Source organism: Megascapheus bottae, chromosome 22 (genome assembly GCF_031878675.1).
Source record: "Megascapheus bottae isolate mThoBot1 chromosome 22, mThoBot2.hap1, whole genome shotgun sequence".
NCBI lineage: Eukaryota > Metazoa > Chordata > Mammalia > Rodentia > Geomyidae > Megascapheus > Megascapheus bottae.
Window position 1 is genome coordinate 2,646,596 of NC_143530.1, and position 121,896 is coordinate 2,768,491.

At 50.3% G+C, this 121,896-nt stretch overlaps 2 protein-coding genes across 4 annotated transcripts; one reads left to right on the forward strand and one right to left on the reverse strand.

Moving 5' to 3' along the window:
• The first annotated feature begins 37,704 nt into the window (after window positions 1–37,704).
• Window positions 37,705–87,315, forward strand: Tram2 (translocation associated membrane protein 2). Of its 2 annotated transcripts, none has more exons than XM_090355495.1 (11): window positions 37,705–37,902; window positions 68,986–69,049; window positions 75,913–76,022; window positions 76,882–76,998; window positions 82,837–82,895; window positions 83,481–83,565; window positions 83,902–83,972; window positions 85,006–85,110; window positions 85,325–85,468; window positions 86,081–86,244; window positions 87,050–87,315. In XM_090355495.1, the coding sequence occupies exons 1-11, from the start codon at window positions 37,783–37,785 to the stop codon at window positions 87,121–87,123; spliced, it is 1,113 nt and encodes a 370-aa protein (XP_090211621.1). In that variant the 5' UTR covers window positions 37,705–37,782; the 3' UTR covers window positions 87,124–87,315. The 2 variants fall into 2 exon arrangements, with proteins under 2 accessions (XP_090211621.1, XP_090211622.1); XM_090355496.1 differs by lacking the exon at window positions 37,705–37,902 and adding an exon at window positions 57,128–57,285.
• A 6,232-nt stretch (window positions 87,316–93,547) lies between these two features.
• Window positions 93,548–121,261, reverse strand: Efhc1 (EF-hand domain containing 1). Of its 2 annotated transcripts, none has more exons than XM_090355498.1 (11): window positions 121,091–121,261; window positions 110,942–111,163; window positions 108,021–108,308; window positions 105,088–105,237; window positions 103,715–103,907; window positions 99,261–99,481; window positions 98,513–98,653; window positions 96,216–96,429; window positions 95,809–95,956; window positions 94,824–95,031; window positions 93,548–93,733 (listed from the first exon to the last, which is right to left on the reverse strand). In XM_090355498.1, exons 1-11 carry the CDS (start codon window positions 121,151–121,153, stop codon window positions 93,668–93,670), a joined length of 1,914 nt encoding a protein of 637 aa, XP_090211624.1. In that variant the 5' UTR covers window positions 121,154–121,261; the 3' UTR covers window positions 93,548–93,667. The 2 variants fall into 2 exon arrangements, with proteins under 2 accessions (XP_090211624.1, XP_090211623.1); XM_090355497.1 differs by lacking the exon at window positions 93,548–93,733 and adding an exon at window positions 93,740–93,825 and having other exon boundaries at window positions 121,091–121,242.
• Window positions 121,262–121,896: the final 635 nt, after the last annotated feature.

The window sequence follows — 121,896 nt, forward strand, 5'->3', positions numbered from 1 at the left end:
TTTCCTCTGTTCTCAGAGCACAGCAGTCCCACGTGGTCAATGCTTAGGCTGGGCTGCAAGGCTTCTCCTATAGCTCCTGCTTCAGTTTCCTCTGCAGTGCTGGGGTTACAGGCATTGACCACTGTACTCAGCTAGAATAAATGTTTAGAAAGAACAATCTGAGCAAATTGCTTACAAGTACAGTGCCTGGCCACATCTCTGCTGTCCCCTGACCTGCTCCAACCCTGTGTTTCTTCTTCCCTAGCGTATTTGGCCTTTGTAAATAAGCTGCATCTAGAATCTTTACGGTAAACTTGGACCTTGTACTCAGAACTGAGATTTAAGAGAACTCTATGAAGGCAATCAAAATATTTCCCCTGACCACGTGTGCCTTCACTGAATTATAATTCTACTTCTTGGACCTGTTTTGCTATTCTCTTTTAAAGTGAAGCTCATATATAAAAGTAGCATAACTGTCATGATTGCTTACCTGGGCCCAGGAAGGGAGAGAGGTCACAGGGAAAGGGGAAATGGCTAAGCAAAGAAAAGGTGGCAGTTTCATGAAAGGCTGGCAACAGAGATCTCAAGAAGTCACCAGAGCAAAACATATGTTTGAAGTGGACACTGCATCTTAGTTTAAAAACAAAATAAGGGCCAGCACGGTGGGTCACACCTGAGATCGTAGCTACTCAGGGAGCTGAGATCTGAGGGTAGTGGTTCATAGCAAACCTGGGCAGGAAAGTCTATGAGACTTGTATCTCCAATCCAAAAATCCAGCATTGCAGATGTGGCCCAAGTGGTAGAGTGCTAGAGCACAAAAGTGCCCTGAGTCAAGCCACTGTACTGGCACAAAAGCAGCTAAAGGAAGAGAGAACGCGAGCGTGGGTTTGGGAGAAGGGGGTACACACAGTGGTCACCTCAGTTCCTGTGTTTTCCTGTTGATTAAACTCATTTTAGTTATGTGATGGTGTGTGATATCCCAGACATTACAGGTGCTAGAAAAATCCAACCTGAACAGACACATGATACCAAGATGGCAGCCCAGCTCTAGCCAGACAACTGATCCCTTGTATTCCAGGGCCAACCCAGGAATTCTCCAAAGAGGCTGACTGGCTGTGACACGCCTCCTCTGGGTGTGGACCTACCACGGAGGAAGGGGGAAGAGGCACCTCCACCAGCCACATGGACAGAAGAGTAACAGTGGGTTCTGTTACTAGAAACTGGGTGAGTGGATAGGCTCTGGCCAAGAAGCCACACCCACCCCACAAGGCCCTCAGTCCCCATGTCCTGCAGTCAGTTCTGTGAGTCCCATGGCTTAGAGTTCTGGCACAAAAGCCATTTCTACCAGAGGACCTGCAGATGGAGGGGGGATTGAGACTGAGGATAAAACCCACTTCTGTTTAGAATGACTGCACTTGACTCTTTGACAGCCTTGCCTGGAAAGGCCCGTGCTACAGGCAGAGCTGTTCGGTTCTTCACTGCCCTGTGAGGAACTACATACAAAATTCGGGTACAGGATTTCCCACAATCCTGTCTGGTAATGCCTCTCCATTCCCTCCTCTTCCTTGTCCCCCTGTCTGTCCTCTGTGCTCAGGATGTGTCTAGGTCTCTGACTGTCACCCTTTCATCTGTGTCTGTCTCTCGCTCTCTGGTTCTCCTTATTCTAGGACTAACTGGCCTGTTTCTCTATGTCTGCTTCTCTCTTGTTTCTTCTTTTTAAATATCTTTTTTCCTGCCTCCACGTGTCTCATTCATTCTGTCTTAATCTGCCTGCTTCTCTCTTTCTGAGTTTAAGTAGCTCCCTGTCATTTTCTCTTCCTCCCATTTTCACTTTTTGTGTCTCTCCCTCTCTCCACCTACCCCTGGTTCTATTTTTTCTGTTGTATGTAGTTCTCACTGCTTCAGATGAGACTGCAATGTCCCCAGGTCCTGATTATGCCAAATGTTTATGAGCAGACAGAACAATAGTTAGTGAGGATGGAAGACAGACCAGAAGAAAGGAGAATTTAGAAACAGGAAGTGCTGATGGGCCCAGGGGTTGTTTGAGCTAAAAATTGACACAGCACACATACTCGTTAAAGTCACCAGCACCTGTAAACAGGCACAACTAAAGTTGGGTTTGAATGAAGTATTGTTTTCCTTAATCTATTGTCTCGGAAAGGCTCCCGGGGGTTTCTAAGTGGCCTGGCTATCTGTCTCTGATACACAGTCTCAGTCCGCAGCAGGCAGCAGAGGTCTGCATGAACTGACATGGTTATATGTGCACTAGTGGGTTCCCCCAGGCCAGCTCCACCCCATGGGGCAGTTACCCCCACACTGGCCACAGAATGATGCTCAACGTAATGAAGGCTAACACCGGACCCTTCTCAAGTCTGACTTAGGGTTACTAGGTCAGCAGATGCCTGCAGATTTTCACGTTGGAAAATCAACGTGAGTGTCACGGCTTCTTCCTTGACCACCTTCTTTAGTCACCAGTAGGTAAATGATAAAAAGAATATGAGGGCCAGGTTTTTTTTTTTTTTTGCCAGTCCTGGGGCTTGAACTCAGGACCTGGGCACTGTGTCCCTGGACACTTTTTGCTCGAGGCTAGCGCTTTGCCATTTGAGCCCCAGCGCCACTTCCAGCTTTTTCTGTGTATGTGGTACCAAGGAATTGAACCCAGGACTTGGTACATGCTAGGTAAGCAGTCCACCACTAGGTTACGCTCTCGGCCCTCTTCTTTTCCTTTCTAACCTGTATTTTTTCTATCAGAGCAAGCTAACTTCTAGGAGTCCTGTTTTTCCTGTTAGTAAAATGTAAGCTGGCCAGGGTTGAGTGCGGGCCTGACCCTGGGTCAGTGCTGGTCGCGAGGGCATTGTTCACTTTGTGGCCGTGAGGCTTGGCTCTGGCTAGACATTGGGAAGTCCTGCGCAGTTTTCAAAAACTCCAAAGTCCAGGCTGCAGTTTAAACCCATCGCAGAAGAACCCCTGGGCCTGAGACGCAGGATTAACCCCTCTGTACATCACCTTTAAAATAACAATAAACAAAATTTAAGAGTTGCTAGTTCCAGGGTTAAAGTGTAATAAATGGGAATTTCTTCAAAAAGAAAGAAAAACAAGTATCTTTAAACCTGCACTTCACTCCCTCTGAGTTAATTTTCTCAAGATTGTCTCTTCCTACAAGCTCATCTAAAATGAAGGTAAAAAAATGGCCTCCAAAATGTCCTTTATTTGGTCAGAATAAACATGTCACACATGGCATTTAGCAGTATGTACTAAATATTTTCCAGGTTGAGAGTCCCTTAGCCCCACTGCTTATTACCAAAATGATTCTCCATTTCAAATTCTCCTCAGATTTGCAATATTTGCATATGTACAATGAAATACCTTGGGAATGAGACCCAAGTTTAAAAATGAAATTCAGATATATTTCATATGCAGCATTACCTAAGGTAATTTTTTTTTGGTCAGTCATTGTCCCGTCCAGCGGGATGTCAACTAGGGCCAAGAACCTAGAGGGAGGAATGAAAGGGACAGGAGACACGAAGAAGGCAGCAAGACAAGCGTTCTGATCAAGCTGCAAATTTTATTTTTCACACAGGGGTTTATATGCCTCTTCAGGAGAGGCAGGAGGGGGTTGGGGTGTGGGAACCGCTTGGGGCAGGGGGTGTGGTAATGGGATGTTTGCTTCTGCTCCGGGTAGAAGCCAGGTGGTAGGATGTTTGCATATCAATGCAAGCAGACATGCAGGCACCAAGAATTCAGGGAAGGGGAGAATGTCTCCGACATATCCTCCCTAAACCTTAAAATAAGTGAGGGCGAAGATTTAATCTGAGTGGGGGAACAGAGGCCCTAATAGAAAGGAGATCATGTTGAGCAAGAAGCAAGACACACTAGCTGATGTGTCTGTCTTTTTGGTGAGGATGCCAACTTATCGGGCGCATCCCGCCCCGCAGGAGCTCAGGAAACAGCTGTGAGGTGGTGATGGAATCAGGCAGGGCAGAATATGTGGCAGCAGCTTCATCCAATGGAATGTCACACCTCCTGCTGGATTGCCTGCAAATTTCTGCGCAAACTGGTTAAAGCAGCTTAACCTAAGGCCTGACTGCAGTGAATTCTCCCAATGATTCCCTGGTCCCTTTATCTAAAGGGGATTGACGGCGGAGATTCATCTTCTATAACTTCTTCAAGCTGACTCAGGGGCGTTGTCTCTGTACTTGACCAGGAACCTTAAAAGGCTTAGCCTATTTTACCAAGGGGTTGCCAGGATTAGCTATCAGGAACAATGATTTGCTCCAACTAGATCATATTTGACATTTAACAACTGCACAAACCTTCTTTAGCTTCAATAGTTTAGCTTACTTAGCACCCATTTGCAAAGGCATTTTCCTGATTGTCTGGGAAACTAAATCTCTGCAACCTTAAACAATGCTTTAGTTGTCAGATCTAAACAGATTAATAGAGACACAAGTCTCAGATCCACAAACTTTCCTGAATTTGTGGCTGGAGTCAAATCAAACTTTACTCAGTTAGGACTTTAAACTACCCATTATCACAGATGATTGACAAGTTCCTGCCCAGTTATGGAAGGCATGGGCATTAGTAAGGCATGCTTATAAACTATTCTATGACCTCCCGGCTCTGATTAATATTGAATGGCCAAGCACAAGTGACTCTAGGGTCTGACACCATCTCTGCCATCCACGCAGAGGCTTTCTGCATCTGGATACTTCATTGTCCCAGTAGTGTGTCTCCACACAGGGATAAACATCCCATTGGCATTTCACTTGCTTGGTTGCTGGACTTGAACTCGGGGCCTGGGCACTGTCCCTCAGCTCTCCAGCTCAAGGCTAGCACTCTGCCACTTTGAGCTCCAAAGCAACTCTGCCTCAATTAGCACTCTGCTGCCAGATTAGACACCACAGTCTCACAGGGACCTTTGCTTTGCCCGGGCTGGCTGGAAACTGCAGTTTTCAGATCAGTGAGTCCTACAAAAGGCCACGTTACTCCAATTAGAGCAACAAGGTGGTCGACACAGAAATAGTCTCTAAGCATGAGCTTACCTAGAACCTGGTAAAAGCCAAAGTTACATCTGAATAAGGATTGCTGTTCTTCTCCATGGGCTAGCTGGAAGTTACAAGAGCAAGCTGAAATAGCAATTAAGCAATTACTTTGGTAGTCCTGATTTTCCTTTTTTCTCTTTCTTTAAACATTTAAGACAATTTCACTTTCAAATATTGTTTAGAAACCCATTTCCAATGTTCTTAAAACTTTTGCTGATACTGGCTTAAACAATCAACACCTTAGCCTTTATTTGCAATTGAAAAACCTTTAAGGGCACAAAGAACTCCTTCTGCCTTCAGGCCCCCTAGGGCTCAAGTCACTCCTCTTGCCTTTTAGAAAAGGGCTTTTTTTTTTTTTTTTTTTTTTTGCAGTTTAGATTACTGTCTTAAACTCCAACAACAGTTTAAACTCAAATAACAGTTTTTCCCTAATGCAAGAACTATAGACATCAGTGCACCAAAAGTCTAGGTCTGGACTTAGTTTCCTCTCTTTTTTTTTTTTTTTTTTAAATACACCCAATAGCATGGAGATAAACCTTTAAACATTCCTTTAAAATACTAATCACATTATCCACATTTTACCATCAGATTTGCAAGAAAAGACAGACAGGCAAAATTTCTGACGTTAATGAACAATTTCACATTTAAATCTCTAATACATGTTTCCAAACTTTAACTTAAAGTAATAAATCCCAAATTCCCTAACATCTCTGTGCTAAACAGGATACAATGTTTACAATGTAAACAGCTGTATGCCTTGCAATAAAATGCAGATTTCAGGATCTAGAAAAATATTTACCAGTTTTTCTTTAAGACAATGCAATAATCCTTTGAGACATAGGAAACATTCAAACCTACTAATTTTCTTGAAGTTTAGACTTAGATTTACCCAATTGCTTTTGTGTTTCAAATGAGCTCAACCATTGTTTTATACAGCATGCTGACAATTTAACCTTGAACATGTTCACTCACACCCATTCGTACACACATTCATACTCAAAGATCTTAAAGCGCGCAAAATTAATATCGGCCGTTCATTTTCCGGAAATTTTAGTACCATGAGGGTTTTTTTGTTGTTGTTGTTTTTTGTTGTTTTTGTTGTTGTTGTTTTTGCAAAGCTTATTCTTGGAGGTGACAACCAGGTTTTTTGTTGTTGTTGTTGTTTTTGTTTTTAAACAAAGCTTTCTAACAAGGCAACTTAGCTGAAATTTATTCTTCCAGAGTTTGTTTCTGATATCAGACATATTACTTTTTGCAGATGAAAGTTGGGTGGGAGTCTTAAACCTAGGAGAACTAAGACAAGTCTGTGTCCTGTCACCAAGTGTCTCTAGACTGTCACTTCAGCAGGTTGTAGGAAAAAGGAAACTGAACGAAGCCTGCAGCTGCTTTGTCTGGCCTCTGCTCACCTCAGCTGCAGCGGATTGGGAGGGGCCATACCAGGCCCGAGTGGAGCCAAAACTTTTTACTTCCCAGAAATATTCAAGTAGATAACAAGGATGTGTGCTTGAGTACACGCAGAAAAACCATAAGGATCCATATTTAGAACTGGTACCAATTTTAAAGACAAAACTGGACAAGGAAAAATATGTAACACGAACAAGACAGAGAAGAGACTCCTAAACTTTTGATGGCATGCCTGGCCTTAAACTACCAGCTGGCAGATGGAGTCCATCCTAACACACTTAACAAAAGGCTCTGAAACAAAATCAGACATTGACATATACTCAATCAGATATACTTACCACAAAAACATGAGCTCAGGCGAATGTTTTCACCAAACAGCTATTTTTAGATTTAGACATGTCTTGCTGGTGGGACTCTCAGGAATGCTGTTATCCACAAGAAACTCAGAAGGGGGGGGGCGGGTCAAGGCGTCCCTTGACCACCCAGGCCTCTGTATTATAAAAATAAAACAAAACAGAACAAAACAAAACAAAACACATACAGGGGGTCGGCCGATACTTACCTCTGGAGGCCTTTGCTTTTCACCTGGGCATCTTTTAAACGTTAATGTCCTTAGGGGCTGATGAGTTAACTTGCTTAATCAATCTCTCAGGCAGCCATCTCGGTGCCGATTGTTTTTGATCCAGGACACAGGCTGAACCGCGTCCCCAAATGAGTACTGGATCTGGACCATTCCAGTTATTAGTGAGGGGGTCTCGCCACATCACCATAGGCGGAGACGTATCTAGAGAAGGGTGCCAGTGGCGGTCTGCAGCCAAATGATCGTTATTATCCAAAGTCAGAAAATTTAACACAAAGAGTGCATGACTTAATCGATCACGGGGGGAAGCAAAGGATAAAGAAGTGGGTTTAAGCCGCGTAAGCCAAGTTTTTAGCGTTTGATGGGCTCTCTCAACAATTCCTTGACCTTGTGGGTTATAGGGGATTCCTGTAATGTGATTAATGTGAAGCGCTTCACAAAACTGTCTAAATTTTGCACTAACATAAGCAGGACCATTATCTGTTTTAATTTTAACAGGTTTTCCCAGAACAGAAAAGGCTGTGACAAGATGTGAAATAACATCCTTTGTGGCTTCTCCCGAATGAGGGGGGGCAAAAATGAAACCACTATACCTGGGCATCTTTTACAAAAATGGTTGTTAAAGGAAAACCACTGTTTCTAGAAAAAGCAATCTTATCTCAATAGCATAAATATACAAATTATTAGGAATTGATAAAAGACTTGGGAGCCCTGGTCGGGTCATTCCCATGGGCATACTGCAGGGAGATCATGAAGAAACCTGTATTTGAAACTTGTATTTGCCTGACCTTATTAATTTTAGTAGCTCCAATTGTTTTCCCGGCCAATAGGTCATTGCTCCACCCACAGGGCGGGGGGCATGCAATTAGACTATGGCCCCTAGAATTGGGGGAGCAGTTCTATGCTAATTGTTTCATAACTAATGCAGTCATCATAAAATGTCACAACATCTATATCTTGTCTCTCCCTAGAGATTACAGGGCAGGTCCTCTTTAAGAGCAGCGGCTGAATGGCTCTGGCCAGGACAGGGGGCTTGCCAATTGCTAAGATGCTGCTAGGCCAGCTACACCCAAGAGCTGGGGCCTGTGGCAGTTTCTAGTTGCTGGGAGCTTAAGGCCTGAGAGGATTGCTGATGAGCCAGGCTTTGGAGGATGGTTTTGGCCCAGGCGAATTAGGCCCATTTTTGGAGACTGCTTTCTTAAGGTCTTTTAGGGCAGGTCTATTGCCCCCAGGGTTAGCATTTATCAAGCATGGTGGGGAGGAGTAAAATGGCGGCTTAACCCGCCCTTTCCTTTCAGGGGAGGAGCTGCCGCGATATGGCGGGTTAACCTCCTCTTCCGGTTTAACATGAGGTGAAGCGTGGGAGTAAAATGGCGGAGGCTGCTCTGCCCTCCAATTGTCTGCCGCAAATTTTGGGGCAGGAGCACTTGGTGTAGGGCTCTGGGGCCCGATCCCAGGATCAAAGGGGCCCAAAAATCCCTCCTCAGGGCGAGGCTCTAAAACCTGAGCAGCGGGAAGGCTAACTCTCCACAACTCTGAGCACTCCTTATTTAAAGTTTCCTTGGCCCTAGATGCCTTAAGGGCAGATAAAGTCTGATAGACCCCAAGGGGAGGATCCTCTCCCAAGTTAATCTTCCTCCCTCTCACCAGGAGACATATGCAGTCCCATGTGGCCCAATTGAAAAGAATGGCTACCATTAACACGGCACACGTTAAGGCCTCCCAGAGATCTGAAATCTCCATACCTCTGCTTTTAAATCTGGACGCTATGAGCACCGGTTAATTTTGTAGATCTGACCTGTCCTGAGCAGCCAACAAAATATCAGAGTGTAGGGAAATTGTAAAAAAGCAGTCTTTAAGATCAATGATCATTTTTTATCTACATAAAAACAATTCCTTGTCAAACACATTTGGTAAAGGCTATTTCCAGCATACATGGCAAAGCATGCACTATTTACAGTTTCAAGCAGAAAATCTTCCTTATTTGACCACAATTGCAATAACTACATGAATCTGATCTCCAGCTTGGCTCTGGGTTACCGGGAAAGCTAAGAAGGTTTGGTTTTTCAAAAGCAAGGTGGCAGAGTTCTAAATCGAGGGAGGGAACGCAACTCTTAAGGAGTTGAATATGTTCCCGTCTATGTTGGAGTGATCACCGCAAGGCTAATAAATCAGGCATAGGGAGATCGGGCTCGTGGAGAGCCGGGGCATGAGAGAAGGGGGTCGGGAGGCCTGTCGCAGTACCTCCTCGCCGTACTTACTTAGAAGGGGGTCGGGAGGCCTGTCGCAGTACCTCCTCGCCGTACTTACTTAGAAGGGGGGTCGGGAGGCCTGTCGCAGTACCTCCTCGCCGTACTTAATTCTTTTTAACCCAAATTCTTCGTGTCTTGAGAGCCTATGAACAATTCCTGTGACGATGATGCCTGTCCCATGGTCAGTCACTTACCTTTCGCCGTCTCCACTCAGCGTTGACCGAGATGTCTCGGGCGGGCCACTCCGAGCTGGTCACACAATCACTTGGATCCAAGGTTTCCTGGAAGACGGCGTTCCTCAGCCTCACGGGCACTTGAGCCGCACGTTGGGCGCCATTTGTCCCGTCCAGCGGGATGTCAACTAGGGCCAAGAACCTAGAGGGAGGAATGAAAGGGACAGGAGACACGAAGAAGGCAGCAAGACAAGCGTTCTGATCAAGCTGCAAATTTTATTTTTCACACAGGGGTTTATATGCCTCTTCAGGAGAGGCAGGAGGGGGTTGGGGTGTGGGAACCGCTTGGGGCAGGGGGTGTGGTAATGGGATGTTTGCTTCTGCTCCGGGTAGAAGCCAGGTGGTAGGATGTTTGCATATCAATGCAAGCAGACATGCAGGCACCAAGAATTCAGGGAAGGGGAGAATGTCTCCGACAAGTCATAGGACTTGAACTCTGGGCCTGAGCACTGTCCTTGAGCTCTTCAGCTCAAGGCTACCGCCCTATCCCTTGTGCCATAGTGCCACCTCCAGTTTTCTAGTGGTTAATTGGAGATAAGAGTTTTTAGTGTCTGAGTAGCTAGGATTACAGGCGTGAGCCACTGTGCCTGGCACCTGAGGTAACTTTATAGGTCATTTTTAGTACACCTGTGACCTGCCTCATGAGATCAAATGTAAAATTTTGTACGATGGCATCACATTTGTGCTCCAAGTTTTGGGTTGAAAGTTTAAAAACACTCACCTATATTGAGAACTAAGCAAAACCAAGTCATTGTCTTAAAATTAAAAAACAAACAACCAATAGCTCTACACCCAAAAGTAGGCTACCAGTAAACAGCAAAACTTTAGAAATGCAAAATAAAAACGTCCTCCCTTCCTTTGGAAGTTGATGGCTTTGCATATATGCTCTGCCAAGTTGACTTCCTGTTCAGAACAGGAAGCTTGCAAGGAGGTGGTGGTTTACCGAGGAGAATGCTCTGAGGAAATCACGTCAGTGGTCCACGTCACCAACAAAAATACATGGCACTGACAACACATTTAACAAGACTTCTGCTCTGTGGGACACAGCGTTTTATTTTCTCCCCTTGAAAAGAATTTATTCTTAAGGCCAAGCTCAGATGGCTCACACCTCTAATCCTAGCTAGTCAGGAGGCTGGGACCTGAGGGTCATGGTTCAAAGGCAGCCTGGGGAGGAGAGTCTGTGAGACTCCTCTACAATTAATCAACAAAGAAGATGGAGTGGAAGCCGGAAGCGGTGGCTCACGCCTGTCATCCTCGCTACTCAGGAGGCTGAGCTCTGAGGATCGAGGTTCAAAGCCAGCCCAGCACAAAAGGACCTGAGACTCATCTCCAATCAACCTCCAGAAAACCGGAAGTGGGGCTTGGCTCAAGGGGTAGGGCAGTAGCTTTGAGCTGAAGAGCTCAGGGACAGCACCCAGGCCCAGAGTTCAAGCCCCATGACCGCCAAAAAAAAAAAAAAAAAGATGAAGTGGGCCAGGAGTTCGGCCTAGTAATAGAGTGCTGGCCTAGCATGCAGGAAGACCAGGGTTCAATTCCTCAGTACCACATACATAGAAAAGCCAGGAGTGACGCTGTGGCTCAAGTGGCAGAGTGCTAGCCTTGAGTAAAAAGACCAAGGACAGTGCTCAGGCCCTGAGCTCAAGCCCCAGGACTGGTTTAAAAAAAAAAGATGAAGTGGAATCCTGGCTCAAATGGTAGAGTGCTAGCCTTGAGCAAACAGGCTCAGAGTTCAAGACCTAGAACTGCTGTACACACACACACACACACACACACACACACACACACACACACACACACACACACACACAACTTCAGACGCACTGGGATGCTCCTGTGAGTAATAAAATGCACCTCTACCTTACAGCCTTGCAGAATTCCTGTCGTCAGAAGTTGCACAGGGTTGACTGTGTGTTTCCCGATTTCCCGAGGTGTAATGGATAGATGCTGCTGTGTTCCAGCATGGCCGCCCACTGCAAGCTGACCGCCCAGTCCAGGTGGTCCACTACTCATCACCCGGCAGCCGCTTCCCTTTTCTTTTTGTGGTAAGAACATTGAACGTCGACTCAGGTACATATACCCTGTTATTAACCATATTCATCACACCTTCCCCTGGCTCTGCAGAGTTTATGACTAAATGTGTGTTACTGAAATGTTGCATCCTTTGATGAGTGTCTTCCCTTCTCCCCTGCCTGTCAGCTCCTAAGAGAGAGGGTTATGTCATTCTACGTGTATGATTATGGACCTCTCTCCCTCTCTCTCTCTCCCTCTCCCTCTCCCTCTCCCTCTCTCTCTCTCTCTTCCCTTGTACTGGAGTTTGAACTTAAGGCCTCCAGTTCTCACTTAGCTTTTTCACTCTGGGCTGGTGCTCTACCACTTGAGCCATACCTCCACGTGCAGCATTTTGCAGTTAATGGGGCTAAGACTCTCTCCGCTGGATCTGCCCGGGCTCACTTGAACCATGACCCTCAGGTCCTCAGCCTCCTGACTAGCTGAGATGACAGGACGTGGCTTCCACAGAGCACAATGGAGAGCAAGGCCTGCTTCCATCACCCACGGCCAGACGTGCGGAGTGAGGACAGGCTGCGGAGGAGAAGGAGGTGGTCTCCACCCTTCACCCGCACGCCCGCCCCCACCACGCTGGCCTCTTGGGTTCACCACCTTCCTGTGGACATGCACGAGCTCCCAGAGGCTCCCTAGAGCTCAGAGCGCGCTTGGCTCTGAGCAGGAAGGAAGCAAGTCCTCCACTGTCACCTTGAAGGCCATGGCAATGACTGATAGCACCTTCCAGGCACTGCCTTTCTGTGCCTGACTTTCCGTAGAATACTAGCACGATCCGTGCACATACTACGTGTCTGAGGTTTTGTGGTTTCTGTCTCTGTTACCGAATTGTCACCCCCATTTCATGTATTCCCTAGGGAGAAGCATTTGGGTTGTTTCTACTTTGCTGCTATTGGAGTTGTTGAGACCAAAGCTGGGTAAATAGAAAATAATGAGAGAAGTTGTAACTTCTTGTTGTTGTTGTTGTTATTATTGTTGTTGCTGTTAATTGTGGTGGTGGTAGTGGTAGTGATGGGGTGTGTGTGTGTGTGTGTGTGAGAGAGAGAGAGAGAGAGAGAGAGAGAGAGAGAGAGAGAGAGAGAGAGAGAGGAGAGAGAGAGAGAATGTGAGCCAGGAATCAAACTCAGGGCCTCATTTCTGTGAAGCCTCTACCCATGTGTGCTCTGCCCTGCCCCAGCCTGATAAGGTATTTTGAAATATAATTTGCTTTCTGGAGTATTCAACATTATGAATAAAGGTGCTATTAATACATCCAGATACAAGTCTCTTCTGTGTATAACGTTTTCATTTCTTCTGGGTAAATACCTAGCGATGTGTTTGCTAGGTCACAGGGCTAGGCACATGTTTAACTGTATGCAAGTCTGCCAGGCCAATTTTCCAAGTGGCTCCACAATTTTCCGTCCCACCAGGAACACACGAAGGGCTCACTGCCCCCTCGCCTGCCAGTGCTCAGTGTTATCCGCAAGGGTATTCCAGCAAGACTTCAGTTTTCATTTCCCTGCTGATTCACGCCATGGAACACTCCTGCCTCGCTTACTGGTGTGTCTGGGAAGGACTGCTTTGCTTCTTTGTCCACTTTGCTCTTTGTGTTTGTTTGATGGCGCTGAATGCAAGCCAGGCAAGCGCTCTGCCTTGGAGCTACATACCCTAGATTTCACCTACTTTGTTTTTTAATTTAAAAACCATAAGCTCAGCACTCAAAGGCCATAGCACATGAAGTTTACCGACATTAACACTTTGGACTTTTACCTTTGTATTGACATTAAAAAAAATAACAACTGTGTTCATTTCTGTTTAGGGTGGTTTATTCCTGTTGTCCCCGCACTCAGGTGGCTGAGATATTAGGATTGTGAATTCAAAGACAACCTGGACTATATAGCAAAACCCATCAAAAGGAAGAAGGGTGACGTTGTGTTAATTAGATCACAATCTTTTCCTTTAACAATTCATTATGGACATCTTCCTCTAGCAATAAGTATAGCCCTCCCCTTCTGGGCCAGGCACGGGCTTCTAGGCCTCATGTCACCCACACTGTTGACATTCTACTCTGTAAGTTGCCTGAGGAGAGAGGAGCACTCTGGATTTCTGGGGTGGTGATGGAGAATGTACCTCTTGCGATGGGCTTAAAATATATATATAGCCTGGAATCGCTGCCTTTCTCCTGTGGCAGTGCAAATGATGACAGCTATTTCTGGGCATGTCAGTTTTTCAAGACCTAAGCAAACACGTGTGAAGAACAGAAAGTTGGAGAAAAATAAGAATGCGGCTCTATAAATATGATACGTAATTTTTACTTTTATTAAAAGGGAAGGAGAGCTTGTTTCAGCCATTTCTCTCCATAAACAGATTTAACAGAACAAACAAGTCATGTTGAAGAATGAACTTAGATAAAACAGTTTTCATTAGCCAGGCACAGGTGGCTCATGCTTATAATCCTAGCTATTCAGGAGGCTGAGATCTACGGATCACAGTTCATGAGACTCTTATCTCCAATTAACCCATCAGAAAACCAGAAGTGGCACTGTGGCTCAAAGTTGTAGAGCTAGCCTTGAGCGAAAAGGCTCAGGGACAATGCCCAGGCCCAGAGTTTAAGCCCCATGACTGACAAAAACAAAAAAAAAGTTATTTTTTTATTTTCTAATTTCTTTTTCTTAATTTTTATTAATTCCTTAATAGGGATAGTTTGGGGTTTGGGAGAAAAACATGCCTAGATACTATAGACTTGTTTTTTTCTACAGTGCCATTTCAGAATTGAGAGTGCTTTTAGCAACAGAATAATCTTGGATCTGTTTTGACTTCTTGCTGAGTTTTGCTTCTGTGCCTCAAATTTTTTTGTTTTTGTTTTTGTTTTTTGCTTTTAGAAGTGAGACACAGTGCTCTGAACATGTAAACACTCTTGATTAAAAAAACAAGGTAATATATATTTCATTATATAGTTATAAAATTCATTATATACTGATGAAGTATACAATGCACAGTATCCAGGCCTGGGCTCAAGCCCTGGGACTGGCTCACATGTGCATGTACACACACACACACGCACACACATACAGAGTCAGTAAAAACTCAAGCCCTGGGACTGGCTCACATGTACACACACACACACACACACACACACACACACACGCACAGAGTCAGTAAAAACTCAAGCCCTGGGACTGGCTCACATGTGCATGTACACACACACACACACACAGAGTCAGTAAAAACTCAAGCCCTGGGACTGGCTCACATGTGCATGTACACACACACATACACACACACACAGAGTCAGTAAAAACTCAAGCCCTGGGACTGGCTCACATATGCATGTACACACACACACACACACACACACACGAGTCAGTAAAAACTCTTTAAATAGATCATTTGTTCACATGCACAGCTCAGGTTGCAGACATCAAGATAATTTTTTCCATCTCACTTCCTTAACAAACAAAGCAAGGGAATAACTATGTTTCTGGTCTCAAATTTTCTAACAGGCCAAGAACTTTAAAACTACTAAAGAACAGGGGACCGGGAGTTTGGCCTAGTGGTTAAAGTGCTTGCCTAGCATGCATGAAGACCCGGGTTCGATTCCTCGGTACCACATACATAGAAAAAAGCCGGAAGTGGTGCTGAGGCTCAAGTGGTAGAGCTCTAACCTTGAGAAAGTCCAAGGACAGTGCTCAGGCCCTCCCTGAGCTCAAGCCCAGGACTGGCAAAAAAAAAAAAAAAAAAAACTACTAAAGAACAGGTCTGGTATTAGCTTTTACTTATAACCTGTGTATAACATTATGTATACCCTTATAGGGTGGTAGAAGGAGTTGGAGGGATTCTTCTGGAGGTATCAGATTGGATTGATTTTGACCTTGCCTATGAACCTTGAAAAGAAGATAAAAATGGCACATTATAGAAGGTTAGGCCTTTTCTCTCTTCCCATTGAAACAGTAGCACAGAAGTTAGCTCCACTTTCATGGCCTTTCCATTGACAAGACTTCCCAGAGCCCCCAGGAAGGTGTGTCAAGAGGCTTGTGTAGAGTTCATAGCTGACTTTTCATCTGTTCTGTACTTTGCATTGTTCTCATGACTTCAGACTCCATGTGAATTAGGATGGAAATCGAAGCCAAGGCTTTTATGTCATCCTCAAAGGAACGGGACTGACCAGAGGATTCATTTACTTTCCTTCTTTGCTTTTTTAAAACACTATTTTCTTCTGTTATAAAAGAAACACTGTGATTCTGAATTTTTCTTTGGAAAAAAAAAAAACTAAAGAGCAAAATGAAAATTCTCTGTAATCCTGAGAAAGTAACCTACCGTTTCAACACAATATCTCAAATCCCAAAGTCACGCTTCACAGAAGTAGAAAAATCAATCCTAAAATTCATATGGCAGGATAAAAGACCCCAAATAGTGAAAGCAATCCTGAACAAAAAGCCCAATACTGGAAGGATCACGATGCCAGACTTCAAGTTCTGATACAGAGCCGCCATAACAAAAACAGCTTGGTACAGATCTGAACAGCCAATGAAACAGAATTGAAAACCCAGAAGTAAAACCCCAATAATACAACATCTGATCTTTAACAAAGGAGCCAAAAAGCATACACTGGAAAGAAGAGAGCCTCCTCAAGACACAACGCTGGGAGAGCTGGTTATCTCGATGTAGAAGACTGGAACTGTACAAAACTCAGCTCCAAACGAAGCAAAGCTCAGGGTGTAAGACCCGTGAGATGGCACATGTTGCATTCCCATGCAGCCATCATTTGTTCAGTCCCTATCCAGCACCAACTGGGGCCTGAGGTGGGGAGGGAAAGACAGAACAACATGGACATGTTTCCCTCATGAATTTCTGTGAGGGGAATCTCACGTTAGGCACCACAAAGCCCCCTCTTTTTCAGTGATTTGTTTGGTAATTACTTTGAGTTCATAACTGTGTGATTAATGCATGAAGATTCCTCTTGTAAAGAATTAAATACCAGGGGCCAGGAGTTTAGCCTACTGGTAGAGTGCTTGCCTAGCATGCACGAAGACCTGGGTTCAATTCCTCAGTACCACATACTTAGAAAAAGCCAGAAGTGGTGCTGAGGCTCAAGTGGTAGAGTTCTAGCCTTGAGAAAAATCCAAGGACAGTTTTCAGACTCTGGGCTTAAGCCCAGGACTGGGGGGAAAAAAAAAGAATTAAATACCATAAGTAAAACCAAAGTCCCTGCTCTCAAACTCTCCCAGGAGTCGTTCCTACGGACTTGCTATATATCCCAGAGCATTTACTTTCAGGAAAGACTCAATTGCTCAGATTTACTTTTTGATATAGAAATAATGCCAAACTATACACAGTCTTCTGCCAGTAACTTTTTTGTTGTTGTTGGTGGTGTTCGTGGGGCTTGAACCCAGGGCCTGGGCCCTGTTCCCAAGCTCTTTTACTCAAGGCTAGCTCTCTAATACTTTGAGAGCCACAGCTTCACTTCCTGTTTTCTGGTGGTTAATTGGAGATAAGAGTATCATGGACTTTTCTACCCTGGCTGGTTCGGAACTGCAATCCTCAAATCTCAGCCTCCTTAATAGCTAAGACTTCAGGTGTGAGCTACCAGTGCCTGGTTTTGCCATTCATTTTTGTTGTTGTTGTTGTTGTTTTGTTTTGTTTTGTGTTCCAGTCCTGGGGCCTGAACTCAGGGCCCCAGCATTATCCTTGAGCTTTTTCCTCAAGGCTAGCACTCTACCACTTAAGCCACAGCACCATTTCCAGCTTTTTTCTATGTATGGGGTACCGAGGAATCGAACCCCAGTCTTCGTGCTTGTTAAGCAATCACTCGACCACTATGCCAAACTCCCAGCCCACCATTAGGTTTTTATACACAACTACATAGACAAAGAAAGCTGTCTGAGCACTTCCTATTCATATAGAACTTCCTTTTTCTTACTGTACAGTATTCCACGTTTTGACTTTATTAATGTAGTGGCCATTGCTCACTAAAGGGGATTTGGTTATTTTCCAGGTTTCTATAGTCATATGCAATGAATTATTGTGCATCTGCTTCCTAGGGTAGAGGACGCCTGGTAGAGCAACAGTTCTGCTTTCCCATCGAGTCCCACGACGACGACGACGACGACGACGACGACGACGACTTTCAAGGTCTTAGCTTTGGGATTTTCATTGCTTTTCGCACATGTCCCTAGAAAGGTGACACAGAGATCCAGCTCCCGGTGCGGCCAGATGTGCGTAGGTTATCACGCACACACGGCATCTGTTTCTTTACTGGCTTGGGCAATTCCTGGAAACATGGGAGCAAGCTTCCACTGCTTGTTTTTTCACCCTGTGCTGTTTGGCTTGGAACAGCTGCAAAATCGTCGAGTTCTTGCTGAGCTAAATGAATAACTGTTTCTGGGTCCATGCTGGTCAGTGGTTTTCCACCCAGGACACAAGCCTCTGTTTTTGAAGGACTCAGTTCTGTGCACTTGGTCAGCTCATACAAGGGAGCTTTGTATGTGGAGCCATTCATTAGACTTCTCAAATGGGCCATGGGGCGAGTTTTATCCAGCTCACTAGTTAGACTGTAGGACCTGGGTGGAGCTGAAGTTAACAAGAGAAATATTAGGCCTATTCATTTTTTCTTTCCCTCCCTCCCTCCCTCCCTCCCTCCCTCCCTCCCTCCCTCCCTTCCTTCCTTCCTTCCTTCTTCTTGTTCTGGGGCTTGAACTCAGGGCCTGGCCTCTATCCTGCTCAAGGCTAGCGCTCTACTACTTGATCCACAGCTCCATTTCTGACATTTTTGGTAGTTACTGGGAGGTAAGAGTCTCATGGATTTTCTCCCCAGGGCTAACTTTGAACTGTGGTCCTCAGACCTCAGCCTCCTGGGTAGCTAGTGTTAGAGGTGTGAGCCACCAGCACCCAGACACTCATTTTTCATACTTTAAATTCTGCTCTCTAATATCTCAGCAATAGAAATCTCCCTAGAATACTTTCTCGCAACTTTCCGTGGGCTACCTTACCACCCAAGGCAAAGCAGAGTAGAGTAGACGCCTGAACTTACAGGAAGCCATGATGGAGAAGAAAGATTCTAGATACTACAGAAAAGAGACTCTTGATTCTACTATAGAATAAACTTTGGCTAAAAGCCTTTAAACGTACCTGAATTTTTCAGTCCTGGATTTGAATCCTGAGTTTATTTCTTTATAAATGAGAGAATAAAAACAACCCTAAGACCTCAAGCCAGTTACTTATTTGGAGCTCAGATTTATACCCCGGGATGCACTGTGGTGTGGATGGGCTGGATATGTTTCTCAAAGGCTGTGTCTTGTAGTTTAATCCACAATGCAACAAGCTCACCCAAGGCTGTTGTCCTGTCAAGCCCTGGTTTTCATTCAGAGGAAAAACATTCATAGAGAACTCACTTGTTGTACAGCATTGCACCATCTTCCAGAGACAGACAGGATTATAAGACCAACATCAGTAAAGCATTGTCAACACGCCAAAGAGCTTGCAAGCAGATTCTGGCGGAGTGCATTCCCCGGAAGGAAAGTCCTAGAAAACATGAACACATGGATGTGAGAAGTACCCCACATCACCACAGTGCTGTTTACATTGTGCTGAAAGTTCAGACCTGGCTGAGTTTATAGGACAAAGACAGAGATCTTCTGGAGAAGAGGGCTGGAGCTGGACTCTGGGTGCTGGGATCCTAACCTGCCCTGAGGCTGCGTGACAACCTGCTGGTAGGCAGGTTTTAGCTAGCATTCTGCCCATCACTGCTCCCCGGGAAAGAATGGGCTATGGCCTCGGGCCACCATTGCACTCTTCACTTGACCAGGGTTTCAGAGGCCACCGCTGGCTGGTCACCCACACTCTTTCACTCAAGCCTCTTTCGTGAAACCTTCCCAAGAGTGGCCTTCTCATCTGCCACTGTGCCCTGCCCCAGCCTCAGCCTAGCAAGCCTGAAACCCTGGGTTCAACATCCAGGACCACAAAACACAATGAAGCAACACGGAGGTAGCGAAGACCCTTAATTCCAGTCCTCAGGGGTTTGAAGATCAAAAGTGTGAGGCCATCCTGGACTTTCCCTTCAAAACTAAGTCAGTAAATCTGCATGGCCTGGGGGAAGGGTTCCAGCAGGAAGGGGAGGGGGGAAATGAGGGAAGGTCGTGGGGAAGGGTTAGTATGATCAGCTATCTTTTATGCAAGTGTGAAAATACCATAATGATTCCCACTATTTTTCCATCCATCTACACTAATAAAAATGTACCTTGAAGTTAGCAAAAAAAAATGTGGCTTTCAGAACTACCCTTTTGGTTTCATATACTGTTTTATTTCCCCAGTCATTCCAATTCTTGTTGCAGCATTATGTTTTTATTGTTATATGCTTATTTTATTATTGTTATGGAGGCTGTTTAGCTAAATCTAAGCAGATGGTAACAATTCCCTGAAATTCCTGTGGTATGCACTCAGGCCATCATTGAAAAAAAATATATTCAAGATTTCTACTTAAAAACATGAAATTTTAGACATTAATCAAGATATATTGTGTTCATAAACTGCTTTTTAAAGTAGTAACTCCTTTGTACAACTACTTAAAGACAATTAAAAATGCAAAAACAACAACAACAACAAAAGTAGACTGAATATCATTGAGGCACCGGTGGTTACATGCCTGGAATCCCAGCTATTCAGAAGGCTGGGCTCTGAGGGCTGTAGCTGGAAGCCTGCCCACAAAGGAGGGTCTGTGAGACCATTATTTCTAAGTAGCTAAAAGCAGAAAGTGGAGCCATGGATCAAGTGGAAGAGCACCAGCCTTGACTGAAAAAGCTAAAGAACAATACCTAGGGACCAGGAGTTTGGCCTAGTGGTTAAAGTGCTTGCCTAGCATGCAGGAAGACCCAGGTTCGATTCCTTGGTACCACATACATAGAAAAAAGCCAGAAGTGGTGCTGAGGCTCAAGTGGTAGAGCTCTAGCCTTGAGAAAGTCCAAGGACAGTGCTCAGGCCCTGAGCTCAAGCCCAAGACTGGCAAAAAAAAAAAAAAAGGACAATACCTAGATCATCAGTTCAAGCCCCAATACTGGCACACACCAAAAACTGAGTACCTACTGTATACCAAGCTATCACGAGGGCTGACAAGACATGAGCATGTGTATTGATGTTGTCCCGCTTTTTTGGAAGATGAGGAGTGAAGTAGAAAATGGAATCAGGATAGTGTGGTTCCATAACCACACACCACTCAACCTCCCCACCCAACTTGCTTTTTCTCCTGGACAGTATCGTATAGACGCTCTTGGGGTCATTGATTTAGATAGTCTGTTCATCGATTTGTAAACACAGATCAAAATGCTAGACTATCACTCACCCAAACTGGCCTCGCTCCCAGACGTAGAGACTAAAATAAATCAGGTCTTGGGCCAACAAGCGGTCAGCTTGACCCCGAAGTCTGCACTGGGCGTGGGCGTCCCCCATGGCCTCAGCCAGCCTTCCTGCAGTGACAGGCGGCTATACACTCGTGTGTGTGCACACACACACACACACACACACACACACACACATACCTCGTCCTGCTCTGCTGATGTGGTCACCTCCATACCCTCCACCCCTACAAGACCAGTTCTTGACAGAGTGTGTCTGTGTGTGCAGTTTCAGCTCCATCTGTGTCCATAAGTGTCAGGCAAACAAAAGACCTGGGAACTTCCACAGCACAGCCATTTTCAAGGTTAGACTTTAGGGAAAGTAACCATTAAATGTACATTCTTTTGCAGAAAATGTGGGAAAATGCAAAGAAATAAATGTTGCCTTTAGGCTTGTTTTCTAGTAATTGTACACACACTGATCAATCAAAGATACCTTTAGGCATGTAGTTAGCAACAAGAAAAGGGAAGGGATAGCCGTGATTTTGCCATGTCTGCTTGTTCTGTGAAACCTCTTGAGCTGCTCCACGAACTTCTTCCTCCCTCCCTCCCTCCCTCCCTCCCTCCCCCTCTCCCTTCCTTCCTTCCTGCCTGCCCCCACCTTTTCCCCTCTCTTCTTTTTTAAAATTTGGTGCTAATACAGGACATCCAACACAGGGACTTATGCATTGTAGGCAAGCGCCCTTGCCACTGAGCCACGTCTCCAGCCCGGATGAAAATTTGTGTGTACCATCGCAGTCTCATTCCCTCCTGGGGTGGATTAAGGAAATGAACTTTCCCAATTTGTGCTTGATGTCATGTCTTGGGCTGGAGGAACTATGAGGAAGAGGGGACTTCTCCTCAAGCCCCAGCCCCAGGCTCTTGGGGAAAACTCTAAATCTCCTGAGAGTCGAGGAGTCTTCACATGGAAGTCAGGCAAATCAAGTCTTTATTTCCCCTCTCAAAGTCCATTCACGCATGGAGAGCTGGAGGCCCTCAAAGCTGTAGTAGATGCTCCATCCCGTGAGGGATACGGGAGAGATTCGCAGCACAACTCCTCAAAGACTGTGGAAGAAGATCCCCAGAGCCCTTCCTTCTCCAGCCACATCTGCTCTCACCGCCTCCCTCACCGCGTCTCTGAGGCCTCTGATCTTCTGCCAGGAGCCAGGGCAGAGTGCATGAGCTGGCAGCCACCTTCCAGTCAGGCCCCTGAGCTCGAGGACCTTGAGTGCATTGTTGAAGATAGGGGAGGAAAAAGACACAGTTGTGTCTGTCTGGGCTTCCAGCCACAACTATGTGTGTTTGTGAGGATGTGTATCAGCATCAGATCCGCCCTGGCCCAGCCCACAAATGGCCCTCCTCTGTGTGTCTTGGATCTGAAACTAAAAAGGTTTCTGGGCAGCCATCTCCAAAGAGCAGCCTCCCCCGCTTTAGAAGAAGCTGCAAGTCGGGGCAGTTTGCTGTTCTTCCTGCCACCCCGACAGGCCTCACAGAGCCTGTCCTCCCCCTGCCCCCCCCCCCCCCGGGCCCTGGGGCCTCTGGGTTCAGGCATGAACCCAGCCCAGCCCTGGCTCCTCTCCTCTCCTGGGCCTGGCTGCTGAAGCTCTTGGGACATGAACAGCAAATTCTTCCATGGAAGCATATGGACACCTCCCGGGAGTCATTGTCTGATGGAGGGGGATGATAGAAGATGAACCAGCACTTCTGTTTGGCCTTGAGGAAGCGACAATACCACAGACTGGTGGTGGCTACTCCCAGTTATTTGTATAGTCAGGAACTATGGTGTCGGGTCACCAAACAGATGTGGCTGAAAATTCAGACTTTGTGCTTGCAGAGACCTTGCACCTGAGTCTAGAATCCTCAGTCATCGGCTGAGTGTTCCTTCTGAATGAAGAGACCTCAAGTTTTCTTTTTCTAAGTTGGAATAGCAATACCTGGCTCATGGTAAATGCATACAACTTTATCTGTCACCTTTAAGATAGTTAAAACACACACACACACACACACACACACACACACACACACGCACACTGTCTTGCCTACTGGTGGCTCAGTCCTAGAATCCTAGCTACATTGGAGGCTCAGATCTGAGGATCATAGTTAGACTCTAGGCCTGGCAGGAAAGTCCGTACACTTACCTCTAAGTAACCAACACAAACCAGAAGTAGAAGTATGGCTCACGTGGTAGAGTGCCAGCCTAGAACAAAATAGCCAACCAAGAGCGTGAGGCCCTAAGTTCAAGTCCCAGTACCAACAAACAAAAAATAAGACAAAAACAAACTTTGCTTGTAGATTTTTAGGAGGATGAAAGAAGATGCTGTATCTGAAGTACTTAGTACAGTGCCATACCTGTAACCCTAGCGACTCAGGAGACTGAGGTCAGAGGACTGGGGTTCAAGGTCTGGGCCAGAAGGTCCATGAGTCTCATTTCTAATTAACTAGCAAACAGCCAGAAGCAGAGCTGTGGCTCAAGTTGTACAACACCCACCTTGAACAAAAAGCTTAAGGGATGTCACCCTGCCCTGCCTGGCCTCAAAAAAGAAAGGAAGGAAGGATATAAAGTAACTAAGTTGAAGTCATATAGAGTTTATTTTATAAATTGAACTCCATTTACTGGACATTTGTTGAAAGCAGCTTTTCTACACCAATTCCTCATCCCTCCTTTCTTCCCTTAGATTCCCACACAGCCAGCTGTGTTACAAGAGTCTGACTCAGCCTGAACCCTGCCTGACCTCCCAGGAACTCTGAACCTGGGCTGGCTTAGATGGGCCAGGAGGGGGCCGGGAGGAGATCACTTCTCCAGCCACATCGTGGCACTCTCAGTCAAGGCTGCCAACGCTGCCTGTCACCTTTGACCCTGGGAGCTAGTCCCCTCTCCCTGGTTCCAGTTGTCTTGAGCTGGTCTCAGCTCATCCAAGGTGTGGTCTGCATTGTCTGCGGGAGTCACTCCCTCAGCCACTCGGGCCGGCCTTCCTTTTCTTATCTGGGCCAGACTACGATTGGTCCTGATTTCTTCATGCCAAGCAGCCTTCCTAGGGTCTCCCTGTAGCTGGTACTCATGACCTAATCCCCAGAAGTCACGTTGAAGGCGCCCTGAGGGAAGTCAGCAGAGCCGCTGGGCCTGATGGACTCCATATATGGTCCCGTCACAGGGGCACTGGGCCTGCAGCCTGCAATGCAACACAGCTGATTCACCAGCTGTTCCGCCCGAATCCAGGCCGTCCCTCAGCACCCAGTGAGGTCGGCGCCGCCGCCTCCTCCTGTACAAAAGGTTCACGTCCTCAGAGTGCAGGGCTTGGGGCTTTTGTGCCTGTGTGTGTTGGGTTGTCGGGGAGAGGACTATAATTCACTGGCCAGTGCTTTTGAGCCTCCACATTTCCTGTGAGGCTGTTCTTTCTGAGTGTCATGGAATAATAAGCAGGTGCTTTTCTGCCGTGGGCCTGGTTAGGGAAGGGGCAGGAGACATGGCCCACAGGCTTGCTCAGGCCCAACTGTAGGGCTTGGAACTGGAAGCAGTCATAGCCCCCTGAGCACGGCCCCTCCCAGCAGAGGTCAGCATTCCCAGCAAGACTTGCAGACTTGCCTAAGTTTTGGTCTGCACCCTCAACTATTTTTTTTTTAGTGTGTGTGTGCGTGCGTGCGTGTGTGTGTGTGTGTGTGTGTGTGTGTGTATGCTGGTACTGGGGCTTGAACTCAGAGCTTAGGCCTTGTCCCTTAGTCTTTTCTCTCAAGGTTGGTGCTGTACCACTTGAGCCATAGCTCCACATCTGCTTTTTGCTGGTTATTTGGAGATAAGTGTCTCATGGACTTGCCTGTCTTGGTTGGCTTTGAACCATGACTCTTGGATCTCAGCCTCCTGAGCAGTTAGGATTACAGGAATAAGCCACTGGCACCCCACGGGTTTGGCCCATCGTGAAGCATGAGGGATAGAACTAAGACGTCCTCTGGCTCCAGAAGAATCCTGAAGCCCAGGCTAGAGGTCATACCCAAAGCTCATAACTGTATCGTTTTGTTTGTTGGTTGGTGTATTTGTTTTTGTGGGTCATGGGGCTTGACTGTGCCCGTGCGCCTGGGCGCTGGCCCTGAGCTCTTCAGCTCAAGGCTACCATCCTACCCTTGAAACAAGACCCACTTCTCTTTTTTTCTGAAAGCTAACTGGAGATAAGAGTCTCAGGTCCTTTTGTGCCTGGGCTGGCTTTGAACCTTGATCCTCAGATCTCAGCCTCCTGAGTGGCTAGGATTCCAGGTGTGAGCCGCCTCACCTGGCTTGTGTGCTTTTTACTAGCATCCTCCCCACCATGCCATGTGCGGTAAAAGCAAAATGTTATCTGGGACTTGAGCGGGGGTAGAGAGCTAGCTCAAGCCGGTTTGCAAGTCTCCCTGCTCAATTTTCAGGAAATTTGCAAGCCTGTTGTCAAAACAATTATTAAGCATGAAATGATATATCACAGCTGAAAAAAATAAGAGTCAAACCAGAAGTGATGTGCCGGGCACCAATGACTCCGCCTCTAACCCTCACTCTCAGGGGGCTGCGATCTGCAGGATCACCATCCCAGCCAAGAAGGATTACTGGATTCCATCTCAAGAGTGACCAGCAAGGGGCTGGGAGTTTGGCCTAGTGGTAGAGTGCTTGCCTAGCATGCATGAAGACCGGGTTCAATTCCTTGGTACCACAGACATAGAAAAAAAACCAGAAGTGGTGCTGTGGCTCAAGTGGTAGAGCTCTAGCCTTGAGAAAGTCCAAGGACAGGGCTCAGGCCCTGAGTTGAAGCCTCAGGACTGGCAAAAAAAAAAAAATGACCAGCAAAAAGCTGAGCTGGAGGTATGGCCCATGTAGCAGAGTGTCAGTCTAGCTAGTGTGAGGTCCTGAGCTCAAATCCCAGTACCTCCAATAAATAAGCTAATAAAACAGAGGTATTAGACACCCCAACTCTTTACTTCCTAGTTATTTCACTCTTGAGGCTATTTGCTGAACAATATTTGTGTGCTGCGAATGAATGGCCCAGATCAAAGAGCATAGATGCAGAGTGTGGGATGGGGGAGGTGCCTGCTTTGAATTAACTTACAGGCCCAGCAAAAGCATCTTTTAAGCCTCGTACGGGAATAGCACATACTGCTGTGGTACCGTGTACCTCTTCTCAAGTCTGTGTGATCTTACTGGTGGCTGGAAGCTGGCAGAGATGGACACGTTGACCCCTTGGTGAACAGAAGTGTGGATTTAGCTACAAGTCATGATATATTGGGCTTTCTCCTTCCTCTCCAACCGTCCATTGCTAACCATTTAGAATGGCGTGGGCCACAGGTCTAGAACAGGTTCTGTCTGCCCTCAGGGTGTTCGTAAGGCACTGTGGAAAGCAAGTCTTCCATGTCTTGGGCTAAAGAAAGGAGTAAAAGTTCCAGGGGAAGACAACAAGACTTACTTTTCATCCTCATTCTGCCTCTTACTAAGTAAGCAAACAGCATGGTGTTTAACCAGCTGAAAAAGAGGGACGACGGCAGCCCCTCTTGAGATGTTTATGAGAATCCAGTGCTAATGGTGAAAGGGGCTGGGAAATTGTTTCCGCCTGAGGGGCCAGGAACGGGGTAGAAGCATATGAGAGACCTAGATAGAACGGCCAGTGACCTGGTTTATCTCAATATTAAAAGATATCTGGAACATTGGGTTTTGCAGAATGGAGGTGGACTGGGAACCTGGAAAGGCAGACAAAGAGGAAAGGCTGAGGCCAGATGGGATAGGGTGCAAGAGACTAAGCCGCTGTGATGGCTGCCAGCAGCATGCAGCCACGCTTGAAGGACAGCAAGATCAGGCATGGGACCATCATCAGAAGCAGGACGTCCACCTGCAGGCAGCGTTCTGGGCAGGCCAAGTTCAGCTCCAAGACAACTGGAAACGTCAGGGTCTCATGCAACTGCTAAAGAGGCTGGCGGGTGTCAGACAGGAGGTCAGAGCCTTGGTTTAAAAGGTTAACGCCTGGGAAGAGGTGTGCATCCATGTTGCCTGGGAACTGACATGCTGGGGGAGGCAGGTAGACAGATCACTAGACAGAAAATAGAGGCATTATTTGAACCGACCAGTCAGGACGGGAGTTGAATCTCAGAAAAGACGGATTTCCGCCACAAGTCACAGAATATTGGACCGAGTAGCAAAAGACACCTCGTGTGGACACCTGATGTGAAGTCTGCCAGTGATGGATCTGGGGAATGCCACTCAGGATTTCCCACATTGCTATACGGTTTCTACCTCACCTTTTATTCCTGGCGTGGGACCTAAGGTCCTATGACAGCTGTACAGCTCACAGGACCTGAGTCAACAGGAGTTGAGTCAGTAGACCTCAGGCTATCTCTTTTTGTGATCAGGGAGCAAAATCTCCCCAGACGCCAGAAGATTCCCCATTCCATCTCACTGGCCAGAATGGACCACAGACTGTGACAGGCAGAGCCATGGACGCTTTCTAAGGTGTTCACGCTCCAGTCTGCCTCCCACAGCAGGAAGGCTTTGGGGGAAAGGCCTGGACCTGAGGTGAGCAGGTCCAGTGATGTGTCCCAGCCAAGCTTATCAGCCCAGCCAGTGGAACAAGATAGAAAGCATGACAAGGAGTTGTTCCTGACTCAGAGATGGGGAGGAGGAAACCAACACACACAGGAACCAGAGAGAGAGCCTGCAAGACCACTGCTGGTCTACCTGACACCCTGCAAGGATATAAGGACTTCAATCCTACAGCTTTAAGAAAGGAATACCTGCAAATACCCACAAAAACAAAGAGGCAAATTCTCTAGAGCTTGTCAGGAAGAAACCCTGGCTTGCCCACACTTTGACTTTAGCCAAATGAGATCCATACTGGACATTGGAGATACATAGCCGTAAGAATGTCAAATTATGAGCCAGGTGTGATAATCCTGTCTGTAATCCTAGCTACTCAGGAGGCTGATATCTGAGGATTGCGGTTCAAAGCCATCCCAGGCACTGAAGTCCGTGAGATTCTTATCTCCACTTAACCACCAGAAAAACAGAAGTGGCACTGTAGCTTAAGGGGTTGGGCGATAGCCTTGAGCTGAAAGCTCAGGGACAGCACCCAGGCCCAGAGTTCAAGCCCCACACTGACCCCCCCCCAAAAAAGAAAGAATGTCAAATTATGTTTTAAGCTAAAGATACAGTCATTTGTTACAATAGCAATAGAAAGCTAATACACAAGCCCACCTCAAAAACCAGTCGTGGCAAAGGAGCCTGGGATAGCAAGCTACGTGTGGCTTAAACCAGTTGGGGGATGAACCCTATGGTCTGGTGCCAGGCACAAATCCATGATTCAGATACCTGTGAGATGAGGAAGGGAGGCAGATGGATGAGAGGCTGGAGTCACCAGGGGTGGGGGCGGGTGGGGGGGAGGGGGGGAGGGGAGGTGGTGGTGCACGGCAGGCTGAGGGTCAGGATGGCTGTGCTGTGTTTTCAGGAATCTTCTAGTTTGACTGCTCGTGACACACTTTACCATCACCCTCGGTTATATCTAAAGTGGTACACAACACAGAAAACAAGACTCCACCCCATTGTACACAGTGCCCAGGCTGTGGAGGGGAGGAAAAGACTCGGAGAATGAGCCTACAGTTTTCCAGCCTCTACCTGAGCTGTTTGAGGTAGATCGGTGGATTACCGTTGACCATTCTCTAGCAAATCTGAGACCTCTTCTGTCATCAGTCACGACATTAGTAAGAGACAAAATGCTGTCCAGTTACCAAGGGCATGCCATCAATTACAGCATCAATGTTAAATGACAGATGTTAAAATGAGAAAAGGAGTCTAGCTGAGAGTCCACCAACTATGATACGAGTTGCACACTCACAGAGGCTTCCTCTCAGAGCAGCGTGATGCTGGTATTTCTGACCTTATAGTCCCAGTGCCTGGAATAGTGTTCTAGCCTTTCTGTTGCATCCTAGGGCATGAAAGATCTCTCTGCCCAAGGCAGTGGAGATGCAACAATTTCTGGAGTTACCTTTAGTCTTGGCCAGGGGTGTTTACCTCTGTTCCAAATGAGGACATGAAGAAGGATAGCCATCAAGATCTTCCATTCCTCCTCTTCTTCCTCTTCCCTTCATTGTCTTCCCGTCTTCCCGTGCTAGAGATGTAACCCAGGGCCTCAGGCTTGCTAGGAAAGCAATCTGCCATTGAGCCACACCCCCAGCCCCTCCCTCTATTTCAGCCAACCAGAAGCCATACCTTTGTCAAGGACAGAACTGGTCCTCCTTTGCAGGTGTTGCCTTGCAGATTCTCTCACAGCATTTGCATCCTGACTCTTGGGAGGTTCAGTCCTGTCTTTCCTCTCCATAAATTTGTCTGCTTGTGACCTGATCAAGTCTATGTCCCTAATTTCCACGTCTGCCTCATCAGCCTCTTGTAGACATTTTCGATTTTGCAATGACAGACAGACAGTGACACTGGCCGCCCCTGTAAGACAGAAGACTCACTTTGGACATTATCTTTCATACCTTCCTTTTACTCTGACTGGTTTGCTTTGCTAACTGGTTCTTCATCCATTTCTGCTAGTGCCTCCGCTGCCAGGGACAGGAGCAGCTTTCGTCCAATAACAAGCTCAGGTTTGCCAATTCTGAAACACAGGGCACCAGTCATCGGACGACAGGCAAGCTCTCAACCCCTGCTTGGGATGCTGCTGGACAGACCGGAGTCTGTGGGGCTCATGGAAGAGCTGGTGGCCTCCTACTTCAACCCTTGGCTTGTGATTGGTCCTGCGTGCAGAACTGAGTACTTTTATAATTAGAAGGGAGAGGGGGATCACAGTGTTATCTAATAGAGACGGCTCTAAGATATCACCTCATGGCTCACTATTTTTCTGGTTAGAGGCTGGGGAGGAGAACATGCTTGGCTAGAGCCCAGATTTTCTGCCATCTCAGGGCCACGGCAGAAAGGTGGTAGTGGGTGGTGAAGGGTACCCTTGCCTCAGACAGGCACGCTCTGGGTCTGCCTCTTCACGGCTGAGACCTCAGGGAGTCACTTGACTCTAAAGAGGGGCCACTTACACTAGCCAAGGCAGACTATTGTGAAGATTCAAGCTGAAAACTCATGTGAGGAGGGATACTGGTACCTCTGTCAAAGGCAGCCCAGACACAGGATTGAGAGACTCATCTCCAATTAACCAGCAAAAAAGACAGCTGAACATGGAGGTGTGGCTCGAGTGCTAGACCGCCAGCCTTTAGCAAAAGAGCCAAGAGTGTGAGGCTCTGAATTCAAGTCCCAGTGTGGGTGCAAAAACTCTCCCAAACCAAACCAAGGTCATGTGAAGGGCTCACACATGCACAGCCTGTTAGGGGCTTCTCCACAGGGTGCCTTCTCTGGTCCTGCGCTTGGCTTCCTCCATCTCCTCGGGGCTCAGGCTGTCTGGCTGCAGGGACGAACTTTGAGACTCAGGGGCAGAGGCATCTATGGAATTTGCTCTTCTTTGCTAATCTGGCAAAGTCAACAATCATTTCTGGAGATGATGGCATGTAGCTGCACCAGGGGAGAGGCCCTGGCCTGGCTGCAGGGAGAGGAAAGGACACAGGCTGCCTCAGCACTGCAGAGGGGCAGGAGAGGGTTGTGGGAGCCATGAGACACCTGGGTCAGGGCCCTTGGCATGTGAATAGGGTGCAGAAGGCGTGGGGGGTGGGGGTTAGGGAGGTGGGGGGGAGGGGGGAATGGAGGAGGGAGGGGGGAGGTTGGGACGCCGGCATTCCGGGTAGAAAGGAAGGAGACTTGGTGCCTATGAAAAGAATTATGTTCTGTGGGGCTCAGGAAGGGCCCTACCCAGGTCCCAAGCCTTGGCTGCCTTCTCTGGGAATGGTGGAAACTGACACAGTGAAGGGCTGTGGCCTGGAGACAAGAGGCGGCTGCTCCTCTTCCTGGCTCCGCTGTGCTTTCCCAACCCTGTTCAGCTGAAAACAAGCACACCATTCTTTTCTTTTTTCCTGAACCACTCACATCAGATACCTTTGCAGAGACACTGGGATCAGGGCAGGCGCGGGCAGCAGGGTGAGGCATGTGTGAGCAATGTGGAAGTAGAGGGACGTGAGAGCCCCGGGGGAATGGGCTTAGTGGTATCCCCAAGATTGTTTGGTCGGTCCTGACCGCCCTCGGGTCATGCTGACCCTCTGTTCCAAGAGCTCAGTGTGGGGAGGAATAAGTTCACAATCAATCACAGAACACAAAAGGAAGCACAACCACTTCCTTCTTGCTTCCCCAGACCCAATCACAAGTACAGCATTCAGTGATGGAAAAATCTCATCTCAGAAACAGTGTGCACTTTCTTGCCAAGGTTTCGATGGCGTCGATTGAAACGTGTTCCATTCCATGTCCTTTAATGAGTGGATGGGAATCTTCGCACATCTGTTCAGGCGAGATAACAGTAACATTGCTATGACAGGCTTTGTGCTGCAGTGTAATTTTTTTTTTTTATCTCTTCTGTTCCCTGCTTGGACCCAGCTGCATTCCCACTTCCCCTATGCTTCTCTCTAGACTGTTGTGTGCGTTCCTTCTTGTATTTTCTTCCTTCTGTTCCCCTGCAGCCTCTCTCTCTTGCTTTTTTCACTTGCTTCCTTTCTGCTGTGCCGGGGCCCGAACTCAGGGGTTTGTGCTCTTGCTTGGCTTTTCTGTTCAAGGCTGGTGCTCTACTATTTGTGCCACAGCTCCACTTTGGGCTTTTTGGTAGTTCATTGGAGGTGTCTTGTGGGCTTTCCTACCCAGGCTGGCTTTGAACTGTCATCCGCAGATCTCAGTCTCCTGAATAGCTAGCCACTAGCACTCAGCCCTGTTTTTATTTCTTTCTATACATCAGTGCCTTGCTCAGTGAACCAAAGTGAACAGCTTCCATGGAATTAGGAACAGGGGCTGTGAGAGGGCCTGATGGAGATGAAGAGAGGGCATTTGGGGGCCAGCTCTGGTGACTCTTACAGAAAGAGTCTTTTCCCACTGTCAGCATGGCAATGCCAGTCAGAGAAACCTCTGGAATTGCCCATGCTCAACCTCATCAGCAAAGAAACAAGACAGAGAGTAAAGTGACCTACTAATTTCTTGCCAAGGGAAAAGCAAAGGCAGATGGGAAGGACTGAATGGTTATTGCAGCCAGGAATATTTTGCATCCTAATAAGATCCTTAATTTGATTTATTATGAGATTTCAATGCTGGAATTGGATACAAAGGATCAGAATTTTGGGTTGAAGTTCAGGGTCAGTGACAGCCATTTTGGGTTTCATTTACTTATTCCCCCCCCCCACTATTATTTTGTTCCTGCTATATGGCAAGGAATGAAATGGCTTGTAAGGCAGAGTTAGAAAGCTACACTTATTGCCTTCCAGTGTCTTAAAATCTATCCCAAAGGCAAAGCAGATCAAACTTAAGCAGAGTTTTGGTTCCTTGTGTGTAATTTGAATCCTTTGGGGCCTTCACTACGAAATTATTTTGGCTATCAATATACAGATGAAATGATAAAGACTCCTGTACACTGACCCATGAATCCATTCAACCTTTCACATACCCAATCATCCATCTTTCAATCACCCACTCACTCATTCATCCATCCAGTTACCCCAAAATCTCCCTATCAACTACCTATCCATCCAGTTCAGTCCAGTCACCTATTCATTGTTTATTTTGATACCCATTCATCCATCCTTCCATTCATCCATCCATCTACTCATCTATCCACTCACCTAACCATCCATCCATCCATCCATCCGTCCATCCATCCACTCTTTCATCCACCCAACCATCCATCATCCTACCTGTCCACTGCACTCATCACCCATGCATCCATTCATCCAACCACTCACCCATCCATCCTCGCATTCCCTTAGCCATTGTCTTTCTAAGCATGTGGTGAGAAGTTAGCTTTTAGTCCAGTAAGGGCCAGGACACACCTAACTGATCTCTCTGGGAGGGAGCACTGTAAAGACAGAGCCCAGTTGACAATTCACGAGTGAAGGGTCCCTAGGCCCTGGACTGAGGTGTGCGGAGCAGACATGGATGAAGGAAAGGCTGGTGACCAGGTCCCACAGGAGGTGCCTACGCGGAATCAAGATAGTGTCTGTGATTCTCCTGGTTTGGGATGGAGCTGCTCAGAGAAGGCACCCATGGCAGTCAAGTCACAGCAATTCTGGAGTTGTGTTCTGCCTCGTGCAGATCATCTTTCCACAGCCGTCTTTCTACAGCGCTCATCCTCAGTTCATTCTAGCAGTGGTCTTAACTCTACCTTGTTGTTGCTTTCTCCCTGTGCATAACAAAACCTGAGAACAAACATTGTCACGGGCAGTTTATGTTCCTGATATCACCTCCATGTCCTCCTCCTTCTTTGCTTTGCTCGGTCATGGGGATTGAGCTCAGGGCACCGTCCCTGAGCTCTTCAGCTCAAGGCTGCCGCCCTATCCCTTGAACCACAGCACCACTTCCAGTTTTCTAGTGGTTAATTGGAGATGAGTCTTACGGACTTTAGTGTCCACACTGGCTCTGAACCATGATCCTCAGATCTGTCTCCGGAGTAGCTAGCATTACGGGTGTGAGTCACCATACCCAGTTCCCTGTGCCCTTTTGATCAAGCTTAGTGCTCTACCACTTTGAGCCACAGCTCAACTTCCTATTTTCTTGGTGATTAATTGGAGAGAAGAGTCTCAAGGAATTTTGTGCCCAGGATGGCTTTGAACTGTGATTGTCAGATTTCAGCTTCCTGGCTAGTTAGGATTATTGGTGTGAGCTACCGGCACCTGGCTCTTCAATATCTTTTTCTGTACAAAACCTTTCTCAAAGTGGAGAACTCAGTGTGTGAAACTGCCTTACTTTCCAAGCACTGTATGTAGTTTGGTATTTTCTGGAGGAAGGAATGGCGAGCGCAGTTTATTCATCTCTAATGTGCACTCGGTCTCTTCCCATAGGGAAGTCAGGAGCACATTCGTCAGTTTTGGGAATCAATCTGGAAAGGGGAAGCAGAGTGCAATAGTTAGAGCCCTGGAGCAGTCAAGAGTCAAGGTTCCCTTGCCTCAGTCTGCTTCTGAGTCACTAACCCATGGGGCACAGAGGACTTGGGTTCTATGAGTTTTTGCCTATCTGCTTAAGGAAAGCCACCAGAGTGTGCAGTGAGTGCCAGGAGCCAGACCCTGGGGGGAGGGCCGCTTCCTCTGTCCAATATTCCAAGTCTTTGGTGTTGGCAAATTCAGGACCTTCCTTTTTTTCTAAAGGAAGCCATGGGAGCTCAGAATGTATCTGAGTGGTAGAGTGCTTGCCTAGCATGCATGAAGCCCTGGGTTCAATTCCTCAGGACCACATAAGCAGAAAAAGCCAGAAGTGGTCCTGTGGCTCAAATGGTACAGTGCTGGTTTGAGCAAAAGAAACTCAGGGTCAGTGCCCAGGCCCTGAGTTCAAGTCCCAGGACTGGCAAAAGAATAAAAATAAAGGGAGAAGTGGATATATGATCTGTAGGGTAGTTTCTAATACACAGAATCCTAATTTCACAATTCTCTATGCTTAACCTATTTGATAATTGAAGCCTTGCATTTCTCTCTATAGCAAGCAAGCAAAAATTTGTAGAAATGAATCATGCCAGGGACTGGGAGTTTGGCCTAGTGGTAGAGTGCTTGCCTAGCATGCATGAAGACCTGGGTTCAATTCCTCAGTACCACATACATAGAAAAAAGCCAGAAGTGGTGCTCAGGCTCACGTGGTAGAGCTCTAGCCTTGAGAAAGCCCAAGGACAGTGCTCAGGCCCTGAGCTCAAGCCCAGGACTGGCAAAAAAAAAATGAATCATGCCATGAACCAAATGCAAACACTAATGAGATCATACATTTTGTTTCAGTTTTAAGTCTTAGATAAAAATAAAAATTTCAGTCATACAGAAGAGAGAACTAACAGACCTCAAGTTCTGTTTTCCCAACTCCACAATTAGTATTGCTAATATTGTCTCTTTCAGATCTGTGGTTCAAACACAGGAGTACATTATGTTGGAGACATAAACCCAAACAAAGTTAGATAATTCCAATCAGACCCAAACAAATGTGGTATCTGAGACTTCATGGATCAAGGCTGTCTATATGACATTCTTAGGAATAATTTGCAGGCAGATCGCAGTGTCTACTAAGAGATAAGTCGAAGTTGAAGGTTTTATATATACATATATATTATTAAGACTCAGCAGTTTCTCAGAAGCGAGACTGAAGATTTGGGAATGAGGAAACACTTTATCACTGCTGTAGTTTGTGTTGGTGCACAAGGATGAAAAAGACCGAATTCCAGTTACATGCAACTTTTAGCCAAGCCCATACAAAAAGTTTGCAAGATCCCATGGCCACAAATGTGTTAGGTATGTTGGTATATGTTCACAATCCCATCTGAGCTGGGTGCTGGAGGTTCAAGCCTGTAATCCTAGCTACCCAGGAGGCTGAGATCTGAGGATCCAGTTTGAAGCCAGACCAGATAACTGTGAGGTTGTTATCTCCAATAAAGGACTCAAAGCTGGAAGTTGGGGCCAGGAGTTTGGCCTAGTGGTGGAGTGCTTGCCTACTATGCACAAAGATGTGGGTTTGATTTCTCAGTACCACATACATAGAAAAGCCGGAGGTGGTGCTTTGGCTAAGTGGTAGAGCTTTAGCCTTGAGGAAAGCCCAAGGACAGTGCTCAGGCCCTGACTAGGTCCAGGACTAGTCAAAAAAAAAAAAAAAAAGCTGGAAGTGGCACCGTGGCTCCAGTGGTATAGTGCTTGTCTTGAGGAAAAGAAGTTCAAGTACAGCACCTAGACCCTGAGTTCAAGCCCCAGGACTGGCAAAAGATACTCAGGGCCTGGGCACTGTCCTTGTACACTTTGCTCAAGGCTAGTGCTCTGTCACTTGAGCCACAGAGCCACTTCCAGCTTTTTCTGTGTACATATGGTACCTAGAAATTGAACTCAGGGCTTCGTGGATGCTAGTCAAGCACTGTACCAACTAGGCTATGCTCCTGCCCCCCACCCCCCCAGGTTTTTTTTTTTTTTTTTTTGCCAGTCCTGGGCTTGAGCTCAGGGCCTAAGCACTGTCCCTGGACTTTCTCAAGTCTAGAGCTCTACCACTTGCGCCTCAGCACCATTTCCAGCTTTTTTTTTTCTATGTATGTGGTACCAAGAAATCGAACTCGGGTCTTTGTGCATGCTAGGCAAGCACTCGACCACTAGGCTATGCTCCTGCCCCCCTCCCATTTTCTTTTTTTAATAATAAAAGTTACAATCCCAGCTGGATAGGAGGCTATTGGTAGGAGGAACGTGAACCAAGTCATGCCCAGGCAGAACAAGCAAGACCCTCCCCCAAAAGATCCTAGAAACAAACGGAGAGCAGGTTGCAATTTTAGCTTTTTTCCCCCTTCTCTTGGCTGGCAGTCCCTGAGCCCTGGTGGTCCCGGCCAGCGCGCTGTCACGAGAGCCCCAGGTCCACCTCTGGCCTTCTGCACTCCACTGGAGCTGAGCCTCAGGCTAGTCCGCCATGGCTGGCTCTGAACCCGCACCCTGGGACGTGCTGAGTCGTGCAGCCCCGGGAGCGCAGTTTCAGCTGGGCGGTGGAGCTGACTTAGTGCTGTGGGGCGGCCGGTGGGTTGTGTGGGGCATCCCTGAGGGCGCTGGCCACGGACAAACCCGCTTGCTGGGCCAGGCGGCTGACGGTGGGCAATCCAGGCGTGGCGGGGTTCTTCCCCTTAGCTCTTCCCGGGAGCCGACGGCGAGGCTGCGGACGGGAAATCCCGGCACACCCCAACTTCTACCCCTGCAGTCAGCGAGGGGTCCAAAGGCCCCCGAAAATCCCCGGGCGGGAGGGCGGGCGCCCGGGGCAGGGCCGCCTCGGCCGCGCGTCCCCACGCGTGTGAGGAGGGCAGGCAGGACCGGCGCGGCGGCCATCCCGCCCTTCCGCACTCGCCCAGGGGCCAGCGCGGCCCCCCGCGACGATCCCCCTCGGGTCCGCCGCTGTGTCCCCCCGGGGCGGCTCCTCCTCCGCCCTCACCCGACCCCGGGCCCCGGCCCCGCAGGCCCCCCCGGGCCCCCGGGCCTTCCCGCCGAGGAGGAAGGGGCGCCGAGCGGGGGCAGAGCCCAGGCCCACTTCCGGGCGCAGCCTCCTCCCGGCCTCTTCCCGCCCAGGGCAGCAGCGGCCGATCCGGGCCCCGCGGCCCCGAGCGGCTCGGAGGGGCGCGGAGCCGGGCCGGCGCGGGCCGAGGGAACCCGGGAAGCCCGGGCCCAGGCCGCCGCCCTGGGCCGCCCGAGAGGGCTCAGCAGGCGGGGCCAGGGGGGCGGGGCCGGGGGGCGGGGCCCCGAGGGGCGGGGCCCCAGGGGCGTGGCCCACGGAGCGTCCGCCGCGGTTGAGAGGAAGAGGGCGGGGCCCGCAGGGGTGGGGCTCGGCGGGCCTGGCGCGCGGAGCGCGTGACGCGGCTGAGGAGGGGGCGGGACCCGACCAGTCAGCGCGTCGAGGGCCGGCCGCGGCCGGGGAGAAGGGGGCGGGGCCGTGAGGGGGCGGGGCCCGGCGGGCCTGGAGCGGCCAGTGCGGGCCCGGGCTGAGGAGGAGGGGGCGGGACCTGGCGGGCCGCGGGGGCGGGGCCGGCGGGGCCTTCCGCGTCGGGCGCGTTCCGGGGCTGAGGAGGAGGCGGGGCCGGGCGAGCCTGCGCGCCGAGTGCGGGCCGCGGCCGAGGCGGAGGCTGTGGCCGAGGGCGGTTCCGGGCGGCGGGGCGGAGGCGGGCGGAGGAAGGGGGCGGGGCGCAGAAGTTGTTCGGCGCTGGGCGGGCGCGCGGCGGGGCGAGCGGGCGGCGGGCCGGCGGGCGGGCGGACGGACGGGGCCGGGGCCGGGGCCGGCGAAGTTTGCCCTGCGGCGGGGAAGCGCGGGTGCGGGGGCCCCGCCGGCCGCGCGCGCCCGCTGCCATGGCTTTCCGGAGGAGGACGAAAAGTTACCCGCTCTTCAGCCAGGAGTTCGTCATCCACAACCACGCGGACATCGGCTTCTGCCTGGTGCTCTGCGTCCTCATCGGGCTGATGTTCGAGGTGAGCCCGGGGAGGGGGGCGGCGCCGGCTTTGTGCACGGTGCCCGGCGGCGCCCGCGCCGCGCCGCGCCTCTCTCAGCCTGCGGCTCCCGCCCCAGGCTGGCCCCGAACCGGGCCCCCTCGCGGGGCTTCCTCCCCGGACGGCGCCTCCGCGCGGGGCCCCCGCCTCCCGGGCGCGCGGGCGGGAGGAAGCCGGGCCGCCGCCGCCGCCGCCACCGCCCTCGCGTGGCCCGGGGCCGCCCCTCCCCGCGCCGTGCGGGGCGCTCCACGTGGGCGGGCGCGGACGGCAGCCGCGGGCCCGGCCGGGGCGGGGCGTCTCCGGGGGGAGGTCGAGGCGCCCCGGCCGCCCCGGCCTCTCCCGCGGTGGAGTCGCCTCTCCGCGTCCTCCGGGAGGTGTTGCAAAGCGGGGTGGGTGGGGTTGGAGGTGGCGCCGTGTCCCCCCCGCCTCCTGGGCTCCCCGTCCCCGTTCGGGGGCCGCTGAGGGCGCGGGGTCGGGGCCAGGTCCAGGCCTGCCCTCAGGGGCCGCGCTCGCCTCTCCACCTCCCAGACAGGGAAGACGGACCGCAGGCCTCAGTTTCCCCGTCCGCGAAGAACGGGGCAAAACCGCGTTCCTCACAGAGTGGTGGTCACCTCCGCAGCAGGCCGGCGTGAGCGCCCATCTGGTGCTCCTGGAACCCGCGGTTAGGTTCGTGGGTCTGGACCTCCACGTCGATTTGCAGCCCCCACGCGAAGAGGCCTTCCAGTGGGGGCCTCCTCCTCCGGGGATATGGCTGCAGAGATGCAGGTTCAGCCACAGCCTGCAAGTGGCCAAGTTTCTCGCCTGCCCTGTGGCTGTCCGTTGTCTTGTATGTGTTACAAGTTTCCGGCTATACCTGCTTTATTTTGGTGCCAAGAGAGCGGCCTAGCAATTGAGTTCCTTGTCTCCTTCCTTTTCTGCTTTTTTGAGGAAGCCCTGAGCTTGAACCCTGCCAACCTACGGTAGCTGAAGTGTGCTAGGAGGGAAGAAAAAGGAGTAGAGTGGGCTGGGAGTTGGCCTAGTGGTAGAGTGCTTGCCTACCATGCATGAAGACCTGGGTTCGATTCCTGGGTACAACATACATAGAAAAAAAAAAGCCAGAAGTGGTGCTGTGGCTCAAGTGGTAGAGCTCTAGCCTTGAGAAAATCCAAGGACAGTGCTCAGGCAGTGTCCTCATGGCCAGCAAAATATATATACATATATATATTATATATATAATATATATATACATAAAGAAAAAGAAAAAGGAGCAGAGTGAGAAAAAAGAACCGCTGTCCCTCCCTGTTAGGGATGGGCAAAGAGGAAAGGGCCTGGTTGGTGGTGTCATCGCCTCCTCTGTTGTCATATCACTTCTCTCTCTGAGACTTCAGGGCTAGCATCTCCTGCCTTGCCAAGTGGTCGCTCTGTAAGGTCTGGCAGGAAGAAGGCTTTGTCTCACATCTCCACTGTGAAGAACTCCTGCTAGTGCTGGGTGCATAGTAGTCCTTCTATTCCTTTAGAGATACTCTTTGTGGGGAGGTGTGGGCATGGAACTTTGCTACCTCGCCAAAGACAGCAGAAAACAGTGGGGGAGGTTAAGAGGCTGGAGTGGGGAGAGGACTGACTAGATATTATAGTCTTCCAGGTTCCCCCTGGAGGTGTGTGGTGGGTATGTGTGTGCAGTGGAAAGGTCAGTCCAGAACCTGACATAGGGTTTCCTAGAAGTGAGGACAGAAATAGGGGGGAAAAAAAAGAATCCAGCACCTGAGCCTCTGTCTTGGGTCAGGCTAGAGTCCCTTTATTCAAAAGCTGGGTGTGGAAAACACATTATGATTCTTCCCATACAGAGCAGTCCTCCTGACCAGTCCTCCCTCTGGGGTCCCCTGCCCAGCCTCTGCCAGTCAGCTGAGCCCCATCTCCCCGAAGCCCTTCAGGGCCATCTGAGCCTTGTCTTACTGGTCACCTCTGCAGACCTTCACAGGGCTTTCATTTCCCTCTTAGGACCTCCCGGGCTTTAGTTCTCTGTCTAGGAGATGTTGACTCCAAATTCCTTCCCTTGGAATCGCTTCCTCTTGGGAATGAATGCACATGAAAGGCTGTCTGGCCTTAACACTCACACTCACGCACATACACACTTTTGGTTTAGTTTTGGGCGTAGGCAGGTTCTTCCCCCAGCCTGGCTTTCTCCTCATCCTAGGGGTATTTGGAATAGAGCTGTACTGTTCAGCCACAGCACTTGGCAAAAAAATGTCAGGAATGTGGAACTTTATTTCCTCCCTCCTTTTCCAGCTTCTCTTTCTGCTTTTGGAAGAGGTGGCACATGGGCCTCTAGTCTTTCCTTGGGTGGACTGTGGCCTGCTGGTCTTCAGGTGTGGGTGAGCTGGGGTGGTATGTACATGTCACACTGGAACGTCGCCTTCCTCTTCCCTCTCCCTTTTGCCTTCCAGGGTCCTGTGCCACGTTTCCAACTGAAACATGCTGGGGAAGAGAATATTCTTTTCACTAGCCAATAGAGAATGAGCAAAAGAGGATGCCTGGAAGAAAGAGGAAGCAATTTATACACTACCTTTAAAATGTCATTTTGAGACAGAATTTTTTTGTTTTGTTTTGATTTTTGCTTTTCTTTCTCCAATTTCTGCAGCTGCAGAGAAATGTCACTAAGATTCTGAGCCTATCAGTTGTAGGTCTGATTTCTATTCTGTGATGACTTAAGGATTTAGGACCCAGTAGGGAGTGGATAGGAGAGGGTTGTGGCTGATTTTGGGGCCAGGTTGGCTGTTTTTCTTTTGTCCAGGAACTGCCTTTTTCCTCATCCTGACTACGATTGACTCACCTGAATAAAATGTTTGCAGCACGTACAATGCAAGCGCATCGTTAGGTCACAGCGGTTGGTACACAGGGCTTGTGGGTGCCCTAATGTGAAATTGGCCTGTTCCCATTGTCCTAGAACTAGGCCTGGAACCCAAGATGTAGATGCTGTCCCTTAGCTTTCTCCACTTAAGACTGGCACTTTACCACTTGAGCCATAGCTCTACTTCCAGTTCTTTTGCTTGGTTTATCAGAGATGAGAGTCTCACAGACTTTTCTTCCCCAGGTTGGTTTGGAACCACGCTCCTCAGATCTCAGCCTCCTGAGTAGCTAGGATTACAGGTGTGAGCCACTGGTTCATAGCTTGGTCCTGTCTCTTAATGTTAGATTGCAGAATGGTTGATTGTGCTTCCAATGGGAATGGTGGCCCACACTGGCTCCTTGGGGCGGGGGGTGGGGGGCAGAGATAGGGGATTCTCCATGGGAAGCCTGCTGGGGCTTCCTGCCTGAGATCCAGCAGTGTGAGAGCCTGGAAATAAGGAGGGTCACAGTCTAAGGAAGGCTCTTGGGCAAAAAAACAGAGAGGCCCTATCTTCAAAGTAGGACATAAAAAGGGCTAGGGTGGGTGGAGTATGGCTTAGCAGTAGAGTTTCTGCCAAGCAAGCATGAAGTTCCGAGTTCAATCCCAAGTACTAAAATTTTGTTTTTCTATTGTGTTAATAGAAAAAGAATGTCAGTGGAATGGACATATACATGCCGATGTAAGTTGCTTTTCTGTGACTAACTTGTGATAGACTTGGAAAGACATTCATTGGCTCTGGTTGCATTTCATTGTAAGATGGCGTGTTCTCTAGAACTAGCCATCTATTCTCCCATATAGGGGACGGTCCTGGCCCTCTGCCTCCCCAGGGATCTCTGGTACAGCTGCCCCCTGCAGAGCATCGGACAGCCATCTGATTAGGACGCATGGGTACCCAGCAGGTCTAGGTGCTGCCTCTGGCAGCTTTGTGGAGAAGTGGAGACTGCCCTGCAAGCTAAATAGGTGGAACTTCTCTTGCTTGCTGTTGTGTGCACCCAGAGTGGCTCATTTCTCAGTGGCAGTATCCACACTGGTCCCAACAGAGCGCCTTCGCCCTGACTGTTTGTAGAATACCATGTGTTGCTATGGTGAGAGTTTCGCTCTGGCAGGCACGAACTCTTTTTTGATCTGCTTCTTCACAGGCAGAGGCCCCAGAAATCACTCTATGGCCTAGCTGATGTACCTTGCATTCCTACCCTGATAAGTGATGAAGCCAGAGGTTTGATAAGAGCGGATTAAGGTTCCCAAATGACAGAAGTGCTTTCTAATCAGCCTGAGTGCTATTAGCCAGGCTTGGGTGGGGGAACTTTGCCGATCCTATCTCTGAACCTCTTTGTCCAGTGCTGTGTATCTGGTATCCATTGGTACCTAATGGTTAAAGGAAGGAGGAGGGGGAAAAAAGAAAATAGTAAACCTGACGTAGTTCCTGAACAGCCTGTCTTATTTCAGGAGTAGTCCTTTATCTTTTTTACACTCGATTACTTTGCCTTGATTTACCTGCACTATCTCAAGTGCCCTGGGATAGGGGAGAGCCAGACCTAACTTATACACAGTTGATTCATGTTGAGAATTCATTATGTGCCTTAATGAGCTTTGAAAGGGGTTCTTCTGGATGGTATAAGTTTCTCGTGGCTTTCCTTACTTTCTAGCATAGGAATTGGGTTTAGAGGGCTCTGGGGCCACTGGGACCCCTGGTGAGTTTCTGGGAGTTCTGGCTTAGAATAGTGGTGCTCGGTGGCTCTCCACCCAAACTACATTGTCTCCTGCTGTCTTTGTCATTTGTGTGGAGGCATTGGCTGCGTTTTGCCTCTGAGAAATGCCTTACTGTACCTGAGATGGTTTATGGAGGGTGCCGTGGCCAGCGAGCCACCATCCACTCCGCATTAAGAGTCTGAGCCAAAGTAAGCAGTCAGCAGTGTCTGGCTCATACTTAGAGCCAGGTCTGATGCTTCCATGCGTGAGGAGTCTGTGGAATGCAGACCCAGGTTGCTTTTCTTTTTTGTATCTGAGTGAAATCTGTTTATTACCTGGAAGTAATGTCTGGGGCCTGTGGTTCTACTTAGAGGCTTTTCTGCCTGGCATAACCATTGAAATTTATATCTGCAACAAAGAGACTACAGGAAATGATCCAGAAGTAAACTGAGGCGAATGGATGGAGCCTTACCTACCACTGAAGTTACTGCCTGCTGTTACCCTGCAGTGTATGTCCAAGATAGGGGCTTTGGATGGTTCTGAGTTCCCTGCCCTTACCAAGTTAGTGTTGTGGTCTTAGCTCAAGGTCACATCTGCAGAGAAAAACCTGAGAGGCCCTCAACTGAGCTTACAGAAGAGGAAAGTTGGTCCCCCTCAGAGTTTGGGAGAGTTTGCCCAAGATAGTAGAGTGAGTTTTTGTTTGTTTGTTTGTTGCAAAACTGGGACCATCTCTTATCCACACCAGTGCCCTGAAGTCTAGACTCTCTTTGAATACCTGTCTGTATGTGGAAGTCTTGAAATTGATATCTCTTTTCTTCAGAGCTCTACGCTTGTTTTATTTGGCATCTGTTTATTGAGTGTCTGAGTACCTGCTGTGTGCTTGTGTTGAGATGTGGGAATGCAGCGATGAAAAAGGTAGGGTCCTCACCCTCAAAGAAGTCGCTGTGTGTGAGCTTAAAGCTGGGTAGGAGTCAGGTCTTAAGCTTGACATGAGTAGCAGGTGCAACCTCAGATTCTTGGGTCTCTATCCAAGCCATTGCTGTTGGTGAAGAGATGGTTTATTAAATTGAGATTTAACGGGCTGGGCTGTCAGGATTCAGAGAAGAGTGTTGGTCTCTCCTGGAGATCTTGCCAGGCACAGCATGCACTCTTGCACATGTGTTACTTCTTAAGGGCAGTCTGCGAGGGTGAATATTAAACAATTTCCATAGACTGGGTTAAGTAAGTAATCAACATTTATTTCTCCTGCATCTGGAGTTTGTACAGGTCCAAGATAAGGCCCTGACAGCTTCAATATTGGGGAACATTTACATCCTGGCTCTTGATGGTTATCTTTTCTTTGCATCCTCTTGGACCAGAGAGATGGAAGGAAGAGAACGGGGAAGAGAAAGATTAATATCCAAGATGTGTTTTGTGTGTGTCTCTGTGTGCTTGTATGCCCCCCCCCCCCGCCCCCTCTCCTGCTCTCAGTACTGGGATTGAACTTGGGCTTTATCAGTTTAACCAGGCCCTTTTTCTCTTAGAATTTTTTTTTTTTGGGGGGGGAGAGGGTTGGGGTTTTTGTTGTTATTTTTAATTTAGATAAGAGTCTTGAGCTCACTGTCTGGCCTTGTCTCAAATGTTGATCCGCCTAGCTCTGCCTTCTGAGTGGCTTGCACTTCCACACCAAGCCCTCCAGAGCCCTGTTTATAAGGACAGTAATCCCACTTGGGAGGTTGTTACTCCTATGGCTTGTTACCTCCCAAAGAAGCCCTTACCCACTAATGTCTTTGCACATTAGTGGGCAAGAATGGGGACAGAATTTCATCCTGGGGATTTGGGTGTGTGTGTGTGTGTGTGTGTGTGTGTGTGTGTGTGTGTGTGTGTGTGTGTGTAAACACTCTCCATAAGAGGCAATGTGTATGTGTGTGTGTGTGTATGTGTGCACGCACAGACATACACATGCATGTCCAGGCTATTTTTAGTACTGGCAAGCCTTTATTGATCTGAACCCTGGCAGAGGTTAGGAGAATTTGGCTGTGTGGTTTCTGAAGATGTTAAGCAGCAAACCTCAGTGAGATCCCAGTGATACTTTTGGGTGGATGGGGTGATGGTTTTACCACTGGGGTGGGGATGACTGTTTCTCTGAGCTACCACCGCCCTGCCTTTGAAATAGGGAGAAGAAAGACTATACTTTCAGGGGTCCTTCCCTTTCCCTTCCCCTCCCTCTCTCCCTCCCTCCCTTCCTTTTTTCCATCGGTCATGGGACTTGAACTCTGGACCTGGGCACTGTCCCTGAGCTCTTCAGTTGAAGCCTACCGTCCTACTCCTTGAGCCACAGCGCCATTTCCAATTTTCTGGAGGTTCATTGATGATAAGAGTCTCACGGACTTTAGTGCCTGAGCTGGCTTTGAACCTCAGATCTCAGCCTCCTGAGTAGCTAGGATTCCAGGTGTGAGCCACTGCGCCCCGCTTCAGGGATCATTTCTACAGTATGAAATAGGAAGAAGACTTCCAAATGAAGCTCCAGAAATGTGCAAGGGCAGAGAATTGTTTAAAGTCGTTCCTTAGGTCATCTGTGTCGGAAAGGTATATGTACTTGCTCCTAGGGAACTGTTAACTTTTTTTTTTTAATAGGGAATTTGAAAACCTATATTATTTGACCTAGCATCGTTAGGAAGACTTGTGTGGCCCCTGGGAAGGGAGAAGAATGTATCCCCTTTGGGACAGTGGATAGAGAGGGAATTCACTCCCCTGCTGACCCCCACCTCTGTGTGGAGGATGGCCTAGGACCTGCTGGTCAGCCAGTAGGTGTGAGTTTTGCACAGTGCCAGAGGAAGTCAGGTTGACAGTCAGTGAAAGTCCGCCATGGGTTTAGAGGTTCCAGGGATATCTGAGGACTTCTGACCTGGAAGTACAACCCTTGGATAAACAGCCACATTCCCTGCAGTTCCTGGAGTCCTGTAGGAAACCACGGGTCCTGTTCCATAATGCCTGGTTTCCGGCTGAGAAGAATTCCTTAGAACTTGAAGCAGAATTGAACTCTCAGACCCTCCACTTGGGCAGTGTAGAGTGTGGTTTTAGTTCACAGTCTGACTTTGTACTGGATCAGCTTTTGACCCCAATGGGCAGGGAATGGCTTGTTGGTGCAGATTTTGTGACTGCTGTTTGGAAGAGGGATGTTGAAGTGGAAAGGAATGGGGGATTTTCTTTTTTTCTTAATAGCAGTTTTGGCTCTAATTTGTCTATGAAAACTACAACATGGCACTTCTAGAATCTTCCAAGAGTCTTGAGTGAGGGCGAGAGCCTGGGTCCTCAGTAACTTGCTGGGTGGTTTACAGAAGATGCTTTATTGCTTTGGGCTGCCCTTGCTTCATGAATGTGTCAGTTCCCTTGGTGGGCAAGTAGGACAGAGACTGGAAATGTGCATGGAATTCAAGTTCCTACTCATTAACTGTCAATAAGGGGAGAGCCTTCTTCCAGCGTGCACACTGAGGGGTGGGGCCGAAGTTGTGTTCTATATCACATCTTGATATCTTGACCACCATCTATCTATCTATCTATCTATCTATCTATCTATCTATCTATCTATCTATCTATCTATCTATCTGCCAGTGCTCTGTCATTTGGGCTGATCCACTTCTGGCTTTTTGCTGACTAATTAAAGATGAGGGACTTTCTGATTTGTCTGTGCTCTGAGATCCTCAGATCTCAATCTCTAGCAAAGCTAGGATTTCAGGTGAGAGCCACTGATGCTTGACTGTTTCTTATGTGAGGTAAAACCAGGTTCAAGTTTAAATTTGGATTTGGCATCTACTTAGTGGAACCAAGGTAGATAAGGAGAAAATTCATTTATTAGAATCTTTGTCTGGCATGGGGCAGGGTGGCTTTCATATCTGAGGCCCTTTAGCCTCTCCCAGGCTGACCAGGGGTTGAGGAAGAGGTCATACCTGCTTGTCAGATTGGCCCATGTCTTCATGTCTGGTACTCTGGGCTTGAGAGTTGTTGTTGTTACTTTTTCAGATTTGATGATACAGTCATCATATATGCACAGATGCACTTTATAGATTTTTTTTTTTTTGCCAGTCCTGGGGCTTGAACTCAGGGCCTGAACAGTATCCTTGGACTTTCTCAAGGCTAGAGCTCTACCACTTGAGCCACAGCTCTATTTTTGGCTTTTTCTGTGTATGTGGTACTAAGGAATTGAACGTGGGTCTTCATACATTCTAGGCAAGCATTCTACCACTAGGCCACACTCCTGACCTACACGTGTCTTCTTTTGAGATCGGTGGTCGTACTTAGTGTTTGAATCCGGCTGTGGCACACTTTTCATAGTATTGGGCACACTTGGCTCACCAATGAATAGTGTCATTTTGGTAAGTTCCCATTCCATCTCACAGGTTTCCTCTACCCTGGCCAGCAGTGGCATGTTTTTTCTTCCTAATATTGGAAATGCATTTGGAGCAACCTGTAGAACTGTGTGGAGGTGACCCAGTATTCAGTTATGTTATTCTGGTGCCTGTTTTAAGTAGGAACTGACCATTGGTTAGTTCTCAGATTCGTTAAGTTTTTGACTAACCTGTGCTAACCTGACACAGCGAGTGGTGGGCCCTGCTTGGCTGCTCATTGGTATAAATGACTTAAACTTGAGCAGTACAGATAGGTAATTATTTTGACGACCACAGCAAGTTCTGTTAGAGTGTGTTGATGTGCACATTGCTTGAAGAGTTTGTTTTGCAGTCACACATAGTAAGAGGCCACTGTGAGCTGGCCATGTTAGGGATGTTGAAAGGACTGGGCCAGAGAGGTTAGGGTCATACTTTGCCCTACAGCCTGACTGCCCATGTCTCAGCTCTGCCTAATAGAACCTCTTCAGCATATCACTTAACATCTTGGGGCTGCAGTTCCCTCACCAATAATGTGGTTAATAATATAAGCAATTGAGTTGAGAATACAGGAAATAGAATATGAATAGAACACTTAGGAAAGGGGTGGGTACAGCATAAGTATCAATAGAGATTACCTACGGTTATTAAAATAAATATAAAAAATAAAAATGTGTAAAGTGGATATGAACTATGCATGAATTTTGGACTTGGGTCTTCAGTTTGGACTTGGGTTGCATCTTTTAAATATATCACTATGTATGTAGGCATTCCAAGTTCTGAAAGAGTGAATCCCAGGACACTTTATTCTACAAATAGAGTTTTAGAATGATATACATCCACAGTTTTAAAGTTTTAAACCTAGATCCGGGATAATATGGAAAACTTGTTTATCTGGAATGATTCATCTCCAGAAGTTGCTGGGGAGCTTTAGTTTTATAGCTCTGACCTGAAAGACAGGGTTGGTTTACTCTACAGTCATGTTCATCATGGGAGAAAATAGAAACAAACAAACAAAAAAACCATTTTCTACATTCTCATCTCAGTCTGGGAAATAGCAGCACTATTTAATCAATTAAATTTTCAAACAAGCAAATATGCCTGCTCCGTGCACAGTTCTGAAATCTGAAATGGAAGCAGCTGACACATTTGTAGGCATAGCTTGTTCTACTGGGGCCATTGTTGGAGCTTGGGAAAGAAGGAAATGTGCCTCTTGGCCACCTTTCTCTGAGTTTCTTGGGTCAGGACGACGCCAGGCATGATGGTTACAGCCTTGTCACATTTTCACTGATAACCTCCACACCTTTAGCCTTCATCTGTACAGTAGCCACATATAACTTAACTGGTGTTGCCCACATAGCCTTAGGGGAGAGTTTGGACTGAGCTGATTCTTGGCCCCTCTTTCTGTCAATGGTGATCACATGTGCTTTTGGAGGAACTGCTGTTTACCATGTTGAGAACACAGGGAAAACACATTGCTTTATCTCAGGGATTTTCCTTTCTGTTTAGTGAGGACACTTACATAGGAAGCCTCGAGTTGAGCCATCCTATTGGTCTTCTGTGTCTAGCTCACGGCGGTTCTGGGCTTCTGGCAGAGCTAGAGGAGCCTGGGGAGGGGCTCCTAGTTTCACATTGGGGTGGGCCCACCATAGTGAGGCCAGAGATAGAAATTGTGCTAGGGGCGAGGGAACCTTCCTGACAGGGATCCCTTGGATATTTATAATATCATTTGAGGGTCATAGAAAATTATCCACATTGGCAGATGGCTGTGGGGGAAGCCTTGTGTGTCTGTGTCAAATGATTCTACAGGCCTTTAGATGGCTCGAGGGCTGGATGCTCCCAGGATGGTAGAAGCATGGGGGTGGGCAAGGCAGAGCTAGTTGCTTAGTGGCAAGGTGGGTGTTGGTAAGGCTGGCGGGGGAGGCTGTAGCACTGATTCATCTGAGAAAGTCCCCTGGGGACCTTGCTTCCTTACCTCCAACCAGAAAGCAAGGCCCCCCCCCCCCCAAGCACTGAAATTCACCCATATGCACCCAGCCTAGTAATTCTCACCTCTTTTTCCCATACATCTAAGGTGACACAGCAAGCAGTGAGGCACAAGGGTTTCCTGTGTGACCGGGCATAGGCAGTTTCAGCTGAAGAGAAGGGCAGCTTTTCTGCAGATCTAATTATGACCCTAAGGCTACATTGATGCATATCTTACCCTTGAACATGAAGGTCTTCCTGCTTCATTGTCTTGTGCTGCTTTTACAGGCCTTTATCACTGAAGGTATTCTTCAGACTTATTAAAAAGCTATTTGTTTGCATGCAATACGATTCCTGATTTTTTGGAAAGGTGGACTTTGTTTTCTTGGGGTTGGCTTAGAACCTTAATCTTCCAGGTCTTAGTTTCCTGAGTAGCGAGGATAACAGATGTTAGCTGCCTATTCCCAGCTATAGTGCCAAGTTTTCAACATGATCATCATTATCTCATTTCAGCCATTTCCATTAGTCTCTCAAGAAACTTACTAGCATTCATTTCTCTGCCACCCCTTTGTCCACCCTAGCAACCACTCCAGTGGGTTTCCTTGTCCCGAGCACCTTACGTAAGTGAAATCATACAATGTACAGTTTCTCTTAATGCCATATTATAGAGATTTATCCATGTTATTCACTTTTTCATTGCTAATTTTGCCATGTGTGGACATTTCACATTTATTGTGTGGGGGTCTCATGTTACTATGTGGAGGTATGTTTTGAGACCTCATGTTATTTGTGGACATCTCATTGTGTGGAGATCTCATGTTAATTTTGTGTAACTACTGTGTTATTATATGTAGGTCTCGTGTTACTGTGCTGAAATATTGTGTTTATTGTGTGGAGTTATCATGTTTATTTTGTGGCAGTGGATCAGTTGATTGACCTTTGAGTTACTTCTACTGGCATCCTGAGTAATATTGCTGAACGTTCATTTAACATGCTTTTGAGTAGATAGCGTGTTTCCAGTTTTCTTGGACTACCTAGGAGTGCTACTGCTGGATTATTAAATAATTAATATAGACAAGGAGCCAGGAATAAAGTATCTTGAACAGTTTGTCTTTTTTAATCTTGAGTTTTATCTCATGGCAAGTAATAAGAATATTGCTCATTGTCTTGGCTTTCCACAGCAGTTTTGGGAGTTATTTTTGATGGACTGTGGGACAGTAATTGTCAGTGACTCAGAGGTAAATGCCAGATGACACAATTTACTGGATACTTGCCATGTGCACTGGATAACTAGAGAGTTGCCAGAACACACACCTTACCCTAATACAGTAATTCATTGGAATCTACCTAACTAGCCATCTGTATTGAACCAATTAGGGGATTTGGGGTATTGCCATGCAGTGGAACAGCACAGCTGTATAAAAGAACATGAGATCATCTTATATGTATTGACATAGGCTGATGTTGAAGAGAAAAAGAGGTTACAGATTAGCATGTACAGGATGAGTCTATTTTAATAGAAAACTTACGTTTATGCAAAGGCAAAACTTGGCAAGACCACAGTAGATTGTCAGCCTGAAATTCATCTCTGGTAGACAGCTTCTAGAAGACGTTAGCTTTTAATATTGTGTGTTTTTTTTAAAGTAGGTATGTATAATGTTGAAATTAATTTAATTTCCCCTAATTCTATTTCAGAAAAAAAGACAGCAGGGCTGGGAATTTGGTAGAGTGCTTGCCTAGCATACAATAAACTCTGGGTTTGATTTTTCAGTATCATATTAACAGAAAAAACCAGAGTGGTGCTGTGACTCAAGTGGTAAAATGCTAAAAGAAGTTCAGCAAAAGAAACTCAGGGACAGTGCCCGGGTCCTGAGTTCAAGCCCCCAGGACTAGCCAAAAAAAAAAAAAAAGCAGTTGAGATAGAAGTTATACATGGACTAGTAGATACCAGTACTACATCTGCATATGAAGGCATGCCACCATAATTGTGGTAAACTTAGCAATCTTACCAGTTGTGAAAGGTGCAGTGAGAGAAATTTTAGAGTCTAGCCATCAGGGAATTCTTGTGAAAGAATGAGCCTCAGGTAGGCCCTGAAAGAGTAATGCTTATATAACTTTCCATAGCTATGGGCTAAAAGCTGAAAATACACCTTGTGCTTCCAGCGCTTCCTTTGGGATGGGCACTGTAATCAACCGTAATCAACCCTTTACCTACATTCTGTTCCCGCCTCCAGTCACCCTGAGATGGGGACATTTCGACTGCTCCCACCATGTGATCTCACAAGGGGACAGAGGCCTAGAAAGTCTAATGTGGTCAGACTGCCGTTGTCATAAATGCTAGCGCCAGAATTCAAGCCATATGCCTAACTTCATAGCCTGAGTTCTGTGCTCCACTTTAGTTTAATTTTGTTTTATGTTCTGTTTTGTATTCTATTTGTTATTCCCTTCCCCTCTCCGTCCCAACCTTTCCATTTATGTTGACTTCCTGTGCAGTCTTGGAGATTGACTCAGGACGTCATGCCTGCATTCGCAGTTGCTCTACCATTTTCCTTCCGTGTGTTTTTTAGATCTGGTCTTACGCTTTTGTTGACCTGGACTCCATCTTTCAAGTAGAAATCATCTTTTCAGTACAGATGTATGTCATCCTGCTTGGCTTCTTTGTTCCACCATAGATAGGAGGAATCTGAACCCATCAAATGCAGCTCACTTGTCCCAGGTCACACAAAGCTGTGGATTGAGGAGCAGAACATGAAGTTTGTGTACTCCTGGTAATATGTCCTGTCTGCCACAGGCCATTTTCTGATGTGGGCTTGCTGGGGTAGACAGTGAGAAGCTAGAAGCTTCTGTCCCAGCAAGCTATCTAGAACTTTTTTTTAGGAGAATCACGTGTTGTGTAGACTTGTCTCAGACCATCTTTTCCCAAGTGGTGTGTAGTAATATTGTGCAGGTCTCACTTTTGGTAGGTGGGTTTGAGGATATGTCTCTAGCCTCTTCTTACACCTTTTGTTGAACATCCTACTTCAGAAACACATGGGAAGTCTGGCATGAAAGTCATGTTTGCCATCTCTTTGTAGCTTCCCCCCCCCTTTTAAAAATTGCTATTATAAGCCAGGCATGGTGGCTCCCACCTCTAATCCTAGCTACTCAGGAGACTAAGATCTGAGGATTGTGGTTCAAAGCCAGCCCAGACACTAAAAGCTGAGACTCTTATCTCCAGTTAACCACTAGAAAACTGGAAGTGGCGCTGTGGCTCAAGGGGTAGGGTGGTAGCCTTGAGCTGAAGAGCTCAGGGACACTGCCTAGGCCCAGACTCCAAGCCCCAAAACTGACCAAAAAAAATTGTTATTATAAAGATGATGTACAAAGGGTTACAGTTATAGAAGTCAGGTAAGGAGTTCTTTTCTCTTTCTTTCTTTCTTTCTTTTTTTTTTTGCTAGTCCACTTCTGGCTTTCTCTGTGTATGTGGTACTGAGGAATCGAACCAAGGGCTTCACACATGCTAGGCAAGCACTCTTCCACTAGGCCATGCTCCCAGCCCAGGAATTCATTTCTTTTTGGACAATGTCACCCCTCCCCTTGGTCTCACATGTAGTTTTTCTTTCAATAAATTGCTATTTACATCTGATAACAGTTTACCAATTAATCCTCCCCAGAGTTCTTCAACTCAAAATTTTCGACCTATATTCTTAATTTCACACAAGGGAGTATTAGGAGCATCTGAGAACCACTCTTTCATTTGCTAGGGGTGGGAGTTAATGTGCATCATTACTGTGTTTTGAAAAAATTGTGGCAAAATGACACCAAATGGACCATCTTAACCATTGCAAGAGTAGAATCAAGCAGTGTTGAGTGTGTTGTGTTTGTTGCACAGACGTGTGTTGAGCACCTATGAGAAATGATTGAGAAGATATCCTTGCTGCTCAGGCGAAGGAAGGAGGGACTGGAACCACTGGGTACCATCAGTATGGCCACCAGGTGGGGTGGCGTTGCCCATGGGATTGGATTGTTGGGGGCTTTGAGGCCGCTTCTCTGGCTTCCTGCTTGGCTGCCAATAGGGTGTCTCACTCCACCACTTCCTGGAGGAAGTGCACTGCTGTTCTCCCCAGAGCCTGGGGAAGACCTTGTATGGATTTTGTCTGTGAGAGCCATGTCCTGTGGCTGGCCATGTGGCCTGAGGTGGGGGCAGGGTAGGAGAATGACAGCCGCCAAACCAGAGCTTCACCAAACCCCAAATCAGCAGTTTGCCCAAATATAGTATCCTGGACCTTCCACCCATCACGTTTAAGCTAAATATACTGTCCTTCAGCTTGCAAGCTCAGCTTCCTCTGTGGAAGACTTCTGTGATTATTCCTAAGTGCTTTCTCTCCATTTCATCTTGAAAAAGCGACCGTCGTGACGTGGCTCAAGACTCAGGCCATCATGTGTAAAATTAAACAGATTACAGCTATCTGGCCCAGCAGTTTGGTTGCATTTGCTTTTTTACATGGAAGAAAGTTTATGTTGATTTACTCACAGGCCCCTTCCCCAGAAAGAGGGGCTACAGGTTGACTCCATTGTCTTTGTCTCTGAGTAAGCAGTTCGCTTCCTTGTTTCTTGTTGCCTTGTTGAATTGGGCTTATAATATAGGGTGATTCAGGTAGGATCTCATTCTGTATTATAGGCTAGCTTTGGATTCACCATGTAGCCTTTGTGCAAATGGGCTCATCATTTGCTCCTTCACTTAACTATATGACACACACACACATTCCTTCTTCATAATGCTGTCTCCCCACTTGTAAGAAGCTATCAGGTTAAATTACACGGGGAACCTCTGCTTGAAATATTTTACACCAAAGCATGACCTAGCCATCATGGTATGTTTAAAATTCATACATATTTTACACTTTGTAAGTCCTTGTTGAAGGTTTCAGCTTTTTTTTGGGGGGGGGGAGGTCATGGGACTTGAACTCGGCCTGGGCGTTGTCCCTGAGCTTGTCTGCTCTAGACTAATGCCCTACCCCTACCCTTGAACCAAGCCCTACTTTCTGTTTTCTAGAGGTTAATTGGAGATAAGTTGTAGGTTCTTTTTTGTCGGGCTGGCTTTGAACCTTGATCCTCAGATCTCAGCCTCCCGAGTAGCTAGGATTACAGGCGTGAGCCACTGCATCGCTTTTAGCGTTGTTGTTGTTGTTGTTGTTGTTGTTTTGCCAGTCCTGGGCTTGAGCTCAGGGCCTGAGCACTGTCCTTGGACTTTCTAAAGGCTAGAGCTCTACCACTTGAGCCTCAGCACCACTTCCGGCTTTTTTCTGTGTATGTGGTATGGAGGAATTGAACCCCGGTCTTCGTGCATGTTAGACAAGCACTCTACCACTAGGCCAAACTCCTGACCCCTAGTTTTTTTTTGTTTTTTTTTAATTAAATTTTTTTTCCGGGACTTGAACCCCAGGGCTTGGGCACTGTCCTTGGACTTTCTCAAGGCTAGAGCTTTACCACTTGAGCCACAGCACTACTTCTGCCTTTTTCTATGTATGTGGTACCAAGGAATTGGACCCTGGTCTTCGTGTATGCTAGGCAAGCACTCTACCACACTTCTGGCCCCAGACATGTTTCTTTTTATTACAGACTTGCAGCACTTTTAACCTAGTAGAAATGTGTATTGTCTATCTGTACCAACCATATTCATCTATCTTACAGAGTAGTTTATAAAGTAAATCAGATTATTCTTTAGGATACCCAGGGTAGTTATACTGAGTTTGTTTAGGCCAGTATTATAATTTAGGGTAGAAAGAGGGAAGGAGGCTCAGGAATGCCAGTTTGAAGAGTTATACACTGTACCTTAAGCAGTAGGGAGGCATGGAAGGCACTGGTGTGTGTGTGTGTGTGTGTGTGTGTGTGTGTGTGTGTGTATTTCAGTAATTCTAGCTAGGGTGTTGTTGGTTGACTAGGAAGATAGGTTGAGCTCTGAGAGAGAATCTAGCTTCTCCCACAGGCTGTGAGTGTACAGACTTGAGGAGCGCTGTGAGCAGAAACCTGGACTTGAGCAAATAGTAAAGGAAAAAGCCAGCGGGGGGCTGGCTACACAGAAGATGGGACTACTTCATTCCAAGCTAGATGTATGCAAACACAGAGGTCTCTGTCTTCAGAAAGACCTGTATAGGAAAAGTAGGTTTGCCAGTCACTGGACGAGATGACCACTGGTGCAGCGCTTGAGTGAGAGTTGCTGTGTCTTGGCGGTCTGTCCTGGAGGTGAGTCCATGTTCTTGAAGCCATGACAGTCTGGAGGAACGAGAGTTCTTCAGAAGACATGTGGTAGAGGGAGGGGAGCCACCAGCCGGCTCACCAGCTCTCTGTGGGGTCTGCCTCGCTTCCTCTTCTTGGTGGTGACAGGTGAGTCGTAGGAGTGATACTGCTGCTGGAGGAAGGGAGCGGGGTCTGCAGGTCTCTTTCTGGAGTGTAGACCTGAGGTTTCAGTCTGTTCTTGACCCCTTTGCCTCTGCAGGGTGGTGCGGCCTGTCATCTTGCTCACTGGGCTGCCTGTGTCTCTCTCTGGAAGGCCTGAAGCCAGCCTGGCTGCCCGGGACTCCTGGCCTGGCCTGTCTCCTGGGCCGGCTCGTGGCCCACGGCCTGCTTGTCAGCGCGTGGCTTGAGTTTCCATGTTAACGTCCCACATTGGGACCTCAGGGCATCAGGTGTCCTGTGCTGTCTGATGTGCTGAGCTCCTCAAGGCCAGCTGCAGACTGCTCAGAGGACTGTGGGTAACTGGTTTGGAGATGCTGTGGGGGATTGAGACAGGGACAAAGAAGTCAGTTTTTAGTAGGACAAAAATAAATGAACGTAACAGCCTGGGGCCATTTTTTTAGGGTGTGGTGCCCAGATACATTGAACCTCTTCTTCTCTCCATATTTCCCCACTTGTTAGCCTTCCCCGTCCTCCCCCCCCCCAGACCCTCCTATGTGAATCAGCCTCTGTCTCCCCTCCCTCATTATGCATTCCTTTAATCTGACCCATCTCCAGGTTGCCAGCTGGCAGAGACTCAGCAGATTCCAAGCCCCAGCTGGTGCCAGAGTGTTTACACGGCGGGCGGGAAGCTTGGCAGACAACTTGCCTCCAGCTACTCAGCTGTAGGAAAAGGTGGAAAGCCATCCCCAGAGAAGTGGCTGCTTGTTTGCAGACTTTCCCTGCCCTCAGTCATCCCACTCCAGTACTGCTCTGTACTGAAAACTTAAAGAAAGCTTCTTCATGGAGTCAGTGGCTGGGGACGCCACCCATCCTATAGCATCTGAGCACATGAAGGCACGGATCCTTGACTTCCGACTGCAGTCAACCAAGTAGCATTTAAGATACTTTTAGCACCGAAGACCAGTTCCCACGTCTGGGGTGTGTGTGTGTGTGTGTGTGTGTGTGTGTGTGTGTGTGTGTGTGTGTGTGTGTGTGTGTCTGTAACAACAGCAGAATGGCCAGCAGTTCACGCAGCTGGGACGGGGGCCTCCTCACTGCAGATTGAGGTCAGTGGGACTCCCCAGGACCTTGCGTCTCATTTTGTCATCCGTAGAGTCTTCAGTGGTACCAGTGGGGCTGCTGACCCGTGGTAGTGGTTTGGCTGAGCAAGTCTCGGAACCCAGTTCTGGGTGTCCTGCAGAAAGAAAACCCAGACACTGGCTGTCAGTACTGGGGCACTCAGGTCTGAGGTGCCGGCCTGTCTGCCACCCGCTGGCCGTGTGCGGGATCGTATCCTCAGGGAGCGTGGAGGGCAGGCTGTACCAGCGCTAAGCCTGGGATGATCATCAGGACAGCGTGGGGGACTGAAGGGTGAGCCTGCAGTGGAAGTAGTGCCAGCGTGTGCCATAGTGTCTCACTCTCTGTCCTTTGCCAGTGGTTCTCTGACTAGGTTATCTCTTCTCAAGTGTCAGTTTCAAGCCTTTTATATCAGGCATATAGCTGCACCAGTTAGGCTCCCCACAAAACAGATGGGTACTGAAGACTGAGGATTGAAAGCATCTATAACTAACTTGGGCATGAATGGAGTCAGGGAAACTGGCATGGAACTGCCTTGAGGGGTGGTAGGTCAAGGGATAGAGAGGTAAGATGGAAAGGAGAGAGTGGAGGAATGGAGGGGTGAGGTCCCGTCCACTCCTAGATCTGGTGCCCTGCAGGGCTGGTCCAGTAGTGGGCATCCTTCTCATGCTCCCTAGTCTCAGGTCCACCCTGAGAACCAGTAAAGCCGTGCTGTGTGCGCTGGGTCACAGGACTGGGCTGGAGGGTCAGCCAGGCTGTAGCCCTCACAGTTTCTGTACTGCTCTCTTAAAACCCTGCCTCATGTATCTCAACAGGCAGGCCGAATGGACACCAGAACGAAAGTGATTCTCCTGGAAAGGAGACTGCATGCAGACTTTTGGATAGATGTTTCCTGCTTACTACCCTGATTCTCTGCTGGGGCAGAAACACCCTCCCTCTTAAAGTGACAGCACTCCCATCCATCTCCTGAGCCAGTTCAGATAACACGTAGCACCACTTAACCCCATTTCCTCTCTTGTCCCAGTGCTCAGATATTCACCCGGAGGGACCAACAGCAGTGTCCAGTGCAGCACAAATGGGGTCGTGATAACCCTGTGCAGTCATATTAGTGTTTGAGTCCAACAGGAAATGGCTTCCTTGGCTGCTCACAGGGAAGAGGCAGACCCACTAGATCATTAGGCAACTGGTTAACTTTAATTGGTAAATGATGAAGTGGGTGATGGTGTTTAGAGCTTTGTGACAAGAACAAAAGCCCTTGAAATGTTGCAATCTTGCCTCTTTTAGGTCGAGGGAAGAAGTCAATTTTTAACTTTTTTTTTTTGCCAGTTCTGGGGCTTGAACTCAGGGTCTGAGCACTGTTCTTGGACTGTCTCAAAGCTAGAGCTCTACCACTTAAGCCATAACACCATTTCCGGCTTTTTCTATGTATATAATACCGAGGAATCAAACCCAGGTGTCGGGGTCCTTCATCCCCAGTCCCTCTTGAGGAGGGATGGGAAAAACACACCCCAACCAGTCCAAGCCCCGAGAGGAGGGGGCCCACTGTCCTCCCGCACTCAGCCTTGCTTCTCCAGAGAACGAACAGAAACACCACGCAGCTTCATCAAGGCAGGAATCTTCCTCTCTCTAAAACTCCCCTCCTTATATTGGCTGTGGGAGGATAAAGAGGTCCACTTGTTTACCCCTACTGCAGGTCTCAGCAGAAAGTTATTAGAATGGCGTTACTCAGCCCCCAACACCCGGGTCTTCATGCATGCTAGGCAAGCACGCTACCACTAGGCCAAACTCCCGGCCAGAAGTCAGTTTTTAAATCTTGACTTGAGTCATTCTGCATTCAAGGTCCCAGAATGGTGAACTCAGGAGACAGAATTGGTCTCCTTTTGGGACCAGTGACTTTCTGAAGGAAAGTGAGGGAGTGAGTAAATAGAAAGGATCTGAGGGCTACATTTCTTTTTCTTTTTGAGTAGCTTGATTGAGACTGAGGGCGACTGCAATGTGCAGTTGAGTCACACAGTGGGTAGTCTGCCCCTAGGGCTCTCTGGGCCTTCTCAGGTGGGTTGGCCCTGTGTTGGGGCTGGTCACAATATATCCATGCTTAGGACAGCACCTCCTTGGTTCAGCTCATGCCTCCCAGAAGCCTTCCAGAGGCCACCCATGAGTCCCCAGAGCACTAGAGGACATTCGCTCTGCCCAGTTGGCGGAGGAAAGTGAGGTCACAGAGATGAGTAGGTACACAACCTGCGCTCTCAGCCAGGCGTCTTCACTTGCCTCGTGCCTGCATCTAGCCCTGAGCTGTGACATCTTTCTAACATCAGTACATCTCTTTCTGCCTCAGAGCTTACATCCGTCATCAGATTTGGTGCATTGTTCAGGTCCCTTGATGGTTCCAATCTGGGATTCAATCCTTTTCTGAGGCTTATTATCTGAGCCCTTTGGGGCAGATTTCCTGAGCTCTCGGGGACTCACTTTTTCTGTATAGTAGAATGCCTGGAAGGATGAAATGAGATCATTTTTATAGGAAGAGGAGCTGGTCCTCGCCTGTGGCAGGATCTTGGGCAAGAGGTGGTAACACAGTACTGGAGACCTTGGCATCTGGGTATGCGGTTCCGAGGATCCAACAGTGTAGGAAAGACCTCAGACTCAGGCTTGAGTTCTGCACTGCACATGCTCAGGAATGACGGCCTCAGTACTCCACTGCGCATGCTTAGGATACACGGACTCATTTTTCTCCACAAGCCACCCAAATTCTATTAAAATACATACTGCCTTTCAGCATAGCTAACGTTTTCACTTTCTCATTGGATTTGAGTACATTTGCTCTTACCTTCCTTCACGGGTACTGTTTGCATTAGACGAAGCACATTTTCCAAACTTAAGAGCAGGGAAACACAGCATACATATCACACAATGACTGAACATGGCTTGAGACAGCCTGGAATTGACAGATGCCCTGCAGTTAACTGAGCTGTGTTGGGTGTGCAGGAACTTACAGTGTCTTTTTTTAAGTTTATTTTTATTTATTTGTTTGGTGAAACTTGGTCATAATCATATGTAACAAGTCTTGGAATCAGAGGGACATAGAGAACCGGAGGTGACAGAGGTAATCTGTATGTGGTGTCCGTGTAGTCCTCATGAGGACTCCGGGTCCCCGGCCTCGCACATTATATAGAATAGTTATTGCAGACTTGTGGAGGATTATTTGAGATAATCATCTAGAGAGCTTTGCCTTGCCCAAAGTGCACTAAGTTTTCGAAAAGGCATGGTTGGTTAGATCGTCTGTACAAGGAAGGAAGTGGGACTCATTTGACTGGAGCTCAGCCCTAGACTTGGCTGCCTGAGCCCTGAAAGGAAGGATATGGATTTTGTCAGTGTTAGCATTATGCCCTTCCCACAGCAAGCACTCAGCAAATATTGGTGATTGAAGGGTTGATTTAGTTTTTTTTCACTCCATTTTTCTAGAGATGGCATACATCTGTCTGTTGTGCTAGTAAAGGGCACTGGTGGCTATGTCTGTAATTCTGGCTGCCGGGGACACTAATAAGATCCAGAGGATCAGGGTTTGAAGCCAGCTTTTGGGGCAGAAGAGACTGAGAGATTCCATCTCCAAATAACTAGCAAAAAACAAGGCTGAAGTTGGGTGCTGGTGGCTTGTGGCTCATGCCTGTAATGCTGAGAGATCTGAGGATTGCAGTTTGAAGCCACCCCAGGCAGAAAAGTCCATGAGATTTATCTCCATAAAAACTGGAAGTGGTGCTCTGGCTCAAGTAGTAGAGCACTAGCCTTGAGCACAGAGATGTTCAGGGACAGTGACCAGGCCCTGAGCTCAATCCCCAGGATTCCCCCCCCCCCCCCCCGCAAAAAAAAAAGCAAGGCTGGAGCATGGCTCAGGTGAGAGAGTATCAAGCAAGAGAGCTTAGTAAGCTTGAAGTCCTTGTTCAAACTCCAGTGTCTAACACAAAATTAAGAGTGTCTTACCGTCTAGCTTTGGGCATGCATGTGGGTATAAACATGCACATACACATACACCCCTCTAATGTTTTCATTTAGAAACCAGTGTGGGGTTGGTGAGATCCAGGAAGAAGCTGGGGGGGGGGGTCACCCAGAGGCTGGGGTAGCAGCCATGGCCACTTTAGAGCAGGACCTTGGATCCTGGCCAGTAGCTTATCTGTGTGTCTATGGACTCCAATTCTGAATGAATCTGTCGGCCAAGAGGCAATAAAAGCTGATAGACTGATGGAAGCTGGAGGCCGCTCATGGCCTTCGGGACCCCATGGACCCTGATGCCTTTCCTTCTGAATACTGACCTCCTAGCCCAGCCCACTTCAGACACGGTGGAGACGAACACTGGCCACAGGTGCCTTTTCCCAGCCATCTGAGAGGGCCTGAGTCTTCCTGGGAGACACACTTCAGTCCTGCCAGCGTGCAGATTTATGGCTCCTGGAGAGGGCATCCCTTGGCTGTATCTGTGTGAATTCAGGTCTCATTTCCTCTATTCCATGTACCTGGATCCTCCATCAAAACCCAGGAATCTGACAGGCAGGTGATCCAGTCAGGCGAGGGATGGTCATCCTAGAGCCCTGTCTGCAGACCTGCATCTTTCCAAATGCAGAGCGGTACCTGAAGATAGACCTGGGCCCTGTGCCGTGAGTTACCCCCTCACTTCCGGGATCTGAGGAAATGCAGAGCAGTACCTGAAGGTGATAGACCCGGGCCCTGTGCCGTGAGTTACCCCCTCACTTCCGGGATCGAGGAAATGCAGAGCGGTACCTGAAGGTGATAGACCCGGGCCCTGTGCCGTGAGTTACCCCCTCACTTCCGGGATCGAGGAAATGCAGAGCGGTACCTGAAGGTGATAGACCCGGGCCCTGTGCAGTGAGTTACCCCCTCACTTCCGGGATCTAGGAAATGCAGAGCGGTACCTGAAGGTGATAGACCCGGGCCCTGTGCCGTGAGTTACCCCCTCACTTCCGGGATCTGAGGAAATGCAGAGCGGTACCTGAAGGTGATAGACCCGGGCCCTGTGCTGTGAGTTACGCCCTCACTTCCGGGATCGAGGAAATGCAGAGCGGTACCTGAAGGTGATAGACCCGGGCCCTGTGCCGTGAGTTACCCCCTCACTTCCGGGATCTAGGAAATGCAGAGCGGTACCTGAAGGTGATAGACCCGGGCCCTGTGCTGTGAGTTACGCCCTCACTTCCGGGATCTGAGGAAATGCAGAGCAGTACCTGAAGGTGATAGACCCGGGCCCTGTGCTGTGAGTTACCCCCTCACTTCCGGGATCTAGGAAATGCAGAGCGGTACCTGAAGATAGACCTGGGCCCTGTGCCGTGAGCTACCCCCTCACTTCCGGGATCTGAGGAAATGCAGAGCGGTACCTGAAGGTGATAGACCCGGGCCCTGTGCAGTGAGTTACCCCCTCACTTCCGGGATCTAGGAAATGCAGAGCGGTACCTGAAGATAGACCTGGGCCCTGTGCCGTGAGCTACCCCCTCACTTCCGGGATCTGAGGAAATGCAGAGCGGTACCTGAAGGTGATAGACCCGGGCCCTGTGCAGTGAGTTACCCCCTCACTTCCGGGATCTAGGAAATGCAGAGCGGTACCTGAAGGTGATAGACCCGGGCCCTGTGCCGTGAGTTACCCCCTCACTTCCGGGATCTGAGGAAATGCAGAGCGGTACCTGAAGGTGATAGACCCGGGCCCTGTGCTGTGAGTTACGCCCTCACTTCCGGGATCGAGGAAATGCAGAGCGGTACCTGAAGGTGATAGACCCGGGCCCTGTGCCGTGAGTTACCCCCTCACTTCCGGGATCGAGGAAATGCAGAGCGGTACCTGAAGGTGATAGACCCGGGCCCTGTGCTGTGAGTTACGCCCTCACTTCCGGGATCTGAGGAAATGCAGAGCGGTACCTGAAGGTGATAGACCCGGGCCCTGTGCCGTGAGCTACCCCCTCACTTCCGGGATCTGAGGAAATGCAGAGCGGTACCTGAAGGTGATAGACCCGGGCCCTGTGCCGTGAGTTACCCCCTCACTTCCGGGATCTGAGGAAATGCAGAGTGGTACCTGAAGGTGATAGACCCGGGCCCTGTGCCGTGAGTTACCCCCTCACTTCCGGGATCTAGGAAATGCAGAGTGGTACCTGAAGGTGATAGACCCGGGCCCTGTGCAGTGAGTTACCCCCTCACTTCCGGGATCTGAGGAAATGCAGAGCGGTACCTGAAGGTGATAGACCCGGGCCCTGTGCAGTGAGCTACCCCCTCACTTCCGGGATCTGAGGAAGTGCTGGGAGCTCCCCCAGGATGACTCTCCTGACACCCACCGTACGCTTGCTATCCACGACTGCCTGATTGGCAGCTGTCTGCCTGTGTAGAACCTCAGAACTGCCCTGTCCTGGCACTGCCTGCCGGGGGCTGAAGTGGCGTCAAGAACTAGAGGGAACACTGTCTGTGATGCATTGGGGAAGTTGTTCTCACAGCCCAGCCCTAAGTGTTATCTCAGCTCTCACCAGAGTCACCTAAACCTAGACTCTAGAGCCCTCTGCTGTTGTCATTTAAATTTATTTCATGTTTAGAGGATTTTGTATCTCACTAGATGGGGTTTGGCTAAAAGCAAAATATTTTGTCCTGACCAGTATGTGTAAGTGACTTGTATTCTTTTAAAAGTTACTTGTGGTTGGGCACGATGGCTCCTTCCTATACTCCTACTTGCGGGGTGGGGGGAGGAAGAGGAAGAAAGGAGAAAGAAGAAGAGAGGAAGAGAAAGAAGGGAAAAGACTTACTTCACAAATCGTGTGTAGCCTCCAGTGTTTCCTTGTCTGATTGAACATTTCCTGTGTTGCTTCGGGCAGAAAGATGCAGATCAACTTGGGAAGGGCCTCCTGAGAACAAGGCTTGGCTGGGGTGGGGGAAGTACCCCAGCCTCGGCTACAATCAAGGAACATAGGTGGCCCCCTTTGTGATGTGTTTCTGTGGGACAGAAGTGGTCCCACAGAAGAGCTGTTGGGTGACAGTCAGGCCCCTTTGGGAGGCCTCCCGTCCTCCTGCGTGCTCATGGCTGGCGGGCCAGTGGGTTGACTCCACAGCCTTCCTTTCCTGCCTGACAGACCCTGTCTTCATATCTCACACTTGTGGGCAGATCTCTTGGCAAGGCTGTGAGTACAAGGGTGGTTTTGGGCATCGCCTCTGGCCTCGTCCTGTCCATGGTTGTCTGTAGAATGGGAACATTGTCAGTAAAGATCATTATTGCATGAAGCCCTTTGACCCATGCCTCGCACTGAGAAAGCCTTTGATTACATTAACTGGCCTTGTTGGTCCACAGAGGCAAATACCTTGCCTCAGGTCACCTAGCTGGCCACAACTCCTGAACTCCATGTCCAGTTTACTCAGCTGGAACAGCAGTTTCACTGACCTGTTTTTATGAAGGGGTGTGTGTGTGTGTGTGTGTGTGTGTAGGGGGTAGGAGTGTGTGTGTATGTGTGTGTGTGTGTGAAGGGGTAGGGAGAGAGGACTCTTGTGTGTCATGAAGGGTTCCCGGTTCTCTCTTTGCATTAGCACATTGTGATTTCTGACCTTTCACCCATTGAGCTGGACATTTAAAATGATACTAAACTCAATAGTGTTTCCTATAAACAGCCGTACAGAGACGAGAGATAATTGGAATGACATTTTTCCTAAGTCCCTGGTTCTCAGCCCTCTGTGCTATGCTAACTGAAGCAACACTTGCAGAGAGGGTCCCTAGCCTGAGGTCAGGAGAGATTATGGGATGAAAAGGAGGTGCCAGAGAGTTTTTGAAAGAAAGCACGCAGTGTTTTGTTTTGTTTTATGGTGGGTGAGGAGGACCTGTCTTTTTTTGGCTAGTGTGTTTTCCTCTTTCTCCCCCCTTTCTCTCTCTCTGTCCTTTACCTTCTCGTCTTCCCTCTTCCCTGTCCTCCCTTCTCCTTTGCTTATTCATGGACAGTGAACTCATGATGAATGATAGCATTCTCCACCAGATGATGGCTCTTTCTCCTTGCTTTTGACGCACATTTTGCTTGTTTGGTTTAGGTTTGGATCTTCCATTTTTTTTTTTTTTTTTTTTTTTGGTCAGTTGTGGGGCTTGAACTCTGGGCCTGGGCGCTGTCCCTGTGCTCTTCAGCTCAAGGCTAGTACTCTACCACTTGAGTCACAGCCTCACTTCCGGTTTTCTAGTGGCTAATTGGAGATAAGAGTCTCACGGACTTTTGTGCCTTGAACTGCAATCCTCAGATCTCAGCATTCTGAGTAGCTAGGATTATAGGTGTGAGCCACCGAGCCTGACTTTTCTCTTCCTTTCTCTGTTGCCATTCTATTATGTGCTGTTTCATGCATATGGTAAGCTTATTTGGGAATGAGTTTGTAGGAAATCAAATTGATTATTGGCTTCTTTGCCTGAGAGTTGTGAGATCTTTGGAGACCCTTTTTTCTGTGCTTCTTTAACTTCTTCATCCAAGAAACAGAAAGTGAGAAAACATTAAAGAAAGATGGTTGGTTAGAGTTGGTTGTGGGTGGAAAAATACTGGGATATAATATTTTTTTCTTAATTCAAGATCCTAGGTCCTGTTCTCCTGGAGCCATGTTCAGAAAACATGTGTTAAGCATTCATCCTTGGTTATGAAATACTACAGCTGTTTGTAGTGAGCTCATCAGATGGGTATTTATGAGACACCTACTATTTGCCCAGCGTTGGGACAGACCAGCATGAGAAAACAGTTACACAGACAGATGTGTGCATGTGGGCAGGTGACAGGCCTCAAGTCAGATGACTGAACACACTCTGGCTCCACTGCTTGATGGCTCTGTCCACACCACAAGCATTTATTTCTGAGCCAGCTCTGTCCTTAACTGTTTTGAGGTTGTGCATTGATGATCAAGGCAAAAGTATTCCCCATTTTCCTGAAACTTTAGCTTCCATGAAGATAAATACGTTCCTAGAGCTGCATACTTAAAATGAGAGTTTAATAAAGTTTTTTTTTTTAATTTTTTTTTTTAGCTTTGGCTGTCATGGAACAGATGTTCAGATTTGCCCCAGTACAGTCAGTCCTCTCTGTTGGTTTGGTTTGGGGGAACTTTGCTTACTTGTTTGCAATCCCCCAATCAATATTTGGTTTCTGGTGTCATTCACGGGTGTGCACAGAGGGACACAGACTTCCAGTCAGCCCACATGCACACTAAGGTGATGCCAGGGGCAAGGCTACATGCTGCTTCTTGTCTCCTACTGGAAACAAATGTTCTTTTTGCAATCCCTTTGGTGCTACAGTTGTTGTTACAGTGTTGTTGGGATTTCACTGTTTTTTTGTGTTTTTTTTTTTTTTTTTTGCCAGTCCTGGGCTTGAGCTCAGGGCCTGAGCACTGTCTGTGGACTTTCTCAAGGCTAGAGCTCTACCACTTGAGCCTCAGCACCACTTCTGGCTTTTTTCTATGTATGTGGTACCAAGGAATCGAACCCAGGTCTTCGTGCATGCTATGCAAAACACTCTACCACTAGGCCAAACTCCCAGCCCGGGATTTCACTGTTTTAAGATGTGTTCCTCCCCCACCGCCCTCCATGAGGTACTCAAGTGCTCCTAAGAACAGGAAGGCCAGTGATGTGGCTCAGGTTGGAAATACCTGGGTGAGGCATGAGCTACCGTGTTGTTGGCTGTGAGTCCAATGTTGGGAATCAGCAGTATATAAGGGATCTTATTGAAGGACATATGAAACAAGGATGTTATTGATTTGATGGTGAGATGGGAGGAGAGGCTTGGTGTACAGTTTCAGTGTTCACTCAGGATTCCTCTCGGCAGTGACTTCCTGGAGCCTGACTGCTGTGAACTGCGCACCCATGCCTGTCTCCCTAGGAAAGAGGGTTCTGTGGTTCTCAGATGTGACTGCACAATGCAGTGCCCTGGGAGCTGGACAGAACGCTTATGGCCCAAGGTTTTGGCTTGGTTGGCTGGAGCATGGCATGGGTATAGAGATTTTTAAATATTTTAATGTTACTGTAAAGGCAATGTAGAGGGGTAATAGTTATATAAGTCAAGTGAAGGATTCGTTTCTTCCAGGACAATGTCAGCTCTTCCCTCTCTGTCTCCAGTTGTTTAGTTCATTTTCAACATAGTGTCCAGCGAGTACCATTTGTCCCTCCATTTCTGTGCCTAAAAGCTTCTCCAGGGGTTCTGATTGCAGCCAGGTTGACCTCTGGTGCTCTGTACATTAAATAAGTGTTTCTTGGTAATGGTTACTAGCTGATGACTTACCTGCACTCCAGGGAAACCTCGGAGAAACCACAACAGTGACCCTACCTACCCTGTAGGTGTGAGGCACTGATAAGCATCTTTTCCCAGAGCCTAGGGGAGGATATCCATTGACCTAGGAAGAGGACTCTTCTTGTTGTCACCAAGAGTGACCCATAATGCCCTGCCTGTGGGCACATACACTTGGGGAAAGGCATTTTCACAGGAACTCCTGGGAAGGGGTGAGTAGGTGTCAAGATAGCTAACACCTCACAGCAGGACCTCTACTCCCACAGGCAACAGGTGCAAGGGCCAGGAGTTTGGCCTAGTGGTAGAGTGCTTGCCTAGTATACATGAAGCCCTGGGTTCAATTCCTCAGTACCACATACACAGAAAAAGGCAGAGGTGGTGCTGTGGCTCAAGTGATAGAGCTCTAGCCTTGAGAAAGCCCAAGGATAGTGCCCATACCCAAAGAAGGAGACGGAGAAGAAAGGTACAAGGCAGGCATGGCAACACCTGCTGGAATCCTAGCATGTGTGTGGGGGGTGAAGGTGGAGGGATTACAGTTTTGAGGTCAGCCTGAGCTACATAGAGCCTGACTCAAAAAAAAAAAAAAAAAAGACAAGTACAGTTTCTGAATGACACCAAGGACGGGAGGTTTGCTGAGACCTAGTGGGTGTAGAGTAGATACTTTCTGCTCACCTTTGCCTGATTCTGCATGTCTCTTCCCTTCCTTCTCCCCATTTGCTTTAGCCCTCCTTGTCTTTCCTTAGGGAGTTCAGTGTGTGGAAAGCTGAACAAGAGTTAAGAATGGATCAGGGTTACTTCCTGGTAGAGAATCAGAGGATAGCTGTTGATTACAGCACCCGTGGCCTGTTCGGAGTCTGTGACTGAGCTAAATTCAGCAGAGCTAGGCAGATCTGGAGAGCCAGGTGATACTCTCTCTAGTCACTGGGGACAGAGACAGCTCAGCAAAGCAGACTTGACCTTTGGTTTCTCATCTGACTCAGTGAGTGCTTACTGAGTACGTTCAAGATGGCATATGAAGGTGCATGAGGAGACAGCAGGTGAGGGGCTGGTCCCTGCTGACCAGTGACCAGGTGAGGACTGGCCACTGACAAGCTGTGAGCTGCTGTACAGCCATGATCCTGGGGTGCATTGCTTCCAGTGAGGCAGAGGTCCTCGTTGGGCTGGGGTGCAAAGGAAGAGGAGATTGTCATAGACACCTTTCGGGTTGGGTATAGGAGGAGGTCCCAAAGAGCAGGGAGGGACCCCTGGCCCCTCCAAAGGAAGTTAGGGAATGGAGGGTTTGGGCACAAACCACACACATCTATTTTCAAGAATATAGGGGGGCACAGAGGGTAGAGTGGACTGGAGGGAGAGGTTGAGAAGGCTGGACAAGGTCGTAAGAGCCAACATTAGAAGGACTTGAGGTGGGAAGTGAGACCTATGTGTTTCCTAGATCTCCTCCTGCCTCGTCGCATTTGGGTTTCCCCGGAGCTTGACTGAACATGCTCCAAGCACCAGCACAATACCTGTAAGGGTCCTGGTGGGTGCTGATTACAGGAAGGAGTATTAGGTCTTGTTGACTGGAGAGTAGGTGAGGAGTCGCTCCTCCAGTGCTGTGCCCAGAGTTGGAGCGGCAGGGGTAGAGGGACTCTTACATGTACCATTCACTGCTGCACACCTGGAATGCTTGAAACAGCCCTGGCAATGGGGTGAGTGCCACCTGAGGTTCTACAGATAGGTAGGCAGGTAGATAGATATCCCTGATTTTATACTCAAGGAACTTAGACTCACACTGTCAAATTACGTGCCCATGGCTAAGTGGGTGAGCAGAACCAGCACTTGAAAACCCAAGCAGCTGACGACTATGGCTCTAAACTTCAAATCTCTACTTTTTTCCATCCTGATCTTTTGGGCAGCTTGTCTCAGTAGTGATTTGTCTGTTAACCACCAGGTAACAGCCACAAGTTTTCTTTTTCACTAAAAAAGGCAGTTTTTAAAAATAAACCTGAAGTGCAAGGTACAGTGGTCCCTCTCCCTGCACCCTAAAGGGCAGATGTGAAATTCACAGCTGGAATTCTCTGTTTCTGAAGCTCCAGGTTTATACTTGGGGCTGTGTCCACGTTGCAGGCCACTGAAGTGTTGGGGGAACCTCAGCTGGATCCTAAACCCTTTGAAGACTGACCCCATTTTCCTCAGTGCTGGGTGCATGGGGCCAAATGGCCACTTGAATGAATGAATGAATGAATGGGTAGATCCATTCCTTTACTTATTTGTGAACTCAGCCCGCCAAGCATAGATTATTTGCTTCTGTCTGCAGGGCATACAAATCCAGGTACTATTTGGGGTCCAAGGTGGTGGGGTTTTTTATTTTAATGCTGGGAGTGGGGCTGGAGCAGCAGGCTCTTGTAATGTGGCAAAACAGTAAACTAGAACTTTCCCCTTTGTTTTCCAGGTCACAGCCAAGACTGCCTTCCTATTTATTTTACCTCAGTATAATGTTAGTGTGCCTGCAGCAGGTAAGAAAAGATGAACTGTCTCCCCACTAGCCCTGTGAGCTCTGAAGGACCAGGCAGACTCTCCTCGGTGACCTTTGTAGGTTTAGCCTCAGAGTCCAGTGACCTCCCTCTATTGGGGCAGCTGTCCTGTTCACTGAAGACCACCAGTGTGACTGGAGCTAGCAGGGCCTCTGGGCTAGAGGTCTCTAGGGTGGGGCTGGTGGATTCTGCTTTTGGAAACTACTAGGCCTGGGTCAGGCTGCACTGGGTTCCAGGCCTGGTGGGAGAAGTGTTCAGTTACTTTAGAAAGGAAAGATAAAGTATTGTTAAACAATCTATCTGTTGTTTAAATCTTGCCATTTGGGGACGTTGGCAGTATGCCAAGCAAATAATGGAGAAAGAGACAATGAATCAGAGTAGCTGCTTAATTTGTTCCCAGCTCCTTAATCACCAACCCAGTATGGTAATGTTTGATTTGTAAGAACTGGAGGAAAGTAAACTTCTCATGGAGAAAATAGAACACTACAAAAGCAGTCTGCTAAGGTTATGATTTCTAAAGCTCTCCCATAAAACCCCTTTAGGGCCAGAAGGGTTTATAAATGTATCTTGTTGTTGTTTTTGTTGTTATATAACCAGGACAAATACATTCTAAGCTTTCTTCTTTATGTGGCATGTAACTTAATTCATTGTTTAAAATTGAATTTTGGTAGAGCAGTGACTGTTTCCACACAAAGTGTTCTGTAGCTCCAAATTCCTGGGGCCTGCGCAGCTGAGATCTTAAAGTCAGGAAAGACAATGGCCAGGCTTTGCTTGTGAGGGCTCTGTTAGCTCTCACTCCCTTGGTTCCTGTTCTCCGCCTCCCAGCACCCGAACAGGGGCTGCTGCAGCGTGTAAGTACTACAGGCCGAGTGTCTTCCATAAACAGGGATATATTCTTGCCAATTGATGTGGAGGGGATGCAGGCGGGGCTTTCTCCGAAGGGCTTCAGGCCTTGCACTGGCATTGGCAGCAGTACACACATCCGCCTGCACGTGGTGCAGTCCTCTCTACGTGGGTTCAGACTGTGTCCAAAGACTCGGTTTCTGAATGGCCACCTTTTAGGGTGCTGGGAGTTAGGGCTGCAACATAGGCACCCCTGCTGTAAGTGGGAGACCTTGCTGCCTCGGAACCTGCACCCGTAAGAACTCAGAGCAGAGACTCGAGCCTGGCAGTGGCACTCTCAGGCAGTGCTACCTTTGACTGGCTTTAAGGCAACAGTGCCAAGGCACAAGCTCTGCTCTCCTTTGTGCTTGTCCTCTAATCAGAATCACTAAAATTGTTTTTTTTTTTTTAATTTTTTGTAGCATAAGTATATCATAAGATATGTACGGGACCTAATTCTACTAGCGAGTTATCCATTGTTTATCTGAAATTCAAGTGTAACCTGTTGGATTTTTGGTAGATGGTAACCATCTACCTGCCAGCTCTAGCAAAAACGAAAACGTCTGTTTTCTGATCTGAGACTCGTGGAGTCTTCTTTCTGGTTCGGTGATGCTGTGATCACAAAGACATAGGGACCCCTAGAGGCCCTTTCAGGCCTGCAGGCTCTGTTCCGATGTGAGCCACAGGAACAAGCATTTGTGCACATGGTTGTTTGGGTCTGACCACTAACATGCTGGATTATCTAAGGCAAACCACTAGCACCTTTACAAAATGGACAATGAGGGTCCCACCTTAAGATTCCCAGGGACAGGGCGCCCTGGGGGCTCTGAGCTGTCTGTGACTCAGATTTCCCTTCACCAGCAGCACTGGCATGACTAGAACTTGGGAGAGCTGTGCCCGGCCCCACCCTCACTGCGGGGATATCTTCACCCACCGACACCACCTGGGGTATCTACTTGGGTGGAAAGGTCCATTTCGGTTTTCAAATGATCCCGTGTCTCAGAATCTCAGAAGAAAGATCAGGAGACCTACTGTGTCCAGTAACTCATTTGCATGTTTCTCTCCTCTTCCAGTTTTGTTTTGTTTTCTAGAGTTACTTCGTATGGGGAAGTGGGGAGTATCAGTGGGTAAATTTGGTATCCAGCTGGGCCACAGCACCCTGAGTGCTGTGGCCACGTTTATAGGGCATCTGGGGGAGGCGGGTAGGTCGGTGGCTTGGTGCTGAGTGCTTAGTTCCATACCAAGAAGAAGGCTGATGTGGGCAGAGCTCTTGTCCAGAGTCCAGCTGCCATTTGTGTTTTGATACACATGGTGTGTAATAGCCCAACGGGAATTTTAGACAGTGTTTTTAGCATACTTTTTGCGTGTGTATATATTGGTACTGGCTTGAGCTCAGGGCCTGCGCAGTACCTTAGCTTTTTTGCTCAAGGCTGGTGCTATACCACTTGAGCCACAGCTTCACTTCAGTTTTCTGGTGATTAATTGGAGATAAGAGTCTCACAAACTTTTCTGTCCCAGCTGACTTCAAATGGTGATCTGTAGATCTCAGTCTTCTGCGTAGCTGAGGTTCTAGGAGTGACCCACCAGTGCCTGACTTAGCATACTTGATTTTAGGTGCAACCTGTCACATGAACTCAAGCATAGATCTTCTTGTTGTGGTTTCACATTGCTTAAAACATTTTCAATTTTTGAGCATTTCAGATTTTGTATTTTCAGAGTAGAGTAGTGTCTGTAGTTCATTTACTAGTTTCCTGTAGTTTAAAATAACATCATTGATTTTATGCTGCAAACTATGCTATAGTACCAAGCCTTGCTCATGGTTACTTCATGTGTGGTGAGTACTAGCTACACTGCAGTGCAGGGCCAGGGTCACTGTGTTTGTAATCCCATGCATATATGAGACTCCCTTTCCCCATGGGCCAGTGGGGGGGGGTAAAGATTAGATAAGTGGATGAAGACTGCATGAGTAGATCACCAGGCTTTCAGGTTTTGCCCGCATGATAGATAGAAAATGATATTTCAGTACCATTTTAATTTACACTTATCTTCTGTGTAAGGCAAGCATGTTTTTCAGTTTGTAAAAGCCATCTGTGTATCTCTTTTCTGTGAATTATCCCTTTGCCCTGATTTTCTGCTGACTTTTGTTCTTTTTATCCTTGTATTCTGGGACTTAAAAAAAAACATATTAGCAAATTAAGCCTCTAATCTGAGTTGTGAATATTTTCTTCAGGTGATTATTTAATCATTTCATTTTTCTTCGCTTTTTTTATTTTTATTTTTTTAGCCAGTCCTGGGCTTGAGCTCAGGGTCTGAGCACTGTCCTTGGGCTTTCTCCAGGCTAGAGCTCTACTCCTTGAGCCTTAGTATCACTTCCGGCTTTTTTCTATATATGTGGTACTGAAGAATCAAACCTGGATCTTTGTGCATGCTAGGCAAGCACTGTACCACTAGGCCAAACTCCTGGCCCTTCTTTCCTTTTTTTTTTTTTTTTTTTTGCCAGTCCTGGGCTTGAGCTCAGGGCGTGAGCACTGTCCTTGGACTTTTTCAAGGTTAGAACTCTACCACTTGAGCCTCAGCACCACTTCTGACTTTTTTCTATGTATGTGGTACCGAGGAATCGAACCCAGGTCTTTGTGCTTGCTAGGCAAGCACTTTAACCACTAGGCCAAACTCCCGGCCCCCTTCTTTCCTTTTTGAAGGGATGGTTGGGCCTCATTCCTGCTCGAGAGTACTTTGCCAAAGCCTCAGCTCTGGTCCCATTTGCCTCTTGGTTTTGTTCCCAGATTTTTTTCATGTCTTTGTTCTGAATTTCTACATATTATAAAAGATTTTAAATAATAGAGAAACACTGCTGTAGGCCCATAGACCTGTGGAAGTCAGTTTTCCAAACGTAGATTAGCCTTAGGAAAGACCCTGGCAGAGGGAGATTGGAGGACGGCGGATGCCAGGATATGAGTCAGGAGCAGGAGGCCTGAGACGGACGGCACAGTGGTGGTTCCTCGGGTCCGGGGTCGCAGGGAATGTCAAGAGCCAGGGCTCTTGCCGGTGATTTCAGGTCTCTTTTAAACTGACCTCACTTGGAGACGGAGGTGTCACTGTTGATAGAAGTGGAGGGCTCACCCCAGCGTGGAAGGACATCGTTGTTGAAGGCTCCTTCCGCCAGAGCAGTTTATTCTGTGCTCAGTGAACACAGATGCCTTTGGCAGGTCGTGTAGGAAGAAGACTCGGGTCTGGGTCATCTACTCCCGAGGTTACAAATGGGTGGCCTTGGTCACAGTTGGCCTGCCAGTGTGTTTTCTTTGGGCAGTTTAGTGTTGGCCGGTATAGTATTTTGAAAAATTTTGAGTTAGTCACTAATTAAAAAATCATATGATTTTTGGGGGGGTAAAGATTTTTTATTTGCACAGTAGGCCTTACTTCTTTCCCCCCATTCCCCAGACCCACGAGACACGTGCTCAGGAGCTGACCTCGGTTGCCACTGCTCCGCAGTGTCTCCCTGATGCTGAGATTGCCTGGCACTCGCCATTTAATCCCAACTTTCTTAAACTGTTGCATTTCTCAATAAAAATACAGAATTGGTTAAGTCTCCACCTTGTATTTCTCTCCCAAAGTAGAGATAAGGCAGGCCAAGAGAGTGACACATAGGAGGAAAAATAGTTGAGATTTAAGCACAGGTGCGTGTGGAAATGAAGGAGGTTGGTTGCTCGCTCTGCCCGTGGGCTTTGAGCTGAAAGGATAAGCCACAGGCACCCAAGCCCTTGGCTGGTCGGTGTGCCTCCCCCGTCCCCCCGCCTTGGGTCCCTGAAGCAGCACTCTGGGACTCATGTCAGTCACCTGGATGACTGACCAGCCAGCACTTTAGCAACGCCGATAGCTTCCCTTCTGTTCTTGTTTGTGGTTGTATCTCACGACGCATTTTGTGACTGGCCTGCTTCCCCTAGTGTACAGTCAAGGTCTAGTCCTTGTTATCTCCCAGTCTTCCTGCCTCAGTCTTTCTGGGTCACCACTGTTCTACCTTCTGTCCTGATGACTTCATTCTAGGATCCCACCCCAGCGGTCATATAGTTTGTGTCTGCATTTTCCTAGTGATTAACCCTTCATGTCCTTGGCTGTCTGTAGCACTTCTTGGTGGGCGAGGGGAAGTTGATTTTTTTTTTTACTCTTGAGTTGGCTGGTGGTTCTTAATAAATACACGAGGACTTGGTGTGTTCTGAGTTCCGGGAGGGCAGGGCTGGTGTGCCCCACTCACTGCTACCTCCCAGCCCCCAGCCTAGAGCCTGCACATAGTATGGGGAGGAGCCCCATACGGTCATTCTTGTTCCAGGAAGGACTGGAAAGAGTGGTCTTCTCTTTGGAACCCTCATATTTGAAATAAAGAAAGGCCAATGATCCTCTGAAAGCTTTAGTGTGTTTTATTTGGTTGAATACAAAAATTCCAATTTGCCTAATAACGATGGCCTCTATTAAAATGAATAGAATATGCAGCTCTCTAACTAGTCCTTTATGAAGAAGGCAGAGAGGGGGTGAGTCTGGCCTTGCAGGTGGCAGAGTAGAGTGGGGAGTCGGAGTTACACTCACCGGTGTCTTCTCCCTCACCTTCTGTCTCTTCTCAGTCTGCAGTGTGTGGCTCCCATCTTGCCTCATCTGTTCTCCTCCAAGTCTCCCTCCTCCCCTGTGCTCTCTGTCTCTTCCTACCGAATGCAGACCCCGGGGCTCCCAGCCCGATTACCGGGTCAGCTCTGAGACAGACATCGTACTTACCTCCCAGAACACAGGTTGCATCGCCTTCCTGTTTAATTTGGATTCTTAGAGGTGTCCAGTTGCCTTCAGGGTCGAGGCCAGCCCTCTCATAGTCATCATGGCAGCATGCAGCCCTTCCCTGCACCCATGGTCCACCACTGATACTCCCACGGTTCATGTCCAGTGTTCTTGATGGTGTATACCAGGGTGGTGGAGGTCAGGGGTCACTCTCAAGGTGGCCGGGCTCTGCCTTGCCCCGTTTTCTCATCTCCCTCCCCCCCCCACCTCTGATAAATGCCTCATAGTGCAGAGATGACTCACCCGGGGGAGGCTTGGGACAAGCCACACAGCTAGAAAGGCAGCCAGTGTCTGGGAGAGGAGGGTGGCTTCAGAGCCCCAAGGTCCAGGCCAGTGTCACCAGGCTCCTGCAGCTGGTGGTTGCCAACTGTGCACCTGCTGCCGCACAAGGAGAAGGAAGCCATAACGGCAGAGTTTTGGGAAATTTGAACAACGGGGCTCCCCCGAGTTGATTACTACTTTATGGTAACCTACCAATCTCTGGTTGCCTGCTCTTAAGTTATAGGTACTGAACTGAGCATCTGGTGTGCAAATGATCACATTAGTATTCAAAGTAGCTCACCAACAAAGTTAATAGCAAATATATCCGCGGCACTACAAAGTGCCACTCACTGTTCTGAATAGTACACTGAACGAATTCATCTGCCCGTCAACAGTAATTCATCTGTTCCTCCCGACAACCCTCTGACACGGGAGCTGTTAGCTTCAGGACAGAAGTCAAAGTCACAGGGCCATGTCCCACAGTTGTAATGAGAAATAAAGGACAGAGTTGTGGTGTAACCTCAAGCAATGGGAAGTCCAAGTCCACACGTAAACCCACAGACTGGGCTTCGTCAGTGAGATGTGGCTGTCACAGAGGAGACTGAGGCATCACTGAAGTGTTGTACTTGTCCTGGGCCTGCACCTAGGAAAGTGGCACTGTGCTTCCTGGAGACAGGCACTTCACACGCTAGGGTAGCAGTCTTGATTCTCCACAGCCCTCCCTGTTGGTACCTCCGAGGACCAGGTCCAGAGCTTGGGTAGGACGCTGGCGCCAAGGCTTTCTTCTAAGAAGTCTGGGGCTACAGCAGATGGGGTGCACTTGATCATCTCTTGTTTGCCATCTTCTGCAAGCGTTTCCTGACAGAGCTCTTCTGCTCCCACAGACAGTGAGATGGTACACTACCATTACGGCCCGAAGGACCTGGTTACTATCCTCTTCTACATCTTCATCGCCATCATCTTGCATGCCGTGGTTCAGGAGTACATCTTAGATGTAAGTGACTTCTGGCTTCAGAGACGCCGCCCTGGGATGGAGAGCATGGCTGTGGGAGAAACTGTCGCTCTGAGTCTGCTTGCCTGTTTAGTGTGTACCTCCTGCTGACCAGACTTTTTTTTTTTTTTTGCCAGTCCTGGGCTTGAGCTCAGGACCTGAGCACTGTCCTTGGGCCTTCTCAAGTCTAGAGCTCTACCACTTGAGCCTCAGCATCACTTCCAGCCTTTTGTTTTTTTTCTATGTATGTGGTACCAAGGAATCGAACCTGGGTCTTTGTGCATGCTAGGCAAGCACTCTACCACCAGGCCAAACTCCCGGCCTGACCAGATTTCTTGGGACAGCTCTCTCACATGGATAGAAAGTTGTTGAAAAAGGGTCCTGGCTGGGAGTGTGGCCTAGTGGTAGAGTGCTTGCCCAGCATGCACAAAGACCTGGGTTTGATTCCTCAGTACCACATACATAGAAAAAGCCAGAAGTGGTGTGGTGGCTCAAGTGGCAGAGCTCTAGCCTTAAGAAATCTTTAGGACAGTGCCTGGGCCCTGAATTCAAGCCCTAGAACTGGAAAAAAAAGAAAAAGAAAAACAGAAATATGGGTCCTTTGGGGTCTGCTGGACATAACTTGATTGAAGGCTGTTTTCTTTAGATGTAAGCTGAAGACCTAATCTTGTGGGTTTTGTGAAATGTCTGGAACTAAGCTCCAGGTTCTCACAGTAGGCTTACACTAAAAACTTGGAGTATGTCCTGGCTCAAACATTTGACAGTGTGGGAAGGAAGCTGGGGTGGGGGTGGGGGTGGAAATCTGCCCAGTGAGGATGTTCTCACATCTCAGTAATGTGTGGGGTTTTCTTATATTCCTTAGAAAATCAGCAAACGGCTTCATCTCTCCAAGGTCAAACACAGCAAGTTCAACGAGTCTGGACAGCTACTTGTCTTTCATCTCAGCTCGGCGATGTGGTGCTTCTACGTGGCAGTGACTGTGAGTACTCTCAGGACTGCCGCAGGGGAAGGCTGAGCCACTGGGCTGTCCCTTGCATTGGTGACACTGGGACTAGGAGTGGCTTACAGGGAAGGAGAAGAAGATCAAGCGTCTTAGAATTGAAATTCTTTCTGTATCTTCCTGGTGTAGCAGTGAGGCACAGAGCTGGTGATACCATTGTTAGTAGCCAGAGGGGAGTGATCGAGAATGAAGTAAACACTGCAGAATCTGACCTTCTAGTAAGGATCAAGGTACATGCATACAGTGCTGAGTTTGTGTTTCCAGGCCCTTGGCAAATGCTGGCCCATCCGGTACATTTTGTGTTAGTTCTGGTACCTCCGTTGTGGATAGCAGAATTTCAAGCTCTCTGTTTCATAGTTTGCCCACAGACAAGTACAAAGGTGGCACTAGACAGCTTTGCACTGTTGTGACAAGATGCCTACACAGACAACGTGAGGGAGGATTTGTTTTGGCTCACAGTTTTAGAGAGGTCAGTCCCTGGTCAGCTGGCTATTTGCTTTGGGCCTGTAGTGACTGAGAACTCATGGTAGAGCCAAGCTGCTCACCAAGTGACAGGCAGGAGGCAGAGGGAAACAAGAAGGGACCCAGGGACCAAGTACAGCCAACTGTCAAGCCCCCAGCTTGGCCCTTCTCCTGCTTGGCCCCAGGTCCCCAGTTTCTACCAGCTCCCAGTACTGCTATCAGGTGATGAACTAACTCAACCATGGACTAATCCATGGTTGAGGTCAGCGCTCCAGAGCTTCTCACTTCCCCGAAGTGAACATTTCTTATCTCTGAAGATTACATTGAACACAGGCGTCTCCTGAGACATTTCTTTGTAAGTCGTAACAAAGTCCGACATTGACAGAAAGTAAACACAAGGCCAGCATCACTGCACGAATCCTCCAGGAGTCCCACACATTCCTCTGGGACCAGATGTCCCCTGGCCCTAGCTACGCTGTAATAGGACTCTCCCCTGAAGCTATCTTTGAGGGGCTCATTCCTTGGTCTAAGACAGTGCAGAAAGGCCTTCCAGGTCACTAATAAGACCCTGCCAATTATTATACCCATCTTTCCCTAAAGCTCCTCCTCTCTTATAATCAAGTCCCGTGAGAAAGCCAGGCTTGTGGCCTAGAAAGCTCAGTAGCCCCATCTCCCAGGGGAGATTCTCTCCCTTGGCCCCTACCTGGCCGACAGGGAGGAGGACGCTCATGGTAAGAGCGGTCTGTCTCCAGAGCCGAGGATGGAGTCACCCTCCCCAAGCAGGAGTCCCAGGTCCTTGTGTAGACCGCCCTCATTCCTGTTACCACTTCACCACAGCACAGATTTGCCCAGAGCTGGGCCAGGACCTGTAAATGAATGGCCGGAGACTTCTGTCCTGTAGCTCAAATACCACGTTTCTTCGCTTCCAGGGGATAGACTCTTTGTGCGATTGGGGGCCCCTGCCCTTGGGCTGTCCCCAGGAGGTTCTGCTTCTGGTTTCAGGCCCTTTCCCCTTTCCCCCCACCCCTGAGACCTGAGTTGCTTTGAGGCAGAATGGCCTCAGAGGGACAGATGCAGTGCTCAGTTTTTCCTGGGAAGCCTTGCCTCATCTCTGACTCACTCCTCCCCTTCACCTCACCCAGACACCCCGCCCTGCCTCCTCCTCAGATCTCCTTCCAGCCTTCAAGGGCTCCCAAGTGAGGCTGGAAGCAGGGTTGGGAGCTCGCAGGGCCTCTCCTGCAGAAGTTCCTCACAGATACCCATCTGCGTGCCCGCGGAGGCCCCCAGCCCACCCGCCTGCGAGGGGGCGGGTGAAGGAAGAGCAGGAGAGTTTGGGTTCATTTTTAAGTTGTTACTATAAAGGTGGTGTACTTTGATTAAGGGTTACCGTTGCATAAGTCAGATACTACCTTCCTTGTGGGACCATGCCATCCTTCCTTTTGCTTCCCCCGGTTTTCCTTCCCCTCCCTGCCCACGAGATCGTGTAGAGTTCATTTTCAGCCGGAGTTAGTTTTCCTAAGAAACCTAGCAGGTTTCTGTTTTGTTTTATGGTTTTATATAAAGCTGAAACACATAATGTTTATGTATTGAGATAGATTCTTACTGAGTTGCCCAGGCTGGCTTCAGACTTCCATGCTAAGATGTTAGCCTCCTGAGTAAGATTAGAGGTGTGAGCCGCCTGTGCCAGCAGGCTTCTTCATCATGGTTTTCTGTCCTGCTACGAGACACGAGTCTTCTCTTTACTGCCCACAGTTCCTCAGCAGATCCGGCCGACGCTACCTGCATACCCTTGGTGGTTCTGCCCCCTGTGCCTTCCTCCGCTACCCCTCATCCGGTGGCGCTCCATTCAGGAGGCTTTTCCTACGGTACCTCGTGGGTAGAGGCCAGTGGTGCCACTGTCTTCCGCTGTCCAGGATAGCCCAGACGTCAGCGGTGTCAGGGCTGCGAAGTCAAGGCCACCACCATCTCCTGTCTGTCCCACAGAGTAGTCTCCTTCCAGGAGGCCGTTTTCATGCCACTGCCCTCCCCTTCCCCAGACCCCCTCCCAAGCCCATGCTCTGCTCAGCCACATGGCTCTGTTTAAAACAGGAACTGAATCCTGCTCTCCCCTCCACCTCAAGCCAGTCTACCTGAGAGCTGCGGAAAGAACCTTCTCTTCCTCATGCCTGTGAGCTGAGCCCCGCAGCCCCGCTGTCCTCCTGCGCTTTGTGTGGCCAGCTCCTTCCTGCCAGCCAGCCTCCACCTGAATGCTGCTCCACAACGCTCTCGCTGGTGTCTCCTGGCCCTCCTGTGTGCTCTCCGTGATTCTTCCGCTGGTGTTCTGTGCTCTGCCTGGCATGCTGGCCCGGGCAGGAGGGTGATTCATAAGCCACACACATCTTCTTTTTCTGGATTTTTTTAGTAATGAGTTGATGTTTTTCCTGAACATCATGGAAGATCATTACTTAAAGAAGTAATATAGAAAAGGTTTTAAAGGGAAGCAGAAGTGTACCCCAAGTGTCGTCTGTTGGGAATGTCCGTTGCATGTGTGCTTGAATCAGATGTTTTTCTTGGCCTGTATTCAGGTGTAGCACTGAGAGTGTGTGGCTAGACCAGCCCGTGAGGCTCTAAGATGCCAGTCTCTAACTTGTAGTCTGCCTTTGATATATTATCCATTGTTCAAGGAAGAGAGGAAAAACAAAGCAAGGCCAGCAGAAAACCCTGGCCTGGAGGAGGAGGGTGGGCAGGCATTTGGACTTCTCTGTTTGACTCCTTTGTGGTGGTCTGTCTTATGTTTTAGAATCTAGAATCCACTGGACAGCGGGAAACTTGCTGAGGGAACCCAGGGTCAGAAGTAGTTGTGACAGACAAGCCAGTGGCTTTGGGGTGGTTTGTAAGGCGTGGTTGCTCTGGTGAGCCACTGATGCAAGGGTATGATGCAGGCAGTCTGGACTCTGCTGCATTTTGTGGCACTTTCTGTTAAGACACCAGGAGAGAAGATTGCTGGGGAAGCAGGCAGGATGGCCCCATGCATGGGTGGATTTGGAGATTCAGCAGAGAACAAAGGATTTCACTCCTCCACACACACCCCCCCCTCCCCTCAAGCCATCTGCTGGGGCCTGTCCTGAGTCGTGGATTGAAGGGTTATAGTGCAGTCTGTGCTGAGCTCGCCCTGGAACTCAGGTGCCTTGGCATGCCTGAGCTCGGAGGCGGCCAGTCCCAGCCCTCTCAGACAGCTGCCTGGACAGAGGGCTGGAAAATGCAACGAGTCATTTTTCCTCTGGCTCCCTCGCTCTCCTCCCACTCTCTCCAGTCCCAGCGGACTGGACATTCACAAGCAGGCAGCATTTTTCTGGGAGTCTTCTTGGCTCTGAGTTCCAGAATTCTGACCTTGATGTCTCCTAAGTGAAGAGGCCAGGCTGAGGGCTCCTGTTTCATTACAGATCCATGAAGCTGCACCGTTTTGACCTGTTGCTTCTCTTCCTTTTTTTGGTGGGGGTGAGGGGCATAGAAAGACCTCTTCCTCCTCTGACCCAGAAGTACTCGCGTTCCTGTTAAATAGGTTGTGCTTGCTCTGGGGAGGGGTGACCCTTGGAATGAGACAGAATGTAGAGGACCAGGTGTTCCTGTGCCTGGCTCAGAGATCTGATGAAAGCGGATGAGGAGGGGAAGAGTCCACTGCCACCTGTACTCAGTCTGTGTGACAGCCAGGGTGTTCCTGATAGAAAGCCAGACCTCCTTCCCATCTCAGTTGCCATGCCTGCTCTGGCCCATGGATCGTTGTGATCCTGGGGTCCCAGGGTGGTGAGCTGTACTGAAATGCATGCCGACGGGTCAGAGGGCATTTAGTGACTTGAGAGTCGTGGGAAATTCAACTGCAGATCCAAGAGACAGTGGGCTAGAGTGCTTCCCTCTGGACCAGGCTGGCCTCTCTCTCCTGAGCAGCGAGCCCACTCTTGTCCCCTGCCCCATGGTGAGCCATGGAGGGGCCTGGCCTTCTCACCCAGCCAGCAGCCCAGCAGATTTTCTGACTTTCTGTAACAACTTGCCTGAAGTTCTAAGATGGGGGGGGGGGCGCGGCCCAGCTCAGATTTTAGCTGTGCTACTGGAAAACCACTTCATTTCAGAAAATCTTTCCTATCCATTACTTCACTTCTTGTTTTCTACTTCTCTAGGGGACATATAAGAGCGTTGCTTTATTCAGAAAAGTGGGTTAAAGCATTCTTTATGGCTGGGATGTACTTTGGTGATGTTTAACTTGCACAAAGCCTGAGGTTTGATCACCACACTTGAGAGGGAACACAAAACAAGAACTTGCCTAAAGTACTCCTTATCTCCCCGTTGGTTCATTTGTTCATTCAGACCTAACACCTTTTCACTGGACTGGCATGTCATTTGCCTCTTGCTGGAGTTGACGTGTTTGTGCGTCTTGGATTGTAAGCTCATGTTCTACATGACCAGGTCTTACCTGTGGGAATGCTGCCATCCCTGGCTGAGGCTCTGTCCCCTGTGCTTCTGGGACCACTCAGCCATGCAGTGAGCGCCAGAAGCGTTCAGGGGCTTTTCCAACACATGTCTTTATTTTCATTCTGGGCCTGGCTGAGCAGACTTCTCCACTGTCCTGTGTTGGTCAGCAGACACTTTGCACCACACCTAGGCGATTGTAGACCTTAAGGGTCTTGATTTCATACCAGGATCTTGCCTCCGCCCCTGGCCTCAAGACGGATGCCTGCTGGGCTGCCACCATGCCACCATTCTGGCTTTTGGTCCCTGTCCTTTGGGGACGCAGGCTTCCTTTCTGCACTGTGAGCTCAGCTTTGTGTTGGAATATTTGTAAAGTTCCCCCTAGCTTCACTAGACCCTTGGTGGCGGGGGTTTCAGGGTATGTCCTCTCTTGTTCAAGGTGCTGGGCTGTGGCCCAGCTCAAGACAGAGAGCAGGGCAAGAAAGCCACTTGCTCGGTGATAGTGATTCTAGTGCTGGCTTCGGAACTCAGGCCAGTGAGTCCTGCCTTTCTGGTAGTATGAAAGGTAAAGTAGGCTTTTGACTTTCCTCAGGAGTTGTGAGTCCAGTGCCTTTGCGAGTTCATTCTGTAAGCAGTTCTCAACTGCATGAAGTACTAGATGCTGTCTTGGATCCATCACATTTATTCTCATGGTCCCTCCCTCAAGGAAGGGCTCTGACCCCTGTGGAAGCTCAGGGAAGTGAATTAATTCACTCAGGACTGCATCGAGATTGTTACACGAGTGGTGACTCCCCACACACAGCTCCGCTCCTGCCTGGCAGGTGGGGGCGGGGTCCACCCTGGAGCTGCCCCAGGACCCCCGCTGGTGGCCCCCATGTGTCTCTAAATGCTTTCTCTTCTCTCCCACCACAGGAAGGGTACCTGACAAACCCCAGAAGCCTCTGGGAGGACTACCCGCACGTGCACCTCTCGTGAGTATCACGTGACTCTGTCCCCATGGGAGTCTCTCCCAGAATGTGTCCCCAGGGCCTGGGCCAGCTGGCCTGAGCACCCCTGTGCCCCATGCCTGTGAGGGACAGTCACCACTTCTCTCTGGGACTGCTTCTTGCAAGCTGCTTGGCCAGAGAAACCCGAGAGAAGGTCATCTGCACTAGCTCCTTGCGGAGGTAGACTGCAGGTGGAAGAGGCAAAGCAGACACCTCCTGTAGACTTGTCTGGCTTTGCGCCTTCCTGGCTGTCCACTCGAGGGCAGAGCACACCCTCCCTGCAGCCTGCTGCTGCTGCCGCTGTCGGAGGGGCGGCCCCTGCCTCTCCGGTCGTGCCAGGACCATGGTTCGCCTCTGAGGCCGAGCCGTATGTAGTAGCAGGAGCTGTGCCGCTGAGCTGGCCTCGTCCCAGCTCAGGCCCTCGTTGCTCAGTGTGTTGGGAGGCCTCTTCCTCCCGAGCAGTTCCTTTTCTGGCTGAAGAGCCCTCCTGGACAAACTGCACACACGCAGCCTGGCCTGGCCCCTTTCCCCTACACCATTCCTGCCCGTGAGACGTGCTCCTGTCTGTAGCTTCCAGGTGAAGTTCTTCTACCTTTGCCAGATGGCCTACTGGCTGCACGCACTCCCCGAGCTCTACTTCCAGAAGGTGCGCAAGGTGAGTGCTCATCTGCCCTGGGTGCGGGGTGGGGGGTTCCCCACTTCCCTCCGCCTGCTGTTCCCACCCCTTCCCCTTCCTCTGCAAGGCCAGAGTGGGGAGTGGTGACCAGAGGTTGTCTGCTCCTCCAGAGCCCCCGATCCTCGTGAGAGCTGGGGTGACCCGGGGCCCGGTCATTCCCACGATCTCACCCTTCAGTTTTCTCAAGCGGTTTCCTTCTGAGTTACTTCAGGCCTCCCAGCCCTGGTGCAGGGGGAGGGGAGGAAGAAGGTGGGGATCCTGCATTTCCGGTTTGGGAATAAGGCCACTTACTACTGTCTTCCTTCTTGTTTTCAGGAGGAAATTCCCCGGCAGCTCCAGTCTATTTGTCTGTACCTGGTCCACATAGCTGGAGCGTATCTCTTGAAGTGAGTGAGACCCTCTGCTGGCCAGGTTTCTTTGCTGTTGTGTGTCTATGCATCTGACCGCAAGGCCACTGCCTGGCAGGGAGCAGGCCTTTGTTAGGCGGGCTCTGTGCATGCAGAGATGAGAAGGCAGAGAAGGACATTGGTGGGAATCGTTTACGTGATGAGTGCTGTGGGGAGACGGATGACCCCAACCTGAGACAGAGCCATCTTCCAGCAGATGTAAAGCTCTGACCTGGCGCTCTGAGAGCTGAAGGCAGCTGGAAGCTGGACTCTTGCTTCCTGGTGTCCAGAGACAGCTAAAGCTTAAAGCAGTTTGGCATGAGATGGAGAGTAGTTTATGGTGTGGTTGTTCCAGAAGGAGTCTCCTCTGTGGTTGACCATGAGGGTCTTTTTCACGAAAAGAAGCTTATTGATGAGGAGGCTGGACCACAGGCGTGCCCTGTCCACGGAGGGGAGCTTTGCTGCAGTGCACCAGTCTCTGAGGTCCTTGCAGCAGGCGCCTGTGAGCTCCGCTGACTTCCAGAGTGCTGGAGGGACAGCAGCTTTCAAACCCCAGTCTCTGGTCTGTGGAGACCTGGGCGGCTCCTGCGTGGGTCTTGGGGGGGGCGCAGGCTGTGTGTGGCAGTTCTGCAGGCCCTGGATGTCGCCTGCACTGCCCTCCTGTGCTGCACAGGAGGGGCACCTGTCGGCTAGGTGAGCTGGGATAGTCAGTCAGGGAGCAGGAACTCTGTTTCTGCATTTGGGGCCCAGCCGTTTTCCTGGGCACCTCGTGTGCACTTGGTTCCACAGAGTGTGTTCTGAGCGTGGCGCCTGCAGCCAAGCTCGCTGTGTTGGCTGGCAGAGGCCCCTGACCAGACAGGACAGGCGAAAGGCTGGGCTGGCAGTCCAGGAAGATGTCCTAAAGACCTAACATCTACGGATGAGACAGAGCTAGCCAGACAGGTGGAGTGGAGAGTGAAGCCTGGGTCCGGGGTCCCTGAGTCCTGGGGTGCACGCTGCATTCTGGAGAAGGTAAGGCTGACTCTGCCCGCAGCCTCAGCCGCCTGGGCCTGCTCCTGCTCCTGCTGCAATACTCCACCGAGTTCCTCTTCCACATGGCTCGACTCTTCTACTTCGCCGATGAGAACAATGAGAGGCTGTAAGTGGGGCTGCCGTGGGCAGGGGGGCCTGGCCTGGCCTGGGTGTCAGCTGCTCACTTGTCTGCAGGGCCAGAAGTGACTGTCCTCTAGGTAGCCCGCGAGCCCCCTCCTAGGGGCTTCCCTGGGTCCTCTTGCCATGCAGGGCGGGTGGGAGAAGGGTGGGCATTCCTCAGGAGCCCTGCAGGCAGCGCCCCTCTTGGCCTCTGCGAGCAGGTTCAGCGCCTGGGCTGCTGTCTTTGGGGTCACGCGTCTCTGCACCCTCACCCTCACCGTGCTGGCCGTCGGCTTCGGACTGGCTCATGTGGAAAACCAGGCCTTTGACCCTGAGAAAGGGAACTTCAACACGTTGCTCTGTAGGTGAGTGGGCAGAGGCCAGAGGCGTGAGCCAAGGCTCAGAGCACGGCCGCTGCCAGGGCCCCGGCCTGGGGGTCAGGAGCCGGCAGGCCGCGAGCCTCCCGGATCCCCGGGGGTGGTGAGAAGCACCACCTGTTCCTAGCAGCCCTTGCTTCAGGTTTGCCAGATTGCAGCAGGACTCTTAGTGGTAACACTGTGTGGCCTGTGTCTTTGTGTGGAGAGGGGCTCATCCCGTCTCGTGGTTGAGCCTTACGGCAACACTGTCCTCTGCAGCTAGGCCAGTGGCTTCCCTGTCGTTATGAAAGGTAGCAAGGAAGCCACATGTTCCCGCGAGGTCACAGAACCAGAGGGGGCCGTGCAGGGCCGCCCTGCCTCAAGTGAAGTATTAGCGGAAGTCCACTCCCATTCTGGGGGGGTGTTAGCCTTGCTCCCTGTGCTGTGGGGACACCACGGGCTCCCAGGCTGGAAGCAGCGCCCCTTTCCTGCCTGCTGGATGGTCACGCACCCTGCTAAGGCGTGCGTGCTCCAGTGAGGCCGCCCTCCCCTGCACCCACCCTCTGCCCTGGGGTCGGTGGGAGGGTCCCCGAGGCCGACCCCCTCCGCTGCTCCCCGCAGGCTGGGTGTGCTGCTGCTGGTGTGTGCGGCCCAGGCCTGGCTCATGTGGCGGTTCATCCACTCCCAGCTGCGGCACTGGCGGGAGTACTGGAACGAGCAGAGTGCCAAGCAGAGAGGCCCGGCGGCCCCCAGGCTGCCAGCCAGGCTCCTCAAGAGGGAGTCGGGTGAGTCAGGGCTGCAGCAGGGAAGGGGCGGGGAGGTCTGTGTGGCTGGGGAGGGTGCGGTCCAGCTCGGGGCCTCCACAGACCCGGCCTGCAGCGCCTCCTTCTGAGCCACAATCAGGAGCGGGCGGGGCTCTCCAGACTGGACTCCTGGTGCTGTGGGGCGGGTGTCGTGGGTGGAGTCCTCTTGGATGCGCGTCCTCGGGGTGGCTTCTGGGGCCCAGCCAAGTGCTGCCGCCATGACCGAGCCACACCGTGGCCGTGTCCCCACCTGCCCTTGCTCCACATCTCAGCCTGCCTCAGTGCCTCCTCCTCTGTCCACAGGAGGAGCTGGGGTGGGGAGGGGACGAGAGCAAGACAAGGGGGGGCCCCCCCCCGCGCCCCCCTCCCCCGCACTCTTGGCAGCGATCCCTTCCCTACGCTCTGTCTAGCCTGCGGGCCTGTCTGCACCAGGGCCTGTGCTCTGACTCACCTGCCCTCCGCCCTGGCCGCCTGCTGCTGCTGCTGCTGCAAGCTGGCAGGCGCCCAGCCTTGGGGTGGGGGTGATGGAGGTGTTTCCGCAGCTTCCCCCCTCACCCCCTTCTTGTTGCCATCGGTGCTGGGAGTTGCTGAGTGCTTTGTACCCTCTGGGACCTGGATGCACCCGAGATTCCAGCCAGCACCCCACCCCAGCCTCTGCCTGTTCCCAGCCAGACCTAGCACCTCGGGGGCACTGGGGAGGTGGGCACTGCCCACCCCTGCCCTCGGCTCATCCCCTTTGGCCTGTCCCTGTAGACATGCCTTGTGTGTCTTCTCTCTCCACTCCCAGGTTACCACGAAAATGGAGTAGTAAAAGCAGAGAACGGAACCTCCCCACGGACTAAGAAACTCAAGTCTCCCTAAGGCCAAAGTGCTGTGAACCCGAGTCCTCGCCCTGGGCTCAGGCCCTCCTCGCCTCCCCTGCTCACCACCCTCCACCTCCGTGCCAGAGACCCGCCTGGCTTCAGAGGGGGCTTTCTCCTTCTGACTCCTTGGCTTTCTCTTCTCAGTCTTCATGAACCGTTCTCAATAAAGCCAAAAACCTTCCTCCCTCTCCGCCAGCCACCTCGGCCTAGCCTCTGTCCTGTGTTGGGTTTCCCCGCAGCCTGGCTTTCCTGTGGAGTCTTCCTGCGTTCCTCTTCCGCTTCCTCCACGGCAGCTGCTTTTCCGCCTTACCTCTTCACTTTAATGTGCAATTTTTTTTTCTGGGTGCGATTCTTACAACGGGGAGGAGCTGAGACTGCAGTGCCGCCCGGCAGCTGGCAGACCTTGGCTGTCGCTCTGGAGCCCTGGGCTGGGGCGCCTGGCCCGGGCGCGCCCTCGTGTGGACAGGCAGGAGCAGAAGAGGCCGGCCCTCTTGGATCCTCGTCTTCTTGGTGCTGATTGATTGATGACATGGTTGATTCCTGTTCTCCGCCTGGCACCCTGGGGTGCAGCCTCTACAGCCCGAGAAGGCTGAGGCCTTCGGCTCTGGACACGGCACCTCAGCCAGGAGGACAGTGTGACGTCTGTTGGGTCCCACGGCTCCAGCCTCCCCTACCTCGCAGCCCAAAGCCTGAAGAGAGGACAAGTCTTCCCGCTTCTAGAACAAGAGCAACGTGCTGAGCAGCAGGCCGTTCCAGAAAGATGGTGCTCTGGGCACGACGGGAGCCAAGCTGGGCTTGCCCTTCGCAGTGCCAGCTGCCCCTGCGTCAGCCATTCGCCAGAGCCCCAGCCTCCCTCCGATGCTTCTTCCCGAGTCCACACCAGCCCTGTCAGGGCCAGCTGGCTTCCTTGACCTCATCTCTCTTGCTGCAGAAATGCCGAGCCTGCAGGGCTCCAGCCGTCGCCCGTTGGGTCCCTGTGTCCCGGGGCGTTGAGGGCCACCCTCCCCTGGCCTCCTGATCCGGTGGTCTTCACCCGTGGCGGCCACTGACATTTGTTGAGCACACATCTCCAGCCCGACGCCATGATGACTCAGTCTGCCTCCTGTTTGGATGAGCAGACACAGCGTATCCATGGGAATCTTGACCCTCCCTCCCCCTTGACCCTCCCTTCCTCCCTCTCCACCTGGAGACGAGACGGGTGCCAGGCCTTCTGCAGCCTGTGAGGACCTCGGCAGGCAGGCACAGCGGGCGTTACAGAACACCTCAGCTCCACGCGGAGGCGTGGGGAGCAGAGCTGGTGGCCCAGGTATGTTCACATCGCTGGTGCATTGTGTGTGACCTGGGGCCTTATCGAGAAAGAGCAGTGATCCCTTCGTCCAGGCAGCTTTCCTCCCGGCCCTTGCGTCACAGGTGGCGCTCTAGCTGGGGGACGGGCTTCACACGTCCCTGTGCAGGCTCGTCTTCACCTGGAGGAAGCACCAAGAATGGCTGGGCAACGATGGGTGGGCAGCAGGGTGGCAGTGCAGAGCATGTGCGTTTCCTCCCCTCCCTCTCCCTGCTTCCCTCCCTCCCTTCTCCTGCTCCTCCCTCCCCTCCAGCACAGCCCAGCCGACCTGGACCCCCAGCTGTTTCAGCCCACCAGCCTGATAGGGGAGACTGGAGGCATTGCCCCTTGCCCTGCCCGCCAGCCACCTTGTTCCCCTCCGCCTTCCTCCCGAGTCAGCCTGGTTTCCTCCCGGGATATCCCCTAAGGTGAGCCCAGGTGGAGCGGCTGACGTCTCGCCTCCAGTAGCATCTTCTCCTGGGTGGCTTTGTCTTGCTGGGTGCCAGGTGGAGAGGTCCTAGCCGCCTGTGCTCTGTGTCTCCCGCCTGCTTCCGCTGCAGGTGGCCGGTTCTGACTTGGGTGGGTGTCGGCTTAGAGCAGGGGGTTGTTTTGTGAGTAAAATCTTGTTCTGGGTTAAAAGACCATGCGGAGTAAGGCTGGGCTCTCAGCAGCCTGGCAGCAGCGGTGCCAGGCAGCCCCACCAGCGCCCGTGACATTTGCATCCCAGCTACGCCACACCTGGAGATTGGAGCAGCTGTTTCCAGGATTGAGCGGGTGCAGGCCACGTCATCCTCAGGGCATTATGGGTTGGCTTGCGCTGATTCAGGCCCGTGGGCGTCTTCATTTTTGTGCATGAAGTGCTGAGCCCCTTGTGAAGGCCCACGAGACCCCTCTTGTGTGAGAGCCTGGCTCAGCTCCGCGGGCCTGGACACCTGCACGCCCTGGTGTCCCTCTGCAGGGGGTGGTGGCGGGTGGCCCTGCTCATAGGCAGAGGGAGGATGGCCTCTGCGGGTCCTCTCTGGAGAGTCGGTGATGGAGGATATCTTTACCATCCAGGCTCTAGTAGCTGCCCTGTTAACATGCTCCATGTGCTCCTTTGAAGGGGGTGCAGCTGGGGGGCGGGGAGCAGGCAGCGCCAGGAGGGGCCGGCGGCCTCCCGCTCTGCTCAGTCCGCCCTAGCTTCTTCCTGGCAGAGCTTCCCACACGAGGAAGCTGTGGGATAGCTGTGCTCCAGCCACGGGCACTCGCTTCTCCCGGCGTCCTGGGGCCCGGGGCGGGGCCGGGGTGTGGTGTGTGCGTCCAGCTGCCTTTGGGCTCTTACTCCCCAGACCCCTCCACCCTTCCAATGGCAGATGGGAAAACGGTGGGGCAGGAAGTCCAGAACGTCAGTTCCCATGGCACAGGTTCTTCAGCCGTCCGTGTGGCCGCGAGAGGCTCGGGTGTGTTCCGCGTGCCTGGGCCCGGGCTGGGAAGAGCAGGGAATCGGACGGAGCTAGCTAGCTCTCTCCCTCCCTCCCTCCCCCCCCTCCCTCCCTCCCTTCCTTCCTCCTTTCTCTGGGCCTCAGTGGCCCATGTCCATCTCTCTGCCCACAGGAGTGCCAGTCCCACCCTGTTCTCCTCGGGTCCCTCGGCTGGCAGTGCTGTGAAGGGCAGCGCTCATGCCCCTGTCCTTGCAGCTCTGGGGTCTCTTGGTGTCACAAGTGCCTTATGTTGCCAGGTGGCCTTCCCTTACGCTGTGGTGTCAGGGCTGCCAGGGCCCTCCGGCAGCCAAGGACACCCGTTACTAGGAAAGGGACACAGAGGGACAGTTCCGCCTCGTGTCCCTGGCATAGGGTGGCTCTTTTCTTGCTCTTGTCATTCTCTTCTTGCCTGGCTGGCCGGGTGGAGAAGCCTGCGAGGCGTGTCACCTGCGGGGGGCACCTGGGCCTTGTCCCCAGCGGGCGTGTCCCCCGGCCGCCTCTCCCTTCTTCCCCACCTTCCACCACCCTTGGTTAGAGATGGGGAACCCTGCTGTATCCTCTTCCCGTCCATTCTGCTTCCTGTTCAACAAGCAGTGTATGAGAAAGGCGTTGGCCGTACTTCTAGTCCCAGTGTTAACCGAGCGACCTGTCTTGACGGAGGCCGCTCTCCCAAGCCAGGGTCCCCTGTGTGGGCAGCAGCCCCCCCACCCTTCCGGGCTGTGCAATAACCCTCCTGGCCAGTGGTCTTTCCCACGGCCTTTCTGTCATTTACAGTGCCCTGCGGTGGGGGAGAGGGGGCCCTTGTCACCTTACAGAAATGTCACCCCTTCCCTTTGTTGCTCCTGATCCTGGGTGGGTTCTTCTTGTAAACCATGTAGAATCCTAGACATCCTGTGTCTGTTTGTGTTGTGTTACTGTTGTTACATCTGTTGGAAAAGGAGAGCCATCTGTGTGATGGGGTGTCGGGCGGAGTCTGAGTGTGGTTGTGATGTCTGGTGTCACCCTCACTGCCTACAAGCATTCCAGAGTTTCGGGGTGCGGTGGCAGTGTGGGTGGAGGCCCTGTCCCTTGACGGACTGGCTGTCGGAGGAGAGTGCCGGCCGGGCTGCTCTGGCCCAGTGGGGCCACGGGACAGGAGACCTCACTCTTCACCCTCTGTTTAAACAGGGCAGAGGTTGCTGGTGCCCTGAGCAACTCACAATGCAAATGTAAACTGTTTTTCTACGTAGCCTCTTCTTGTTATGGACCAAATTTTAACAAGGAACTCAAGGAACATTTGTACCTGCCGTATTTATGCTTTCTTGTAAAAGTGTTTGGGGGAGGGGTGTCTTTTTACTTTCAGTGAACTTTCTTCCAAATCCTTTTTCCATTCATTGTTTCTGTCTGGTTTTAAAAAACAAATTACAGTTTTGTATGGATTTTTTTTAAATGTACATTTGGAAAAAAAGGATCAAATATTTTCTCAAATACCTGAATAAAAGACATAGAATTGACTATCATTTCTTACGTGTTTTTATATGGTAATGTTTTTTAGCTTGTGTATTTAATGTTTTCTCACCAGAATTTTTCTCTAGTCCCCCTCCCCTTCCTCCCCCTCCCCCTTTGGCTTGAACTCAGGGCCTTACACTCACATGGCTGTTTTTGCTCAAGGCTAGTGCTCTACCACTTGAGCTGTAGCTCCGCTTCTGGATGTTTCTCCAGAGCCTAGAGCCTGTCTTCGTTTCCATGCTAGCATGTGGATGGAGGAATGGGAAGGTGGAGAGTAGAATGCACTGAGAACGATCTCATCCTGACAGTGAGCGGGTCTTGGCCCTTGCTCCTGGGGCCCCGGGTGGAGTGGTCCGGGAGGGCGCCCTCCGGTTGGCTGGCACTTAGCTCCCGGGAGATGGGGCTGCGTGGGAGGCCCCAGGTGTGTGTGCTGGCTAGAAGATGCCCCAGAATTAGCAACAGTTAGCAGTGGGGGTTGCTGATACCCTATAGCTGGCTAGCTGTGACCCGCTGCTGCCCAGTGCCAGTTGGCAGAGAGCACAGGAGACGAGTACAGTTCACCTCCAGAGTTGAGAATCAGGGGAAGCGTTTGCCTGAGGTGGAGGGAGTGGTCCTGGCCGACAGCAAGCTTTGGTGTGGACTTGCATTTGAGTCCTACTCTGCACGACCATCTCTGGGTGACCTTTAGCGGCTGGCCTTCCGCCTGTGTGTCATCTGTACCCTGGTGGTTCTGTTTCTCAGAAAATGGTGAGCAGAGAGAATCAATGGCTGACCGTGGTCACAGTGAAGCAGTCGGTAAACGGGACTTTTTTTCCCTTGCCAGTCCTGGGGACTTGATCTCAGGGCCTGGGCTCTGTCCCAGAGTTTCTTTTTGCTTCTTTTTCTGTGTATGTGGTACTGAGGAATCGAACCCAGGCCTTCATGCGTGGTGGGCAGTGAGCACTCTACGACGGCCGCACTCCTGGTCCAGAAGAGCACGCCCTGTGCTGGCGGCGTTCGGGAGCCACTCGCCCACGGGCCCGCAGTTCTCTAGACACGCGTGTTCAGTGACATCTTGGCCCTGAAAGCCTGCAGGACCCACACATCTCCATCACAGCCCCCGGTTGTGCATTCTAGGGCCAAGCAGGGCAGAGAGGCAGTTAACAGGCCCATCAGTCCCACGGCTGTGGGCCCTGGGTTGCCGCCACTGCAAATGTGAGGTGGAGATGCTTAAAGTCCCTATGGCTGTTCCTTCTGAGAGCGTGGCGTGGGTGACTGCCTTGCTCTCCCCCACACCTGGGGGCCCTGTGCAGGCCGGCCGTGATGCCAGCACGCATTAAGGAGTGACATGCAGAGTCACCATAGCAGAGTGCTTGGCTCTGACGTGGCTTTCCACGTGAGGGGCAGGTGAGCAGTGTGGCACTGCACAGGAGGGGCCTGGCCCACCCCCCACTCCTGGACCCCTGCCGTGGAGCTGTCAGCTCTAAAGCTGGGGCTAGGTGAGGGAGGAGCAGAGGGCCTGGGAGAGCCACACCAGCCTTCGGTGGCTTCGCAGGCACGGGAGGGTGCTAGTTACATGAGAGCTCGTGGCGGCCAGGAAGGACAGGTCCCAGTGTACGTCTGAGGGCAGGGAAAGGGCTTGTGTCGGGTTGAAGGCAGTCAGGCCAGAAGGCGCTCAGTTGTTCTGGGGAAGGTGAGCAGTGCTTTAAACTCTTCAGGCCTTCAAGTGAGGGTGGTGCTCGCCTGCTTCCAGAAAGGCGATCTGCTTCACTTCAGCTAGACGATGCAAATGCTCTGCTCATCCCAGACCCACACGCTGAGAATAACGTCCTGTGAGACCTGCACACCCCGCGGCACCAGCAAGGTGATAGAAAACACCACTACCGGGGCCGGGACTGGGGCCTGATGGTAACGTGCTCGCCTAGCACGCACACAGCCCTGGGTTCGATTCCTCGGTACCACATACTCAGAAAAAGCCGGAAGTGGCACTGTGGTTCAAGTGGCAGAGCACTAGCCTTGAGCAAAAAGTGTCCAAGAAGTGCCCAGGCCCTGAGTTCAAGCCCCAGGACTGGGAAAAACAAAAAAGAACAAGAAACACTCACCATCTCAAGTAAGGTACCAACCTTAGGTGCTGTGGAAGACAATTTAATTTAGAGCAGTGAGCATTAGAGCAAAAGACACACTTATGTATAACCCGAGCTCTGTAAAGCCTCTGTAAGAATCCAGGGTGTACACTTCAAGTGCGCGGTCAACATGGGATTCTGTGTGGCATTCTTGCAGCAGCCCTTCAGTCAGAAAATGCGAATGAAGTTGGAGTAGTCAATCTTGTCATCTCCGTGAGAACACATCGTGATTAACTGTGGGAAGGAACGAGAACCAGACCATCCTGTGGCCTCCACCTTCGCACACCACATACCGAGAGTCCTGGGTGTCAAAACTCCCCCTTCCCCTAACGGAACCAAAGCAGAGCAGAGTAAGTGGTCTGCCCAAGATTCTAGGACAGCATCCACCTTTTGGGGACATTGCCTTTTTCTTTTCTTTACTTTTTACCAGTCCTGAGGACTAACTCAGGGCCTGAGCACTGTCCACTTGAGTTAGTAAAGCACTTACAGCTTTTCTATGTATGTGGTACCCAGGAATCGAACCTGGGTCTTTGTACATGCTAGGCAAGCACTCTACTCTACCACTAGGCCACACTCTAAGCCCCAACACTGCCATTTTCTAAGCACTATTACTGTCCTGATACTCAAATACAAGAGTTGTCCACCGGAAAGTAAGACTTAAAGAACAGGCTCATTACCGTAGCCTACTAGAGCCTCGTTCTGTCGCCGCCCGTGTCCCCGGAGCCCAGCAGTGGCTGGTAATGATGGTCAGCTATGGCTATAGACTGGGCTGCACACACATCTGCTCTGCTTCCCCTGGTCCTGTCTCACTTCCCACTGGCTGCTCCCCTCCCCCTCCCCCCCACCTCCCACCCCACGCCTGTTCCCGAGCTCTGCAGAAGGAGGAGAGGCCTGAGAGGAAGCCATGAGGCGTGCAGTCCGTCTGAGGCCCTCACCTGCCCTCGCTGCTCACTGAAGACGTCTACAGATCCTGATGCTCATAACAGGGAGCCTAGATGGGGAGGTTTTCCTCTAGCTTCTAGGGAGGCCTGGTTAACACGGTGTACGGTGAAGGTCAAGGACGGCCCTCCTCGTTAGCTCACTCAAGAAAACCCTTTGCACCTTTCTCCCGCTTTGCAGCTGGCTGAAGGCAGGGGTCAGATGCCCTGCTCATGGGCCTCCGGCCATCGACTGACCCGGGTCTGTCCTTGGCAGCCGCTCTGCCTCCCAGCCCAGCCCGCTGGAGGCCCTGCTCGACTGGCATTGCCAGAGCCAAGGAGAGCAGCAAGTGAGGACGCAGGAGCCCCTGTGTGGAAGGTGATGGCCTCGGCCGCTGCGCACTGACCTCCTTGATCAAGAAGTCATCAACGGGGATGTCGAGGGACTCACAGATCCGGAAGAACAGCTCTCTGTCCACGGAGCCCGAGCCCTGCGTGTCGTGCCTGTGGAAGGCCTCGCAGATCTCCTCTTTACACGCACGGCCCTCCAGCTGCTTCCGGAGGGTTTCTATCAGGGCCTCCATCTCGTGCACGTTGGAGCCCTCTTTGGCTGGCCTGTGGTGGAGAAGAAGGCCTGTCTGTCTGGTGGGAACAGACATGCAAAGCGGGCTGCTCCCCCATCGCTTGCCATCTTGCAGAAGTCTCCTCCTGGCCCTTTTTAACCCACCAGCCAGGGAAGCCCTTTTAAAGGCAATCAGACCTCGCCACACTGCTTTCTACTCAGAAACTCAGCAGATGTCCGTTTCATGGGAGCAAAAGCCACCATCTTCCCGGGGGCCTAGCAGGACCTGGGCCTTGTGAATTCTTGTAGGGAAATCTTCACTGTCTCTCTTCTTCCCTTCCAGGTCTGCCCTCTCCCGTCTCTTCTTGCCAATGGGAGCGCTCTTGGCTGGTTTACCGCAGCCTGGGGCATTTACGCTCTCCTTCTCCCTTCATGAACAGCTAGCTCTACCTCAACCCCCCAGCGGGGAGGGGTGATGTCTCTCCCCTCCCAAGCGTGCTGCTCCTTCACTGCGCCTGGCCTCGCCACCCACGGCCTCCCTCTGGAAACCCTCACACTGCACTGCGCTCCACCGCCACAGCAGGGTTGCCCCCAGACTGGCTTGTTTGCTGCTTTGTGTCCTGGCCACCGCCTGCGGCTCAAGTGAACTCCAGGAGGGCAGTGACTGCTTGAGAGTCAGCCACCGCCTGCTGGGCTCCTGGGACCCTGAGTCTGTGTCTAATAACACCCACCCGGAGAGGGACCTGGAGATCACGGCGTGGTCATCCAGTGTGACCCTAAATATCTTGCCGTCTCAGAACTGGAAAGGACCCTAGGACAGCCCAGCCTACTTTTCCGTGCCGGGTGCGGGGGCCTCCTGCTTCTGAAGGTGGCTCTGGACGGAAGCCAGGGCCTCCGGGGAGAACTGCGAGGCGTTGCTCTCCATGTACTTCAGCACGTACTCGTCCGTGTCCAGGATGGTGAACCGGTGCCCAAACACTGGGGAGAGGGCAGGGGCACCCTTAGCTTCGCCATGTGTCCCTCCTGCCCCATCAGCCTTACAGTGACACATCACAGCCATGCCATTTGTGACCACAGCTACCGAATGTTCAAAACGGAGACCAGCGATCAGGCGCAGCGCTCTTCTCGCATAGGAAACCTGGTGTCAGCCTCTAACAGCCTCAGCCAAATCAATGGCAGCAACTCAGCCTCACTGAGGAGGGAGGGGCACGGGTGCGGGAATGGATGCCGAGCTTACCGTCGATGACGGCCCCGATGTAGAAGTCACTGGGGCTGTAGTAGGTGGGGTTGTCCGGTGAAGACTGTGGCTTGGTAACTCTGGTCCGGCCGAGGTACTTTCCCCCGATGATACCAGAATTTCTAACGGGAGGCTCAAAGATGCTAATCGTATCAGTGGCTAGAAAGTAAGAGAAGATGAACCGGCGGTCTTTGTCTTCTGCAATGGGGGATTCCTAGAAGGGTGAAGGAAAGAGTGCGTGAAAGTCCAAACTGCACAGAGCTGTCCAGGGCGCAAGTAAACGACAGACGGGAAGCCGAGCTCGGTCTATCTGACCCAAACTCAGCACGGATGGGGAACTGGGGGTTGAGGGTGGGCCACTGGAGCAGGCCTCTTCCCGAGGTCACCCCAGCTCAAATCCACAGCAAACATTCTTTCCCATGGGAATGTAGGCCAGCACACTACATCTTCCAGTTGTCTGCTGTTCTGTCAGATAGAGATCTGTCTGCTGACTTTAAAAATACTTGGTTCGTATGCAGTCCTCATAAAACACATCTGCGGGCTGCGTTCTCCCGGCCGCTATTGGATACTGTTAAGGTGACGCCATACTTGTCTTTACATACTATAGGGTGATTAGGTGAGGTTTGATTTTTAAAAGCAAATACAACTTAAAAATAAAATTTAAGCTGGGTACAGTAGTAGCTCACGCCTGTAATCTTAGCTCTCAGGAGGCTGAGATCTAAGGATCAGGGTTCAAAGCCAGCCCCAGCATGAAAGTCTGAGAATCTTATCTCCAATTAACCTCCAGAAAACAGGAAGTGGTGCTGTGGCTGAAGGGGTAGAACACCAGCCTAGAGCTGAAGAGCTCTGGGACAGCACCCAGGCCCAGAGTTCAAGCCTCACGAACAACAAAAAAGAAAAATTGTAAGTGAATCACAGTGAATGGTCCCACAGGCCTTGGAGAATGAACTTCTTTTTTGTTCCCCCCCAGTCACGGGGTTTGAACTCAGGGCCTGAGCACTGTCCTTGGACACTTTTTTTCCTCAAGGTTGGTGCTCCACCACTTGAGCCACAGCGACACTTCCAGCCTTTTCTGGGTATGTGGTACTGAGGAATCAAACCCAGGGCTTCGTGCATGTTAGGCAAGCACTCGACCACTAGGCCACACTCCTGGCCCCTTAAAATATTTTTTATAACTCATCAAACAGTGCTTGTATAAACTATGTCCTGAGTTTTTGTTATCTTAAGTTTTCTAAAGATGCACTCAAGGCATTGGTGGAATGCAGACATGATGTGATATTTCATCATCTTTGGTGAGGCTATTCTCACTACTTTGTCTCCTCACAATATGAATTATTATCCACACTGTGCAGGGTCAGAAACACATTAAGGCCGGATTCACAAGAGGCAAGGGTTTCTAAACCACAGCAGCAGTCCCCCGTCCTGCCCCACTGCACAACCTGTCCCTCTCTACAGACAGGCATTTTAAATTCCGTTTATACTTACAGGAAAGCTAGAGTGGGACGAACAGTCACACACTGCTTACCATGCTTCCCAGAAATTCAGTACGGGACACCACCACACAATCACCAAAGCCAGGAAAAAGCACTCAAGCAGTGAACCCGAGGCAAGCCCTGACATTCTCCTCGATGGTGAGCTGTCTGTTTGGAGTTAGGCATTCAGTACTGAGTGCACACAGAGTGACGGGCACAGGCCTGAGCCCTGCTGGTACCTCCTGTAATCAGTTACAACACAGAGACCAGAGCATCCCAGGAGAAAATCAGCTCAGGCAGAAAAAAGCTCAACAGAAAAAAAGCTGTGTTGTGGAGGCATGCCAGCATCACAGGGCACACACACACACACACACACACACACACACACACATATATATCTCACATATATATATATATATATATATATATATATATATATATGCTGTTTGTGCTAAACATGAAGACTAGGGTTGAGACTAGCCCAGGCCAAAAAAAAAATTTTTTTTTAAAGAGACCCTCTCTCAAAAGTAACCAGGACAAAATGCTGAAATTTAGTAAGAAATGGTCTTTACTCAAAAGGAAACCTCAGCATCATGGAAATCCATACAGCATAGAGATGAACTGAATATTGTTTAGAATTCATAACTGTTCAGTAAGCTTGGGACCTAGGAGAGGCTGAAAGGGGAGATGGGACTCGGCGTGCGTCTTCAATGCCACCTAACTGGTTTGAGGGCTGCGGGCCACATCCAGGGTTGAGGAATGGCAGCTGTGCACCATGACCCAGAAGAGAATGCTGACAGGAAATGACAGGAAACAGAGCCTCACCAGGGAAGCCAGGTAGCGGAGCACCTTGTTGTCATTTATCAGCATTTTAATAATATCTTTTCTGGGAGCTTTTGGAATGAGAGCAAAGCAATTCTGAGCTGAATCTTCAACCAGTCCATAGCCATTATATGGAGGCAATTCCTAAAACAAAACCAAATCACAGGAAGCAAGAGGTAAAGCAGATGCTTGTTTGCATTAAAATTAAAGGTAACTTGAGGTTTCTTATTTAAAAAAACCTAGACATTTTTTGAAATATTCCCACACATATAACCAGAAAAGTAACACTGCTTATTATCCTCACCCCCTGTTCCCCCTACCCTGCTTTTTTTTTTTTGTCAGTCATGGGGCTTGAACTCTGGGCCTGGGCTCTGTCCCTGAGCTCTTCAGCTCAAGGCTATCACTCTACCCCTTGAGCCACAGTGCCACTTCCAGTTTTCTAGTGGTTAATTGGAGATAAGAGTCTCTTGGACTTTTAGTGCCCAGACTGGCTCTGAACTGCGATCCTGAGATCTCAACCTTTTGAGTAGCTAGGATTACAGGTATGGGAAATCACTGAATATTATAGAAACTTCATTACTTCATTCTGTGTCTTTGGTTGTTGGCAGGTAGAAGTTTCTGCACATGCGGCAGGCTATTGGTGTCTGCTCTTTTGTGACCATTCTGTCCAACTGTGCTCACCACCACTGACTGTGTGTTCACACAGGACTTCTTCAATCTCTACCTAAAAGCGTTTTTCTCTCGCCGTTACCTGCTTCGCAGGGGGTGGTTCTTTCTTGCTCACATCAATCCTCGGTAAATCCATGATTCCAAACTTCTCTTTGTAGTACTGGCGAGTGAATGGGTCGCAGTCGTAGATGAAGAAAGTTCTCCCAAGGATGGTGAGAGTCTTTCCAACAATGAAGTCTTTGGCAGTGTACCACTCCAGCACCTCCTGATCAGAGACCTCCAGCACGCACTGGGGGAAGTTCTCTAATGGAGACGGGTGGAGACGAGACAGAGTGAGTGCAAAAAGCCGACACACAAGACCACGGTGCTCCTGAGAACGTGGGGAGTGCAGTTCTCTGCTCTGGTCAAGGGTCAGCTTCCGCCTGGCATACCCACAAGAATATAAGGCCAAGTGAAAGGACACATAACTAATGGGCCGGCTGGTTTCTGTAAAATCTTCTGCTAGTCAGCTAGAACCATGACTTTGAGTCACTAAGCTTGGCAGAATTAATGCTTAAAAGCAATTATTACAAGGAGACAAATGTCCTTCCACAAGACATATAAGAGCCTAAGGTTTAGGGAGGATTCAAATTATTTGCTTCAATTTTCCATCTACTGAAGCGTTCACCCAACAGTTACTAATGTCTACCACACACCATCCTGTAACCCTGGGCTCACAACAAGGTCCTGTCTTCATGGAGAAAAGCTGCACAGTTAATAGCTTCACTTCAGGAGCAATCCCTGGCATTAGGACAGCAGACGTCATCTGAAGGCCCGGGCAGGGATGGTTAAAGGAGATGACAAGCGTCCAGGTGTGAGAGTGGACATGAGCATGAGTTGCATTTCTAGAGTAGGTCCAGTTTTACCACAGTGTTGATGAGAACCAGTTCAGAACTAATGGTCAGCATGTGTCAAGTTGACTTCCTGTGGCTGCCTCTGCGTACACTGTCTAATAAGAGGGCCTCGCACAGAGGCAGAACCCAGAAGACGGCAACACAGAAAGTGCAAAGCAGCCTGGTACTCTTCTAACCTTTTGCTAAGATGGAGAAACAGAAAAAGAAAAAAAAAGACTAAGGTTTCCTATGGCGGGAATAAAGGCTTGATCCCCAATCTCTGTGTTTTTTTTAAATTATATATCCAAACAGAAAAAAGTATATATCTACATATATTAATGGGGTACTCTGTGGTATTTAATACATGTATGTGTTCTGTAATGATCACATCAGGATAACATAACTAACTCTTGAACATACATTATTTATGGCAAAACATTTAAAATCCTTTGATCTAGCTTTGTGAAGTACACAGTGCATAATTGTTTTCTATCATGTGCAAGCGTGCACCAGAACTTTTTACCAACATGCAAGTTGGTACTCATTCTCTAATACAGGGATGTGGCAGTGTTTTACACCTTTGATACTTGATAATATTCACTGTAGAGATCTCTCCTTTGATTAAACTTATTCCTAGGTTTTTTAATTTTTGTATTTGATTTCTCCATCAGATAATTAGCCATTAGTGTACAGCAATGCAACTGATCATTGTACATTTATCTTGCATTTTGCAACTTCACTGAACTCATCAGGAATTTTCTGTCCGTTTGGCAGTTCTACAGACTGAAATAGGGTCGTGTGCGTGGCAGGAAGGCGCTCTATTGCCGGAGTCATGCTCCTGGGCCTCATTTATTATTATTTATTAATTTTTTTAAATGTTGTGGAGGGTTTTCCTATCAATAAGATCATGTCATCTGCAAGCAATGACAACTGGATTTCTTCTTTCTAATTCAAGAGCCTTCTAGTTCCTGAAATAGACTTTCCAAGACTGCATTGAAGAAAAGTAGTCTTATATCACATCTCTAAAGAGATAATGTTACCTCATTATATAATGGGCTCATTATAAATAAACTTTGCTGTAAGTACCTTGTTTAGTGCCTTCCTTATAAAGGGATGTTGAATCTTACAGCATGCCTTTGAGAGTACTGGATTTCATTCGTTACTTCATTCTGCAGCTGTAGAATTTACGTATTTATTGATTTCTATGTGTTACGTCATTCTTGTATTTCTTGGATGAATCTACCTGTCTTTGTAAATGATGGTTTCGGTGTGTTACTAGAAATGTGCTGGGCCCGTTTTGAGAAGTTGGGTTTTTGGTCTATCGTGAGGTAGACTCGGGGCCTGGGCACTGTCCCTGGCATGGACCACTTTGAGCTCAGAGTTTTTGAGTCATTACTTGGAGATTAGAGTCTCACTGGGGCTTTTCTGCCCAAGCTGGCTTCAGAACAAGAGTCTTAGATCTCAGCCTCCTGAGTTGCTAGGTTAACACTATAAGCCATTGGTACTAGGTTGATTTTTTTTTGGGGGGGGGGAAGATTTTTGTTGTTGTTTTTGTCAGTCCCAGGGCTTGAACTCAGGGCCTGGGCACTGTCCTTGAACTTTCTCAAGGCTAGCACTCTACCACTTGAGCCTCAGCACCACTTCTGGCTTTTTCTGTGTATGTGGTCCCATGGAATTGAACCCAGGGCTTTGGGCATGTTAGGCAAGCACTCTACAATAGGCCACGCTCCTGGCCTGAGAATTTTTACATCTATGTTTGTCCAGGGTATTGGCCTGTGGTTTTCATTTTTTTGGTGTTGTTTGTCTTGGTACTGGGAAAGGGTAATGATAGTGTAATAGAATATGTTGAAGAATTCCTTCCTCTCTGTTTTTTAATAACAAGAATTGATGTTCTTTCTATTCACTTGGTGGTACTGAGGGCTGAACTTGTGAGGCAAACACTCTACCATTTGAGCTGTGCCTCCAGATCCTTTTGTTTTTAGTGTGTTTTTCAGGTTTTCTTCATCCAGGCCCGTCTCAGATCTCAATCATCTGACCTTTACACCAAATCAGCTGGAGCCCAAGATGTGTGCTGTGATCATGCTCAGCTTGTTGGTAAGACAAAGCCTTACTGCATTTTGTGCAGGTGCGCCTGTCTCGAGCTCTACCTCCCAAGTATCTGGGGTTATAGGAATGGACCACCAGTGTGGCCTAGTTATAAAAGTCTGGTAAAATGCAGCAGTGAGGGGGGATAGTTATGGATTTTTTTTCAATAGAAGACTTTATTACTGTTATTACTGATTCAAACTTGATGCTTATTATTAGTTTGCAGGACATTGGTGCACTTCTAAGTTATCCAATTTCTGACATTGAGCTGTTTGATGCTATGACCAATAGTCCTTTATATCTCTGTGATGGGCGTTATCATGTCTCCCTTGGGCTGGGAATGTGGCTGAGTGACAGAGTGCTTGCCTTAGCATGCATGGAGCCCTGGGTTTGATTCCTCAGTACCATGTAGCAGAAAAAAACAGAAATGGTGCTGTGGCTCAAGTGGTAGAGTGCTAGGCTTGAGCAAAAGAAGCTCGGGGAGAGTGCCTGGGCCCTGAATTCAAGCTCCAAGACTGGCAAATATATATATATATATATATATATATATATAATATATATATAATATATATATATGTAACATCTCCCTTTTCTTTTCTGATCTTATTTGAATCTTCTTTCTTAGTCTTGCCAAGGGCTTGCTACTTTCACATTATGTAAATGTTACTGTGCTATCTTGTTTATTTTTCTGTATACATAGACCTGTGTTTCTAAGAATTGCTTTGTGTACATCTTGTTTACTGTTTCTAGCTTCTGCATGTTAATCAAGGTGTACTTTTACCACTTTATCTACTCGGACAGTAACAAAAACCTCCAACTCCTTGCCCACAATAACACTACATTATGAAAAAAATCAAGCGTGGCAAGTAGCACGTGTGAGTTGGCTGGATTTAGTCTTCAGTACAGTCAAACTTGGTTACAGCATCTACTGTAGACAAACTTTATGCTCAGTATCTAGTCTTTTATTATCTTGTTCCCTCCAAAAGTTAGGCTGCATAGAAACTACCTACTCAGTAGACAGAGGAGGTAAGAAACAAAGTCAGGATATCATACAAGAAAATGCTAGGCTACACCTTTAAATAAAAACAAACTTGTTTGGAAGCACATTTCTTTTTTGTTTTTTGTTTTTTTGCCAGTCCTGGGGCTTGAACTCAGGGTCCGAACACTGTCCTTGGGCTTTCTCAAGGCTAGAGCTCTACCACTTGAGCCATAGCACCACTTCTGGCTTTTTCTGTGTATGTGGGACCCAGGTATTGAACTCAGGTCTTCATGCATGCTAAGCAAGTACTCCACCACTAGGCCAAACTCCTGGCCCCTGGAAGCACATTTTAAAATCTAACTGTAGACGAGTACATTGCATCAGTACTGAAGCCATACTCTAACTTTCTTTTAAGTCAAGTCAGTCTCCTACTGCCGCTTACGTCTCATTCCCGTCTCTAGCAGCTTGTCTGAGAGACGTGCCTGATCCAAGGCAGGTTATAGAGAAGGGAGGGTGTATGAAAAGCACCTAGGAACATAGCTAGGGACTCCCAAGGGCAAAGGGACAGGGACAAGGGGCGGGGCGAGCGGGGGAACGTACTTGTGTCTTTCACCAGCACCTTGGGCATGTGCTGGCGGTTCATCAGGAGTGGGAAGGGGTCTCTCCCGTCGTTCCGCTCGTGCACCTCCCGGATCTCCACTGTGTCGTCCATGAGATAGTAGTGGATGATGTAGGTGCGGCACTCACCAAACATGCTGTTGCTATCATCCCAAATTGCATAGAAGCGAAGGACCTGGTGAAAACCAAGGGAAGAGGGTTCAGCTAGACCCCCGGAGCCCGGCCACGTACAAAAAGGCTTGCTGGGAAGACAGGCACCATCTCAGACGGGAGGAACTGTTTATCAAAGATACGGAAACATCTGAAATTATGGACCAGATATCAGCAGTCACAGAAGAACAGGTCTGTGGTGAGAAAGAGCGTACTTGGACCCAAAACATTAGTATTTAAACAGAAACTGAGGGGTTGGGAGTTTGGCCTAGTGGTTAAAGTGCTTGCCTAGCATGCACAAAGACCCAGGTTCGATTCCTCAGTACCACATACATAGAAAAAAGCCGGAAGTGGTGCTGAGGCCCAAGTGGTAGAGCTCTAGTCTTGGGAAAGTCCAAGGACAGTGCTCAGGCCCTGAGCTCAAGCCCAGGACTGGCAAAAAAAAAAAACAAAAAAAAACCAGAAACTGAATTCAAAGGTCAATGGAGTCCTTACAAAGTAGTTCAAGTGTATGAATGGTGATCCATGGTGAATAATAGCTCATATGTAACAACATAATCTTCAAAAATGAAGTAGTAGTAATTGATATAAAAATATCCCTCATGGCCATTACAGCATGAGGTGAAATTTTTTCTTTGCCAGTCCTGGGGCTTGAGCTCAGGGCCTGAGCACTGTCCTTGGGTTTTCTCAAGGCTAGAGCTCTACCATTTGAGCCACAGCACCACTTCCAGCTTTTTCTAAATGTGGTACAGAGGAATTGAATCCGGGTCTTCGTGCATGCTAGACAAGCACTCTACCAGGAGGTCAAACTCCTGGCCCCAAGGCGAAAATTTTTGAAGTAGAAGATGTTAAATTTCTAGGGAAAAGAGTGGCACAAATGTATTAAAGGTCCTCTCTGTCTACTCTTTGATGCTCCAGTAGAGAAAGAAAGTGCAGATCTGTGTATACATATCAGCTCGCAATAGGGAGAATTAGGAAGGCTGGGTCAGAGTTGGAAAAGTTCCAAATATTCTGTATGCCAAAATTTACATAACACTGAATAAGAAAGTACTTCAGTGGGGTTTCTGTGAATCTATGTTAACATAATTATTAAAGACAAAATCATTACATTTAAAGACATGTTGCAGTCACCGATGCGGCCTATGCAAACATACACGTCACCTTTGGACATAAGTAAGCTCTGTCACCTAGCCTGGGTCACGTACCTGTTTGTCAAAGGTTAGAAACTGTTTGAGCTGATCAAAGTCAGAAGGTGTGACATACTTTCGCAGAGGCTGTTTCCGGAGTTCAGTGTAAGGATCCAGAGCCATCTTCTCTGGTGGATTTAATTCGATTCCTTGACTTTCCAGAAATTCCTAAATATTTCAAAATAAATATCCATCTTTTTAAGGTCTTCTTTTCTTTTTACATTGGTGGTATTTGGATTTTCTAGGCTTTCTCCTGGCAAGGCAAGCACCCAACCACCTGAGCTATGTCCCAACCCTTTCTACTTCATATTTCAAATAAGATCTTCTGGTGTTGTCCAGAGTGGGCCAGGCTGCAATTTCCTATGAAAACCTTGTGAAGCAGGCGTGACAAACACATGCCACCACATGCCAGCTTATCGGTTAAAATCAGGTCTTGTAGCGGGCATGGTGGCTTGAGTTTGTAATCCTTGCCCTGTGGGTGGCAGAGGTCAGTGGGTCAGGTTTGAGACCAGATTAGGCATAAAGGTTTGTGAGACTCCATCTCAACGACTGGCTAGATGCAGCCCAACATGGCTGAGACTCTTCCAGTCCTAGGAAACCCAGACTGATGGCATGGGGTACGTCCCTGCCACCCCCCCATGACATAGGCAGGCTCACATAGAGGATTCTGTCTGGATGAAAGTGGCTGGGGGGGTACTGCTATGCGAGCACTTGTATGCACAAAGCCCTGGGTTCAATTCCTTGGTACCACATACACAGAAAAGGCAGGAAGTGGTGCTGTAGCTCAAGAGGTAGAGCACTAGCCTTGAGAAAGCCCCAAAACAGTACCCCGACCCTGAATTCAAGCCCCAGGACTGGCAAAAAAAAGGAGGCTGGAGCTATCGTTCAAGTGATAGGGCACACACCTAGAAAGTACAAAGCCATGAGTTTAATTCCTAGTATGACCACCAAAACCAACATAAACCAAAAAATTCCCACAAAATGCCCTGGAATTACCACCAAGGGTGAACGACTGCGTGCCTCATCTTAGAGCTTATTCTAGTATGTACAGACTGATGATACAAAAATACATTTGACGAGCCTTATTGCTCAAATTAGCCTTTGGTTTGCAGCTTCTTCATGTAGGGAAATAGTATCTTCAAGTCAACACAACTCAGTAAGGCAGATCATTTATAATTATGTTAAGCTTTCTATTTCATAGACTTCCTAGATCTGCTGTGTACTGGTGGGTTACCCCTGTAACCATAGATTTACGGAAGGCTGAGAGCTGAGGATCAGGGTCGGAAGGCAGTCCAGGCAGGAAAGTCCATGAGACTCTTGTCTCCAATTAACCACCAAAAAGCCAGAAAAAGAGCTGTGGCTCAAGTGGTAGAGCACCAGCCTTGAGTGAAAAAGACCAGGGACAATGCCCAGGCCCTGAGTTCAAGCCCCAAGACTGAGACACTGACGCAGACGCAGACGCAGACGCAGACACAGACACAGACACACAGACATGCATGCATACACACACACACACACACACACACCTAACACCACTAGATCTGTTAAACTAGCTGAAAGACTGGATAGTGAAATAACTAGGTGCAAGTAAGAACTTAGATCAAGTTAGTTAAGTTCGTTACCCAAGAACAGGGTAATTCCTAGGCTTGCTTCAATCCTGGGATGTAGCCAAATTTCAAACAGCACGTAGATCGTATTTGCTAGGGAAGCAAGCTGTACAATGTTAAGCTGAAGTCCCAGTCCTAACTTCTAAACTTGCTTATGTTCTTCCATATAACTGAAAAGAAAGCGTGTTCACTGGCTATTTTATTTTATTTATTTATTTTTCCATCAGGGGCTTGAACTTGGAGCTCAGGTCCTGTTCCTACACAATTTTGCTCAAGGCTAGTGCTCTATCACTTTGAGTCACAGCACCACTTCAGGTTTTCTGGTGGTTAACTGGAGATGTATCTTACGGGACTTTGCTACCTGGGCTGGCTTTGGGCTGCGAATCTCAGATCTCAGCCTCCTAAGCATCTAGGGTTACAGCTGCGAGCCACAGACATCTGCTGTGCACTGGCTAATATTTTAGATCAGCGTGTTTGGCACAAGAGGAAGGATACACCAAGTGCTCAGATCTCATTGGGAAATCCAAGGAAGGTATCCACATTTGATAGCATCTCCCAATTCATTTTGCTAATGACAAACTATTTTCAGAGTCACCTTTTTATTGTTGTTGGAACTAAGGTAAATGTAACTCAGGGTCCGTAGACCTGCTAGGCAAGCACTCCACCACTTGGCCTATCTTTAGCCCTCTTGGGTTTGACTGTTTTTCAGATAGGGTTTTACGAGGTCTGGCCTTAGACTACAATATCCCTACCTTTGCTTCCTTTCTTGCCTGGCCAGGCATGGTGGCTCATTCCTGTAATACCAGCTATCGTAATTAAAACTATTAAAACTCCCCAGCTGGAGTTTATGACTAACAACAAAATTTTTCCTTGAAATGAAGGCTTAGTGTAATAGAATTATTGGCTGAGACATTTAGCTAGCCTGAACTTGAGGAAAGAGGAGAAAGGAGACATTTCCTGAGACTGGAAAAGATGCCAGCGGTGGACCTCCGCAGCGTAGGCTGAGGGACTGCCAGGCCCCTGGGCAGCTGGGCTAGGAGCACCGTCAGGCCACCGTCAGGACTGTCCAGTCTCGGGCACTCCAAGCCCTGGGACTGTGTGGTCTTCCACACCTCTCGATCTCATGACCCAAGGCTGGTCCCTTCTCTCCTGGCTGCTGGAACTGCCATCAGGGGAACTGGCTGGATGCCAGCCTGGACCTCGTTTCTTCCCCCATGCTGCCCCACAGAGTGAGAGGAGGCAGCCTTCTGGTCAGCGCCCTCCGTGGGCCTGCAGAGGAACCGCAGCCCACCGCAGCCCAGAACTGCCCCCCGATCCCATCAGTGCCCGCAGGGCTTGCTGTACCTGTGTGAACAGGTCGCAGTCAACAAGGTGGAAGGTCTTGCCATAAATCGTGATGTTGACACCCCGGTTGAGGTCTTTCCAGTGGTAGTGGTCCCCCAAGTCATTCTTAGCAAGCCGCTGACGTTTGATCAGCTTGCCCTGAGGGATTCCCGAGTTTTCCACCACAGGCTCCATGACAGACATGCTGTCATCTTCTAGGTAGTAGTAAATCTTCACCTGGCGGATCCTATAATGCTCCTCCATTGACATGGGGACGTCCTCTTGGAAATATGCCTCGAATTTCAGAACCTGCATTACACAAGGGAAGGAGAAATAGTGTCAGATTAGGTTGTCAGTGTCATCTGAAAACTGTCAGGCCTTCCTCTCCTGAAAAGAGAACCATGCAGGAGGTTCCAGTTCTCCACATCCTCTCATTTGAGACCAAAACCCCAGGGCAAATCGATTCTGCTATCTATTTGTATATGACCTGTACGCTAAGAAGCTTTTTGTACATCTTTAAACAGTTGAAAAAAGTCAGGGAGGAAAGGATGTTTCATAAGTTACGGGGATCATAATGAAATTATGTGAATGCATGAAAGCGGAGTGCAAATTTTATTGCTTATCAGTCGTTGTATAAATGTTTAACACGGGCTCTCTAGGTGTAGCTAAGTAGTAGTGACAGGGGACTGTATTCAATCTAGACACGCCAAAGCCTTAGTGATGACAATGACTGTAACTGGGACGTGGGGTGTTTAGGAAGCAATTCAGATTAAATGATGTTTTAAGGGTGTGACCCTAGTCCAGCAGGACTGGTGGCCTTATTGAAGGGGACACACAGGAGTAAAGACCACACGAGCGCATTGCATAAAGGGAGCTCTGCCAGACAGAAAGACCTCAGGACAACTGACAAGTCAACTGGCTGTATCTCTGGTTAAAGTCTGAGCTTCTAGCTTCCAGACTATTAAAGAAATAAATGTCTATTGTCAAAATCACTCAGACTAAGGTATTTTATGTATGTATGTATGTATTGCATGTATGCATGTGTGCACGTATATATGTATGTATTTATTTTTTGCTGGTCCTAGAGATTTAATTCTGAGCCTAGGTGCTGTCCTTGAGCCTCTGTGCTGAAGGCTAAGCATTCTACTTCCAAAGTCTGAGGTATTTTATGCCAAACTAAGTAGACTCAAACTGTTGTAATGTTCAACACATAAACTGTTTAGCCCTTACAGAGAAGTCTGCTGATGTCTTCTGTAAATACAGTGTGTGTAGAGTACACTATCTGCTCTGTGTATGTGTGTGTGTGTACGTGTGTGCACATGTGTATGAGAGCACTTTGATGGAATACTTTTCTAGCTTCTGAAGAGAGTGAAAATTTGGACTACACAATAACTTTTGTTTTTGAAATGAGAACAAAAGTTCCAGCCTGTCAATTCAGAAGCAGAGCCCCTTATGAGTAAGAGTAACAACACACTCTTGAATGAGCATCGCTGAACCACCACCCCAGCAGGGACTGGCAGACAGCATGTGAATGCCCTGGCCCTGCTCTGAGATAGGCATGCCATGCAGAGAAAGCTTCTGGTCCCCGGAAAAGCATCAGCAGCTGTGCCAAGTCAACTGAAATGAAAGGGAAGCACTAGACACATGCAGGCAGCTAAATTAAAATGTTTGATCACTGTACTTCTAAGACACAGGTACACAGAAAAAACATCTGGAAATGTGAATCTACAAGACCAGAATTTCTCCAAGTATCACCAATGATCTTGAAGCATGACAAGGGGTAGGATGACATCTTAATACAAAGATTCATTGATAAGGAAAAACAAAGAAGTATGTAAAAATGTCAAGAGATGGACATAAAAAGCAATTTCATGCTTATAAGGTGGAAGGGTACAGGAGAAATAGGCATAGACAGCCAGTCACCAGTGGCTCATGCCTGTGGTTTGAAGCCAGCCTGGGAGACTTTTATCTACAATTAAGTCACAGGAAAAGCTGGGCATGGTGCTTGGCTCAAGTGGTAGAGGGCTAGCCTTTAGCAACTTTTGCTCGGAGACAGTGCCCAGGCCCAGAGTTCAAGCGGTAGGGTTGGGCTGGTGGGGGCAGCCACAAATAATGTGTCTTGTCAACATAAAATGTCTCTCTAAAAACATCTTACAGGCCTGCAGATGTAGTTCAGTGACAGGCAGAAAGAAAGAAAGAAAGAAAGAAAGAAAGAAAGAAAGAAAGAAAGAAAGAAAGAAAGAAAGAAAGAAAGAGAGAGACAGAGAGAGAGAGACAGAGACAGAGAGAGACAGAGAGAAAGAAAGGAAGGAAGGAAGGAAAAGAAAGGGAAGGAAGAAAGAAAGAGAAGGAAGAAAGGAAGAAAAAGGGATGAAAGGAAGGAGAGAGAAAGGAAAGGGGAGAGATAGGAAAGGGAGGGCGGAAGGGAGAAAGGGAGGGCGAAAGTAGAGAGAAATAGAGAAAGGGGAAAATGAAAGATGAAGAATTAGAGGAAAAGGAAACAGGAGAGAGAAGCAAAAATAAAAATGAAAATGAAGATTAACTCGTAGAGATAGCCTGGGGAAAATGGACAATTGATGGTATTCTGTATTACACAGAGATGAAGAATGTATGAAATATTTCAGAACATAATACTTTGAAAACTCAGAAAATACAGAGCCAAACACAGGCAGTATGAACCCAAGAATTTAGGATCCACCCAATTTTTCTGTAACTGTATTTAGAAACTATTTCAGGGACGCCTAGAGGGAATTATTTTTTCTGTAATCAGCTTTCTGACTAGAAAAGGCCTCTTGACAGCCCAAGTTCAGCTGTGTATGACTAAGGGTTGAGGCATTTGGACAATTTTCTGCTCAGAGGTCTCTAGAAATCTCGAGCTTTACTATTAACTGGCTTCCTCTGCTATCTGAAGGGAAGAAGCACCCTAAGGTTTCAGATCATACCTTTTTGTCAAAAGCCACGTGCGCAGGGATAAAATCTGGAGGTGGGGGCCGCCTCGGCTGGCCGTAAGTTAGAACTGGCGCCTTGTTGGCCAACTCGTCCAGTACAGACTGGGACACCTGGTTGAACTCCAGGGGGTCCCCGCCTATCCCAACTGTTGGATGTTTCATAACTGCGTAGCCATTCCTGTAGCCCAGTGTCTGGCTGCGATGGAAGTTTGTTTTCTGAGGAAAAGAAGCATGACATTAATAGCATCATTCACATTTTCCTTAGGTCAAACAAACAACTTTCCAAAATATGATCACTTAATACTTTAGAAACACTGCAAGATTCAGGTCAAGGGACTGTTTGTAAAGACATTTGGACAAGGCAAGAGAGGAGACGTAGGAGAAGCCACATGAAATCAGTCTACCATGCTATCTCATGGATGACTGTTTAAAATCATACTAGAATTTGAACCCAGGGCCTCATCCTGGCTAGGCAAAGGCTCGACCACTTGAGTCACTTCACCAGTCCCTTTTTGCATAGGTTATGATAGCGCCGGCGGACCTGGCCTGTGAGCCTCCTGTCTGCATTTCCTCACAGAGCTCAATGACAGGCAGACACCACAATGGCCAAGCTATGGGGAATGATGGAATCTCACAAATGGGTATTTTTTTTTGTCCTGGTTGGTCTTAGATAGAGATCTCCCATTTTTAACCTTCCAAGTAGTTAAGATTATAGGCTTAAACCACTGTGCCCAAATTGTTGCATCTATGCTGTTAATTATTAACTACTTTTCCCCACGGTTTTCATCTTCTCTGATGGCCATGTACCATGGGGCCTAGGAAGTCTGATTCTGTGAATTATACTTTATCTAAATTAAAAGTTCGTCTGGTTACAGACACTGATAGATTCATACAACCTTGGAAAGTGACTAGATAGCACATATTACAGTCGTGAATCCAATAATTCTACCTTGACCATTTTTTTTGGCCAGTCCCAGGGCTTGAACTCAGGACCTGAGCACTGTCTTTGGGTTTTCTCAAAGCTAGAGCTCTACCACGTGAGCCACAGCACCATTTCTGGCTTTTTCTATGTATGTGGTAACCGAGGCATCAAACCCGGCTCTTCATACACGCTAGGCAAGCACTCTATCACTAGGCCAAATTCCCAGCCCTTGACCATTTTTTAAGGATGTAACCTAAAACTGTGAGCAATGCTGCCCATGTCAATTGTATTTATGATAGTAAAACATTGGAAATAATCTAAAAGAAATGTACAATTTATAAGCATGCAAAAAATCATGTGTACAAAAGGAGAGTCAGGTTGATGAATGTCCTCTATATTATACATTTCTTTTTAAAACTATACTCTTACTATCGTGAAGTGGTTGCACAAAGGGGTTGCCATTTAACAAAGCAGTATATGAATACAATATGTCTTGATCCATATCCCTTTGTAATATACATTTCTGAATTGTGTTGCTTTTTAAAGATGAGTATAGTTTTATTGGTAGTTGAAAGAAAGTAAAGATTAAACTAAGAGTTAAAAAGCAAATTAAAGGGACTGGGAGTGTGGCCTAGTGGTAGAGTGCTTGTCTAGCCTACATGAAACCCTGGGTTCGATTCCTTGGTACCTCATACACAGAAAAAGCCAAAAGTGGTGCTGTGGCTCACGTGGCAGAGTACTAGCCTTGAGAAAGCTCAAGGACAGTGCCTGGGCCCTGAGTTCAAGCCCTAGGATGGGCAGGAAAAAAGAAAAAAAGCAAATTAAAAAAATAAATAAAAAGAGAAGTCAGGCATGGTGGCTCACACCTATAACCTTAGCTACTTACGAGGCTGAGATCTGAGGATCATAGTTCAAAGCCAGCCTGGGCACCAAAGTTCGAGAGACTTATCTCCAATTAACCACCAGAAAACTAGAAATGGCACTGTGGCTCAAGGGGTAGGGCGGTCACCTTGAGCTGAAGAGCTCAGGGACAGTGCCCAGGCCCAGAGTTCAAACCCATGACTAACCCACCCTGCAAAAATAAGGGGAGAATTAGAGGTGAATGTGTTTTTGTGTCCTCTGTGATGTGGAGTTATTTTTAAAACTTTATGTATGCAGCAATTATGTCTAGCTACATATATAATGTAGAATTAACCATAAAATATATTTAGTGAGGAAAAAAAGTTGACTTATTGCCTTCTTCATTTCATGGGCCCAGGCTAGCAATCCTAGCAATCTTCCAGACCTGTACGAACACAAAGGGCACACTAGAACTAACTTCTTTAGCGAAAAGAGTTGTGGGCTGTGGGACGTATAAGCCAGCGTAAAGGAACTGCTTTGGGCCCCTAAGCCTGAAGACCGTACACTAGGCTGCGTGGCCTTCTCATGGGTGACTTCTCATGGGTAGCACTGCCTCGTTCTCCAGGGTGACCTGAAACACACCAGTGAGAAGACTTGAGATGGAGGAAGCTGAGCCAGGCCCTGTGGCTTCCTCCTGTCATCCTAGCCGCCCTAAAGGCTGGGCCCCCAGACCACTGTGCAAAGATGCTCAGGCCAAGAGGGGCACTGCACCAGCCAGGAGGGGAGAGGAAGGCAGAGGAGAACGACACAGACACTGCACATGAAACACAGGCCCTGTGGAGGGGGCACTGCACCAGCCAGGAGGGGAGAGGAAGGCAGAGGACAGCGACACAGACACTGCACATGAACAGAGGCCCTGCAGAGGGGGCACTGCACCAGCCAGGAGGGAGAGGAAGGCAGAGGACAGCGACACAGACACTGCACATGACGAGAGGCCCTGCAGAGGGGGCACTGCACCAGCCAGGAGGGAGAGGAAGGCAGAGGACAGCGACACAGACACTGCACATGACACAGAGGCCCTGCAGAGGGGGCACTGCACCAGCCAGGAGGGAGAGGAAGGCAGAGGAGAGCGACACAGACACTGCACATGAAACACAGGCCCTGCAGAGGGGGCACTGCACCAGCCAGGAGGAGAGAGGAAGGCAGAGGAGAGCACACAGACACTGCACATGAACAGAGGCCCTGCGGAGGGGGCACTGCACCAGCCAGGAGGGGAGGGGAAGGCAGAGGACAGCGCAGACACTGCACGTGAAACACAGGCCCTGTGGAGGGGGCACTGCACCAGCCAGGAGGGGAGAGGAAGGCAGAGGACAGCGACACAGACACTGCACATGAAACAGAGGCCCTGCGGAGGGGGCACTGCACCAGCCAGGAGAGGAGAGGAAGGCAGAGGACAGCGACACAGACACTGCACATGAAACAGAGGCCCTGCAGGGGGGCACTGCACCAGCCAGGAGAGGAGAGGAAGGCGGAGGACAGCGCAGACACTGCACATGAACAGAGGCCCTGTGGACGGGGCACTGCACCAGCCAGGAGGGAGAGGAAGGCAGAGGACAGCGACACAGACACTGCACATGAAACAGAGGCCCTGCAGGGGGGCACTGCACCAGCCAGGAGAGGAGAGGAAGGCAGAGGACAGCGACACAGACACTGCACATGAAACAAGAGGCCCTGCAGAGGGGGCACTGCACCAGCCAGGAGGGAGAGGAAGGCAGAGGACAGCGACACAGACACTGCACATGAACAGAGGCCCTGCAGAGGGGGCACTGCACCAGCCAGGAGGAGAGAGGAAGGCAGAGGACAGCGACACAGACACTGCACATGAAACAGAGGCCCTGCAGAGGGGGCACTGCACCAGCCAGGAGGAGAGAGGAAGGCAGAGGACAGCGACACAGACACTGCACATGAAACAGAGGCCCTACAGAGGGGGCACTGCACCAGCCAGGAGGGAGAGGAAGGCAGAGGACAGCGACACAGACACTGCACATGAACAGAGGCCCTGCAGAGGGGGCACTGCACCAGCCAGGAGGGAGAGGAAGGCAGAGGACAGCGACACAGACACTGCACATGACGAGAGGCCCTGCAGAGGGGGCACTGCACCAACCAGGAGGGAGAGGAAGGCAGAGGAGAGCGACACAGACACTGCACATGAAACAGAGGCCCTGCAGAGGGGGCACTGCACCAGCCAGGAGGGAGAGGAAGACAGAGGACAGCGACACAGACACTGCACATGAACAGAGGCCCTGCAGAGGGGGCACTGCACCAGCCAGGAGGCGAGAGGAAGGCAGAGGACAGCGACACAGACACTGCACATGAAACAGAGGCCCTGCGGAGGGGGCAGTGCACCAGCCAGGAGGGAGAGGAAGGCAGAGGACAGCACACAGACACTGCACATGAACAGAGGCCCTGCAGAGGGGGCACTGCACCAGCCAGGAGGGAGAGGAAGGCAGAGGACAGGGACACAGACACTGCACATGAAACAGAGGCCCTGCAGAGGGGGCACTGCACCAGCCAGGAGGAGAGAGGAAGGCAGAGGACAGCGACACAGACACTGCACATGAACAGAGGCCCTGCAGAGGGGGCACTGCACCAGCCAGGAGGAGAGAGGAAGGCAGAGGAGAGCACACAGACACTGCACATGAACAGAGGCCCTGCAGAGGGGGCACTGCACCAGCCAGGAGGGAGAGGAAGGCAGAGGAGAGCACACAGACACTGCACATGAACAGAGGCCCTGCAGAGGGGGCACTGCACCAGCCAGGAGGAGAGAGGAAGGCAGAGGAGAGCACACAGACACTGCACATGAACAGAGGCCCTGCAGAGGGGGCACTGCACCAGCCAGGAGGGAGAGGAAGGCAGAGGAGAGCACACAGACACTGCACATGAACAGAGGCCCTGCAGAGGGGGCACTGCACCAGCCAGGAGGCGAGAGGAAGGCAGAGGACAGCGACACAGACACTGCACATGAAACAGAGGCCCTGCGGAGGGGGCACTGCACCAGCCAGGAGGAGAGAGGAAGGCAGAGGAGAGCACACAGACACTGCACATGAACAGAGGCCCTGCAGAGGGGGCACTGCACCAGCCAGGAGGGAGAGGAAGGCAGAGGAGAGCACACAGACACTGCACATGAACAGAGGCCCTGCAGAGGGGGCACTGCACCAGCCAGGAGGCGAGAGGAAGGCAGAGGACAGCGACACAGACACTGCACATGAAACAGAGGCCCTGCGGAGGGGGCACTGCACCAGCCAGGAGGGAGAGGAAGGCAGAGGACAGGGACACAGACACTGCACATGAAACAGAGGCCCTGCAGAGGGGGCACTGCACCAGCCAGGAGGGAGAGGAAGGCAGAGGACAGCGACACAGACACTGCACATGAAACAGAGGCCCTGCGGAGGGGGCACTGCACCAGCCAGGAGGAGAGAGGAAGGCAGAGGACAGCGACACAGACACTGCACATGAAACAGAGGCCCTGCAGAGGGGGCACTGCACCAGCCAGGAGGAGAGAGGAAGGCAGAGGACAGCGACACAGACACTGCACATGAAACAGAGGCCCTGCAGAGGGGGCACTGCACCAGCCAGGAGGAGAGAGGAAGGCAGAGGAGAGCACACAGACACTGCACATGAAACAGAGGCCCTGCAGAGGGGGCACTGCACCAGCCAGGAGGAGAGAGGAAGGCAGAGGAGAGCACACAGACACTGCACATGAACAGAGGCCCTGCAGAGGGGGCACTGCACCAGCCAGGAGGGAGAGGAAGGCAGAGGAGAGCACACAGACACTGCACATGAACAGAGGCCCTGCGGAGGGGGCACTGCAACAGCCAGGAGGCGAGAGGAAGGCAGAGGACAGCGACACAGACACTGCATAAAACAGAGGCCCTGCAGAGGGGGCACTGCTCCAGCCAGGAGGGAGAGGAAGGCAGAGGAGAGCACACAGACACTGCACATGAACAGAGGCCCTGCAGAGGGGGCACTGCACCAGCCAGGAGGAGAGAGGAAGGCAGAGGACAGCGACACAGACACTGCACATGAACAGAGGCCCTGCGGAGGGGGCACTGCACCAGCCAGGAGGGAGAGGAAGGCAGAGGAGAGCACACAGACACTGCACATGAACAGAGGCCCTGCGGAGGGGCCACTGCACCAGCCAGGAGGGAGAGGAAGGCAGAAGACAGGGACACAAACACTGCACATGAAACAGAGGCCCTGCGGAGGGGGCACTGCACCAGCCAGGAGGGAGAGGAAGGCAGAGGACAGCGACACAGACACTGCACATGAAACAGAGGCCCTGCAGAGGGGGCACTGCACCAGCCAGGAGGAGAGAGGAAGGCAGAGGACAGCGACACAGACACTGCACATGAACAGAGGCCCTGCGGAGGGGGCACTGCACCAGCCAGGAGGCGAGAGGAAGGCAGAGGACAGCGACACAGACACTGCACATGAACAGAGGCCCTGCGGAGGGGGCAGTGCACCAGCCAGGAGGGAGAGGAAGGCAGAGGACAGCGACACAGACACTGCACATGAACAGAGGCCCTGCGGAGGGGGCAGTGCACCAGCCAGGAGGGAGAGGAAGGCAGAGGACAGCGACACAGACACTGCACATGAACAGAGGCCCTGCAGAGGGGGCACTGCACCAGCCAGGAGGGAGAGGAAGGCAGAGGACAGCGACACAGACACTGCACATGAAACAGAGGCCCTGCAAAGGGGCACTGCACCAGCCAGGAGGCGAGAGGAAGGCAGAGGACAGCGACACAGACACTGCACATGAAACAGAGGCCCTGCGGAGGGGGCACTGCACCAGCCAGGAGGGAGAGGAAGGCAGAGGACAGCGACACAGACACTGCACATGAACAGAGGCCCTGCGGAGGGGGCACTGCACCAGCCAGGAGGGAGAGGAAGGCAGAGGACAGCGACACAGACACTGCACATGAACAGAGGCCCTGCGGAGGGGCCACTGCACCAGCCAGGAGGGGAGAGGAAGGCAGAGGACAGCGACACAGACACTGCACATGAACAGAGGCCCTGCAGAGGGGGCACTGCACCAGCCAGGAGGGAGAGGAAGGCAGAGGACAGCGACACAGACACTGCACATGACGAGAGGCCCTGCAGAGGGGGCACTGCACCAACCAGGAGGGAGAGGAAGGCAGAGGAGAGCGACACAGACACTGCACATGAAACAGAGGCCCTGCAGAGGGGGTACTGCACCAGCCAGGAGGGAGAGGAAGGCAGAGGACAGCGACACAGACACTGCACATGAACAGAGGCCCTGCAGAGGGGGCACTGCACCAGCCAGGAGGCGAGAGGAAGGCAGAGGACAGCGACACAGACACTGCACATGAAACAGAGGCCCTGCGGAGGGGGCACTGCACCAGCCAGGAGGAGAGAGGAAGGCAGAGGACAGCGACACAGACACTGCACATGAAACAGAGGCCCTGCAGAGGGGGCACTGCACCAGCCAGGAGGGAGAGGAAGGCAGAGGAGAGCACACAGACACTGCACATGAACAGAGGCCCTGTGGAGGGGGCACTGCAACAGCCAGGAGGAGAGAGGAAGGCAGAGGACAGCGACACAGACACTGCACATGAAACAGAGGCCCTGCAGAGGGGGCACTGCACCAGCCAGGAGGGAGAGGAAGGCAGAGGAGAGCACACAGACACTGCACATGAACAGAGGCCCTGCGGAGGGGGCACTGCAACAGCCAGGAGGGAGAAGAAGGCAGAGGACAGCGACACAGACACTGCACATGAACAGAGGCCCTGCGGAGGGGGCACTGCACCAGCCAGGAGGAGAGAGGAAGGCAGAGGACAGCGACACAGACACTGCACATGAAACAGAGGCCCTGCAGAGGGGGCACTGCACCAGCCAGGAGAGGAGAGGAAGGCAGAGGACAGCGACACAGACACTGCACATGAAACAGAGGCCCTGTGGAGGGGGCACTGCACCAGCCAGGAGGAGAGAGGAAGGCAGAGGACAGCGACACAGACACTGCACATGAAACAGAGGCCCTGCGGAGGGGGCAGTGCACCAGCCAGGAGGGAGAGGAAGGCAGAGGACAGCGACACAGACACTGCACATGAACAGAGGCCCTGCAGAGGGGGCACTGCACCAGCCAGGAGGGAGAGGAAGGCAGAGGACAGCACACAGACACTGCACATGAAACAGAGGCCCTGCAGAGGGGGCACTGCACCAGCCAGGAGGGAGAGGAAGGCAGAGGACAGCGACACAGACACTGCACATGAACAGAGGCCCTGCGGAGGGGGCACTGCACCAGCCAGGAGGAGAGAGGAAGGCAGAGGACAGCGACACAGACACTGCACATGAAACAGAGGCCCTGCAGAGGGGGCACTGCACCAGCCAGGAGGAGAGAGGAAGGCAGAGGACAGCGACACAGACACTGCACATGAAACAGAGGCCCTGCGGAGGGGGCAGTGCACCAGCCAGGAGGGAGAGGAAGGCAGAGGACAGCGACACAGACACTGCACATGAACAGAGGCCCTGCGGAGGGGGCAGTGCACCAGCCAGGAGGGAGAGGAAGGCAGAGGACAGCACACAGACACTGCACATGAAACAGAGGCCCTGCAGAGGGGGCACTGCACCAGCCAGGAGGGAGAGGAAGGCAGAGGACAGTGACACAGACACTGCACATGAACAGAGGCCCTGCGGAGGGGGCACTGCACCAGCCAGGAGGAGAGAGGAAGGCAGAGGACAGCGACACAGACACTGCACATGAAACAGAGGCCCTGCAGAGGGGGCACTGCACCAGCCAGGAGGAGAGAGGAAGGCAGAGGACAGCGACACAGACACTGCACATGAAACAGAGGCCCTGCAGAGGGGGCACTGCACCAGCCAGGAGGAGAGAGGAAGGCAGAGGAGAGCACACAGACACTGCACATGAACAGAGGCCCTGCAGAGGGGGCACTGCACCAGCCAGGAGGGAGAGGAAGGCAGAGGAGAGCACACAGACACTGCACATGAACAGAGGCCCTGCAGAGGGGGCACTGCACCAGCCAGGAGGCGAGAGGAAGGCAGAGGACAGCGACACAGACACTGCACATGAAACAGAGGCCCTGCGGAGGGGGCACTGCACCAGCCAGGAGGGAGAGGAAGGCAGAGGACAGGGACACAGACACTGCACATGAAACAGAGGCCCTGCAGAGGGGGCACTGCACCAGCCAGGAGGGAGAGGAAGGCAGAGGACAGCGACACAGACACTGCACATGAAACAGAGGCCCTGCGGAGGGGGCACTGCACCAGCCAGGAGGAGAGAGGAAGGCAGAGGACAGCGACACAGACACTGCACATGAAACAGAGGCCCTGCAGAGGGGGCACTGCACCAGCCAGGAGGGAGAGGAAGGCAGAGGAGAGCGACACAGACACTGCACATGAAACAGAGGCCCTGCGGAGGGGGCACTGCACCAGCCAGGAGGCGAGAGGAAGGCAGAGGAGAGCACACAGACACTGCACATGAACAGAGGCCCTGCAGAGGGGGCACTGCACCAGCCAGGAGGGAGAGGAAGGCAGAGGACAGCGACACAGACACTGCACATGAACAGAGGCCCTGCGGAGGGGGCAGTGCACCAGCCAGGAGGCGAGAGGAAGGCAGAGGACAGCGACACAGACACTGCACATGAACAGAGGCCCTGTGGAGGGGGCACTGCACCAGCCAGGGGGGAGAGGAAGGCAGAGGACAGCGACACAGACACTGCACATGAACAGAGGCCCTGCGGAGGGGGCACGGGGCTGGACACCAGGCCACCAGGCCTGGGACTGCACAGAGCGGAGTCGTGGGGCCCGGGATAGGCCTGGTACCGGGGGCAGGAACAGGACGACGACGGCGGGGCTGCCTAGGCCGAGGGACCCAGACCCTGGGGACCGAGGAGGAGGAGGATGAGCAGCACGGGGAGCCTGAGGGAGGAAGGACGAAGTCGGCCGGGAGGAAAACGGGGTAGGATGGGGAGGCGGCCCAGGGAGGATGGAGGAGGCGGGGGAGGAAGCCCGGGGAGGACGGGGGAGGAGGTCCGGGGAGGACGGAGGAGGACGGGGGAGGAGGCCCAGGGTAGGACGGGGAAGGAGGTCCGGGGAGGACGGAGTTGGTGGGGGAGGAGGGCCAGGGAGGACGGTGGAGGACGGGGAAGGAGGCCCAGGGAGGACGGAGGAGGCGGGGGAGGAGGCCCAGGGAGGACGGGGGAGGCGGGGGAGGAGGCCCAGGGAGGACGGGGAGGCGGGGGAGGAGGCCCGGGGAGGACGGGGAGGCGGGGGAGGAGGCCTGGGGAGGGCGCGGCTCTGGCCAGGAGCGGCGGGCGGGTCGGCGGGTCGGGCCCCGTCCTCACCGTGGACTCCTTAAAGGAGGAGCCCGGGAGTAATGGCAGGCCGTGCACAGGGTTGGACACCATCGCTGCGGCGGCCGTTACCGCCTCCTCTTGGGTCCCGTTTGCGCCTCTCCGGTTGCCCGGGAGACGGGCGGCGTCCTGCGTCCAGTCGAGGCGCCATGGTAACGCAGCCCCAGCTCCGTCACAGCCCGCGCGGCAGACTCCTCTGCGCACGCGCTGTCGAGCCCACCTTCGCGTTCTCGCGATAGGTGGTGACGATCTGGGCCCTTGGCGTGGCCGTCCGGGCCCCGCCCCTACTCGCCCCGCCGCCCTGTCCCAGTCCCCGTCCCTCCTCGCGCCGCCCCGCCCCCTTCGCCCCGCCCCGCCCCTTCGCCCCGCCCCCGCGGCTTGGAGAACCGTGGAGGCGGCAGAGTCGTGCGGCCTCGCTGTGCGGCGGGGCCCGGTGCCGGGAGGGGGCGCCCCGGCTCCCCGCCCCGCGGAGCCCGCGCGCTCAGGCCGGCCTCCACGCGGGCCGCCCGGCCACGGCCCGACCCCGCGGCGGAAGCGCCGGGGACGCGCGTGGCCGACGCTGGGCGGGCGCGCGGACCCGAGCCGCGCTGCGGGCGTGGGGGGGACGGCGGCGGGCGGCCTGTGCCACGCGAGCCCCTCGTGGGGTGGGGACGGCGGCGGGCGGCCTGTGCCACGCGAGCCCCTCGTGGGGTCGGGCCCCAGCCCGGGTGGCAGTGCGTTGCGGGAAGTCACTCCCCACCTCGTTCTTGGAAGCCCCGGAGACGAAGGCGGCCATGGTGGCAGCGCCCGAGGTGGGA

Bases quoted from the DNA above. Each gene is read 5' to 3' on its own strand.
- Efhc1 (XM_090355498.1), bottom strand. From the start codon at position 121,153: ATGGTGTCCAACCCTGTGCACGGCCTGCCATTACTCCCGGGCTCCTCC. The intron at 103,908-105,087 runs GTACGTGACCCA...GGTTTTCACCAG, and splicing joins TTCTAACCTTTGACAAACAG to GTCCTTCGCTTCTATGCAAT. The intron at 98,654-99,260 runs GTAACGGCGAGA...GTTTTGTTTTAG, and splicing joins AACCACCCCCTGCGAAGCAG to GAATTGCCTCCATATAATGG.
- Tram2 (XM_090355495.1), top strand. From the start codon at position 37,783: ATGGCTTTCCGGAGGAGGACGAAAAGTTACCCGCTCTTCAGCCAGGAG. The intron at 37,903-68,985 runs GTGAGCCCGGGG...TTTGTTTTCCAG, and splicing joins TCATCGGGCTGATGTTCGAG to GTCACAGCCAAGACTGCCTT. The intron at 85,111-85,324 runs GTAAGTGGGGCT...CTCTGCGAGCAG, and splicing joins GATGAGAACAATGAGAGGCT to GTTCAGCGCCTGGGCTGCTG.